The sequence below is a fragment of the Syzygium oleosum genome, unplaced genomic scaffold (assembly GCF_021117445.2).
Source record: "Syzygium oleosum isolate NSW1041296 unplaced genomic scaffold, Sole_v2.1 Sole_v2.20, whole genome shotgun sequence".
In the NCBI taxonomy this organism is placed as follows: domain Eukaryota; kingdom Viridiplantae; phylum Streptophyta; class Magnoliopsida; order Myrtales; family Myrtaceae; genus Syzygium; species Syzygium oleosum.
Window position 1 is genome coordinate 5731226 of NW_026607504.1, and position 121896 is coordinate 5853121.

A 121896-nucleotide genomic window follows, 5' to 3' on the forward strand; every position below is an offset into this window, starting at 1 on the left:
CATCGACAAAAATTAGTAAAATATGAACTAAACCCTATGTGAACTTCATTGATATAATTTCATTGACAAAAATTAGTAAAATGTAAACTAAACCCTAAGTGAATTTCATTGACAAAAATTAGTAAGATGTGAACTAAACCTTAAGTGTTTGATAAAAAAAAAAAACTAAACCTTAAGTGATCGGTTCCATTAGACCGGACCGGACCGGGAATCGATTGCCCCTAACTCTCTCCATGGTGATAATCCGATCCATGTAGTTGTACGCGAAGACCACCTGGGAGAAAGTGCCCCACGCTTGGCCAAGGAACAACGAGCCCGACCCTGTCACCTTGCAACCCACGAACGAGAACCCGGTCTCCTCCAACAAGCTCTCTCTCTCTCTCTCTCTCCCCCACGCCGTCACAGCTCCGCAGCTGTTGCTGATGGCATATATCGCACACGTGCACACGTATATGCATCTCCAGGATACGCTTGCTTGTCCGTGTCGTTTCTTGGTCTACATAATAGGAGCGAGAAGAGGAACAGCCGAACGCGATTGTAACTAGTCGATAGCGTTGGACAAGGAAGTGATGGAGGTCAACACACGTCAGGCTCTTTGAAGGGGATTGACCTTGGACTTTTAATAAGTTTTTTCAGGGCAAAACAGGGAACTGACAAATTTTCATTAATTCATCAATGCTAGTAGGGACCAGCATTGAGCTTTCAGCCTTCCCAAGCTAGTTTTCACCCCCAAAGCCCTTGAGGAATGGTTGCCAAATACTTCAAATTTTCTCCGAGGGCCTTTTAGGCCTCAAAGAGTTTCAAAATACTGAACCAAACGCACCCTTGCTCTAAACCATTCACGATGACAATTTCTTTTGCCTGCCTAGGCGAGTACTTTGTTGTAAAGTGAAGTGGTGAGAGCTCAATCAAAGAACTCTTCTTCAGGACAGAGAGGAGACGTTCCTCGAAATCGCAATGAAGAAAAGACTTCTGAAGACGACATTCAAAAGACTACGTATCCAAGCACGCTCTTCCAAACCTGAGTGGCTTCTTGACCAGAGGCCGACCCCCACGATAGTGAAAAATGATGTGAGGACTTTGACAAGGTCCCCTACAAAATGCGACAGTTGCACTACGCTATCTAATTTCTAGATGTCATACTTCCCAACATTTATTACCAAAAAAACATATAAAATTACAATATAAAGGCTTAGACCTTCCTTTCTATACAGAAGAGCACATAACTATAACACTTGATAGCAGAACTACACACTACAGTGCTGCAGATAGCCGCCATATTGTCAGAGACCTATTGCATACATCATAAACCTCGAAAGGGTTGATGGACTAAAAACCATGGGCCCTCGAGACAAAATGAGTTCCTGCGCTCGTCGATGCATTTTCATGGGATATCCAACCCTTCAAAAGGGTTATCGTGTCTTCGAAGCCTACTTTTAGACCTCAATGGCCAAAGCCGTTTGTGAAATAGTTTGGATATAAGGCCTACTTTTAGACCTCAATATACAGCTTGAAGAGCCGACCAATTTCTTTTGCAATATGCAAATTGGTCTCTAAACTTTTAATTTGTTCATTGTGGTCCCCAAACTTTTTGATACATATTCAAACTAGTCCATGAAAATATTGAATATTTTCATATAGTGCAGGAACTATTTTGAACACGTACTAAAAGTTCAAAGACCACATTTAGCATATTAAAAGTTCGGGAACCATATTGTACATTGAGCCAAAATTCAAAGACTATTTGTGTCATTATCAAATTCGCATAGAATTCAGTCTTTCTCTTACTGCCCAAAACTCATTTTATTGACACTACCGGAAACAAGTATAGTATGTTCCCTATGCATACTTGTAAATAGCTGTTACATTCATAAGATGTCTAACGATAGGATATAAAAGACAGATCTACGCAAGCATCGAATCAAATCCTAACATGCTTGCATACTAGTCCATCCGACATGCGATGAGTGCAGCTAGCTTGTTCTTCATTCTGTCGACGTAACCGTAATAAGCCTCTCTCCATGACTTCTTTATGATCAAAGTGCCGCAGACGCCCCAGAACCCGACAAAGAAACCGAGCCCAATGCTCAGGATGAGCCAGAAGTATTCGAGATCATCGCCTCCATCTTCGCTCTCGCCGTTTCTGCCGCCATTGTCGGGAGATTGTTGCTGTTTCTCGTCTCCCGGGTTGTCCGAGAGATCCAAACTGTTGACGAGGTAAAGAATGCTTTGATCATATTGAACAAACCGTCCTTTGGCCACCACGGTCAAGCGTCCCTGGTACCTCTCTGTGTCAGCATCCGTGAGCTCCACTTTCAAGCCAGTTAAGTTTCCGATGCACGGCGGGATCGATCCTGACAACCTGTTGTGCGAGAGGTCTACTAGGTGGAGATTCGAAAGCTGGCATATCTGAGGAGGAATTTCCCCAGTAAACGAATTGGACCGCAGGCGCAAAATCAGCAACGAAGGAATGCTCTCTGCAATCCATGCTGGAATGTTTCCCAAGAACTTGTTCTCGCCTAGATCAAGACTGTCCAAAGAGCTGCAGTTCCGCAAGGAGGACGGAAGTTTGCCAGAGAGATTGTTGTTACTGAGTATGAAGAACTAGAGAGAGGAAAGAAAGCCGACCTCACTCGGTATTGGACCCGAAAGGCTATTGTTCGACATGTCGAGAATAAACAGCAAGGACAAGTTGCTCCAGAACCGCGGTATTTCTCCAGATAGGTAGTTGTTGGAGATGACTAAGGTTGTCAAAGAGGTCATATTCCCAATGGACAAGGGAATGGTACCATTTAGGTCGTTCCGAGATAGGTCTAAATCTGTCAGGTAAGGCATGAGTTCACCAATGTTGGGAGGAATGGGACCGGAGAAGCGATTATCATTGAGATACAGTGTCGTCACGTTGGAAGACCACATAGGAAGTGGACCTTCGTAGAGGTTCGAACTCAAGTCGACATTGGACTGGTCATCTACAAACATCAGTGAGGTGGGTGGCTCCCCGGTGAGTCGATTATCCCCGACGTCTAGCTCATCTAATTGCAGATTCAGCTGGAAGAACCAATCGGGTATGGTTCCAGAAATTTTAGCATTGTTCAACACCACGGTCTTGAGGTCATTTTGGTTCCTGAGCCAAGTAGGAAACTCGGGACCCAATTGGCAAGACCTGGTTTTCAGGTACCTGAGCTTGAAGGGAGGAATCCAACCGGGGGATATGTTGAATGCCAAGGAAATGTTTGGAGACAGATTGTACAAGTCAAGATCCGCGAGGCTCGATGTCACGCCCCGAATCCTACGACGTGCGAACATCCCTCCAAGGTCCATTACAAGTGCGACGTCCCAGGACACGTCGCCAACCCAACGCCCAACACAGAGATTAAAGCACACGCGGAAGCAATACAATACCCGAACAGTTTTGAAACAAATGGCCAAGGATAGCCACTCAGCAAACAACATGAACAATTACACTTGCGTTGATACTGGGCACCAGACACAATATTCAACTACAGCCCATGCTCAAAAATCAAAAGCAGTTCAAGGCCACTACAACTAGCCGGGGCTCCTCCCAAAACACTTCGGTACGCCTGCCATCCTCAAGGCTGGGGTCTGAAAATGTGGTTTAAACAACAATGAGAATAATCTCAGTGAGTAATTCCCTAAACCTAAACTAGGCTAACGTGCACCTCCAGAGGGTAAATAAAACACATAAATCACTGAACCAGTATAACAATCAATATTAGTTCACTCGGGCCCATAGCCCAATTCACTACTCCGCCATGCAGGTTAGACTTTTAATATCATTATAAAACATATGCGAGTAAATCGACCCGAAGGCCACGACCCGAAGGCCACAGTTTGTTCCGACCCGAAGGCCACGACCCGAAGGCCACAGTTTATCCTGACCCGAAGGCCCGACCCGAAGGCCACAGTTTATCCCGACCCGAAGGCCACAGTTTATCCCGACCCGAAGGCCCGACCCGAAAGCCACAGTTTATCAACTGGCCCGTCATGTATACCAATGCACTCAGTTTCGGCTAATGGCAAGGCATGATATGCGATTCATATGCCCGAGAATCCAAAGTCAATTTCCCAGGCCAAGATGCCAGACACAATTATTCACAAATTTGACAATTTCAAGGCATTAACGGCATGTTCAATCTACTCCATTTTTGCCCCAAATAAACCGGCACTTATTCCCCACACTTACTCCAATTCAATTTAATAAGCCCAAGGCCCGCCAAGCTATTCCATTCTTAGTCCCGCTAGACATGCGACATGGCATCATACAATCACATTCAAGTCACGTTTAATTTAGCATCCTCTCGGGTGATCATCGTTTCCTAAGCCGTTCACCCTAAAATCTCGAATAAACAATTATGGCCCGAATCCTTCCGATACTAAACTAGCCATGAACGGTCCGTCTTAAGCACTCAATTCACTTTCAATTCATCACATTAGGCTCCCCAATTTGCTACGAAAAACAACTACTACTCGGCCTACACAAACTAACCCCCAAATTGATCGCGCCTTGTCCGATTCAAACCCGATATGGACAGCCACTAAATCGATCGTGCCGGGCCATTTAATAACCTCAAAATGTCCCATTAGACTCCCCAAGATACCATTTTAATCAACCACCATAATGCCAATTAAGGCGCGCACTAGAATCCGCATTCTAGACTCGAACTTCCCCAAACTTGGGCTATTCCATTCCAAACCTGACCAGCCATCTCTCGGCACTTACATAGCCGCGAAACCTCATCAAACGGTCACTATAATTCACCAAATCAGCCGTGACATCAACCCCTACCATCCTTTGCACAATAACCCCTAAATTACCCTAATTTAACCCCTAAACTCGTCTAGAAATGCAAATAATCCTAATTAGGGTTTAGGGTCAAACTCACCGGGTGTCCTAAGCTTCAAACCGAGCCGAACACGCGGCAATGGCGGCTCCTCCGGTGAGGTGCTCCCCACGGCCAAACAAGAGAAAGAGAGGGGGAGTGATGGCTGTGGGTGGAAGGGCTATCGACTGAGGAGAGGGGGACGGCGGCCCACGGTCGGCGCGACGCACGGTCGAGCTGGCCGGCGACGGCACGGCACGCGGCGGCCAGGCCGAGCGAAGGGGGCTGCGACGGCTTGCTGTGCGCGCGCGTGAAGGAGAGAAAGGGAACGGTCGGGGCGGCGGCTAGTGGTCAACGCGACGGCGGTCGGGCTTGCGGGCGGCGGCGAGCGGGCGGCGTCGGGCGGAGGCGGAGGGCGGCCGAGCAGCGGACGGCGACGGGCGTAATGGAGCGGAACCCGGTCGCGGGCGAAGAAGGAGGAAGAAGAAGAAGAACAGAGGAAGAAAGGAAAAAGAAAGAAAGAAAAGAAAAGAAGAGAGAGAGAGAGAGTAGGTGGGGGTGGGTGTTGGACGTCTGCAGAGAGAGGGGGGGAAGACGCGCGCGAGGGTCGGAGGGAGGGAGAGAGAGAGGAAATAAAAGAAAATATTTGAACATTCAAATATTATTTGCAATCCGATGGCCCAAATTAAAAACCGAAAATGGTCTACCGGTCCAAAATAAGCCTCGCACATAAAAAGGGACAAAGGCCAAATTAATTAGACCAAATTATAACGAGGGAGGTCTACTAGTCCAAATTCGCACGTGGTCAAAAACTCCCATTTTTCCATCATTCCTGACAATCTCAACATTAGTTACCATAATATTGACATCGTCCAATTTATTTGTCCCGAAACTCCCGGAAATCGACTGCCAAGTTCGGGATCCAAATAACGGCCAAATTTGATCGAGTGCGATTCTAGCGAAATCTCTAATTTAAAATGATAACCGGGAGTGATCAGTTCCCGGGCGAGATTTTACTATAAGCACACTGACAATTTACGCATTTTATAAATCCCAAAAATGGGCCGAAATTCGGGATGTCACAACTCTTCCCCCCTTACAAAAATTTCGTCCTCGAAATTTACAATCCAACCCAGTTATCCAAACAAATGGGGGTACTGGTGTCGCATCAGCTCCTCACTTTCCCACGTTGCACTTTCAGTCCCATGGTGATTCCAAATTACCTTGACTATCGAAATTTTCTTGTTTCGCAACACTCTCTCTATTCTGTCTTCGATCCTAACTGCCTTTTCCACGTACGACACCCTGTCGTCTACGTCCATTACTTCATGATTCAGCTCATGGGTCGGGTCTGGTTCATACTTCCTTAACGTCGACACGTGGAAGATTTTATGAACTTGTGACAATTTCGGTGGTAAGGCTAGGCAGTATGCTAACGATCCAATCCTTTCCAAAATCTCATATGGGTCTATATATCTTGGACTTAGTTTCCCTTTCTTGTCAAACCGAGACAGTCCTCTCATCGGCGATACCTCGAGAGAAACGTGATCCCCTACTTGAAACTCCAAAGGCCTACGTCTCCGGTCCACATAGTTCTTTTGACGGCTCTGAGCAGTTCTCAACCTTTCCCGGATAACCTTTACTGTTTCCACCGATTGCTGAATAAACTCTGGACCCGTTATACTTCTTTCCCCCACTTCATCCCAACACAATGGTGTTCTGCACGCCCTGCCATGAAGTGCCTCAAACGGTGCCATCCTGATACTCTGTTGGAAGCTATTATTGTAGGCAAATCCCACCAAATGTAACTGTTCTTCCCACTTGCCCTGAAAGTCTAACATACACGCCCTCAGCATATCTTCCCATGTCTGAATAGTCCTTTCAGACTGGCCAACCGTCTGAGGATTATAAGCCGTACTGAACTGGAGCTTAGTTCCCATGGCTGATTGCAGACTCTTCCAAAATTTGCGGTGAACCAGGGATCACGGTCCGATGTGATTAATACCGGTACTCCGTGAAGACGAACTATTTGACGCACATATACTCTGCCAGCCTTTCTAGCTCGAAGTCCTTCCGCACTGCCAGGAAGTGCGCTGATTTGGCCAATCTATCTACTATCACCCAAATAGAGTGGTGTCCCCTCTGGCTTCTTGGCAATCCCGTTACAAAATCCATTATAATGTGCTCCCATTTCCATTTTGGGATTTCCAATGGCTACAACATCCCACCAGGTTTACAATACTGTGCCTTCACTTGTTGGCATGTCAAACACTTAGCCACATGCCTGGCCACATCCGCTTTCATTCCATTCCACCAATAGTGCTGGCGAGGATTCTGGTACATCTTAGTGTTGCCCGGGTGAATACTATAACTGCTCCTATGAGCCTCCAACAAAATCTCTTCCTTGAGTTCCAATTTATCGGGCACGCACAATCGTCCTCAAGACCTAAGGATTCCATCCTCTGACACCTGAAAGTCTGGTTTTCTTTTAGAGTTATCCATACTCAAAACTTTCTGAATCTCAAAGTCCGCAGACTACAACGCCTTGATCTTGGCTTGCACTTCCGGCTCAATCCTTAATATTGCCCTCAGACAGGAGAGGTGTCTTACCTCGAACTTAAATTTTGAGTCCCACGCTCCTTTTAATAAAGTCCACTCTTTAACTAGCAATTACGCGATGCTCGATTTCCGACTTAAGGCATCTGCTACCCAGTTGGCCTTTCCGGGGTGATACAATATGTCGTAGTCATAGTCCTTCAACAATTCCATCCAACGCCTCTGCCTCATATTCAACTCCTTTTGCGAAAACAAGTACTTGAGACCTTGATGGTCCGTGTAAATCTGGAACCTTTCTCCACATAAATAATGCCTTCAAATTTTAAGCGCGAAAATAATTGCTGCTAGTTCCAAGTCGCGGGTCGGGTAGTTCATCTCATGAGGCCTTAACTGCCGCGATGCATAAGCAAGCACCTTTCCATGTTGCATTAACACGCACCCCAAATCTCTAAGCGAAGCATCACTATAAATCTCACACCCGCCCGGTCCTGAAGGAATCGTCAATACTGGCGCCGTTGTCAATCTCTGTTTCAATTCCTGAAAACTCTCTTCTCACTTTTCCGTCCATTCAAACTTAGTTTCCTTCTTAAGCAACCTCGTTAATGGAGTGGCTATCGCTGAGAATCTTTCCACAAATCTCCGATAATAACCTGCCAGTCCTAGGAAGCTTCGAACCTCAGTAACTGTCGTCGGTCTCGGCCAATCCATTACTGCCTCAATCTTTGTTGGATCCATGGAGATTCCTTCTCCGAAAATTATATGTTCGAGAAGTGCAACTTGATTCAGCCAAAATTCGCACTTGCTAAACTTAGCATATAGTGCGTGCTCTCTTAACGTCCGTAGAACTCTTTCCAAATGTATCTCATGTTCCTCGAAACTCTTTGAATATGCTAGAATATCATCAATAAAAACAACGACAATTTGGTCTAAGAACTCCTTGAATACCCGGTTCATTAAATCCATGGAAGTCACAGGGGCGTTAGTCCAAACGGCATAATCGTGGATTCATAATGTCCATACCTCTCGTCTTGAATGTCGTCTTTGGGATATCCTCCTTTTGGATTCTTAACTGGTGATAGCTAGTCCTCAAATCGATCTTTGATAATATCGACGCCCCCTGCAACTGATCAAATAGGTCATCTATCCTTAGCAAAGGGTACCTATTCTTAATGGTCACCTGATTCAACTGACGGTAATCGATACACAGCCTCAACGATCCATCCTTCTTCCTGACGAACAGGACTGGCGCTCCCCATGGAGACGCACTCGGTTGGATAAAACCTTTGTCTAGCAATTCTTGCATCCGTACCTTAAGTTCTTTCAACTCTGACAATGACATCCTATAAGGCGGCTTCGAGATTGGCTCAGTCCCCAGGGTTAATTCAACCACAAACTCTACTTCCCTTCCAAGTGGCAATCCCGGCAATTCCTAAGGAAAGACATCGGGAAGATTACACACCTCGTTTATGTCCTTTAGCCTTAGTTCCTCAACCGACTAGTTAGCCACCAATCATTATCTTTCTATACCTCAAAGACCAAGCTCAATCCATCCAATTTTAATCCAACAGTCTCCCAAAACGAATCACATCGGTCCTTTACAAAATCTGAAATTTCTAAATACACTCATCCTTCCAAACCCGCCCAAGAATATCATCAGTAATCCATGGATCCTTAAACCGATTGTGCATATTCACCATAAAATTAATTATAAGTCTTTCATGACCACTCAAGCGATAACTTCAAATTCATCTCCTTTGCACCCAATATCGCCTCGTAATGCATACCGACTTTCACGACGCATGCTTCGCTTCCTTCTCAGCCAAAACATATACTTTTCCTTAAGTCCTTAGCTGATTCTGGTTAATCTTCACGGCAGCTCTCGCTTAATATCCTACCTGTGATAGCTGCGATTGCATCAGTGGACTAATTTATCGGTTCAACAATTTCTCACTCGGTGACCTTGCTGTCCACCTCCACAACACGCTTCACTTGTACCTTGGCAATGGCTATTTCTATGCCTTTTTCCACAAGACCTACATACGGCATCGGAGTAGTAGTTTGGCTCTTCAAAGTTCTCCCTTACCGGAGGGACAAGTCTCATGTTCTCTGTCATAGACCTTTTTCCCATGTTCCTATTGTCCCTAACCGGCGCATATCGCGGTCCCGAAGTGGCAGCCATTTCACTCATATCCACTTCACCCATCGAGCCCTCTCACACAGCTCATTGTAATCCCTTAAGACTCAAGAGTACTAACTGGTTGCAAAGTTCCGATTTCAATCCATCCCAGAACCTCTGCGTCCTATCCACATGGTCCTTGACCATCCTTAGTGCGTACTTAGATAGCCTTACAAACTTGACCTCGTCCTGATCGACTGACATCCGATTGCGAAGCAGGAGAAACTCTCTTTTGTCTGCTCTTGCACTCTCCGAAAATTACTCCCCATTGAAGTCCCCTACCAAAGTATCTCCCAATACCGCAAAGCCTCTTCCAACTCTTATATGTAAAGTGATGTAGTCTCGGGGTCACTTTTTCCATCAAAATGCGGAGGTTTTAATTTCGAAAGTTGCTCAACTAGCTATTGCATCTGTCTGACTGCATTAACTTACTCTTAACCTTGGTTCCCATCATTCCCATTTAAAATTCCAACTTCTTCGAGTGCCCTCATAATTCCATCTACCCTGGGATCATCTACAATTCCAGCTTGCGGACCTATACGACCTCGACCTCGACCTCGACTACTCAAATTCACAAAGTCACACCACTCACTTACCTGTTATAATCCCATTCAGGAATTAAAGACCTAAACCAAGCTAAACCGGTCTAAGATCCTAGGCAGGTATACATAACAGCAGTCAAGCAACCAGCATGCAATTTTACACAATAGCACAACATCTCAACCAAAGAGATTCGCGTACTTACCTCGGGTCCTGCCGCACCTGCACTTTACGGTCAATTCGACAACCAGTCAATCACTACACAAACAGTCAGGAGGTACACGTAGCATGCAAGGTCTCCCTACTGGCTACCCAAGGTCATTGCTCCTTATCACTCCAAGCTTCGACCTACATGGATCGAGCTGACCTTGCTCTGATACCAAATCAAACAGGGATGTCACGCCCCGAATCCTACGACGTGCGAACATCCCTCCAAGGTCCATTACAAGTGCGACGTCCCAGGACACGTCGCCGACCCAACGCCCAACACAGAGATTAAAGCACACACGGAAGCAATACAATACCCGAACAGTTTTGAAACAAATGGCCAAGGATAGCCACTCAGCAAACAACATGAACAATTACACTTGCGTTGATACTGGGCACCAGACACAATATTCAACTACAGCCCATGCTCAAAAATCAAAAGCAGTTCAAGGCCACTACAACTAGCCGGGGCTCCTCCCAAAACACTTCGGTACGCCTGCCATCCTCAAGGCTGGGGTCTGAAAATGTGGTTTAAACAACAATGAGAATAATCTCAGTGAGTAATTCCCTAAACCTAAACTAGGCTAACGTGCACCTCCAGAGGGTAAATAAAACACATAAATCACTGAACCAGTATAATAATCAATATTAGTTCACTCGGGCCTATAGCCCAATTCACTACTCCGCCATGCAGGTTAGACTTTTAATATCATTATAAAACATATGCGAGTAAATCGACCCGAAGGCCACAGTTTGTCCCGACCCGAAGGCCCGACCCGAAGGCCACAGTTTATCCCGACCCGAAGGCCCGACCCGAAGGCCACAGTTTATTCCGACCCGAAGGCCCGACCCGAAGGCCACAGTTTATTCCGACCCGAAGGCCCGACCCGAAGGCCACAGTTTATCCCGACCCGAAGGCCCGACCCGAAGGCCACAGTTTATCCCGACCCGAAGGCCACAGTTTATCAACTGGCCCGTCATGTATACCAATGCACTCAGTTTCGGCTAATGGCAAGGCATGATATGCGATTCATATGCCCGAGAATCCAAAGTCAATTTCCCAGGCCAAGATGCCAGACACAATTATTCACAAATTTGACAATTTCAAGGCATTAACGGCATGTTCAATCTACTCCATTTTTGCCCCAAATAAACCGGCACTTATTCCCCACACTTACTCCAATTCAATTCAATAAGCCCAAGGCCCGCCAAGCTATTCCATTCTTAGTCCCGCTAGACATGCGACATGGCATCATACAATCACATTCAAGTCACGTTTAATTTAGCATCCTCTCGGGTGATCATCGTTTCCTAAGCCGTTCACCCTAAAATCTCAAATAAACAATTATGGCCCGAATCCTTCCGATACTAAACCAGCCATGAACGGTCCGTCTTAAGCGCTCAATTCACTTTCAATTCATCACATTAGGCTCCCCAATTTGCTACGAAAAACAACTACTACTCGGCCTACACAAACTAACCCCCAAATTGATCGCGCCTTGTCCGATTCAAACCCGATATGGACAGCCACTAAATCGATCGTGCCGGGCCATTTAATAACCTCAAAATGTCCCATTAGACTCTCCAAGATACCATTTTAATCAACCACCATAATGCCAATTAAGGCGCGCACTAGAATCCGCATTCTAGACTCGAACTTCCCCAAACTTGGGCTATTCCATTCCAAACCTGACCAGCCATCTCTCGGCACTTACATAGCCGCGAAACCTCATCAAACGGTCACTATAATTCACCAAATCAGCCGTGACATCAACCCCTACCATCCTTTGCACAATAACCCCTAAATTACCCTAATTTAACCCCTAAACTCGTCTAGAAATGCAAATAATCCTAATTAGGGTTTAGGGTCAAACTCACCGGGTGTCCTAAGCTTCAAACCGAGCCGAACACGCGGCAATGGCGGCTCCTCCGGTGAGGTGCTCCCACGGCCAAACAAGAGAAAGAGAGGGAGTGATGGTCTGTGGGTGGCAAGGGCTGCCGCCGAGGAGAGGGACGGCGGCCCACGGTCGGCGCGACGCATGGTCGAGCTGGCCGGCGACGGCGCGGCACGCGGCGGCCAGCCGAGGCGAAGGGCGGCGGCGACGGCTTGCTGCCGCGCGCGCGTGAGGAGAGAAAGGGAACGGCCGGGGCGGCGGCGGGCGGTGGTCAACGCGACGGCGGCCGGGCTTGCTTGGCGGCGGCGACCGGGCGGAGTGGCCGTCGGGCGGAGGCGGAGGGCGGCCGAGCAGCGGACGGCGACTGGGCAGAACGGAGCAGAACCAGTCGCGGGCGAAGAAGGAGGAAGAAGAAGAAGAACAGAGGAAGAAAGGAAAAAGAAAGAAAGAAAAGAAAAGAAGAGAGAGAGAGAGAGTAGGTGGGGGTGGGTGTTAAGGGGACGTCTGCAGAGAGGGGGGGGAAGACGCGCGCGGGGTCAGAGGGAGGGAGAGAGAGAGAGAGGAAATAAAAGAAAATATTTGAACATTCAAATATTATTTGCAATCCGATGGCTCAAATTAAAAACCGAAAATGGTCTACCGGTCCAAAATAAGCCTCGCACATAAAAAGGGACAAAGGCCAAATTAATTAGACCAAATTATAACGGGGGAGGTCTACTAGTCCAAATTCGCACGTGGTCAAAAACTCCCCTTTTTCCATCATTCCTGACAATCTCAACATTGGTTACCATAATATTGACATCGTCCAATTTATTTGTCCCGAAACTCCCGGAAATCGACTGCCAAGTTCGGGATCCAAATAACGGCCAAATTTGATCGAGTGCGATTCTAGCGAAATCTCTAATTTAAAATGATAACCGGGAGTGATCAGTTCCCGGGCGAGATTTTACTATAAGCACACTGACAATTTACGCGTTTTATAAATCCCAAAAATGGGCCGAAATTCGGGATGTCACACTCGAGAGGTTTGCTAGATGGCGCTCCGTCACGACTCCTTCCCACAAGTTCTCAGAGAGATCCACCGCAACCAGTGTCGACAGTTGCCCGAAACTTTATGGAATCCCACTCATCCTATTGATGGCCACCGAAAACTCTTTCAAAGAAGACAAGTTTCCAATCATCCGTGGAATAGAACCTTGAAATGAATTCTGCCAAAATTGGAGGTACCTTAACCTCTTTAGTTTTCCTAGAGAATCTGGCAAATTACCAGACAACCGATTGTTCCCCAAGTTCAGATTTTCCAACTTGCTATCGTTGCATCGAGCTAACCCGTCAATAAAATCAGTTATCTCACCGGTAATTCTATTGACAGAAAGCTTTAGGACACTCAAATCACATAAGCTCCCTAAGGATTTCGGAAGCCGACCTTTGAGGTACGAATTTTGGGACATGTCGAGTTCTTGGAGGGATGCTAAATTCATAAATTCATCTGGAAGCTCGCCCCCGAGACCATTTGAGTTTAGATCAAGATGAACGAGGCGAGTGAGATTGAACAGCCATCGGGGTGACGCAGAGTTGAAGTTATTGTTCGAGAGATCGAGGACCTCAAGCGATGTGACATTGATGAATGGAAGAGAAAAAGGAAGCTTTGCCAGGAAACAGTTGGGCAAGCGCAACTCCGTGAGAGAAGGTAGCGAATTGATTTCTCGAAGCCAATGATCTGCGGCTTTACTGAGATCGGTGGCTCTGAGATTAAGGTATATAAGGGAAGAAAGGCCAGGAAGCCAAAGAAGATCGTTTTGGCTCGATTCGGCAAAACAATTGCTGAGGTCCAGATATTGCAGTCGTGAAAGATTTCCTAGACTCAGAGGGATCGTTCCGCCGAAAGACGTGTCCGACAGATTGAGGTATCTCAGCTGCTTTAGCGAACCGATGAATCCCGGGAGTTCGGTGCCTCCAAAATTGTTCATGCTCAAATCCAAGTAGTTCAACTCTTTGACATCGAGCAGAGAAGGACTGATCTCACCCCCCAGCGCTTGTCCTGGCTTGAGATCGCCGCTTAGAGTATCATCCACATACGGGTTGTGGAGATTAATCTCAACGACTCGCCCAGTCAGATTGCTGCATACAATTCCTCTCCATTTGCAGCAATCTTTCTCAACCCATGAAGCGAGCCGGCCAGAAGGATCCGTGAAGCCACCTTTCAACTTGGCAAGTGCTTCTCTTTCACTTTCAAAGCAACCTGAAGTGATTGCCCCAGTGGAAAGTGCAAATTTTACAGTTTCAGGAAATAAAGTAGCGAATGATAACCATTCTGTTCCGGAATGAGTTCCTGAAACAGAAATAAATTTTTCTATTTCTGGTTAATCTATTTCTATTTCTGGTTCCAGAATGAGTTTCTGAGAAAAGAAACCCGTTTGATAACAACAAAAAATTTCTATTTCTGGAACAGAAACCCGTTTGATAAAAGCACAAAATTTCTATTTCCTGAAACAAAAACTCGTTTGATAAACAACACAAAATTCTATTTCCAAGAAAAAAAATCCATTTTTTAAAAAAAATGGAATAAAAATCATTAGAAAATCCAAAAAATTCCTAAAAATCTCAAAAAAATTCAAAAAATCCAAAAAAATTGAAAAATTCTAGAAAAATTCATCATAATTTCCAAAAAATAAAAAAAATTCAGATTTTTCTAGAAAATAGGAAATTTGTTGAATTTTTTCAAAAAAAATCAAAAAATCAAAATTTTCAAAACTTCATAGAATGACTTGAAATACCTGTGACCACCCACTTTTAGTGAAACTTAAATTTTTTTAAGTGCCCAAAAAAAATCAAAAATCAAAAATTCCAAAAATTTTAAAAATTCACAGAATAGTTTAGAATACATGTGGCCACCCAGTTTGAGTGAAATTTAAATTTTTTAAGGTGCCTAAAAAAATTCAAAAACTCAAAAATTTCAAAATTTCACAGAATAGCTTAAAATACCTGTGGCCACCCACTTTGAGTGAAATTTTAATTTTTTGAGGTGAAAAAAAGCAAAAAATCAAAAATTTCAAAACTTCATAGAATGACTTAGAATATATGTGGCCACCCACTTTGAGTGAAATTTAAATATTTTTAGGTGTCGAAAAAAAAATAAAAACATAAAAAAATCAAAAATTTTAAAACTTCACAGAATGACTTAGAATGCCTCTAGCCACCCACTTTGAGTGCAATTTAATTTTTTTAGGTGCCCAAATGGTATTTTTGAATTTTAAATTTTTTTCGGCTCCTAAAAAAAATTAAATTTCACTCAAAGTGGATGGCCACATGTATTCAAAGCCATTCTGTGAAGTTTTGAAATTTTTGATTTTTTTTCTTTTTTTCGGCACCTAAAAAAAAAATAAAATTTCATTCAAAGTTGGTGGCCACAGTATTCTAAGCCATTCGTGAAGTTTTGAAATTTTTGCTTTTTGCTTATTTTTATTTTTTTCGCACCTAAAAAAATTAAATTTTTTCAAAGTGGGTGGCCATAGGTATTCTAAGCAATTCTGTGAATTTTTGAATTTTTTTATTTTTTTATTTTTTTCGGCAACTAAAAAAATTAAAATTTCGCTCAAAGTAGGTGGCCACAGGTATTCTAAGCCATTATGTGAAGTTTTAAAATTTTTAATTTTTTTCTTTTTTTTTTATTTTTTTAGGCACTTAAAAAAATAAAATTTCGCTCAAAGTGGGTGGCTACATGTATTTTAAGCCATTCTGTGAAGTTTTGAAATTTTTTCTTTTTTGCATATTTTTATTTTTTTGGCATCTAAAAAAAATTAAATTTCACTCAAGGTGGGTGGCCACAGGTATTCTAAGCCATTCTGTAAAGTTTTGAAATTTTTTATTTTTTTATTTTTTTTCGACACATAAAAAAATTTAAATTTCGCTCAAAGTGGATGGCCACAGGTATTCTAAGCCATTCTGTGAAATTTTGAAATTTTTTATTTTTTGCTTTTTTTAATTTTTTTCGGCATCTAAAAAAAATTAAATTTCGCTCAAATTGGGTGGCCACGTGTATTCTAAGACATTCTGTGAAGTTTTTAAATTTTAGATTTTTTGATTATTTTTTATTTTTTTGGCATCTAAAAAAAATTAAATTTCGCTCAAAGTGGGTGGCCATAGGTATTCTAAGCCATTTTGTGAAATTTTGAATTTTTGACTTTTTTTTATTTTTTTCAGCACCTAAAAAAATTTAAATTTCGCTCAAAATGGGGTAGCCACATATTTTAAACCATTATGTGAAGTTTTGAAATTTTTGATTTTTGGCTTTTTTTTCCCACCTCAAAAATCGTAACTTCCAGATGAGCATGTGTTTTAAAGAAAGAGTTCTCTCAGAAATGATTCTCATTTTTTGTCTAGAAATAGAAAACCAACTTTTTTTTTGTTCTGATTTCTGGTTCAGAATCGGTTCTGGAACAAAAACTTGTCCCAGAAATAGAAAAATGAAATTGCGTTAACAAACGGGTTTCTGGTCCAAAACTGATTCTGGAAATAAAAAATCAGTTCTGGACAGAACCAGAATGGTTATCATGCGGTACCTAAAAGTCCTGATAGGAACAGGAGAGGAAGAAGTTCAATGGGGGAGATCTTATGAGCCATTCTTGCAGGCAAAACAAGAATAGACGAAAGGAGGGTAGTATCAGAAGTTCAGACTAGCTTGTTTAGACATATATAGTGGACTAGTGCCCGCCTATAATGCAAAGTAGGCAGCGTCCATTGTTAGTCTGACTTGACTTTGACTTCGAGTTGATGTCATCAAAATATAACGTCGAACCAGTTGAGCGTCATCGACCATGTCATCTAAACTGTTCTTGTTTTCCCCTTGTCTGGAACGTATTTAAAACTTGTAGACTTGTGTCACGGGCCGACGGTTCCTTGGCCGCGGAATAGCCCGTGAGGCGCCTGGCGCGCGGAACGCACCAGGCCAACCATCGTTCATTAGCTGTTCCCAAGAGCAACACGGCGAATGTCTTCTTCGTATCGAGTCATACCACGCCCAGCTTGGCTCGGGCGTCTAGTCCATCGAGCGGGACACACAGAATACTTTCGGTACGACAACTGGTTTCGGCCTGCCATGGCCTCATTAGGAGAGCGGCATCAGCTCCCGACCAGTTTGTGCACGGGAGGCCAAACCCGCCTTCAGAGCTCCTACGATATATTCGTTCCATCCTAGAACTCCTAGCACCAACCGTCTTGATGCCACTCCCACGACCCAGTTGTACTTCATCCCTTCTGCGTCCTTACTCTTCACCCGATAACCCCGAGCATCACTAACAAGGGTACAAGAGTACGAGAGAATCACGGTCCGTGACATTCTCCCCCACTCAATTCCACAACGTCCTCGTTGCGGGCTGTTCTGTCGCTTCCCTGCGTCAATTCTCACCATCAATGCCGCTGTGGGGGCTTACACGAGTGGTGTCACCATCAATGCCGCTGTGGGGACTTACACGAGTGGTGGACGCTCGCCCAACAAAACAACTTTTCTCCACTGGTGGCTTCGGCAGACCAACGGAGGTTTTTCCCCCTTGTTGATAACGTGATAATAGACTCATCTTCAGACTCGCCAAATTGATCCAGGAACGTTTTTCCCTATTCAGTGAGGAATCAGTTCTTTTCCCGTGCCCCTGTTCATCCTAGGAGCAAGTCGAGAGCCGCACTTTGTCCGAGCTTTTGCTCCGGCGATTCACTCTCCGCCCACGTAGGACCGGGTAGTCCACAGGTTTTCTGCGACTCACTCACTTACTGGAGGGATCCTGCTCTGATACCACTTGTCACGGGCCGACGGTTCCTTGGCCGCGGAATAGCCCGTGAGGCGCCTGGCGCGCGGAACGCACCAGGCCAACCATCGTTCATTAGCTGTTCCCAAGAGCAACACGGCGAATGTCTTCTTCGTATCGAGTCATACCACGCCCAGCTTGGCTCGGGCGTCTAGTCCATCGAGCGGGACACACAGAATACTTTCGGTACGACAACTGGTTTCGGCCTGCCATGGCCTCATTAGGAGAGCGGCATCAGCTCCCGACCAGTTTGTGCACGGGAGGCCAAACCCGCCTTCAGAGCTCCTACGATATATTCGTTCCATCCTAGAACTCCTAGCACCAACCGTCTTGATGCCACTCCCACGACCCAGTTGTACTTCATCCCTTCTGCGTCCTTACTCTTCACCCGATAACCCCGAGCATCACTAACAAGGGTACAAGAGTACGAGAGAATCACGGTCCGTGACACTTGGATGACAACTTCTGGTCTATGGTTTTTATGACACAGAAGCGCCATCCGGACGGTCAGAAGATTATATGTTCCTTGCCCATGTTCTTGAAAGTTGTCAGAATTCGATAGTTCACCACGAGGTCCATCGAATTAAGTTGATCACACCGGGGACTCGAATGAATCTAAGTTGATCACACCATGGACTTGGACCGCATGAATCGAGTCTATGTAATGACATTTTTACCCCTGCACAGCTAATGTCATACGGGAGGCAGTTGTCCAGGTGACATGAATCACGTACTCTACATCTACCGCGCAGATGCACCCACGTTTACGCGTATCCGGGATTTGCTTGCTCGGTCGCCCTAGATTAACTCACCGGAAGCCTTCCAAGGGCCACTTCGGTTTATTCCTACTCTTTCGCCATCCTATAAGCCTGTCATTAGCCGCTCTTTATCTAGACCCGTTGGTCCCGCCGACCACTCTCTGTTCTCGTCGGACCGGGTCGTTACACCATTGTTCCTTAGTTTAGGGAATAGGAGCGTGAAGAGTCCACAAGTGACGGAGATTGCATCTAGAGGACAGCGTTGGACAAGGCAATGATGGTGGTCAACACACGCCAAGGGCTCTTTGAAGGGATTGACTTGAGATTTATCTACGTATTCTCTGAGACATTTCACAATGGGCATTTTCTATCTCCAGCTCAGGCGGCAAGAGCTCAATCAAAGAACAGAGAGAATTTGGTGGGGGAAGTTTTGGTTTTTGTTTGGATCTAATGGAGAACGAGACGTTCCTCGAAATCGCAATGAAGGGAAAGACTTACTCAAAACGACGTATTCAGCAGATGTGGCTTCTTGACCAAAAGCTGACCACACGGTTTGACTACGAAGACTCCTGCATCCATATTACAATGGCTTGACGCCCAACGTAAAGCATCACGCCTGCTTCTTCGATGAAGAAACCACGGTAGCGAAAAAGAATGTGAGGAACTTTACAAGGTGCTCCTCAAATGCCCCGGTGACCACCATTCCATTGAATTTTGGTGTATCATCGGAGAAATTACCAAAAAAAAATCATAAACCTATTACACTTGTGCCGATTCAGATACTAATTTTTCAATTTGGCCAATTTAATCCTAAACTTTTTGACGATTTGCCAATATAGTCATTCCAGCTAATTTTGGCCAGAAATCGCTAACGTAAACGCCGGCAATGCCACGTAGGACGGTTGGCACTGACGTGCACAATTTTTAAAATTTTCAATTTTTCTTTTTTTTCATTTCCTTTTTTTTTTTCTATCAAGTCCGGCGAGGGTTGCGAGGCTTAGAAGGAAAAAGGGGAAAGAAAAAAGGGAAGAAAAAGAAGAAGAAAAAAAATTAAAAAGTCTATTTATATCCGCGCTAGCCGTATCACATAAAACAACCGATGTTCACACTAACGATTTCCAATCAAAATTGACTAAAAAAACTAAATCGATAAATTACCAAAAAAGTACGTGACTAAATTAATCGCATTGAAAAGTTTGGATGGTATATAATAGATTTAAGACTTTTTTTTTTTTGGTAATTTTTCCTCTCTCATCAAACATATAAATTACAAAATAACGACTTTGACCACTTCGTAGCAGATCTACGGTGCAGAAAAAGCCGCCGTACTGTCGAAGGCCAAACGTATCCATCATAAATCTGGAAAGGGTCGTTGGGACTAACTTGAGACGACCGCTGAAATTGACATAGATTAGAACACAGACCGCTTGGCGCATGGGACCACTCTGGAAATGACCTTAATGCTGGAGCTTTCGGACGAATACGCGCAGTCACCATGACCTCGCTTCCTACATCGAAAAATTGTCGTGCCGATTCACCTACTCAATAGATCCTTTAGAGATAAGTCCACTGCTCTATCTAACCCCAAAAAATTTACCCATAATGGTTCATGGGTTTACCTTTATTAAGGCTCTGTTTATTTCACGAAAAATAACTTCTAAAAAAACATTTTTCGAACTTTCCAGCGTTCGTTTGACTGAAAATAAATTAGTCATGAAAAATATTTTCCACCAATTGAAAAAACACCTTCAAAAGTAAAGAAAATATTTTCTGCTTTTTAGAAAGTGAAAAACATTTTCCGTATCTTCTTTCACCTCATTTTCTTTCAAATAACATTTTTTATTTTTATTTTTTCTTTTCTTTTTTTTTAAATCGAGTCTTTTTTTTCTTTCTTTCTTTTTTTTTTTACTTCTTCATTGGCCGATCGTTGGCCGCAATAACGGCTGGCGACCGGCCACAGGCGAAGCGAAGCCTCGCCACAGGCCGGCGAGGCTCGAGCTTGGGGCCTCGCCAGATCCAGCGGGGCTCGAGCTCACCGGCCCATGGCGAGGCTCCACCTCACTAGATCCGGCGAGCTGGGCGAGGCTTGAGGTTGCCAGAGCCTCACCGACCTCTAGTGACCTCGGGCGAGGCTCCGCTTCACATGCCAATGAAGACAAAAAAAAAGAAAAGAAAAGAAAAAGAAAAATAATTAAAAATTCGAATTTTTCTATAATTTTTTCTAGAAAATCATATCGGATACATACCGATCAGCAGAAAATATTTTCCAGTTCATTTTTAGGTTTTAGCCGAACATCGGAAAACATTTTCTAGAAACAATCACATTTTGCGAACGAATCGAGCCTAAATCCCACCAATGGTTATCATCAAAGTTGAACCCCAGTAAAAGCCAAAGGACAAAGATCCCTCCAAGGAGATTCTCATAGAAAGTGTATTAGCTTTATCTAACACTAACCCACTATTCAACAACAGAGTTTCCTTTATAAATAACTGGTGCAAGTCACCTAACCGCATTTATTTACAAACTTAGTTTTGGGTCAGCTTAACTGTAATTGAGACTAAATGAGGAGATCCCCCTCTATCTCTGTATGTATCAGACCGCAATTAAGGGCATTTACCTCAATTAATAACAGGTCAAACGAATGTCTGCTCCTCAAGGATCAATCGTCAGTACCAAAGTAACGATCACCGAACTCACCCATACCCGGAATAACACGGAACTCTTCATTCAACGCAACATCAATCTCTGAAGTCACAATTTTCAAGGAGGGGAATCTTTTGGAGACGCAATGGATTCCTTCAGGAGCCTGCAGTTATGGCAGCAGTAGGATAAGCCAAACTTGATTTGCAAGAAACTACAGTGATTAACATTATGAAAAAACCACTCACAGAGATGAGATTAAGGAATATTATGTGGGATTCTGGAACTCCTTTCTGGATGAGTAGCTCGATTGCTTGGTTAGCAGAATTACCTTCCAAAATAGCCATAAGAGAAGTACATCCATCAAAGCCATGCAAAAAATGAATGCGAAGAAAAGCATACTAGCATTGTCTAGTTGCATCAGCTGTGTTGTTATCAATTTCATCAGCTGCAAATGAGCTTGTGGGATGTCGATAAGATTTGAAACCCTTCGAAGGAATTCCAACTCCAGAAAAAGACAAATTAACTGACATTCTTCGAATCATTTAACCTATTCCTCCTGATACACAGTTCTTGGCACATAAAGTTGGCATGGAATTAAGGATCTATAACACAGACCTCCTTGGGCATCAAATAGTTCAAGAATCTTTCAAGGATGACACGATCTGTAGTTACCTGTAGCTAGAACCGGATCTAGCAGCAAAACATGACGTTCAGATATATCCTTGGGAAGCTTCTCATAGATAAGCTGCTCAAAATACATCCAGTGCACGGATCACACTCATAGAAGTGCATTGTCCCCGTTAACAAAAAAACAGCAAGCAACTAAGAGGAAAATACGTCAAATGGAGAGGCACATGCACCTGTTTCCCATTGTCTCCATCTCGGTGGATCAGAATTTTTCCAATTTTTATTCCTTTGCAGCAAGCACGTAATGCATTTTCCATGCTCTCTCCACTACACAGACAGAGAATATCCCAAGTATTAAATCAGCATTAGTTTGACATTTATAACTGCAGCCCAATAATAGGCATGCTAAACGTAACCATTAGTGCAAAATGAATATCCATCTTCACTAGTAACCTTGTTATGGAGTTTGAAATGGCAGAAGAAAGCTGAAACTAGACATATGTGATAGGCAGAGGAAGTAAAAAGTAGTGCGCAAACAGCCCTATCTTTTTCATAAAAAATTCAGTTTAAGTTAAGCCCTATATTGATGAAGAGAACCATTCAATTAGAAACCAGGATCGAAATCTGATAGATGCTAAGTGATTCATGTAATCTATCCTTTTGCTTGCACCAATTCTCTCTAAGAACCAGTACCTTAATCAAGGCTCACCTTCGAACAATAGAAACTCCACATAATTTCTTGCAAAAATCAACTCCAGTATATAATGATCCTGAAACAACATAATCAGAAAAAGTATAAGAAAAACGTCATGAGCAGGAAAAAAAAACTATACTCAAAGATGATGGAGTTTGTATAACTTATCATTTTCCAAGCTTGGAGCCACTTAAAATTAAACACAAGCCAAGGAGCTATAACTATCCAGACAAGTAAATAATAGCGGAACTAGTGTTGTCACCTTTGTGACAGCTTCCTCTAAATTCCAGCTGATTCAAACCAGCACAATGAGAGATCTAAACAGATTAAGAGGCAGATACCTGTTGGAGTAACCACTTGTTTCTCAGTAAATGGCAAATGACCAAGCCCATGCTCTACCACCTGAAAATCAAGTTTAGTAATTGAGTTCTGATAATGCCAATGCAGGGATGGTAAAATCTGTTTGCAATTTGTACTCATGCAGGTACCAGCCGAATAAGTCGATCGGAATAGAAGACAAAATCATGCTTTGATATGTCGCGATCTCGAATCAGTGTGTGCATGCCTCTTATCTGGGAAAAACATATCCAGATCAACAATTACCAAAGACAATGGAGCAATTACAAAGAATACAACCAACTGAAGAGAAGGAAAAATAAAGAGGGAGGCGGGGGGGGGGCGGGGGGAGGGTTGAGGTGTGGATAAGGGGAGATCATATGGCTGTTAGGAGGATGGGTTGGGGTTCATGGTGTTGTCAACGAGGAAAAATACCTGAAATGTCGACTGAATAACATATACATTCGAATATATTTTGCATAGGTCATGCTGACCAAGCTTTGTACGAATATGTTGCACGATCAAATCAATTGCAACATGATTGTCACCTCCCCTAGGTATAATTACATCAGCATACTTCTTTGAAGGAAGAACAAAATCATCGAAAGCAGGCTTGACAAACTTTGCGTACTGCACAATTTAAATGACAACTGTTATATAACTTCAAATATACGCGGCCAATTTCAGTACATATGCGCACAAAAAACATAGTAAGCAGCTTGTGAGAGAGAGAGAGCAATGGCACAAAAAACTCAAAACACCTCAAAAGGGTAGATATTCTTAAGCCATAAGGCATAGTGAGTTAAATCATTGAAAGCCGGGGATGTCATTGAGCAGGCCCATTTCAAATTTTCCTTTTCTTTTTGACTTCCTCAGCCTGATAATGAAGCTATAATTAGTGCACTAAATGTTAAAATACAATCAACACACGAAGCTTATTCTCTTTCCCACACTTTTTGGAGAACTTAGTATTTCTATTTAGAGGGAGAAGATTCTCAAAATAACAGCAAAATCAATTCTTGTTTTAGTAAGGTTGCAAATACAAAGATTCTCACATACTTATCGTAACAAAACAAGATCGCCTTACCTGTTCAAGGACAGAATCTATATCTCTACCCCTCTCAACCGTGTCACGTCTTATTCTTCGAGCCAGCCTCACATCAGCATCTATAGCAATTGAATCATGGAAAAATTACCTATTTGAAAATCCAAGAGAAATAGCAAAAAGAATCCACTTCTCCTTGAAAAAATAGAAAAGTTACTTAAACATTCAAATTCGAGATCAGATTAATTAAAGAACATCAAATATAAAAGTGCTCTGGATAGAGTATAAAGGGAATAATTTTAGAGTTCCGAGACAATTTATGTTTAGACTAACTCATACACTGATACCAAGAAACGGTATAAGAGAAGACAAAGTTTATAAGAGTACTATTTAAACATTTTAAGGCAACCAAGAAAATAAATGAAAACGAGCCCGTTGAAAGACCGTTCAGCAAAATGCTCTGAGATTCTTAACAGGATAAGTGAACTACGAGAGTGAAGGGAAAATTGCTTTGTGAAAACCAATGAAATAGCAGAGCATATCTTATATACTGTTAACAACGATTCTTTGCAAAGCCATCTCATTTTTGTCATCATATACTGATGGAATTCATCCTTATTTTGCATAAAATTATTCTCGCGAAGATATAGCACTTTCTCCACTTTTTTCTCATGATCAGGTTTTAAATAACAGATCGATTCTTTCACTCTTTGTGATATCAAATTTACACCAAGAAGTGGAAAACTCTAACGAAAAAGTAAACTTCCGAACTACTGCGTATTTTAACTTTGAGTAAGTTATTTTGGGTTTCCATTGGTGGTTACAAAGTACATCCAACCACTCTACTTTCAATAAAGCAAGAGCAGACGGCACAATTAGAAGCAGGCATTATATGTACATATAGGCCTCTGGGAACCTTTCTTTTCTCCTTTTTATGTGATTTCATACCTGTGTCAACAAATATTTTCATGTTCATCAAATTTCGGACTCTTTGATCATGGAAAACCAGGATTCCCTCCAAAATAATAACATCCGATGCATTCACCTGACAACAAAATCATACTCACATCATTAAAGAGAATCCTACAAATTCTTCGGAGTTCAAAAGAATTTGAAACAGGTCATTTTAAACAATGAGAAGGGGCTAAGACGCCATGTCTTCCAGTTACAGTGCTAGCACTCTTTAGTCAGTTTTGATGGTTTTGCCCCTTGTTCCCTTTTTTCAAGTTATTTTACAAGGGCTAGAAAGCATGAGCAGAGGTAGCACAATCCTCTCATGTAACTACGTATTCCAGAGTATTATGCTGGACGATAGAAACCATGTGGAAGTGGTCAGACAAAACTTTAATAACTGATGAAAAAGGTTGTGGACTAAGTACCTGACGAAAGCTATCTGAGCAGCGACGATGAGTCTTAAAATCATATATCGGAACCTGATAAGATTGACTGGATTTGAGCTTTTGAATGCAGTCTAGAAGCTGATCAGTGTCAAAAGCATCTAAAGAAAACCAATAGACAGTTAAACGTATCTCTCAAATATTCAGTCACAGCTTGTACGGAAAAATATACCATACTAGACAAGATTGATACTAAAACAAGCTTTAACAATCAGGGCCAGAAAATTACCAGGATGATCAAAGTTATACTCATGAACCCGCTCCGACTCTTCAGGGGTCAAACCACGGTAAAAGGAATCCTTTTCAAAATAACTAAAACGTATCAAAATGTTAACACATATCCACTCGACCACTACCACTATATGCAGCTCGCTGCATTGGTAGTATAACAGCTCGTAAGCATATGCCCGGAATCGGAAAGCAAAACCAAGCGGCACCTGGTTAAGCAGCACGACGCGGTGATCATGAAGTTGCTGTATAATCCTGTCACAAACTGTGGTCTTGCCAGAAGCAGTACCTCCGGAAACACCTGCGCACACGATCACCAAACAAGAGAAGATGAGGAGCAGCAGTTACACCGGAACGACGACATCAAGCACATCGAGGCGACGGCGACCGCGGCATATCTCCGCGCAGTACATTCCCCCAAACACATCCACATGCAAGCAAATCCTTACACTCAGGGCGCGCAAACTAAGCAGCACGGCATCCTAAAGCGAACTCTCGCTCGCAACCCAAACTCACACTCAGAGACGCGGAGCACCGCGTGAAAATGCGCAGAAAACGCCGATGCAATCATCAAATTTCAACTCGAATGCGAGTAAAGCTAAAGCAAATCTCGGCCTCGGAAGCGCATGACGAAGCAGCCTCCGGCGAACAACGGGATCGAGGAGAGGAGAGGAGAGGAGGGATTAGGGCGAGTCACCGATGAGAAACGGCTCCCTCTGCCTGGGAGTGCCGGGATCGGGCTGGCCGCCGCCGGCGGCTGCGGCGGCGGCGGCGCGGGGGGAGGAGGAGGGCGAGGAGAGGAGGCCGTCCAGCCGGAGGCCGGAGAAGTGGAACCCGGAGGCCTCCTCCATGACGTAGTCGATGGCCAAGGGCTCCTCCGGCATGGCCGTTGCTCGCTCCAGCTCGATCAAATCCCGATCTCGGCGGGAGGGAAGAGTTTCCGGCGAGCCGCTGTGGATCGCGACACGAGTGGCGTTGAGTGACAAAAGAACAAGCAGGGGCCGTTTGGCTTATTTAAAGGCATGCTGGTTTACACCTTAATCCAAAGCAAAATCAAAAATTAAAAAGAAAAATCGCAAAAAATTCCAAACTATGTCTTTCACGTTTTTCTTGTGACGTAGAAAAACTCAAGTTTATACCTATGTGATATATTTACTCTCCGTCAAGATTTCGTTAGATGATTTTTCAGCTAAAATAATATTGATTTTATTTCACTCAAGTCACATGGACATCATATTAACAATGTTTACTTTTTGGCGTCTTGTTTACTTTCTGGTGTCCATGTAGACAAATTTTTAACGGTTCTCGTTAACAGAACTTTGACGGAGAGTAAATGTATCAAAATGAGCATAAATTAAGAGTTGTAGTGTCTTCTGCCCTAATAATATGAGAGGTTAATACCACTAAAAACCCTCAAACTAATACATCTGCAATAAATTTACTCAAAACTAATTTTTTTTACCACCAAAAACTCCAAACTGATACATATATAATAAATTTACCCCAAACTAATTTTTTAATTACCAAAAACTCCGAACTTGTACATTTATGACAAATTTACCATCTGTTAAATTGAATTAATGCCACGAAAAACCCCAAATCGGTATACATATGACCAACGGAGGGTTAAACCACAAACCAATACACATGTTAACTGATATTCAATTTAGAAATTTGACGGTAAAATTTAATGAAAACTAATGGAGGGTAAAATTGTCATAGGTATATCAGTTTGGAGTTTTTGATGGTCAAAAAATTAGTTAGAGATAAATTTATAATGGCTTAATACCCTTTAAAACCTCTAATTTTAGGTCATGTTCCAATTCTACCATAAATTTTCTTTTATCCCATAAAAAACCCTCAATTTTATATCATTTCCCGATTTTACCATAAATTATTTTTGTCTTATGAAAAACCCCAAACTTCGGTCTTATCCCAATTTTATCGTCGAGTCCCAATTTTATCCTAAAATTTTTACAGTTTCATAAAAAATCATAAACTCTTACTTGAGTCACAAATCTGTCCCCATTAACTCTCAATCCAAAATTTCTCTTTGACAACCGAGAGATGGAAAACTCCCGAGCGCGAGCTCTCCGACCACAAGAGATGGAACATTTCCAAGCACGAGAGATCGAAGACTGAGCGCAAAATCCGTAAGAATAATTTTGACGGAAGGTTAATGGAGAGAAGATTTATAACTCAAGTAATAGTTTTTGATATTTTATGAGGCAAAAAAAATTAGAGTGACAATGAATTGGACCTAAAGTTTTTATTTTTTTATGAGACAAAAAAAGTTTGTAGTAGAATTGTTAGTGGACTTCAAGTTGAGGGTCTTTTATGAGATAAAAAAAGTTTAAAATAGAATTGGGACTGAACCTAAAGTGTGAGGTATTTTATGAAACGAAAAAAGGTTTAAGGTAAAATTGGAACAAGACCTAAAGTTATGAGCTTTTTACGAGACAAAAGATAGAATTGGGACAAAAACTAAAGTTTGAGGTTTTTTAGGATATTAAGTCAATTTATCACAAGTGTACCCACCTAATATGAACGATAATATAGAGATTTTGTATCACTCCTCTCTATACTTGGGATGTCCAAACAACCAAAGCATCCAAGCCTTCTTCTTTTCTAACCCTTTCTGCATGACGAGTCCAGAAATTGGGAATAAGATGCTGATAGTGATAGATTTTTTCCTTCTCTCTTTTTCGGTGCTCTCTCTCTTTTTCCTTTGGTTCAGTTCGTCCGTAGAGAACAGAATCCGATCTGCCATGAGAATGGCATCTGCGATGGGCGACGGGATCACGTATTTACCCTTGCAAAGCTACGATGACGCGTAGTTACGGCTCTTATACGAGTCCGCCGTAGTCTATACGTCCTTAATTTGTACAAAGAAAGAGACGTAGACCATGCGCTCGACTCTCGTGGTACGACCGATCAGGCTCGACGAATTTCGTGCACTAATTTTAGCAATGGGGCAATGGCTAGAAGAAGTGAAAGCAAAATGGTCGTGTCGCGTTCATTTCCCCTCGATTCCTATTCGTAAAAATTTGGCTAGAGTCCCTAGGAGTTTTACTGCTGGTTTTTGAAGAAAGACAGCACTTGGCCATACACCATGTCTTTGGCGTTCACTCCCATTATGAAATCGGCGTGAGCGTAGTCTTCGACGAACTGGACGGTGAGCTTGCCGACGTCGTGGAGCTTGAGGCTGTCAAGCAGGCGCTCGACGTCCCGTGTGTCGGAGAGCGCGTCCCGGCCTCCGTAGCTGAGGAAGATTGGAAGGTCGCGGGGGATGTTGGAGAGGTTGTACACCGGTGGCCACACGCCCCCGTAGTGCATCACGTTGAAGATGGGGTTCCCATAGTCGTACTTCGCCAGCACGCCGTCGCGAACAGCTGCGAGCAACGACACCAATTCGTTTTTCAAGTGATCGTGAGTTCTACGCCAAAGAAATGTAGACAGGCAATTTGAATGAGCATTGATCATGAACATGTGCTTTCTGCTTAAAACCCTCTGAGAAAATAGGATTGATCGTGCATTAAACCTACTTTGAGACAAATGCACCAAGTTCCTGGTCGACGTCGATTGCGGTTCGTTCTCCAAAAAGAGATCGACGGTGGAAACATTGAGACAGCAGTTTTTGCCTGGGATCGATCAGTCGAAATCAACATAATCAGCTTAATCCTTCCCAATTTGAGATCAAGAACATATCTCGCACGGCGAAGTAAGTTAGTACCGGTCAATGCGGCTAGTAAGTCGTAGCAATCGACACCAGGATAAGCGCACAAGGCCTGGAGAAAGTTAGCCACGGGCTCGCTGCGACCAAAATATAAATGCACAATCATACAGCAACAGAAAAGAGGAGACGGACGAAGCTTTGAATCAAGCGTAAGAAATTCTCGAAATTTTTGCTGTTCTTTTTCCTTACCCTTTTGGATTGAACTCGGCCAGTCCGAACAACGTGGTGATCTGTGAATGATGCAGAACCATCAAATGCAGCTCCCTCAGGCATCATGGTGGACATGTATGTATGCACAAAATGCCCCTAGTTCTCTAATCACAATGAAAGGGAAATAGCCGAGGGAATCATCTGCCTGCTCACCTCGCCGACAAAGGCTCTGGCCGCGGTGACTCCGAGGGCGGTGGTCATGTGGCTGAGATAAGCGATGGGGCTCAACAGAGCCGCCGATTGCAGCTTGTCCACAAGTCTCCCTTCTGATAAGGATGCCAAAACTGTCAAAGTTCCCTGGAATTAGAAAGAAAAATTTACCCAAAACCTCAGATCTGCAGTACAAATCATGTTGCTTGAAAGGAAAGGCACATCGATTGCATCTTCCTTCTGTCATATAAGGACGATTCTACTGTTCCATTACCCCCCACGATGCATTTTTCTTTCGTACAACGATTTACCGGGGCATAAAACATGCGCGCATATACGTGGCGTACGACTCGATTCCAGGAAGCGTGCTGAAAATAATTTCTTACCAAAGAGTGGCCGACGTAATCTATCTTCTTCCCAGTTTTCCCGTGGATGAAGTCGAACACCGCCGGTAGATCGAATGCCACTAGTTCGTCCCACGACCAATTCCAGAAATCCTGTCAGCAATTCAATTACCAGTTCATTTGACGATGCACAATTCTTCGGCATTCACTGGTTACAACTACAACTAACGTGAAGATCCCATTCAAATTTAGTACATACGAAGATTCTGAACGTTAGGTGCACTTGAAAATAAGCGGCAATGAAAAATTGGGAAAATTACCAAAAAGTCCTAAACCTTTTGTAATTGTGCCAATTCGAGTCCTAAACCTTTTTTTTGCCAATTCGTCTAAACCTTTTGCATTCAGCCAATTCGGTCCTTTTGGCCGGCCGGAGCGACGTGGACGCGGCCGGCGCCGACGTGGACGCCGAGCCGCGCCGGCCGGTGATGTGGCAATATTTTAATATTTTTTCGAATATTTTTTTCCTTTCCCTTTTTTTTTTTTTTTCCTTCTTCCCCCTGGCCGGTCCGGCCGGGGAAGCTCGCCGGCGAGGTCCACCGGGAGGCTCGCCGTCGCCGGCAAGGCGAGGCGACCTCGCCCGGCCTTGCCACGGCGTGCGACGCGAGGCGGAGCTCGCCATGGCCGGGCGAGCTCGCCCTCGCCGCCGCCGGCGAGGCTCGGTGTCGCCCAACTCGCCCGGCCGGCGGTGAGGGCGAGCTCGCCCGGCCATGGCGAGCTCGCCGTCGCCGGCCCTCGCCGGATGCGGGCGAGGTCGAGCTCGCTCGGCCATGGCGAGTGGCCGGCGAGGGCGACCTCGCCCGCATCCGGCGAGGTCGAGCTCGCCCGACCATGGCGAGCGGCCGGCGAGGGCGACCTCGCCCAGATCCGGCAAGGTCGAGCCTCGCCGTCGCGCGCCCACGGCGAGGCTCGCCTCGTCGGCAGCGGCGAGGCCTGGCGAGGGCGGAGCTCGCCATGGCTGGGCGAGCTCGCCCCGCCGCCGGGCGACGCCGAGCTCGCCGGCGGCGGCGAGGGCGAGCTCGCCCCGACCATGGCGAGCTCGCCCTCGCGCCGGCCTCGCCGTCGCACGGCCGTGGCGAGGCTAGGCGAGATCGCCTCGCCTTGCCCGGCGGCGGCGAGCCTCCCAGTGGACCTCGCGGCGAGCTTCCCTTGGTCGGACCGGCGGGGGAAGAAGGAAAAGAAAAAAAAAATTCGAAAAAAATATTAAAATATTGCTACCGTCACCGGCCGGCGTCCACGTAGACGCCGGTCGGCGCTACGTCGGCTCCGGCCGCCAAAAGGACTCGAATTGGCTGAATTGCAAAAGGTTTAGGACCGAATTGGTTAAAAAAAAAAGGTTTAGGACTGAATTGGCACAACTACAAAAGGTTTAGGACTTTTTTGGTAATTTTCCCATGAAAAATTGCATAGAACTCGTTTTGTGCTTGATGCAGCGGATAAATATAGGCTCAAAACTTGTATGGATCAGGTGCACCGTGAGAGAATTTATTAGGTGAATGTTGGACATGCACTAGAATGAATCTAGACCATCGACTATAGTGGGTCTCGATAACGAATCCGATGACTGCCGACTCATCGAGAAATGGTATTTGGCAGATCGCAAAGCAACCATAACTTATCTAGGCTCGAAATCTATACGGGCTCGAGCTCAGGTGCGATGGCTACTTGCCACGGGCCGCATGACTGGTGTCGGGCCCAATTAAGTATTCCCTACTCTAGGATAAGTGATGCGACGAATCCAGCAAGGGTACCAAACTAGATGCGAACCATCGAATCTAGCATGACTCATATGGGATTCACATGAAGCCCGCCACTTTTCGATAATACGAATCGAGTTGATTAAATTTAGAGGGAGATGCACTACTCACGGGGTTGGTGGGGTCCAAGGAAGTGTGGCGCCTGCTGAATTGGGTGCCTCGGGTGTTGGAAATCCACACATCGAACCCGTTGTCGGCCAGAATCAAGGGCAGGTCCTGCTCCGGTGGGTTCAGAAGCCATGTCATCCCGTCCTGCAACTCGCAAACGTACCGCCATGAAAAGGTAAACTCCATCGTCGGGACAAAAACATGCGAAGTGATAAACATGCTAATGAATCTTGTCTTCTACGAGGAACCAGAGATATTATTTAATGTTGTGGCACGTAGCAAAGGAGGAGACACATCACCTAACTTCGCATGCACTGCACTGCACAGCGCCTGCGTACCTAATTGGCGTTACGCCTGAGACACTGCGCAATCCTGGCGGATCGTACGGAATTTGGTAAGAAGCTTGTCGCCCGGATCCTCCTAATTTTCAGCCTCAATTTGGTAAATACTTCAGAGGCCGAAAAGAAGAAAGATCGAGCCGACTGTTCATGGTCGCCGGCGCCGTCGCCGGCCAAGCTCAGGCAACTGCCAGACCTGAACCCCGGCCCGAGCCGAGATGGGTAAAGGACTGAGGCGGGGCAAGAGGTCTATCGCAAGCCCTGCCCGGCACCCGATCTGGCATCCCCATCTATGTCAGAGTCCGGCGACGGCAAGCGGCGCATCGGTGTGGCAACTTAATAAACTCAAAAGGATGCTTAATTTAGAAAATTCGTGTTTATCTGAGTCAGAGAACTCTAGAAAGTGGAGACATCAGTGTCGTCGTGCAAGCACTAATTAATGCTAAAGTGCCGTGAATCGTGCCCACCTTTTGGAAATTTAGGAAAAAGGCGATGCATTATCTGTACGCTGTTCACTAATGGTGTCCCCTCAAACCGATCGATGCTCGGCGATCGTCAAATGCCTCGTCAACGCCAATGATGAACCCTTGACACGCTCGTTCTTCTTACCATTTCATGCGAATTTTGAAACCTACGATGTTCAGATACTATAACAAAACAAGGACGTGATGACAAAATATCTTCTCGCACTGTTTATCCTGTGGTCAAACAGAGAGCATCGCTTTCACACTATAAATACTCGGAAAGCTTCAGCTCCGTTCCCGAAGGATACGCCTTTCTTGCCACTCGGAGGCCATCATGGTCAAGGAGAGGTCTCCCGCTCTACCACTAATTTCCGGGTCCTTACTCTCCGGCAATTTCTTCGAGCGTTCAAACGTCTCTTGTTTCTCGTGTCGATTCGACAATACCCAGTCGCATAATCGAAAGGGTAATGCATATGCAGCACAAAATGAATGAGTCCGGCGGTCTCGAGCCAGGGAATAAGGCACTCACCACGAGGACGCCGTGCTGTAGTAGGACTGGCTGCTTGTTGGTGCCGCCCCCGCTTCCCCCGGCTCGGCCTTCTGGTATTCTTTGCACGTTTAGTATGTATCCATCCTGAGTGACCACCTGAAAACAGAACGCCCAACGAAAACAGAGTGTTAGACACGTTAGTCATCATTCTCGCGACGTACGTCCGAAGATGCTACCCTAATCTCATTCTGATGGATGAAGCTAATCAAGATTTTAAGGTTTTCGCGAGCTGCTCTTACTTACATCGAACTCCTGGCACTGGTAACCATGTATCGTGACAGACGAGGCGCATATGCCCGCAGCAGTCGGAGGGGCAACAATGCCGCCGTCGCCGCCGACGCCGAGCGTCGAACCGCGGCTCGAGCCCTGGGCTACACGCGGCTCCACCGCCAGGACCAGGAGGAAGCAGCCCAGAGCCAAGCTCGGGAAGCCACCCACGCTCATAACCATCAAGTTCCTCTCTTTTGGGGTGTTGGGGTTTTCTGGGTCGAAGGAGATGAAGAGCTGAGAAACCACAAGCGCGCACGGCCCCTTCTTTATATAGAGAAATTCTCGGGGGAGGAGGAAGAAGAAGAAGATAGAGGAGGGGAGGCGAAAGGAGTAGTGGGAAAAGGATTCGCTTTCGTTTCTGGGTTTCTGCAAAAGGGGGTCTTGTGCGTATTTACAGGGATATTTCTTGCCCAAGACGGTACGGGTTTTTCACGTTTCGAGGGAAGAACGAGTGAATGATGATGGAAGAAAAACAAAGGGAGATGGACAGAAAGAGAGAAACATGACAGAAAAGGGATCGATCACTCGTGGGTCCCGATCGGCCCCATCAAATAGCAGCAACCAACTAGGGAAAAGATAAGCCATGACTCACGAAGATAGACAGATGCCCTTTGCATCGCTCTACCTGAGTTTTTTGAATCCAGCTGTTTGTTTTTCTTTCCGAAGAAAGCGCTAGTTGCTAAGGTGCATGGATTTTCCTAGAAAGTTTTGTATGACTTTCGTTCTTCTTTTTGTTGGCCGAGCTGATGTGATCTCGAGAATCCATTTGGTCCGGTTCTCCCCGAAGGAATTTTGGCCGTGAAAAATGGGTGTTGCGGTTTTCATAAGGTTGTTTGACGAAGATTCCATAGATGCCTATCCCGTCGAAAAGCATCGAAGAGATAAATCACGGAACTATTGACATTGCTCGGAAGTTATGCCGATTATTGTCGAGGGCAGTAACATGTCAACCGTGATAAATTCGTGATAAATACCGAATGAGTAAGGAAATATTGTAGAGAGAATTCTTTTCAACTGATGCTTTGTTATTGCGATGGATGAAGTAATATGTGACTATTTCGATCGAAAAGCTACTGGGCAAACGTAACTTTACAGATTATATCAATCACATGTAGAAAAACAACGATACACACCCCGGGTATCCCTAAAGACATCGGAATTTCTTAGAGCCCCGTCGGCTGCTGCGTACATGCGCGAGCAAATAGTTCGATGTCCTCATGTAAAACGGCATCATGGCCACGGAATTTCGATTCAGTGTTGGGCAATGTCAGCAAAGAATGGTGTAAATAGTCTAGGATCTTCAAGAGAAAGAGAATCAATAAAGAAGGGTTATTATACCCGAACAATATGCATAGGAAAGAAAATTAGGTATCTTAAAAAATAACGAAATATCAAATAATATCCATAATATCTAATAATATCTCCAACAATATTTTCTGAAGCTACGTTTGGTAGTCTGAATTTGAGTCCGGATAGGATAACAAAATATCATATCTACTATTTGGCGAAAATAGTGATAGCTCAAAATGGTCCGGATAAGATAACAAAATATCTTATCCACTATTTGGCAAAAACAGTGATAGCTCAAAATGGTGCTAATCTCGGTCTTGTGAGATTATAGGGATGCTGCCTTAGATTTGGAAAATATCACCTCTGTGAGCAAATAGGATTTTCAAAGATTTTGAATCTTATATTGGATTGCACCAAACATGAGAAATGATTTTTCACAATCCGAAGGATATTTGAAGTATTTATAATCCCACCTCATCCTATCTCCTATCCCATTTCAAATCCAGGCGACCAAACGTAACCTAATAGAGAAATCTATAACATAAATATACTTAATCAAATGACTCATTTTATATCCGTTACAATTTTTGGAAATATGTAATTCCATGAATCACTTATGAATCTAAGTGAAATAGCATACGCAATCAGGATCCTTGAAGTGAATTGCACATACAAAACTGAGTAAACACATATCTTTATGGGCATTACAGTCGCGTTCACACATGACATGCTGGGTGGTCTTGAGTCTCCCCAAAAGCTAACTCAAAAGGTGAGGCTTTCCCTTCACAGTTATAAACTGACCACATGCCAATTTCACAAGAAATGTGAGATAACCCACACAATTTTCCCTCACACATCAGGTTTAGGTCGGAGCTGCAACAACCCTCTTTGAGTGACTGTTGCATCCAGACTTGTTGATAACATAGGCTCTGATATCAATGTTAAGTGGTATTGAACCTCTCTCACCCCAAAAGCTAACTTAAAGAGTGAAACTTTCACTAAGACTTATAAACTAACCACCTGTCCTTTCTGTTAAACCCAACACGCCGTTGGCAGCCTTACGCGTAGCTAGCGAAAAAGGGCACGAGATAACTTGCATCTCTTGTGTCTCGATCAGCAAGAGCAGAGCATCGCACCAACATTCCATGTTACATTAAACGTAGCCTTTTGTCTTTGGGAGTTTGGGTTTGCCTTGGCAATGGTGAGTTATCTTGAAGGATCAAGACTTTCAGTGTGAACTGAAACTGGTGAGTTTGACCCTATTCCAGGAGGGAAAATTATCAAATCAGTCCTAAACCTATTGTACGGCGGCCAATTCAGTCCTAAATCTTTTAATTTTGCCAATTCAGTCATAAACCTTTCTAATTCTTGCCAATTCAGTCCTTCCAGCCAATTTTGGCCGGCCGGCGCTGACGTGGCCGCCGGCCGGCCGTCGTCTGCCAACGCTGACGTGGCAATTTTTTATTATTTTTTTTCAATTTTTTAATCTTTTTTTTCTTTTTTTCGATTTCTTCCTCCGGCCGGTCCGGCGACCGGCCGAGGGGGAGGGCCGGCGAGGTCGACCTCGCCGGCCTCGCCGTCATGACCTAGGCGACGGCAAGGTCGGCCTCGCCGCGCCCGGGGGAACCAGCAGCGCGAGGCCGACCTCGCCGACGCCCGGGTCGCGACGGCAAGGTCGAGCCTCGCCGGATCTGGGACGAGGGCGCCGGGCGAGGTCGACCTTGCCGTCGCCCGGGTCGCGACGGCGAGGTCGAGCCTCGCCCGATCTCGGCGAGGCTTGACCTCGTCGTCACGAACCAAGCGAGGGCGAGGCGAGGCAAGCGCGGCGAGGCCGACCTCGCCGTCGCCTCGGGTTCGCAACGGCGAGGTCGAGCCTCGCCAGATCCGGGCGAGGCTCGACCTCGTCGTCGCCTGGGTAGCGACGGCGAGGTCGGCCTCACCTCAGCAGCGGCGAGGCCGGCGAGGTCGACCTCGCCGGCCCTCCCCTCTGGCCGGCCGCCGGTCGCCGGACCGGCCAGAGGAAGAAATCAGAAAAAAAAAAAAAAAAAAAAGATTAAAAAATTGAAAAAAAAATAATAAAAAATTGCCACGTCAGCGCCGGACGGTCGGCGGCCACGTCAGCACCGGCCGGCCAAAATTGGCCGGAAGGACTAAATTGGCAAGAATTAGAAAGGTTTAGGACTGAATTAGCAAAATTAAAAGGTTTAGGACTAAATTGACCGCCGTACAATAGGTTTATGACTGATTTGACAATTTTCCTTATTCCAGGAACATAACACAAGTTCCATTGTCTTGCTCGGCCACGCATGGCCACGACTCTGTCTCCTTCACCTGCTCTCTGCCACCCAGCACAATTCCAATAATGGCTCAATTATGCTCTCGATGCTAGTCTCGATCCCTTTCCCGCTAGTTCAAATGGTGTGAACATTGTCTGAACGGCAGCAGTGCTTAGCAAAAGAAAAGCAAAATGTGGCTGGGATTGTTAGCTCCTTTTCGCGGTTTTCATCGACGTGGAAGTAGATCCAAGATGTGATAGTCGCTTCGACATACCCGAAAAGGCGAAGTAGTGCGAATACGGGGAGCGGATGGTGAGCCGGCGCGCATAGAATAGAATTGGATCTTAAAGATTGGTGAAAAAAAGAGAAGCTGGGGGGGACTTTTAAGAAGGTGCCGGCAGGCCTTACTAGGAAGACAACATATGTTGGTAATGGAATCGCATATTGTCCTAAAAGCTGATCATGTGTGTTTTGTGCTTTTGGCAAATAAAGTTCTTTTCACATTGATCCACTTTATTACCTCCTAAGATCACTCTCCATGTGCAACGGGGCGGGTACTATCATTTCAAGCACTTTACTCAAATACTATTACCGATGGCGCACTTGCGTTCTTTCCCGGAATTTTCGTAAGTAGAAATACCGAAAATCCCCTTGAAATGGCGCCCGTTTGTCGAGAGTTCCCTTTAGATTTGATTTTGTTTTCAAAACACCCTCTGAAGTTGATCATTTTGACCCAATAACTCCCGAACCGATACCGTTTTCCGAAATTCCTCCACGGACTTAACTTCGTTTAAAAATGTCCCTAACTTGATCACTTTGACCCAATAACTCTCCTGAGCTCATCATCATCGAAAATAATGGCTAGCCGATGAACATGTGCTCGTCACATGCACATTTTGCACCTTTTCCAGACATATTTTGGTGAAAATCATCGTAACCCTAAAACCCTAAATTGAAATTTGAAAAAAAAAATCCCCAATTCACCTTTCGTGGCCCGTACTTATTAATCCAAATGTTAGGCCCACGAGCTTATTCATCTAAAGGCTGAGGGCCTGAGGCCAAGCCTGCAAATCTCACCATACATAGAACAACATTAATTGAGCGTATCAATTTACCGGTCAGCATAATTGTTGACTTGATTTAACAAATTATTAGTTCAAGAAACAATTGACATGCGGGAGGAATGCCACCAGAAAAAGACCAAGCAAAATGCGAAACTTCGATGACTGATGTAAGTCCCTGCCGATCGATGTGGGTGCCCGTTAAGGATATGTAAGTTCTTTGCTGACTCTAGAATGCATATGGCTTTCGAGTATCATATTGACAGCAGAGAATGAAGAGGGAAACAAGTTGCAGCAGCCAAAAATCTGTACAAGTCATTTTTTACATGATCATGGTGAATATGTGTACTAAGACCGCATACATTTTAAGAACTTAATTCAAGCATCTCCGGATCATTGTGTGTGTAATATGTACATGTGTAAGTACACAAACACAAGTGTGTATATATATCAAAGTGGTAACCAGAGTACTGGTTATAAGGTTCTAACCATGTATAGCTGCGGCAGGGGTCATCTTCCTTCTCCTTTTACTAGAACCGCCACACGATACCAAGCTCGAAAGGCAACCCTGAAATGGCGTGACATGTTTCTCCTCGACGATCGTCGAACTTCCACCAGCAGTCCTCTTGCTGCTGTGAACAGAGTTAGCCCCAGATGCACTAGAAATCCCTCGTGCCGGGTTTGTGGGGTTATTGGAAAATTTATTGTCACCATTGATACGTTGGCCACCTTGGAAACTCTCCTGGAAAAGTTCAGCCAATTTCTTTTTGCCATCAGCTGGAATAGGTTTGGGAATGGAACCCAGTGTTTCGTCCTTAAAAAAGGTTGTGATCCTTTGAGGTGTGCTCGTAAAGAAGCTATCATGGACCGGAGTATTGCCGCGAGAAGGAGTGAAATCTGCAGTGAGAATAAACAGAAAAGAAGAGTTCAATCTTTTTTTGACTGAATCATTGAGAGGCACTGAAAGAAAACTAAGTGGTAGTGCTTAATGCAAACTCTGTTTCATTCACTCCAGAAAGGATGCAATTTGATAAAGACATGACTAGAGATTTGTCAATGGTAGACCACGATGCCATTAACATTAGAAGGAACCAATTGCTCTCGTTCTATATCCAATTGAAAGTCGAAATATGAACCCAACAAGAGGAAAAACTTTAGGAGCATATCTGCATTTAATAGTCTGAAGAGCTTAATATATAGATGAGATGTCTCACATTGTACTTGGAAGTTGGAACACAATTATCATCAAGAAACTCATCACAGAGAGATCCAACTTACAGAAGTTATATTGATTGAATAGCATAAAAAATAAAATAAAAAACCTTTCCCCTTACCGCCTTTTACACTGAAGAATTCATCTTCACAGTCCGACTCCATCCAGGCTTGAGAATCAAAAAAGTTATCCTCTTTGCTGCCTGACCACAGAAATACATCGATCAAGTTCGAGCGCCAAGAAGTAGGAGATACGGTGCATCGCAAGCAATAGAAAATTACAGTCACTCATCAGACATCACTAAAAGATGATTGCAACATCAACCGGTTAATAGAGGACCATGCAGGAATCTGCATCTACTGCTCTTTTCCTGATATCAGCAAATACACGGCCATGACCGTTTAATTCAATGTGCATAATAAAGCTAAAGAAGAAAATACGAAAAAGGCTGCTTCTTAAACAAAACCATCACTGTCACAAAAAACTCAAACGTCAGTTCTCGACAAATCATGCGATCAATGAATGTATACAGGGAGAGCAGAGGCAATGGGAGCTGGAAAGGAAATAAAACACAGCCATACGGACAAAACAAGTAAATGGTGGTTTGGAGCAGAGTACAATACGCACACTTGGTTTTGTTGAGAAATACAATGGAGGACTCTTAAAATGCTTTCATCAAATCGAGATCGACGCAAGGATATGTCAGTATACGTTGCGAAGTTCTCCGTAATTTGACTCTAGCAAGGTTCAAACGACACTATCTTAGAAGAGACAAATCAAGAGCTACATCCATGTAAGTTCCACCAAACGGATATAGCTCTCGGATTGAGCGACTGGAGCAGTCTTCAATCACATGTGTCGACAAAGTGAAGAATGAATTCCATGTGTGGGCGCGGATCTTTTCTCCTCGTGTTACGTCCACAGAATGGAGACAACTCCTAGTTACGCTCGTGATCCTACTCTAGATGGCACCACAAAATATGCCCGTGACGACATTTCGCATTAAATATGAGGACCCTACGTCGGTGCCCGGCATACCTAATAACGAGACAATGCTCACATCATCATTCAACTGCGAAACTTATAGCAATCGAAACATAGCATATCAGTCATTGGATTAACCTAAGGGACTTGAAAAGAACACTTTGCCATTCTAGAACACATCTCTGTCATCCAAAACATGCCCCACCCGACCAGTGCCCCAAGCAGCAACAGAAACCCACACATTATTTCGCCAGACGAAGAAACTTCACCCGAAAGAACCAGCGCAAAACTACAAACGAGATTGAGCACCAGCGAACTTCAGAAGCCCGAACGTACCAAAATCGGAGAAAGTCAGCGTCCGGCGAGACCCGAGAGGAACACCGACGACCATACCGGCTGCGGCGACCGGGACTTCACTTGCGGCGGCGAGCGGCGGAGCAACCGCCGGCTTCTCCATCCGGGAGGCGGAGGACAAGCTGCGTTTCACGGCGGACTCCAAGGAAGAGCTTCTCTGGGCAGAAACGCACGAACCCATTTCCCAAGTCCCTGAAAAGATAGCGCCTGGCGAGGTTAATGTAACGTCCGTCACGCCATTGCTGAGATACAGAGAGACCCCAGGAGAGGGCGTCCGCTTGCTTTCTTCCTCTGCCCTTTTCTCCCCGTGGCGTCGTGCATAAGAAGAGGAGGGGCGAAATTGCTTGAGGGAGGGAGAATGCGGGCATGCGGTGGTGGAGGACTCTGGGCGTGCAAGGGAGGGAGGGAGGAGGAGTTGGGAAAACGGAAGGGAGATTTGGCCTTGAAAGTGAAGTCATCATTGGCCTTATCATCGTCGTCTCCTTTACGGGAATTCGGTCCCCCGTCTTCGTTCTCACTTTTCCTCTTCGGGAAACGAGGGGATGTTCGCTCCAATCAGCAGCATTCTCACTGGCGCACGGGGACGTCTACCAACCGCTACGATGTATCTTTATAATTACTTTAGACTGTTGCAATTTGTATTTCTTGGTCGATTATCGAATTAGTGTACTCACAAAAAACTCCATTCGGGTTCATGAGTGATGTGCAATTGACTGACTAAATCGAGTTAAACCGACCAAAACGTGCGAGTCCGCACGAGTAAGTTGCGCGCCGTACTTTACTCAAAATCGATAGTCGCTTCAGCATAAACCTGCGAAGGTCGGCCAAGTAAAAGCTTATGCACGAGTGGCCCACCCCAAGCCCCCCGTCCAAGTCAAGTCCCGTGGCGTGGAGACGTCGGTCATGTGACTTATTAACGGGATATAAGACGGAATGGTACCGGGGGGAAAATTTGGCAACGTATATGAAAAGCCCGGACGACATGTCTATCATACATCCGGTGATTAGTTCCCTATCTAGATTTACTGGCTACACTATGGCTAATACGGTTACGGCTCCAAGAAAATTATCTTTCCTACCGATAAGGTATAGAGAGAGAGAGAGAGCTGTATAGTGTCGTGTGCTCGAGTACCGCAGTCACCTCATGATGTTGATACGACATGACCACCTCACGGTGGTCGCATCAAACGACGCTCTATGTGCGTGTTGGCAAAATCACCGATGGATCGAATTGAGGAATAAATGAAAGTTTAGTGTTCGTGCGATTAAAACGTGAGCTGATTGCAAAATCAACTGAATACCAGTCACTAATAAATTTACTGAACTATCTACACATCTCACGGGAGAATGGATGGCCAAACTCGGAAGAATCAAACACACAGATGAAATCCAAACTAAGTCACGACATCATGACCCTAAACTCATCAAAATTGATCACCCCGTCCCCGTTGAGATCGAACTTGGCGATCATCGCCTTACACTCGTCGAGGCTCCGGGACTCGCCGAGCCGGCTCAGCATCCTCCTCAGGCTCTTGGGCGTGATGCACCCGCCGCCGCCGTCCGTCTCGTACATCTTGAACGCCTCCTTCAGGTCGGCGGCCCTCTCCTCCGCCCCGCCCCCCTCGACGAGCGCCACGAAGTCCTCGAACCCCAGCTGCCCGTCGCCGTCCCCGTCCAGGGCCTCCACCGCCGCCTCCGCCTCCGCGAGCGAGATGTCCCCGCCGACGGCCGCCACGCACTGCCGCAGCTCCGCGGGGGATATCTTGCCGTCCTTGTCCCCGTCGAAGTGGCTGAACACGCGCTCGTACTGCTCGTGCTTGTTCATGGTCGGTCCGTAACGTCTGAATTAGCTACAAAAGGGTTGAACTTCGCGCTCTAGAGATGATTTCTTCCACGTTGGATAGTTTACCTGAAGAAGAGGGGGTGTGTTTATATAGGTGGAGAGGACGCGTGTCGTGCGTTGACCGACCGACTGAGGTATAACTTGAAGAAGGGGGATTTTTCATTTGCCTTTCTGGAAAGGAAGAAATTGGTGTGGTCGATGTTCTTTTGTTTGAAAATTAGCCAAAAGAAGGAATATGTAAACAAAGTCAAAGAAACTCGGACTTTGACGTCATCGATGAGACAATGCCTTCGTACCCCTCGGAAAATTGCCTTGTTATATCATCTTTGTTATTGTCATTGTCATTAAGACCACCTTTTTTTTTTTTTTTAGTGTATCGTACGCGGACCGAAACAAATTTGATTCACGGGATGCTAATCGTGTCGGGAGAACAGGGCGCGCGTTGAAAATTAAAAAAAAAATTGTTCAAATTAGTTATCGTGTTAGTACCTTGTCGCTATATTTTCGATGAGTTCCCATGTTGTGCGTGTCATGGAGGCACTACGAGGTTAGCTTAGATTAAGTGGTTTCACCTCGTGCCTCTGATCCGAGTTGGTAAACACGGTGATCGAACATGTCGCACCAATTTACATGAGAAAGAGTCATTATGAATATATACCCGTGTATATATAACAATTCATCGGAATCATGAAATTGACAATCTAGATGTATTTCAGCGTGTTGAAAGTATTGTCAATGGATCATAAATGCTCTTTTATATTCATATGGTTTCTCTACACTTATCATCTTAAGTTTTTGGATTGGATTTTCTAACATGATATCAAAGCCAGTACTATCCCTTTCGCGAACGTATCTCCACTCCCATTAGTCAAATTTCACTTGCTGTGGTCAAAAATTTCACGGGCCGCTCATAATCCGGCCTACACGTGAGAGGAGTTGTTGAAAGTATTGTCCCACACTGCTTGTCAATGAGTCTTAAATGCTTATTTATATTCATGCGGTCTCCCTCCACTTATCGATTTAAGTTTTTGGACTAAATTTTCTAACACGGCGTATGCTCCGGGAACATAGCAAAACACACGGAATTCTGAGTTTCTTTTCATAACGAAAATTTTCGTGCCAATTTTAGCAATGATGAGGCACGACACAATTACAAATTTTTATGACCTGGACGTCGTTATTTTCCCTGAAAGGACATTGGAGCATTCAGCGGGTCCAGGAGTTCAGTGGAAACAGCCGAGAACGAACCCACAAATTCTGAACCCGAAGAGGTAGCGGGGAAGAACATTCCAGAAGAAGGAAACGACATGCCATGCACAGTACAACGGTCAAAAAGAACCGTATGGAGCGGACCGCCCGTAAAACAAGGAAGTGGTCAGATCAGAGCCCCATTTGTTACGTTGACCGTCGGGATTGATGTGACACGTCACCGGCAGATGAAGCACCACCAGAGAAAGGAGGAGGGGGGGCCTCCCATTTTCGAGGAAGTCAGCAATGGGGGACAAAAAAGAGGAGTGAACATATGACCCTTTTCATGACGGTGGGATGGGGGCGGGAGATGGAATCTATGTAGGTACATTCTCGGGAAGGTTCATCATATGAAATGGGAGCAAAGATAAGGAACCTTCCTGTGAATGTGCGATCGCGAGTGGAGGTAAATCGTTACCGGATTGTGCTTAACTTGTTCTCGATGTAATTTCTATCGTGTTTTCCGGGATGGGCAACCTCGGCTCCGTCCCATTCATACTTTAACTAAACCGAGTTTCATGAAGTTGTCATTGCGCCCATTTGGGGGCTGATATGGATGAACCGAAATGAGCCCATAAGTCTAGCTACTTCTCGATTGGAACGATGTGTTTCCATGGCCTGGATAGGTTTCCCGGGTCCGGTCCGATCAATTAAGCTCTGGGAGGTGCGACTTTCTCTTCTCCATGAGCAAATGCGAGCAAAAGATTCTTAGACTCGATAGATCATCTCTTTCACTGATTTTGATTCTTTCCACTTACCTATGAAAGTGTTCTAGGAAGACAAATTCTTTCACTGATTTTAATTCTTTGGACTCGATATAGATCAATTGGGCTCCGGGACCTCCCATTTTCGAGGAAGTCAACAAATGGGGGACAAATAGCAAGAAGAGAACACCGCCCCCCACCGGCCCCTACCCCCCAGCCACCAAGAAATGAGATATTTCCTAACCCTAAACTTCAATTCTTAAATGAAATATCTCTGTCCATTTTGGTGTCAAAAGGGAGAATGAACATATGACCTTTTCACGACAATGAGATGGGGGTGGAAGATGGAATCTATGTATGTACATTCCCGTTTCTTACGGGGAACCTTCCTGATAACGTGCGATCGCGAGTGGAGATGATCGTTGGACGAGTTTGATGCAAGTTGCGCTCAACTTGTTCCCCAAGGCTTGCTTGTCAAATGTAATTTATATTGTGTTTTCCAGGACGGGCAACCTTAGCTCCTTCTCGTACATACTTTGACTATACCGAGTTTCATAACCAAAATACTCTTATCCAAATCAATTCGAAGTTGTTATTGCGCCCATTTGGGGGTCGATCTGGATGAACCCAAATGGGCCCATAAGTCTAGTCGCTTCTCGATTGGAACGATGTGTTTTCGAGTGTCCAACTCGATTATTTTCCTCTTGAGATGATCCGGCCTAGATAGGTTTTTTGGGTCCAATCCAAATGATTAGGCTCCGAGAGGTACAACTTTCTTTTCTCCACAAGCGAATGAGACCAAAGATCCTTAGACTCGATAAATCATCTCTTTCATTGATTTTAATTCTTTCCACTTACCTAGGAAAGTGTTCTAGGACGACAAATTCTCGAAGGGACAAAAGAGAATCAGGTGCGTTTCACACTAAAGTTAGAGGCTCCAATGTGACGCGCATGGGAGGCTCGTCTACTAGTTTGGGCAATGGATGACGTGGCCGAGGATGGAGCACGAGTTGTGTGAATCAGTAATGACAAAAGTACTTCACCGGTTTGCCAAATTGTTTGGTTCTTGCTGGGCTTGTCTTGTGCCTTTGTGCCTAAATGCCAATTGCTTCTTTTGCTAATTTTCTCCTTACGTCCCCAGTTGTCCAATTAGCAAATTGCACCATTAGGGGAATCAATTGCTGACAAAGCATGGATCCTCTCTTTGTCCATTTTTCATGTTTAAACATCCATTGAGTGGTGTCTTGAAAACACCTCTATATATTGATATTTTACGAGTATATGGTATCGAAGTATTTAAAGAATTTATAAAAGCATCGACACGGTGTACCATGAAAGAAAGGCCCGAGCATCCACCATGATGTGCTGTATATTAATTTGTGGTTGGTCTGTCTGATGCTACTCATTTTATATATATAAGCTTGCTGATTATGGCACCAAATGGTCCAAATTCATCTCTACATGAAATTAATCACCATATGCTTTCTTTCTTTCTCTTTTTCTGCATCAGCCATATCAAATTGCTCTTTCTCAAATGACCCTGTGCTTTCAACGTAAGATTTTCTTTCAACTATCGACGAAGTATGCACAAGCATTCTCAAGTTATCGTCACGTACGATTCAAAATTTTTTTCTTTTTTATCAAAAGTAAAATGTAGATTGCGAGTTAGCTATTACTTATAGAACATAAGTATTTCATGCGACGAAAACACAACCGCGGTCACGGATGAATCCGCTATGAATGACATTAAAACTTACTTAAATTTTGATAAACCCTCGCGACAATCATTTTCCATGTTTTCCATTTCAGTATAAGTAGAGAGCTCGTGGCCGCATGTAGGCTGGTACGGAACGCGCGTTCGAACCTTCGAACGTCTCTCGACCGTCCACGTGTCGCCCCTCGGATCGATCTCCCCCGTCAAAGGCCCGTGGACGCCCCGAGCGCCCCACCCTCGAAGCTATGCTACCCTCCGTCGCACCCTAGCCGATCTCAGTGACCATCGCCTGGCGCCTCCCGGTCCCCAATGATCTGGAGACACGTGGCAGACTGACCTTTCACCGGCCGCTACAGTGGTTGCGCTCCGCTGCGCCGCGATTCGTGGAATCACGCCCCCATCTCCCAAGGGGTCGCTAAAACCTCACTTTTTTTCTCGTTCTTTTCCCAGGGCCCTCGCCAATCGCCATTTCCAATTCTCCAACTAAAACCCTAATCCGGCTGCCACTTCGCCGCCATGGCCGGACTGGGCCGCCACCTCGCGGCCGCCGCCGCCGCCGCGCGGAAGCTGCCGGAGCGGCTCGGCATCCTCGCTTGCCGGGCCTACGGGTCGTCGGCGGGCGCAGCCCTCTGCGACTACTACTGCTACTCGGAGGAGGAGGAGGAGGAGGAGGAGGAGGGGCCGAGGACCGGCTCGCAGAAGCTCGTGCCGGAGAGAGGGGTGCAGTGGGTGGTGATGGGGGACAGGGGCGCGAAGAAGCACGTGTACGCGGAGATGCTCTCGAAGGTTCTGGAAGTCCCTCGCATTTCCATGGGCTCGCTCGTTCGCCAGGAGCTCGACCCTCGCTCTTCGCTGTATAAGCAGGTCTTGTTAGTTTTGATTCTCCTCTTTTCTTTTTGCATGTGTTATTGGAAGTTTGCTCTTTTAGGAGGAGAACTAGCGTGCTTGATTACGAATTGAGATCTGCTGGCGTCACCGATTACGATAGAGCATCGCGTGATTTTTCAAAGTTCTTTCGTGCTTTTGTGCGATTGTGGAGACTTATCAAGTCCGTGCGTCTTTATTTATTTTTTGAGTGAACGTGTGGGAGTGTTCTAATTTTGAAGCGTGTTGCTCTGTTCGAGCCTCACGTGATCGGTCGTGTATTTTCTTTTCGATTTCGCTGTGAAAAATTGAAGCTTTTCTTTTGTTTTCGTTTACCCGACAGATTGCGAATGCCGTGAACGAGAGGAAGCTTGTGCCAGAGGAAGTGATCTTCACACTGTTGTCCAGGAGGTTAGAGGAAGGATATTACAGAGGAGAAACAGGGTTCATTCTTGAGGGTATACCCAGAACGAGGGTCCAAGCTGTAAGTGGAGTAGCTCTCGACACTGCCCTGAAATCAGCTTTTGACGCCGAATCTACTTGATGATCATAATGTGAATTCGCATGACTGTCGGATCATGCGTTTGAATTTTGTTGATGCTTGGATGGAATCTTTGACAGTGGACTGTTAATGTTTAGTTCTCACGAATGTCGGTGCTTTCCGCAGGAGATTCTCGACCAATTTGCCGACATCGATCTTGTTTTGAACTTCAAGTCCACAGAGCAAGACCCTCTAGCAAAGAATTTAGGGACTGGAGCATTTCCTCCGTCCCTGGACTCTACCAATTTGCACATACCCGGATCCAAACCTGGTTTGAGATCACCGGGTGAGCGACTGGTTTCTGCTGATGTCAGCAGTGCCTGGAAGGAAAACTTGACTGTGTATGCAGAGCAGGTAGGGTGTATTCTTGAATATAATTCTGAAGTTATATGAGAGATTCAAACCAGTTGTCTTTCTCTCATTTCGGTATGCTATGTCCTATGTGTGGGGTTCCATCCAATGTTACTATGCATGCGCATAAAATGCTTCTTTAGGCCTCTGGTTGATCTGTCATGCTATCATAAGTAGTGGAAAGAATGATTTGCTCATTTGCCTTCTATTTTCAACAGAGTAAGTTGCTGGAAGAATATTATCAGAAACAAAAGAAACTTCTCAACTTCCAAGTTGCAAGTGCGCCCGGAGAAACCTGGCGCGGGCTGTTGGCGGCGCTACATCTTCAGCATGCTGTCGACTCTTCCCAAAAGCTGACCGCATGAGTCTATTCTTAGTTGATTCGTGGATGCATATTCCCGATCGCAACCCCGGCATATGGTAAATACATACGAGTCTAGAGCGAGTTGAGTTCTGGCAAGTATTCCAATTTTGTTCTAGTTTTTGAGGCATCAAACCGAGTTGAGATGCAGTGTGTTGTGGTTTTCCATGTGAGGAGAGATATAAGAACAGAAAGTACTGGCATGTATGACCATTAATATGAGAGCATGTCTATATATCTTGCGATTGAAATCATTTGTTCTTGTGGTGTCCGTTCTTATTATTATTATTATTATTTTCAACTTCTATTCTTGGCTTTTAGTTTCTCTATTTTGATCTGAATAATATTAATTGAAAGAGTTGCGCATATGCAAGTCAAGTTGAAATTAAATAATCTGTACCTTTTCATATCGATGGATAGATTTAGTTTAAGAAAGATGCTTTTTTTACATGCGAAAGAAACTAGCATAGCAACAACAACAAAAGAAAATTTCTTAGTTGGAAAATTTCTATGGTAACGCACGCATGTTCATTTTGTAGATGCCAAATAACTCTCCAGAAAGAGCTTACAAGCCTTAAAAAAAAATTCGTCAGTCTTCAAGAAAATTGAAGCAGTCTCCAATATAAATTCGAGTGAAAGGGCAAAATGTAAATTTTTCATGGTAATATTACATCCTTTTTTGTTTTTCTTCTAAACGAATTTAAGAGGGCAAAATGTAAATTTTTCATGGTACTATCACAGCATGATGTTGTTGCTCGCATCCTTCTTTGTTTTTCTTCTAAAAGAATTTAAGAGAACACGAGATAAAGAAGCTGCAATAAAACGACAAAATCATGCTATTCATGACAGTCCCCCTCAACTTCTTTGCCTATGTCATTCTAGGCATATTTCATGACATTTAGTCAAAAACAACATAATCAAACTTCAGCTGAAACATTTCAACATTTTGCTTCAGAATTCCAACAATATTCTCCACAAAGACTCAGCTCAGCTGAAACATTTCAACATTTTTCTTCAGAATTCCAACAATATTCTCCCACAAAGACTCAGCTCAGCTGAAACATTTCAACATTTCAACATTTTGCTTCAGAATTCCAACAATATTCCCCACAAAGACTCCGCAACCAAAAGAAGATGAACTCACCATTCCATCATACTATAGAGTCGCAGAGACCCATGAATTAAGGGTAGTCTTGATTCCTTGAAATTCTTGAGAAAATGAGAAGAGGAAGTTAAGTTGTGATTTTGAGAGAGACGAAATTCTGGATTGAAAATGAAAAGAGGGAGCTTATGAGGGTACAAAGAGAGAGCAGAGATAAGGTGAACTAAACAGGGAGGGGAGAGAGAGTAGAGATAACGTGAATAGGGACGGCTAATGCATAGAGAAAAGAGGAAATTTCAAAAATTTCCAACAAGTGGGACTCGATGGACACATGTCAGTTTTATTGTTGAGTTTGCGATATTTTCTCGAGTTCCTTGCACTAGTCGAAGTCGAGAAATAAATGGACAATATTCAGTTGCAGACACCTGTTTGGTAATGTTTCTATTCCCGATAACAATTTATGTTCAAAATTTTTTTTTTCTATTTCTATTCCCTGGACGAATTTCTGAGCAGAGGAATACATTTGATAATTACACAAAAATTATATTCCCAGAATAGAAAAAGAACAAAAATGCATTTGGTACAACCATAAAAATTTCTATTCCCAAACGGATTTATGTTCTTTTTCTATTCTAGGGAATAAAAGAACATAAAAATAAAAAAATTGGAACGTTACCAACAGACCTTAATGATTTGAGAATTGAAGTTCAATGAGCCAATAGAACTAGAAGTGTCCATGTCTAGAATTTTGAACCAGTCCAGAAATGATGGACTAGTGAAGTATTTCTAGTGAGAGAGTTAGGTTGGTTAATGGACATGATCGTGCCACGTGGTCATGTACGGAAATTGATGGTGGATAGGTCCCCACATGGCATAGAGACATAGGCTAATGACTGGTTGGCACATGTTAAGAAAAGACAAGTCGATACGAAATTGCTACGTATTGAGACAACATGGGTTGATACTAAGCCCAGTGAAAAGGGTTATAGGGATAAGTCGAGCCATCTTCAATGATTCTCGCTTTGAGTCCACCAAATCAAAACTCTCTAAGACATCTCACCAGGACAAAGATATCTACAGATTTTGACACCAATCCTTATGAGTATATAAGAATCCTTATGAGAATATGAGAATGTTATGTTAAGTAAGCTTGTAATAAATCCCTCAATAAAGGATATTTGTTCGTAAATTTAGGATATTATAAAGACGTATGATATATATAATAATAAAATTACACATCTAGATATTACAATTCGAACGATCGGTACCATAATTGGACATTATCCTCCATTGTCACCACTCAACCCCTACTACTATCGCCTTCGCATTCGCCGCCACCTTCACATTTGTCACTACGGCACTGATGAAAAATTTAGTGAATTGAAAACATTTATTTAAAGAACATTTTAGTAAATTAAAAGAAATTAACAAGCTAGAGGAATAGGTACGAATTTTAAGAAACTAGGAAAGTAAAAAATTTGAAAGAAAAGAATCGTCGTTGCAATCTACACCTGTTGATGCCCACCTCCCATCACCTTCCCTAGAGGCCTGCGACCACCCATGTGTGGTGGTCGTCGTCTCCAAGAAGGCCTGCGACCACTCTCAACGCCCCAAGATCGAACCAAGAGAGACTAGCAAGGACACACGCACAGCCGGAGTTGCTCGAATGTTCCGACCACGGCTATGCCACAGTCGAGGATGGTTCCGGAGCTGATGGTAGCAGTGAATCAGTGATGCCTCTCACCTGAGCTTAGTTGCTTTTTCTTTTAATATTTCTCTCTTTTTCATGAATTTTTCCATTGTCACTTTTTTCTAGTTACTCTTTCCAGCTTTCTTTTATTTGCACAAGTCCAAGTGACTCTTCAAAGCGGTTCACACGTTAAGCTTTTGCCAAATTCTTTCTATATAGGAGCTTCAGAGATACCGGTAGAAACAAAATCAGATGGCATATTTACATCTCAGAATAGCCAGGGGAAGGAGGAGGAGGAGGAGGAGAAGCAGGAGGTGGAGGGAATGACAATCATTTCTTGATCACGGAGTAAATTTCTATAGCTACTCACAGTTCGTCCAGATCTCCCGCAGAAGCTGATACCTAAGAGATTTTCGGCAGTGTCCTTTGCCATTCATCTGGACGGGCTCAGCGGATGTGGAGGATGAAGATGAGGATTCATTTAAGAAGATTGATGTTAATGGTGAATTCAATTCATCGAGTTCGTCGTCGCTATTTTGTGCTTTCTCAAGCAAGGACGACCTGCTTCTTCTCAGTTGAGATTGGTTGCTGAGCTCACCAAAGAATCCTGCCACAGAAGGTGCCGAGGGTGGTGGATAGACTGGATTGGCTGCAATGCACGGGTAGCTGTTGACTAATTCCTCCCCAGCTTCGAAAGGATCCTGCATCATCAAGAACAATAGTGGGGTTTCTGTCTGCTTTGACTGATTAGTCAGAAAAAAAAAAAGGGCGAAAGTGCTTTTGCAGGATCATTAAATACTATCCGGTGGATGCAATCACTAACCTCAGAGGCCAAGGCCTCCAGAACGGCATTTGGGACCGGATCAGGGCAAAACTCGTCTGGAGAGAAATTGTCGAGAACCCTCTTAATCAGAGATGCACCAAACGTAGGGCATACCTTCATGGGGCAAAAAAGATTATACTCAACAATACTATCTCACTGGAACAATAGTCGAAATGCTATAGAGCTTAAGACTATACCTCTTTCCTAGTCGGTCTACTTAAAAGCATGTCTTTAGGAAGCATCATAAGATCACTCAAAGCATTTAGGAGATAGAATGATTTGAAGGTAGCATCTCGTGTTTCATCCTCATCCACAATTCCGTTCTCATCTCCATGTGAATCATCATCATCCAAGCCAAATAGGTCAGTCAGCCATCTAGACCAGTTCCCAATCTGACGTGCCACACAAGAAAAGTAATAACACAACTTAATTCTTCAACATGCAAGGGCCAAATCATACATGATACATGATTAATGATGGTTCAGATCTAGTCAAATGAATGAAGCAGATCACGATGACCATTCCCCTTCCTCTTCTTCGGCGTTATAACAATTTAAGCTATTTAAGTGCAACAAAATGGATCTCTTGTGTTCTATCTGATTTGCAACATGATTCTTTGCATAACGCCGCGAAGAAATGGCAAAGGTATTGGGAGAACCTTGGAATCACTAGAAATCGAATATCGCTTACAGCATTTTTCAGTTGAGCACCAGCTTGGAAGCTTGACTTTCCTGCAGGTATTGGGAGAACCTTGGGATCACTAATGGGGTCAGACACCGGATCTGTTGGAATCTCATTTGCAGATTCCCGAAGAATGGCATTGAACATGGCTACATCTAACCTAGCCACGCAATGCTCCATTATCTACACAGAGATTACTAACTTCAGTACTATAGGACTAAACTGAAAAGTGAAGACTCCATACATCTGAAAAAGGGAAATTGGAGCAAACACCAAGAAGTAAGGGTAATGATCAACATCAAATCAAGAAGGTATAGTAAGTAAAAATTGGAAGAAAATTCCAGTATCCCTGCACTGAGATGGTAATGCTCTCTATAGTAGTCTAGACGTTCCCATTGAATAATAAAAGGCATATCTTTTCCCAAATAAAGTTTAATAATACATTCAACCATATGGATTCGATGAGTTCAGAGTTTTCAGACAGTGAAACCTAATGTGCAACCAAGATCCTTGATGCTCTAATAATGAGGCCAAGACCAAAATCCTCCATTATATATTACTTTCTTTTCAGGAGAGTGAATATTCTTAATGTTGCATGGAACACAATTAGATATGGTTTACAGTGAAGTGCTACATAGCATGCATGAACGGGATGCTGACAATTCCCGGCTGAGAGAATACATGGGCAACATTCCAATGCTAGAGAAGTTCTATATTTTTTCGCATTCTATTTTCTAATGACCTCCTATTTGCTATTGCACATGATGTTGGCAATCGTCGATGTCTATTACACTAATCCAGCCAGTACGGTGATTAATGGCAATTCAGAGAGATACCAATTTAGCAAGCACGGGCAAACAACCACACTCGTGGCCTCCACCTCTGACAGGACAAAGTCTCTCACATGCATCCGTAAATGCTTTCTTCCAGAGATCCACTGAAAGGTTGCCTTGCTCTTGATCTTCAACATATCTTATTTTTCTGTTGTTTTTAATAGAGCCAGAGCCCTTGGCTCTACCAAGCAACTTTGCAGCACTACACTGCATGTATGGAGTCAGAGACTGAAACATGAAACAGAAGATGCCCGTCAGGACAAGCAGTCAAAACATTTGCAATTATACTGACAGCAGGAAAGTAGAAATTTCAGTTGGAGAAAAGTAGAGGAAGTTGGGGAAGATGAGAGAGGGCTAATGTAAAAACCTGCCACCACAGAGACTCAACAATGCGGGAGAAGATCCAAGCTTCAACTTTTTCCAATTCAGATATGAGTTTATGCACATTCTCAATGCCAGCCTCTGTTCTGGCATTTTTATTTCCCTTCTTTCTGGGGTAGGACTCTTTCGATTTTAAAGATAGTGGTAATTCAATATTTCCCTTCGGTATCATCTGGCTTATAATTGCTCTTAGCACCACAGAATTTGACAACCAATAAGTTAACCTGTAATAACAATGTAGCTGTATAAAAGCTGTTTGAAAACTAATTCAACTCAAACATTTTTCCCACATGCAACAGGCAATGCAGGCAAAGAAGTGCAATGACAAGACCAAAACTCTAGCATCTCCACTCAATTTTAACTAAAACGATATTCTTGTAAAATCCCCAAATCAACATAAGCTAATACCTGTTTCCCATAGTAATTGCAGCCAAACTCTGGTACCCTTCATCGAATAAAACAGGCATATAATATATTTTCTTACACATGCAGGCAAAAAGTTATAACAAACTTTTTTACATGAAATACGCAAACTGTTAATGGAGAATATGACGTTTGGCAAACAAAATACACCAAAACAACAATGATAGGATTTTGCCAAAAAAAAATTAGACAAGCAGAAGAAACAGAGATAAAAATGCACCTTGGTACATCGCTTCCACATGCTCTCGCCACCAAAAACAATCCTGAAACTATACTCCTTCCTGCATTAGCTCTTCTTGCTTGGGGAAGCTCTCTAAAAGCATAGCGATAAAATCGAGAAAGGCGCCTAGCTGGAGCATGAAACTTACTCGTGGAACCACCATGCTCTGCGACCACTGAATATAGAGCAACTTCAATGGCAGCAGTTTCTCTCAACTCTCCCTCCAGCATTTGAATTTTGTTCTCCAGCTGGTGGAGCTTGGCATCCATAAGTGCGCGTTTTGTATCCTTAGGATATACTTTGTCCACCTTTCTGTCACAGCCACTGTGGTATCTTGCTCCCCCTGTATCCTGCACAGGACCTCTTTCGTTTTCTTCCTCTGTTATGCAATAACCATTTCTGTTCCCTAGGAAAATGGCAGCAGTTTCTGGAGTTAATCTCTTCTCGTTGTTGGCCTCACTGCCAGCATAGTCATCAAATCCCTGCATCTCGTCGGATGAAACTTCATTGGCAGAATAACAGGGCAACATGCCATTCTCAGCATTTGTTGGGTCATTGCTTCTAATTTCAGTTCTTTCATAGGAAACTTTCCGGTGAACTTCATGGGCAGAACCTACTTTCCCAGTTCTTCTTGTGATGGAATCTGCTGCTTCTCTGTCAGTACCTAGTAAAAGACAAAACGAATCAGTACAATGGAAATTGTTTTTGGGAAGGGCATCAAACTAGGCTCAGAGAAGTCAAAAGAAGCAGTATCATTTTTCTGGCCTCCCCACCTCAAAGGACAAGTCAACTGACGATGAAAGTGAACGGCGATTGAGAGAACTTACAATGCGAAATGATGCCTGGCATCATGTTCGATCTTTTAAGCCCAGCTTCAGAAGCTAAGATATGCTCCTTTCCATTGCTTTCTATATTATTATCCGTAACAACCAATCCACTCTGTCAATCAAGGTACATCGTTTAGTACTGTCATAACATGAGAAAACATACTGTAAACTCTTACCTTAATTATGATGCCATCATTAATCCACAGCACAGAAATCGGTAAAAATATGGAAGATTCAAGATATCCACTAATTTATATCCAATTAGGTAATTGTGTGAAGTAGTTTTCTAAAAGAAAAGCCAATGATAGAATGAATTTTCTTGCCATGATTTCTCCGGCATTATCCATCAGCTCATCCAGAGGACAATCTAAGCCTACTCACGTGTGTCTTCTACTCACTCTGCATGTGTCTTCTACTCACGTGCATTATCCATCAGCTCATCCAGAGGACAATCTAAGCCTACCATCTATATATAGATTAATTCCCCTGATGCACGTCTCATCTTATGTGCAAAAATATGCACAATGCATCCATTAGCATGCCTACCATAATCAATATTAGCAAAGAGGGACTTGTAGCATCACTAGAATGTCAGCAAAACAAAAGGTTCACTGCAACCATAAGATAGTCAGAGAAAAGATGGCTACAGCTACAGCAGGAAAAGCATGAAGTGAAAACACGGATAGATAATAGATTCACGTGCATTGTCCTTTTGTTCTTCCAATGGAACATTTAGGCCTGCCATCTATATCTAGATGAATTCCCCTGATGCACACCTCATTTTATTGCGAAAGTGCGCACACTATTAGTATGCTTATCACAATCAATAATAACAAAGAGGGACCTGTAGCATCTCTAGAATCTAACAAGAAAAAAAGTTCACTGCAACCGTATCATTATCAGAAAAAGATGGCTATAGAAGGAAAAGAATGAAACTGAAAACACAGATGACTACCAGCTGCATTCGATGCACCGAACCACCATTATGCTCCAGAGGAGGAGAAGAAGTGGTCGCAGAAGAGTGAGAGGAACCATCATCATCAGTGGAGAATGTAATCTCTGCTTCCTCAGCAAATTCTTCATTAACTGAATCTATAACAGATTCACAGTCATTTATACCTAGAGACACCTCCTTCGAGTGACTACTTCCCCTTAACAATGAACTAGTCCTACCCTTATCAACAGGGTGAATCTTGACGTACAAAATAGGTTGAGCCATATTCCTAAAGTTCCTTTTGCAGTTCAAGGCAGCACTTATATTCAGGGGCTCGTCCACCACACCATAGTCTGCCAAGTTTATCATGGCAGTGCCAATCAGCTGCCCCTTCATGATATTATCTCTCCGAGGCTCATACAGGTTAAACTCCAAGTAATTTTTCTGGAACACATCGCCATTCCCAGCTTTGACCTTGACGTCCCTCAGCAGGGTTGCGGATAATCTGAAGGATTCGTTGAATTCTATTTTTCCCTCGCTGACATTAGAGCCGAGAAACGGAACGACCGGCTTAGTAGCGCCGGAAGTCCTTTCCCCGTTCTGCCACTGGATCAGGACGGAGCGGAGGGATCTGAGCGTTTGCGACGGAGGCCAAGGCGTGATCTCCTGAACATGGATTACATAATCAAGCTGTACCGAGGCGCTCTTTCTAGCGTTCGCCCCCGAGCCAAGAACCATTTTTCTGCCGTCTCCCAGTCAAATGCTATGCCAGAGCAACTGGCCCTGCAGCCATGGAGAAAGATCGCCCAATGTCAACAACCCAACAAAGACCAAAGACATGTAAACAAGGAAATATCTAGCATAATCTCAGAAGACTCTCCGTCCTGGAAAAAGCACCTTCAAGGGGCAAAGAAAAGGAATCAAAAGGAGCTCAATTTGGAGACGCAAAGTGCAAGAACAGAGACGACGGCGAGCACATCAACGCACGAGAGCTCCGAAATCACAAGCGCGGATCTTTACGTCGGCAATGTCGCGGCGCCGACATCAACTGAGCTTCCAGATCAAAAGAAAACCCAAAAAGCTTCAACCCAACACAGTCGCGTTCGATCATTCCCCAAGCTCGGAACTAGAACCTCCCGAATCGGATCATTTCAGAATGCCGGAAAACCAATCGACGACGCGAAGCCAAAAACGAACCATGTCTCAGCTAAAGAGAAAAAGGAAAAGATCATGGCGCGGCTCTACACCGACATTCACCTGCGAAATCAGCGACCGGGGAGCTCCGAAGGAGTTCGTGGGCGGACAACCGAGGAAGACGAAACGTCAAGGATGTCGGCGCCGTGGTCCGCTCCGACAGCAATGTCGAAGCTTCCCCAGTTCAAGAAGCTGCGAAGCAAGAGAGAGAGAGAGAGTGTGAGTGAAGTGAAGGGGAATGGAGGAGGATGACAGGGACAATGGCCTCAATATAATACACAGAAATATTAAGAAAAAAAAATATATCAAAAAGCGACAAATGGGAGAAATTAATTAGAAAAAACTGCGGAAATCGGGAAAAGACACGCATAAATAAATAAATAAATAATCGTGACCTCACTGTTCATTCCGAGGTAGAGTAACTTGAAGGATAATTAAAGAATTCGCTGAACTCGCCGACCCAAGCGCCGTCGTTTTGCGAGCTCCGTGTCGTTTTCAGGTCGTTTGGACAGTGACACGGTGACGCCCCGGTCGGCCTACCGTTTCGAGGCAATCACAAATGAGTTGGTTAAAAGAGAAAGGTTTAACTTCAAATTAATTTTTTAAACATCAAAAATTTCAAATTGGTGTATCTGTGATAAATTTATCTTACTGTCAAATTGCTGTGTTTGATGGTACGTGACAGTCGACGGATATACCAATTTTAGAGTTTGACCCTCCGTTTGTTGCAGACGCGCTTATGATTTTTCATGATATTAATTTAATTTAACGGAAACTAATAGAGAGTAAATTTGTTACAAATATATTAGTTTGTGACAAATTTATCACGGATGTATTAGTTTGGAATTTTTCGTGGTATTAATCCAAAATGAAAAAAAAATGGGTTGGTCTTATTTACGTGGATTTTCATTTTTAAGACCTTAATTTTACTCGTACTAATCCGACTAGATAAAATGAATTTTCTTCTAGATGATTTCTTCCCGATAACGACTACTTTAACAAAATTAAATTGCCGTAACAAGCGCGCCGGTAGCTACTTTGGCAAATGGGCCCGTGCAAGCACACGTGACGATCACGGCGTCGGTTGGCCTCACCTCGCTTTAGCCGGTGGCGGCCGCCACCACCGACGCGTCGGTGCGGGGTCTTGATCGAATCGGGCCCGTCTGCAATTTGCTTTGAATTTAAGGTCCTCAAAAGCGAAGAATTTTATCAATCGGATGGAGCCCCATCTGCCGTCATCACATCGAATGTGGAAAATTCGACCCCAATAGTTTATCAAAAGTTCCCCTCGACAATAATGCCCGAAATCAAAATGAATTTAAGTCGATCGACGTACTAAAGAATTGTCCCCAACTTCCACTTTCACCAAAGTCTGTTTGGACATTGACACGAGACCAGATTAAAGCCTAAGCGGAGAGAAGGACCGACCAACCATCATCACCGAACGGCCTAAGTTGCACCAAGTGCAGGCCAAGCAGTACATGCTTGTACGTCTTCCTGTCGTGCCTAATCACACCAGCAATGTTGGGAGATGCACTTCAACTCTAAGCAATTCACGTGTTTTGAGTGAGATGAATGTTACTTCAGGGAGAAACAAGGGACAGAGAAGGAGACCGAACAGGAGGTGAGGGGGGCAAAAGAGGGTATGGTATCAGCCAGAGAGTGCTGGCTAAAGAAGCTTTGAAGGAACAGATCCTTACAATCTATTCATTTGGGGATGCGATAGAGCAGTGCACTTTACAGAAATTGGTTTTCAGCAAGCTAAGTGTAGAAGAATTAGCATATGCCATATGGAAAGCATACACCGGCGCAAGCGGGTTTCATACTTATAACCATGGTAACTTATATCAGGGACACTGAATTATAGCTACGCGAGAAGAGAAAAAATTGTACATGGCGGTAGTTTCTGCCGTATCTTATCTGTGTAGGGGCGTGAAGTCAGTAAGCTCACTTCCCTGGTAGATTACAAGGAAAACAAAAGATAAATGAAAAGTACATAACGCCGAGGGTATACAGAGCATGTTACAATTTATAGGTATCTCACTCTTCACCGGGGTTCTCAATCATCTGAAGAAGAGTTGAGATAGGATATCACAAGATCAGCTGCTTTGCAGCCCGACGCAATTGATTTGCCAACAGACAGCCCATCCTTGTGGTTACCTGGAAATTTCATGATTAACAATGCCCATCACAACAAAAGGGTACATTCTCGTACCACCACTCAGGCTGGTAACTTGGTTAGGATAAGAAAAATCTATCTTCAACAATTTTATGTGATCAGTGGTCAAATAAGAACAGGACTTGGAGGATGAATGATCGATATTGGGCTATTAGCATGATGTGAATCTCATACCCTTCATAAGATGAAACTCTCCCCCACAGAACTGACCTCTCCCCTGGTCTCAGTGAGACCAGCCCCTTAACAAGAAAGAAACTCTCCCCCAAAGACAGGACCTCTTCGATGTAGATGTTTTCACATCTTAACAATCTAGCTTACCTCTGTTCTGTTTAATAATTTAGCATGTTATTATATGCGGGCATTTCTCTGGAACTATCAAAATCTTATAGACACACGGTAAACAATGTTAACCCAACAAAATCTAACTCAGATTGTTGTTTGACAGTTGTCAATCACATGAAATATGACTGTAATTATAGTTTTGATTATTCAACTCTACAAATTAGGGTCCTATTTTTCTTATATTAAAAAGAAGAAAGTCCAATTCTAGTAGGAAGTTTATACTGAACATCAGAAAAATTACCTGCATAGAAGAATCCAGGAAGTTCTTCTTCTAACTTTGTGATTGCTTGCAGAACTGAGTCATAGTTCTGCCCATACAAGGGGAACGCTTTACTCCAGTAACAGTGGCTGAAATTGAGTACGCAAGTTAGTAAGAGGCATTTACATAAATAAACCTACAGTTATTTAAGAGAGAAAAGGTTAAAGAGTTTTTAATCATTCGCTTACTTCACAAATGTGGGCTCTCCCTCAGCTCCCAGCAACCGCCTTAGATCAGAAGTAACTATCTGCTTTAACTCATCTCTAGAAACATCAAAAGACGGGAAACCATAAGTTTTGCAATGCAATAGAACACTCAGAAATAAACAAGAGCTCAGACATGAAGCCAAAAGAAAATTGGAAGAACATGACTGCAAGCGTCTCATCAGCTCCTACTTGGACGCTTTTGCAAGTTCTCTGTTTCGACTTCCCCCGATAAAGGTTGTGTATAGGTACAGGTCATTAGGTGCACGGTCTGGAAACATCATGGAGGAAAAGAGTGTTCCTGCCAAAAGAAAGCTATACAATTATCCCTGGTATAAAGGAGACTGGCCTGCATTATCCAGATGTCTTGCCACAAACAAGCATTACCAAGAGTCCTCAACCCATTTTTCTGCTCCTCTGAAGGAACAAGAACTCCAAATCCCTCAAGTGGTCTCTTCACGTTCTCCTTTCTGAAGGTAGTAATCATGACTGACAGTGGTGCGTAAGTTATCTGCATCACGCAATGCATGTCAAATAAAGAGCATCTGCTATAACATTGATGAGGGAACGTGGTGAGGTAAGATGACTGCCTCTTTTTCCAAGGCACTGAGGGTAACAGCACAAAAATGTTTCACTCGTAAAATTAAATTGTGATCTAGGTAAAAACATAGATTCCAACAACTGAAAATAAGCCAAAAGGGAATCTATATGAGATCCATACCAAAAGAAAATCACTCGAGTAGATAGATAGAACAAGTCACTATTACAAGAATACAGCATTCCCAAAAAGGGAATCAATGATGCACGAGAACATTCATTCCTTAAGTCACAAACACAAGGTCTTGATCCCAATTAGTTCCTCGATAACGTTCACAAAACTTTTGCTGCAGATGTTTGAGGACCAAAAAATCAGCAAAATCGAGTCAATAGTTTTACTTAAAAAAAATTTGCCCTTTGTCCAACACCTTCGGGAAGTAAAGGCCTTACTTACTGCTCATTACAACTTTGGCGAGTGTACACAACTACGCTGCCTAAATTTTCTACCAAGCTGTGAAGTGGAAACCAGTGAACGTCTAGCTTTGACAATAAAACCGAAAGCGAGCATTTGCTCTCTCTATGGAAATTGTAAGTGCAGGTAAAAAAGTAGAAGATTCGCTCAACAAAAGAAACTGCAGCTACTACGATTACATACCTCAGGAATGAAGTTAAGCGGAAAGAGGTTTCCCCTTTTTGTAATCTTCAATTCCTTAACATTGCATAATGGAGCCTAAAACATAATTGACGAGTAATTGATAAGATAACAACAGTGTTACCAAGCATAAAGAATAAAGAAGTGAGAGTGGGAAAGATAAGAAAAAGTCATTGGGTTGATGGCATATAATACATCGGATGCTCTTGCACAGCAAATATAAGTATGCACATGTCACCATGGTTGTAAGCATAATGCAGTCCTCCTGGTAAACCCATAGAATTCCTGTCTGATAATTAATAGCATTGTAGTTCTTCACCTGCAGCTAAAGCTATGCAGGAAGCCAGCAACTCTCTTTTTTAAGTTTGGACAAGTATGCCAGCACAGATCTGACAAGAATTTTGAAGATCCACCCGTTGGTCTACTATATGTTCATGCAAGAGGCAACAGACATTTGCTGAAGATCTAGATCGCTACAAATAAAAGCACTCAAATTATACAGCAATGTCATATCTCAGTTAGAACAAAGATGACAAACCGTCATGATCACAGCATCAAATGTCGAGTCTTGTAAATGCTTGTTATGGTCAGAAGAGTAAGAAACGGACCAATCCCCTGATGCAGGTGCCCCATCATGACTGCACGACAACGACAAAACCTTTGATTTCAATTTAAGGTCATCCTGGCTAAGCTTCTGGCACAACACGTAGGCAAGTGTCTGCACAATGGAGAGAGACGCACTGACTGAGTTCAATGCATAAAGATTGGGTGCTACAACTTCTCTGAGCACAGAAAAGGAATACGACACTCCCTACAGTGGCTCACCATAAGTGCTAAGCAGTCTTTCCCCAAAGAGTAGACAAATTGCATACATCTACAGGTAAATCAATGTAGGTAGATTGATGCTTGCATAATAAGAAAAGCTAAGACATTGGACAGACCTGCATTCCACCCTGAAAAGAAAATGAACCCCTTGGACGCTTCTTTTTGTCAGGAGAGCTCTTTAGTTCTCCTCCTTTCTCTCTTGTGGCTGATAGCTTCGATTTAATTGCCCCAGCAATAATCGAACCAAACCTGACAAGAATCAATATAACCACTTATACCTACACAAATTGCTGCATTTGTACAGTTGTGGATAATCAGATTAGATAATTGCTCAACAAGACAAAAGCTCATTTATACAGTAGTTAAAATATCAGTGTACTATACCAAACTACTCAAAAGCCATATCAAACAAGTCATTACATGTAGCTAGCATGCTACTGTCAATAATTAGAAAGGTTTGAGGCTCCCACTACAACTGTTGACCAGCAAATTCTGCAAACTATAATGAGAATGGAAACTATTGTGTGTTGCCACCAGCTTACGAGTGTAAAGATCACAGAACATGTACCTTTCCTCTAAATTCCATACCTCTGGAAAAGAATGGGGCATCTATTCAAAACAGCAAAAAAGCAATCAGAATTTCACGAAACATGCAGAAGAGAAGGCAACAATTAATTGGACGACAGGTTAGACCATGTGAGATCCCAAGTAACATATAATCAACACCTCATGGAAAGCAGACCTGAATTTCCATTCCATTTAATCATTAACAAATACTAGCGTAGACTAAACAGAACAGCTACTTTTAGATATTAAGATCTTGGAATTTCTTCACCAAATTCTTCATTCCATTACATTTTAATATATGCCTGATGTCTCTATGAAGCAACATCTAAAATGATTTTCTTATAACACGGTATTTTAACCTTCGGCTCAACTAAAATCTACGGATGCACGCAAACCGTCACGTCTACTTACTAGGTGCTGGAGCCCCACGTTTACTCAGAATAAGAAAATAACATCTAGAATATTGCTATGACTTACAGCTGTAACATTTGCAGGTCAGTTCGCAGACTCAGGAAAATTACTTACAGAAAGAGATTCAGGATCACCACCACTTGTACCAGCAACAAATGGGTCGATGAGGTAATCAACAACCTTCCAATCATAAATGCCACAAAGTCAATACAAGAAACTGACAATCTTGAAGCTACCGTTTTGTAATCTCTGAGAGTCATGTTAAAATAGGAATCAAAGATAAAATATGAATAAATTCTACCTCTCTACCAAAATGACGCTCGAAAAACTCGCCTACACTGCATGCATGAACAGAAGGAGAAAATAGAATGCTAAGATCAATTGTTCACGGATAAAAAACGGAGAAAGGCCAGGAAAAATCCAAAGATGCTGATAAAAAAAAAGAAAAAGAAAAGGCAAGCCTAAGCCACCTTTCTTGCCCATCACCAGACGTTAGTGAATTAGTTCTTTTCTTCCACAGAAGGGGCTCCATTATAATCTTAAACTGCAGTCATCAGAAATAATTCATTAAGAGATTACAGAAAATGTGTATCGAGCATCACATCTTCAAGCAAATTAAGGTTAGAAATGAGAGCCAGTATACTTTTTTTTTAAGACGATAATTGGGCCAATATTGGTAATCAACAGCTGAAGCATCTACATAACTAACTTAACTGTCCACAAACCCACAAGTAACTAGAAAGTACGCATTTCATAGCCTAAGCAGAAATTATAAAATTGATAACTGTACTTTCTTGAAAATCCACATCACCATTCACTTAGATGACTTTTCAGATATATCATACATAGAGAGAAGTGCAGAGTTTCTGCGTGACAGCAAGATAATCAGTCTTAGAGAAGAACAGAAGTCCAATTGATATATGCGCCCAACACAAAAAGGAGCGCATCTGTTTACCTTATTAATGAACAAAAAAGGCAAGGAGCTCATTTGTTGAAGCATTACATTTACTAAAAGTGGCAAAAGCCTTATTATAGGAGACAAACCTTTGACTGAGTAGAAAGTATGTTGCTTTTGATCAGCGCAATAGGATTAGTTGGAATCTGATGCAAAAAAGTGAAGTGCAGGTCATGCTCATGATACATGTTTGACATGCACAATTGCAACGAAAAAAGGAACTGAAACGGACATAGTCCCTTGCCTTGGTATATAGGTACTAATATTGAAAAAAATCCAGTCCAACGACAAGGACTCACCAGCACAGGCATTCCATTTCTGACTATGTATCTTTTGTTCTGTGAAAGTGGCTGTACCGGTATTTGATCGATTAGTTAAATAATCCAGGAAAAAGAAATATTACAACCAAATAATAAACAGAAGGCCATAGAGCAATATCAGACGAGAAGCTGCAACCAGCTACCCTACATTGGCAGTTTAGCAACCCAAAGGCACAAAATTAAATAATGTATAGCTTGATGGATGAAACAAACTCTTACATATTGCTGCTTTTCTCGAATTCCAAGTTCATCAAGCAGATTTCTGACCTCCACTTCACTCTCAGTCTGCAAAAAACAAAAACTGATAGTTTTAACCAATGAGAGCATCAGGGCTTTGTTACCATAGGCTTATGATGCATTACTCAAAAGATGCATGTTCATTGAGTTATTCAGTAAGTTGAATGGTGAGGCCACAAGTTTTTGTGCTAGTGATATTACCATGGTATTTGCACCTTCATCCCAAATTAGACCGCCTTGTAACACACTCCTCAGCTTCCCCCCAATTTTCCCTTCAGCTTCGTATACAGTAACATTCACACCATTTGACTTCAACTTGTATGCTGCAGCAAGTCCGCTGAGACAGCATCGGAGTGGAGTATTGAAATGGTAAAAAATAGTACGGGCATGTCAAGATACACCATCTATCACATTGCAAATGTTGAAAACAACAACATCCACCACCCCTCCCCACCCCCCCCCCCCCCCCAAAAAAAAAAAAAATTCAATTCCATCTCCACAATGAGAAAGTAGCCGAGTAAAACTGGCAATTGAGTGCTGAGTAGTCCCCACTTGCAATCCTACCGCGAGGTCTCATGTTTCACAACAATTAAGCTAAAATGGTATTGACACATTCTTACTATTCATTTCTGAATAAGAATCTATAGAATGAGAACAAAAGAGAATTTCGGAAGCAACGAACAACAATTGACAGACTCCTCGGAAGATTAAGAACTGCAAAAAGTGGAGATGAATCGCGCACCTAACGCCAGCACCGACGACTGCAACTCTCTTCGCAGGACCTACAAACAACAAAACTACTCGGTCAAAGAAGTTGACCCTGAGAAAATCAGGACAGACGCACGCCTCGAACACTAATGCACTTCGTGCAACCCCTCAAATTCTTCCGCACTTCGGCGCGAGATGCCGAAAAATGAAATGGGTCATCTACACTACAGCTCGCAATCGATCAGGTTGAATTTTTTTCCCATTCTTCAGTCAATTCCCTGTCAAATTGCTGACACCGCATCGAGCTTATTGCTTGTGATGAAGAAAGAGCGTGGAGAACTTTACTTGAAATGTCTCCTCCTGCAGCCGAACTCATCTTTGCATTTCTTGGCTCTCTGCCGCTCCACACTGCTCTGGCTTTCCGATGGAGATGGGGAGACAGATGACGATGATGATCGTGCAGGCTAGAGTTCATGGGCAGGACCAGGACGAAGCGCGAGTCTTCTGGGGATGATAGATTCGGCCCATGAATAGTCCTAGTCTTCCACGAACAGATCGTCATCGATCCTATCATGGGCCAAATCTTCGAGCCTATCGAGTTCTCAACTCTTTGTTCATTACAGCCTTTCTTGAATCTCTTGATGCAGTGAATTTCGCTGATCTTGTGGAATTCATTGTTTGACTTTTGCTTGGAATTTGATAGCAAGAATTGGCATATAAAGTCGTGTGTATCATCTTTTCATAATTCTTGGGAATAAAAATCATATCACCTATCCCCATATTTTTTGGGAAAAGCAACGCTAGAAATCAAGAACTCTCGCCGTTGACAAGGTCGTGCAAACAAGCCCTTTTGATAAAGATTTTTCCTTTGACGTTTTTTTTCCTTATAAACATTTTGGAAATTCTTATGATCTTTGGATTCGGGTCTTGTCGAAAGTACTTAGATTAAAAAATTTTGAATGCACTAAACTGATATGGAATAAAATCATTTTAGGATAAGATGAACGTTGAAAAGACCAATATGGAATAAAATCCTTTTAGGATAAGATGATGAATCGTAAACAAAAACACCTTACGAGTGCACTTCTCCAGAGTTCTAAATCTTACTCCTGAAATGCTTCCAATAAGACTTGAACACAAGTCAAAATGTACGAAAATTGGTATCTACACATGTGTTTGTTTCGGAGAAAATTTCATAATTAAGGCTCCGTTCGTTTGGCGAAAAATATTCTCCTTTTGAAAAATATTTTCCCGGAAGTCATTTTCCTGGAAAATATTTTCCCGGAACATAATTTTTCGGTGTTCGGCGATCAATATGAAAAAGTTTCGGAAAATATTTTTCACGGCGGCGGCGGTGGCCGTGCCGCCGCGCGACCGCGGCCAGCGGCGGCGGGCGGCGGCGCGGCGACAGCGGCCGCAGCGCCCCGGCAGCGGCGACGGCGGCGACGGGCGCGGCGCAGCGGGCGGCAACGGCAGCGACAGCGGCACGAGCGGCCGCTGGCCAGCACCGACGCGCCCGGTGACCGGCGGGCGGGCGGCCAACGTGGTGACCGCGATCAACTTCCTCTCCCACGGAAAATATTTTGCCTCCCATGGGCAATTTTGCCTTCAATTTGGGGAAAATGATTTCCTCTTTGTGAAAAGAGGAAATCATTTTCCTCAAAACAATGAAGGATTTGGGGGTGGGGAAGGAAAATGTTTTCTTACGGAAAACATTTTCCGCCCCCGAACACCGGAAAACCCGGAAAATATTTTCCGGAAAAATATTTTTCCGCAAACGAACACAGCCTAAGAGGAAAACGCTTTTCGAAAAATCATTTTCTTGAGATATGTTTTCCTCGTTTAAGGTCAGTGAATTTATTTTCCTAATTTTAAGCATGCATTCTTTTATTATCGTAAATGATTTCTGTTGACCGATCATTTTCAGCAAATTAAACACCTGAAAGTTTAGACTACTAATTCTTGAAAAATGTTTTCACTCTAACAACATACCCTAAATCACTTTTTCAAGAAAAAAACAAATAAATGGAAGTACTAGAAAAGGAGGCCTTCTTAAGCCAAAAATTAGAAGAAAGTACAAAAAGAAAAAAAAACAATTTGGCTTAACTATTTCCCACACACACGAAACACAACAACATTTGTTTCAATTCTGTCTTCTTCTGCTTATATATATATATATATATATATATATATATATATATATATATATATATATATCTCGGAATCATGCCGAAGCTCCGAATCCGCCACAGCTGCTGATATTATCCCCAACCCGTAAGGACCTCTCCTTCCCCTCTTCACTTCGACCTCGGACAAGCCGAAGCCGAAGACGGAGACGGAGACGGAGACGGAGAACGCTTCATCCTCAGTGTCTCTTTTTTCTCCGTGTTTTGTTCTTCTCTCTCTCCAATGCGCATTGTCTGAAGCAAGCGACCGCGGGACTTCAAGGGCCGCCGTTAGAAGATGAGAGCTCTCTGCGCAGTCCGCTTCTCTCAGCTCTCGCTCCTTTCGAGACCGCTGTTCCCCTCCAGGTACAGCAACCCTCTTGAAATCTCTTCTTTCCCCCGTGAAAAGTTCGGATTCTTCGGGCGCGTGCTGTTGAATTTTTCCGTCACCCCCCCTCGGGTATTAGCTTGCATCTACCCGTTGGATCGAGAGCGACTTGAAAAAAAAAAAGAAACCCACGTCGAGTTCTGCGGAAAAAAAATGTTTTTGTCTAACGTAAAGAACCAATCGCGTGATGGGTGTTTGTGAGAATCTGAAATGGAGAAGCTATAATGCTCAGGCTCAGTCAAATACAGTGATGAGAGGCTATCTTTTTCCTTTTCCCTGTTTCGCGAGTTGAATGTGTTTATTGTGTCAATGACATTTCAGGAGAAACCGTCTAGTAACATGGTAATCTGAAGAAAGATTTACACAGAATTACACTGGGTTTAAAAGAAGAATTCAAGTAGATGAATGACTTCGAAAATTGACGAGTTGATTGTGCGAGAATGGTGGCGATGATTACCTGCCGAGCGAAATTGTGTGTTTTGATGTTCTCCGGAGTTAAGGGGACTGGATATTGCTTTCATCAACTTCTGACAACCTTTTGCTCATTGTGAACTCCGATAGCTGAAAACTGTCACTCAGTTTAAGTTTCTTTCGAAGTAGCAAAAGCAAATCAGTTTCTTCCGTGGACATGAATCCATAACAAGAACTTCCGTGAGATTATGAAATCTAGATAAGTTTCAGCAATGATAGATATCTACCAGTCTATTTCCCTCCCCCCACTTGATTGTGGAGTCTTGTCAATTGAATTTCTGTTCGCTCTTGTGACATCATGCTATGGAAACGATGCGAAGAGTTTGTTTCAAAAATTCTGAGGGTTGTGCTATCAAGCTGTACCTTGCCATCTGCCTTTCAATTAAAGAAAATATCATAGTCGAGGTGTCAGAAATCAGTTGTATCAGCACAATGATATCCTCTATTAAATATGTCTTGAATTTTATGTACTCGGTCCGGTTCATTACCCGATCCGATATATTTTTTGTGCGACCCAAAAGTGGAGAAAAAATTGAGATTTAGTTCGTGACGCGGAGGGTTGGGTCGATAGGCCCAACCCGAAGCAAGCAAATAAATTTCTATGGCGGACCGCCCGAGCTGGAGCAAGCAAACAAATGTCTCAAGGGGTTCGGGGGCTATGCCCCCGAGGAAAATTTTTTTGGGAGCCCTATTTATACCGCGGTTAGGTTTTCTCATTGATGTAAAGAGAATTTTGTTTTCAGAGAGATTTGTGAGCCGTGAGGTTTTGTTAAGTCGTTGTTTCGACTTCTGAAAACTGTACTCTCTTTGATTATGGTGGAATCTTGTCTTGCCTCGCCCGTGGACGTAGATCACCTTGTGATCGAACCACGTAAATCCTTGTGTTCTGTATTTGTTTTTTCTGCGTTTGTCTTCAACATCCTCGTTCTCTATCTATTGCCCCTCATTTGTTATAGATGAAGTGTTGAATATTGATGTTGGTCCTTTTATCAGGTTGCAGCTTTCTTTTCCAGTAAAACTCTTTTCCTGCCAAGCTAAGTATGGTAAGTGATCGTTAATTCGTTACCGTGTCCCAAAGTGTAACTTATATCCAATTTCTCAATTGGGGATGGCAGAATCTTGCAGATATATCATCGCGATCCATACTATATATGAACTAACTTTTGAGCTTTCAACATCGCAGCTGCTGATTCTGGGTTAGATGGTTCTGTCAGTTTGAGAGTGGTGTCTCCAACTCTATTGGCAGCAGAAAAAGAAGAAGCCAAGGCCGTCTTAACCTTGTTCTTGAAAAAGCAAGGTTTAAGCAACGCGGTAGCTGTGAGAACTATCAACAAGTCCGATCTTTTCATCGAGCATCTTGTATCAAGGCTTCATTCTGTTCACAAGTCTCGGTATCTAGTAGGTTCGACTGCAACTTGTTAATACTTCCATGATTTGAATTAAGATGGAATGACTTTATGTTAATCTAATTGTAACTTGACATAGCAGGCCGGGAGCTCACAACTCTTGAAATAAGGGATGCGTTAATTCCTTACCTCGAGTCCCTTCTCGAGGAGCATGGAAACATTCTGGTAGATGTGGTGGAGAATTTTCCTGATCCACCTCTTAAAGAGAAGGTAACTGTGCCTAGTCCTCCACCTCTTCCATCTCCTTCGAGCTTGGACAATAAAAAGCTAAAAGCTGTCTCCAGAGTGAGTGAGGCTGATCCTACTGGGAGGCTCCCTCCTCATATTGTCTACCTATTAGAACTCGGTATGACTCTTGAGCAGATCAAGGGAATTACGCGCAGATTCCCTGCTTTTGCTTACTACAGCTTGGAGGGGAAAATCAAGCCGGTGGTTGAGTTCCTTCTTGATCTTGGGGTACCAAAGAACGAAATTCCAATTATCCTCAATAAAAGGCCCCAGTTGTGTGGAATTAGTCTCTCGGAGAATCTAATACCCACAATGACATTCCTGGAGAAATTGGGCGTGGATAAGAAACGATGGGCTAAAGTTATATACCGCTTTCCTGCATTCCTCACTTACAGCAGGCAGAAGGTTAAGGCAACGGTTGATTTCCTTTACGAGATGGGTCTCTCAGAGGAGAGCATAGGGAAGATTCTAACTCACTGCCCAAATATTATAAGTTACAGTGTGGAGGACAACCTACGACCGACAGCTGAATACTTTCTCTCGATGGGGGTTGATGTGGCTGTTCTTTTTCACCGTTCACCTCAGACTTTTGGCCTCAGTATCGAGGCTCACTTGAAACCCATTACGGAATTTTTCTTGGAGAGAGGATACAGTAAGGAAGATGTTAAGACTATGATATCCAGGTACGGAGCTTTGTACACTTTCAGCTTGGCAGAGAACTTGACACCAAAATGGGACTTCTTCTTGACCATGGACTATCCACAAGCAGAGCTGATCAAGTTCCCTCAGTATTTCGGATATAGTTTGGAAGAGAGGATTAAACCGAGGTATGCTCGTATGGAGGAGTGCGGAGTTCAGTTGCTGCTGAACCAGGTGTTGTCATTGTCTGCTCAAGATTTCGAAAAGGCTTTGACAAAGAAAATGAGAAAAGTGCTTCCTGACGAGGCTGAAGCCTGAGTTTGTTGCATGTAGCAGTAATGAGTATGATGAACTGAGCGTGGCTTGAATGTTGAGATATTTATATAGGTTGTGGAGTTGCTCAGGACTCCTATTTTCCGGCAAGCAAATCAGCTGGTGAAACAACTAGCAGGAATTGTTCGTGCAGGTCATTCAATCTTCGATAATAATAGATGCATGCAAGAATCAGGCGCTACTGTGGTGTGTTTATGTATCTTAACTGAGCTTAAAGTTTGACTGTGTGGGAAGGTCTTTCTCACCCAAGTTGAGGCTGCATTCAGATTTGCATAGAAGTGGGACATCGACGATGAATAATCACAGATCTCTCGTGTTCAAGGATTGACTGTGGTTGATTTAGGTTCAGATTTTGCCAATTGCTCCTATTCAACACGTCCAATATCCTCATTCATTGAAACGCTGTGAATATGAACTGTTTCTTCTTTGTCGTAGTATATCAAACAATGTTCTGAACGAGTGATCTTCTTCAATGTCGAATAATGATGCTTTCATCTGCAGTCTCCAATGCTGGAGGATTCTCCTCTCTTTGCCTTTTGCAGGATTATTACCAAGCCATCATCCATTCAACCAGACGGCTCCAAAGATTTACCTTAAATGAATTGGGTCAGGACGAAAGTAAGGTTTCACCATCCGATTTTGTGACTCGGATTCTCAGGAGATGTGTTTGAACTCTATGTATGGTTTTGCTTCATTTTTGTGTATGTTTGGCTCCCAGCACGCTAGAGTTGATACTTGCAGAGTTCAGCTATCCAAGGGTGTCTGTTCTATTACAAGGGCAATTCTGAGGTTAGGTCGAATTCGCTTATTTTATCTGAAATTGAGCTTTATACACTAAACAGGATCGAGTAAGTTCCAGTTCTGAGGTTAGCTCCATGTTGAGGTTAGCTCCAATTCTGAGGTTAGCTCCATTTTGCTCTGTTTTGTGTCTAGTCTTGTTTATTCGCTTTTCTTGCTTCAAGAGCGATCAAAATTGTTCGATGTAAGTTCGTGTTGCTTTTAGCAAAACTGTTGTTATAAGGGCAACGAGTATATTCGAACTTATAAAGTTTTCATAATTGATTGCTTAATAAGTGTCGGGAGCACTCACGTTTGCCCCGTAAAGTATTTCGATGCTACCGAGTATGCAAAAGTCTCTCATGTAGATGGCCGTGGTATTGTCATGTCTAGTTTCACTCCGTCCTGAACGTGCTCAGAGTGCCAAAAGTAATGACTTCAAAAGAAACTCTTGCCTTACACGCAGATTTATCGACTAAAATAATCAGGCAGTTGATCAGATAAGACTTACATGCGTGGTCCACATGATCGATGATAATGATGAATCATATTCATGTGGATCTGATTGGGTCCAAGCCAAGTAAATGTATGCACGTGGCGGATGAAGTTATTTAAAAAGATAATCTTCCCAAAAAGAAAAGATGCCCTTCCAAAGACTGTCCACCCCTCACTTCAAATTCCCCCAACTAATTGCAATTTAAGTCTTCCAGACTAGTTGCGTTTTAAGGGCATTCGTGAACGTACCGATGTCTACTCGATACACGGAAATGAACTGATGTATTTATTGTCATCGCTCAATTATTGCCCCAAAAATGACTAATTTCGATAGTTTTGGTTTCCATTAGTGGTGAGGTGATACTAAATGAAGCTAGGGATGTCAAAAGAACTGGACCAATCCAAACTGAAATTTTCGGGTCTTTTCAGGTCGGATTCCTTCCTATTTGGGTAATAAGTTTAAAAAAATGGGTAAGTAAACAGTTCGAATCATACATTGTCTTTCTCCTAAAAAAGGCCCTCCAAAAAAGTCTCCTTTAACGTTGTATTTTGCACTTCGACTTGAATCGAACGGTGTTTTCAGTTTGGGTACTATACGTTTGATTTAGGAGCACACATATACCAAACATGTTCACGTCGGTTTATGTATCATGGAATCCCAAACCGTTGACATCCTTAAATGAAGCCCACCTCTCCAACCTGCTCGAATTAAGAATCCAATCGCGACCTGACCTAATGAAAGGATCTTGTCTTGGTGAAATTACTTATAAACCTCATTTTTCACTAAGTTTAAGAGAAACTAATGATCTTACTCTTTCAAACAACCTCATCGATTAACTACATGAAACTCTAATAAATGTAACTTGGATGGTTGATTTTTAGGGATTTCACAAAGGATACACCAGAGTGCAGCATTATTTCGCATGGGATCTACTATCTTGGATTTATCTTGATTGCGATAAAATCAGGTATTTTGGCACTTATATTCAACGCTTCTTATTATGTTCGCATTGATTGATTAATTTCTCACGAAATATAAAAACACATTAAAGTGGGTACATCGTAAAAATCACATTAGCTATTTCGATAAGATACTAGATGATCAGCTCATCTGATCATTTCGCCTGTCATTGAACAATTTATTTTGGTTGTCTAATAATGATATAAGGTATATTCATACACACATTACATTACAGGATATATGACCTCTACATTGCTACTACACTCGATGTACGCTAACATAGGCTTTTTTTAAATTCTTTCAAGCTGTGTCAATATTTCACTGGTATTAAGAAGCATTCTTCTAAAATCACAGAAACGAAAAACGAAAAAAACAAACAGACAACATTACTAAAAAAAATGCACATCTACTCATTTAATAGAAATTAAATTATGTGCCTTCATAACTTGCTCTTACTAGAAAGTTTACGGACTAAAAGGATCAATTATACATTCTCGAATTTTATATTTCTTTAGAATTTTGCATAAATATCATTACAGCGCAAATAACTCTGGGCAAAAATGAACAATCAAAATTATTATACATACCGCTAGTCAAAATTAGTAAAAATTAAGTTCCGGGATCGCAAAGAAGTTCGCGAAATTCTCTGGGCGGGTGACACGTGTAGCTCACAGTTCAAAAATGAAAGGGGTAGAGATAAAGATGGAAAAAGAAAAAGAAAAGAGAAATTTTTTAACTGTTTTTTGTCCTTTTCACTGCCCCACCGACAGCTGCCATATCACAGTCGGTTAAATGTCAATTTCGCCCTTAATCCAATTAATGTAATTACGCCCTTAACCTTCATCAGCTTTTCGCTAATATCTATCTTTTCCGAGTGTATTTTTGGCAAAATCTCATTTACAAATTGACCCCCCATGTTTTGTGCCGCTGCCCAATCCCTTCCCGGTTTAATTTTCAGATCAGTCCCCGGAAAAAAAAAGGGTTTACATATCACTTCTTCAATTAAAAAATTGTTTCAATTGCTTATTTCGCATTGATTATTGGTCTCCATGTAGCCTCAACAAAAAACATTTAAAAAGGAGTGTGCATATTTTGATTTGTTGAGTGTGAATAACGAGAGGACTTAATTTCACATCGTACAAGTTAGCGGACTCGGTTTTTCCAATTTAAAAGACTCGATCGTGCAATGGGCATAAATTTCAAGGGGAGAAGCGATATTATCCTTTTTCTGTAAACACCCGTCTATTGATTCATTGCTTCCATATATTTATCTCATTCGCGTACAAGTTTAGAGAAAAGATTTTTCCATCAATCTCCACTAGTTATAGTTAGTATTGTCACAAGAATGTTAATCTGGGTCTATTTTCTTTGCACTTAAGCAAAAGCGGAAGGTACATTTTTTTGCTTTTCCATCTAAATCTAAAACGCGATCCAAATTTCAGAAAATAAAAAAAAAAAACACAACATTTGAATATGCGTGTCAATATTACGATAAATCCGGAAAACCAATCGAAATTATTTTATGTAACTTTATTCACTTTTTTATTGCAACCTACACACGTATTTCGCCACTAAGATCATGCTGAATACTATTGGCAATCGAAAAACATTGCAAAATTAAAAAGAAAGGTCATTATTGCTAGATATATACACACTCCAACTGTACATCACCAAGACATTACCCAAAGTAAGTTGCTTACCAAAATTATAAGTCAGAAATTATCAATAAATCATAAATCACTTGCCTGTTTTTTTGGGGGGGCCAAATGAATACGACTCAACTCGTTCTCGTGCTTTCCAGCACAGCAGTCAGGATCAACCTGCCCAATTTTACCCAAAAAAAAAGAAGAAAATCATTCATTAATCAGCATTAAGCCCTTCTAATGTCACAATACACAATAATGTCCACACAAAAAAAAAAAAAAAATTCAGAGCTTCCAGTCTTCCTCTGCACTCTTCTCCTCTGACGAAGTCGACCGTTTCTTCCTCCTACAAAAGAGCCCTCCTCCCTCGCGAGACATCTCTGCGGCAGAAGCGAACGCCTCGCAGGTAACCTCCATTCGCGAGCAAGGCACCGGAAGAAGAAGGAGAAGAACAAGTGGAGGAGGAGGAGGAGGAGGAGGTGGTGGTTCGTCATGTTCCATTCGCTGAGCCTCTCGAGAAAGGGACCTCTGGGCTCCGTATGGGTGGCTGCTTACTACCACAAACGCCTCAAGAAAGCTCAGGTCGCCGAGACCGACATTCCCATCTCCATCGGTTCGTATCTTTATCTGGGTCTTGCGGGAAATGGAAGTTTCAATGGCCTTTGTGACGTAAAGGAGAGAACTTTTTGAAGCGCCGTGGCTGTTGGTTTTCTTTTTGTTCTTTGGGCGGTTAAGGAAATTGCGAGAGGAATACTGTCGGTGAGGGTGCTCCTACGAGTGTTTAATTTGCTGGGCTTGTACGTGAATGGCGACATCAACGTCGTCCCTTTCGGTGATAAACGTCAATGGCTCACTAGTTTTTCACACTGTTGCTTTTGCAAATCGTCAGTTTTCCGCTATGTGCTTTCGCTCAGTCATTCAGCGAGTCTTCCTTCCATGGTCTGCTTTGAATGGCATGCCGTATCAGACTATCAGTTATCGGTGCTTATACTTCTGATTTGGATTAATGGTGATGTATTGGTATCTTTTGTTGTAGATGGAAAAGGCAAGAGTGTAGAGTAAAATACATGTGCTAGATACAATTTTCTTATGGTGGTGAGAGTCAGCTAAATTAAATGGAGTCTGATTTGTAGCGTCATGACCTGAAGAGTGCGGCTTTGTCTTTGTCTACTTACGGTTTATAGCTGAATTTGTTTGTCTTTCATTTATTTGTTCATTCTGCTCTTCTTCTTTTGCAGATAAGATTTTGCAGGATGAATTAAATGTTGTCACGTATAGAGTGTTAGGCTACTTTCTCCTCGGGGTTGTGAGAATATACTCGAAGAAGGTGGAGTATTTGTTTAACGACTGTCATAAGGTGCTTATCAAAGTGAAGGAATTTGTGGTAAGTGAGAATGGAAAACATGGCTCATGTGCTGATATACTGGGTGCTCCTCGTAGCTCGATCAGTCTCCCAAAGAGATTCGAACTCGATGCTTTTGATCTGGAGATTGTTGACGATGTTAGTAGGTATGCAAGTTTGTTGTATTGACTTCTTGCAATCAAGTCTTTCTCTTATCTGATAACTCATTGCATAATACTTTTTATTGTACTTGACAGGGGTAATCTGATGCTGCCGGAAGAGATCACCCTTCCAGGTTACCTGATTATTCTAGACGATCTGTTATTCATTTAGCCTATTCTCACTCATATATGTTCTTGTGTTGCAGATGATATGTGGAGAAATAAGGAAATAGCCCAGTCCTCTCTAAGGAAGGTACAAGCGGTACAGCTGATGCCATGAACTCTGTGGATTTATAAGCCGGTTCCTTTTGGCGGATACCAGTAGCTTCTATATATATCTATCGAAAAACAGTAGTTTCTATAGACGCAGTGACGCAGCTACTTTGGTGTCATTAAATGATACTTGGGCTGTATATCCATCAAACCATTTTGTTCAGTTAAACCAGATTTGTTGCATTCAATTTGACTGGCTACTTTGGAATTGGGGTTTGCTGAGTTGGTGCTAATCGCCTATTCAATGCTGCAGCGTCATTGGGAAGAAGGAACCGCTCATTTCGACAGTTCCTCCTCTGACTATACTGCAGTGAAAGAGTATGCTCAAAATCCCATTCTACTTGAAAGATTTTCTCAATATTGTCTAAGCATGTTAAAATTATCATCTTTATTGTGTTTCAGTGATCTTCCATCTCATTCTCATGTGATGGACACTGATCACGGAACGGGTGCATCAGATTATCAGAATTACACCAGCATGGAGAGGCTTCGAGATGATAGATTTCAAGAAGGATGTTCATATTCTCTCACTTTTCTCGGCGTTGGAGGAAGTTCTTTAGACCCTGACTGGTGGTTTGGTGAAGATAATCACGCTGATGAGCAGCAGATGAGTCCTAAGGAGGTATCACCAGCCAGTGGTGAGAAGCTTCAGGATGAGATAGATCTTCAGAAACCAGACAAGAATTCTTTGACAGATGGGACTGGCATGGAACCTTCAGCCCTACTTGACACATTTTTGGAGGAGCATTTTTCCCATCCACAGACACTGAAGCTACCTGAACTGCTGTTAACTGAAACCAGAGAGCATGAGGTTCTCAAAACACCAGAAAAGCAAGATGTTCAAGGTGCAATTGGTTCATATTACTGTTTGCATTAACATAGTCGCTTGTAAAAACAGTCCGTATGACAAGGTATCTTACCCTATCAACTATGGTTATTAGCAAGGATTGAGAGTGAAAATTATGAGTCTAATGTTACCTATTGGTAAATTTCTATGTTTCCTTTGTCTACCAGCTGGCCCTGTTGATTGATTAAGGAAGGCTCTTGCTACTGTCCTGAGATTACATAATTAAAACCTTGCCTCAACCAACTAACATTTTTTTTTCTCTTTTTATTTCCATCCATAGGTGCTCCTACATCTGATTTCATGCTTATTCCGACACCTACCCCCAAGGAGCGTCCGCGGACAAAGAGGAAAAGGAAGGGCCTATATGATGATCTAATTGTGCTGCCTAATGCGTAAGTGACGATCTGTTCATGTTTGATGAGTAGCGAAAACGAGCACCTGATACTAGGTTAGGACTGCCTTGAAGCTATTATCTGTATACCTGTATGATAAAACAGCCGCTTTGATAATGTTCTTAAATTACGTGGTGGCAATGCGTGAAAGGCAGTCATTTTTTTTAAAAAAGATTCAGTCACATTGTTTTACATGGAAATCAAGATGTTAATTTGCCGAGTAGCTTCCTGTGCAAGAGAAGTGTTCGGCTGCTGTAGAAGTGTAAAAGTTGATGTCCTTATGACATCGCATGAGTAATTATCTACACCAAAGAAATCAAGTTGAACGACAAACACTATTTGCTTAGTCCAAAAAAGGTGGGAATACCATACAAGTTGAGTACATTGGGACAAAAAATTATTGATACATCAAGAACAGGGTGCAACGTAGTATAACATCCAACACCCAATGACTCTCCCCAAACAGCCTTTTCTGATCTACTTTTTCCTGTTTTATATTTAGCCTTCAAATTGTCAATTTGCCGTCTCTTCAAGAACCATTTCCAGCATCCTATCTTTCTCAAATGTTTGGCATTTGCATTAGTCAGCTCAGTTTACAGTGGGAATGCTTCCTAGAATGAAACAAATGAAATCGAAATTGATGCATCACCAATAATCATTATTAGGTGGATGGAACCTGAGAAGTGGTTAGTAATTCGAAATTTTCTTGCAACACTTAATGTTCTCTACTTTTACAGGGCCATCAAGAAAAGCATTCGTGACGCAAGTGACTTGGTGTGCAAACGAAGGAAGGCTCCTCATAATGACTATGCTGTGTGGAAAGCCACTAGATTGTCCAATGCGACCATTAGGTTCTTTGAGCCCCTCCTTCCTTGTGAGTATGATACTACGTATGTCCTCTTGCTTCTGACTTGTCTGTGAGACTAATCGGCCAAAAATCAGCAGGTACTTCGGCAGACCTCAGAAATCTCTTTCTTAGGAAAGATATTGACTACTTGGTACCTCAGGAAGCTGCTGGAGTTTGTGAAAAGGGCGACAGACCAGAGACTTTGGGACCTCAGGAAGCTGCAGGAGTTTGTGAAAAGGGCAATTTACTAGAAGTTTGTACCGATGATAACGCAGTTGAGTTGGGAATAGCCCCAGAAACACCAGTCCAACGCTCATCATCAAGGAGACCCTTTGAAAGCCCAAATGTTAGTACCCCAGATGGAACGAAGCCCGAAAAATCCAATGAAATTGCAAGTTTGGGTCAAGACGTGCCCATGGTTGAGGATCAAGATCTTGGTTTTAGTCTAATGAATGAGGTAAGTCAATATTCAACTTTACCACAAGGAAGCAGACTTTGCTTTTTTTTTTTTGGTCAAAAAGCTGACTTTGCTTTAAGATATAGAATAATTCAGTTTTCTTGCTTTTTGGGCAATTGGTGCTTATAGAACAATTTGACTATGATGTATATGATGGTCTTTGCCAATGGGAGACATGGAACTTATTTGTGCCCCCATATGAAATCCCCAAATCAACAAGTAGCCTTTCATTGCTAGGATGGACTTGTCGGAGTATTATTTGCTACATTAATGCATATCTACATGTATTGAGCAATACTGAAGCAGCCAATGCCGTTATTTGTTTTTGCCAGGAGTTGAGCTCATCTGCAGGACATAACCACGATGAATGTGAGAGTTAATATCGGGACCTTTCTTGGTTTCTCTCTGTTGAATAATGTAGTGTTGTTTGCATTGTATTCTTATGTGGCTCATATCTTGATTGTCAGGTGGATGGACGGGGAGAACAAGGCAAGATCATTTAACTTGGTTGAATCTGTTTATGTAGATGTCAACTTGTAATTCAATTGAATTTGTGACTATTTAAGGCTTCGTGATGATTTAAAATCACAGTTTTTTTGTCACAGAATTGTGGCAAGACACTTGCAAAGGATATCCAATAAACAAAGTAAAAGCGGGGAGGAAGATGTGCTTCTCTTGTTGCAAGTTTCACAGGGGAAAACAAAAAAGGAAAGTGCAAGGCTCTTCTATGAAATACTGGTATGCATAGCTCTTGATTTTCATGTGTCCGGGCTTTTGAGCATTTACAGCATTTACGTTTCTTTTTTATGTACATCGATCTTATGAAGATATTGTGTTGAGTGAAGGGCGCCAATATGATCAATAATTCATCGGGGGTTGCCCTTTCCCCCTCCTTCATCACTGATGTTATATGGTGACAATCAGAAAAGACTGAAACTTAACTTTATTCTCTTTAGACTCTGTCCTCGAAGCATAAATTATATGGGTATGGCAACGAGTATGGCTGAATCTTCGTCCGAAATTCACGATTGTAAACATTTCCACAGGTGCTGAAAAGCAAGGGATACATCGAAGTAGAGCAAGAGAAGGCTTATGGCGACATTCTCCTGGGGAGGCTTCCCAAATGGGAACAAGCTTTTGGAGCTGATGGCCCATGAGTAAGATTAGATTGGACAGGATCGGATTAATGCACATAAAGTTTTGAGCTTTCTTCGCAGTGTACAGTCGGATCGCAGGTTAGGTTCAGGAGTTCAGGTCCCTTGTAGTGAATCTGTACATAAAAGTTAGAGACCTCATTTCATGTAGATGACATTTCTGAGTTGGTTTAGCCGGAGTCAGAAGTTCTAAGAAGCACATTGCCGAGGCTGTCGTCGTGTCGCGCCTCACGTTGCACTGGACATTCTGTTCTTACTTTGATTATTCAATCAAGAGCCATTGATGTATCATTTGCATTGTTACAGGACTTGGCAGGGACTAATGAATGAAGGAGACCTCGTCTCATGAAAGTTTTTTGCCATTCTTTTTAGTCCGTCATCACCACCATGGATTGTCTTGTGTTGCTGATCAACTGTCATTCTCAAAGTCTTCATAAATAAATTTTTCTGCCCAAATCATGATAATGTAAAGAAACAAAGTTTGCATACTAAAATAATCTTTTTCCCTCCCATCATTATCGCAAAAAGTTAGACCAATTAGCAAAGGCTATGCAACTTTTTTAAACGCTTAAATCAGCAACTTTTGATCATGGTTGTAAATTCCACTTTTCAAACGTCCATTCGACCAAAAAAAAAAAGAACGTCCTAAAAAATACACGACTTTTTACCATTGTTGCAGATTTGCACATCAGCAATTCTACCCTTTCAGTTGCAACTCATTCCTAGCAAAACTAATTTCAAAGGGCTAAAGAAGACTAGATATGGAAGGCATCGAAGGTTTGGGGCTATTACGAATCAGTGTCGGTCCCGGTGCGAGTCAAAGTTACCCTCTATGGAGGACAACGATAAAATTAGGACCGGCAATTCGTGTTCATGTATCATATTCGAGTCACGTAATCTTGTCAAATCATGTCATCGAAAAACACTATGTTTTTGGTAATTATGCTATATCGAACTTAATGCATGTCCAATTTTCGTCCGTCCATTCATACGTAACATGCGAAAGAGGCGATGATAACGGACCAAAATATTAACAAATGCTGAACTAACAACCATCGAAAAAAGGCCGTATATTTCTTATACAATTAAAAGTTCGCATTAAATTTCCAATGATGGTAAAATGTTTGAGTATTTTTCGAGTCGTTTCAAAGTTCTTGTTAATCTCGCAATAATGCTTAAAAGCTGCGTAATTCTTTCATGAATTAGCCGAAAAAGTCGTCTTGTGGAAAACGAACTCAAGCGAAAAATTTCGTAATTTTTCTGGAGAAAGCATTTTCCGGGAAACGTACACTTTGAAGCCCAAGAGAAAAACCTAGCCCCGGTAACCCCTCTCCCTCTCCGTCTCTCTCTATCTCTCTCTTCGCTGAGTCGACTGGTTCCGGCGTGACGCCGCGCCATTTGAAGCGGACTCGAAGCGGCGGCGCTTCACGCATCCCGCTGCAACACTGCGCCGAACCGAGCCTCGTTTCGCCGGAACCCTAACCTCCCTTCGCCGTGCTCGGAAGCCTTTCCTCTTTTGCGGCCGTACAGCTTCGGAGGCATGGCAACTCAAGCCGCCGCCGCCGCCGCCGCTACTTTCAATGGCAACATGAAGGTGAGCTGAGGTTCTAGCTTACTTCATAATTTCTGGACTCGTGGGGATGTGTTGCCCATAGGGTATGGAGTTAAATGTATCTATTCAGCTCATGCTTCAGTCTGAGATCGATTAGAAGAAGCACCCCCCAAGTGTTTGTGATATTGACTCAGAGAGAGAGAGAGATAGTTTTGTGATTTGGTCGCGCATTGGTCCTGTTTTGGAGCTCGTTATGCCGTTCGCTTGTTTGCTGTGACATTTCGTTCTCTTCGAATTCTAGCGTCCTCCTCAAGTTCACAGATTCTGATCGTGGGTGCTTGGTGCGTATTGTACGTGTATTTGAGCGGGCCATGCGATGGTTCGGTGATTTGATTAGATTGGGAGCACATTTTGGCAGCGTGTGGTTTTCGAATTTGAGTGTACGTTGATTGCGTGGAGACAGGGGGATATTAGCATCATCAGTCAGAAAGAAACTTCGCGTGCCTCGTTGTTCTCGACATGATAGCTGGATCGACAAATTGACATTTTTTCCATGTTCCTGCAGAAAGCACTTGCTGGCTTGAGACGTATCAATCTGGATGGACTGCGGTGGAGAGTGTTTGATGCAAAAGGCCAGGTTGGAGGTTCTCTGTTGTACTGTCTTTCTGTGATATTGTACAGCCTCAGATTTTGCATGAGCTTGTGTCTGTTCATGTGGCGGAGATTTGTGTATGCTAATTGTCCTGCACAATAGGACTGTTGTACGGGGAAAACTTTTGTGCTGAATATTCCATTTTGATTGCACTAGCTTTAATACCACTGTTAAGTTTGCATTTATATAACACCAAATTCCTTTCCAATAGGTTCTTGGGAGATTAGCTTCTCAAATAGCAACCGTGGTCCAAGGCAAGGATAAGCCCACATACGCTCCTAATCGGGATGATGGGGATATGTGCATTGTGCTTAATGCAAAGGATATTTGTGTCACAGGGAGAAAGATGACAGATAAAGTTTATTACTGGCATACTGGGCAAGTCTCTCTCTCTCTCTCTCTCTCTCTCTCTCTGCACGAAGGTAACTGTGTTTTTGAGAGCATGTGCAGTATGCTCGTATGTACATGCACATGGGTGGCACACTCATTTACACAAGTGCAACTGTATGTGTCAGTACCATACAATGCTTAAGTTGATTCACTGAAGTCTCTGTGATGAGGTCTGCAAACGCCTCTTCTTTTAACGTTGAAAGCTTGCCGTTAAGGCACTTCTTACATAATTGTCTTTGTTTGGTCATTTCGAGAATAATTTTTATAACTACTTACAACAACAGATTCATATGCAATTTTGCTATCTATAACCCACATTTCTGCTGCTTTGACTCAATCTTTTTCTCTTACATTTATGCATGAACTGCCTTGAGTCTTGAGATGCGCTTCCTTAATCTTCTCTTCTCATGTTTATGATTCTGTCTGTTCTAATTATACCTGGCATTCAGGTATGTGGGCCACCTCAAGGAAAGGACCTTAAAGGACCAAATGGCGAAGGACCCCACAGAAGTCATTAGGAAAGCAGTTCTCCGCATGCTTCCAAGAAACAAATTGCGTGATGTAAGCGAAGGGCCAATTTTCTTCTGATGAGTTTCCTCTGTCTTTAAATGTGACCTTCTTTTTCTTTACTTGTGTCTTTAATTGTTCTAATACGAAGATATTCAGGCCCAATAAGTATTTTCCTCTAAAACCGCATCTGAAAAACAGTTTGTAAAGATTTCAAATCTCTGATGCCTATCGGAATTCGGGAATTACTTCATACAAAGACTGAAAGAGAGTACAACTGGCTTATTGCATCTATCATGCTGTAAAATACGAGGACCACTTCTAGCACTGTTGACTGCAGTGGTTCATGACCATATGTATAAAATATTTACTTTAGATTTGTTTTGTCGCTTTTGTGTGGAGGCACTGATGAAATTTCCTTGTGGAAATATTAAAATTGCTTTAAGATGAAAGTATGACAAAAGAGGCAGGCTCTGTATAATTGTTACTGTTTGTAAAGATATTTCTTTCCATCTCGCACGAAGCATCAGTATTCTAACTAGTCAAAGAACAATAGCTGAAAAAAAAACAACAATGGAGCCTATGACACATTTTGTAATCAGCATTCGTGAGTATTCCTATTATGTGGTTAATTCAGAATTCTGGTGAGAGGAAGCTAAGCTATTACGTTGGAGGTATCTGGTTTTTACCTTGCTGGTTGGCAATCCAGTTCGTTCAACTTTCTGTTCTTAAAATGACAGTTCAATTAAATCACGCAGCTTTTCTCTGGTTGCATTTCCAATTATTATCCTAGCTTATGTTTGAATCTAATTAAAGGCCGTTCCTTGTTCTGGATGCAGGATAGAGACAGAAAACTCAGAATATTTGCTGGTGGTGAACACCCTTTTGCTGACCGGCCTCTTGAGCCTTATGTGATGCCTCCTAGGCAAGTACGGGAAATGCGACCTCGTGCAAGACGTGCCATGATTCGAGCTCAGAAAAAGGCTGAGCAGCAACAGCAGGAAAGCGCCGACACAAAGAAGGGTAAAAAGAGAGAAAAGACCCCAGAAGTCAGTGAATGAAGAGAACATGTCTAAGAGCAGTTACATTTGATTGCCTATGCGTACATGTTTGGATGCGCAATCCATGCGACATCTCCTTTGCAACCTCTTTTTGTCCAATGTGGGATTCTGGAGCTTGTCTATACTCTTCTCTGGGCAGATCGATTGGATTGCTGTGAAAATTTTGCGGGGATGGGTTCTATTTTATGCAACAAGGGAATAATTGACTGTAATTTAGATGCTTGCTGAGAGCTTCAGTGGTTTGCAAATGTGTTAATTTCCCGAGTCACTCTTTTTGCGAAACTGGTTGTGGAACCAGGTTCTGCCTTTGATCTTAATCTTGTTTTCCGTCTCCAGTTCACCGAACTGTCTCCATAGGGATGGTTGCGTACAAAACATGCGCACCCGTATATCCATCTTGAGACTCTATAGTGACTAGCATCTCTAAGCAGTGTCATGTTCGACAGTAGCAACTGAATGTATGAAATTATAGGGGATCAAGCCTTTTGCAGCACAATGTCTTTGAACTTATTAGCTTCACTCTGAATGGCTCGTCAAGGTTAATAAGTTTCTTAGCTATACAACCAGGCAGGTGCCGAATGCTTTTGCTATGTGGATGGAGTTGCTTAATCCAAACGACAAAGTTGTCAACTACCTAGTACGTTCGAATGGACATGGGATGGAAATTGTATCTCTGGCATTAGATCCTCTACCAACTTCAATATTCGCCAAGAATCTTACACTAAGCAAGTTGTGAATATCTTCATATTTTCAACAATGGCGTACTAATATGGCAAAACTGAAAAATGATCACGAACATAAAAGCAATGACAAACTTCTTGTTTGCCAGAGATTTTAGGCTGAATGGCATTTGCGGAGATTCAGGCGAAAAACGAAGAGGATCACACCAATAGGAACGAGCTGCTTTCCATTAACAGACGATAAAATTAACCTAGAAAACGATTGTCAGAAAATTGCAGTTACAACTATCTGGCTTGGGCATGACATAAAAGTCAGCCTCCTGAGCCATTACTTAAAATCACAAAATTTACTTCTACTGTCAGCTTGGAATTCACAAGCAGAATCTCTCTTCACCAATTTAAGGATATTGAAAGCAAAAGAAAAGAAAAATTGCAAGCCTTAAGCAAGAGGAATTAAGTAGACTATCGAGTCCTCCATGCTAATGAAACATCCGCACCTTCAGCTTGAACTCGGAAAGAAAAAGAAACAGAGACTATCAGATGCTAATCACTTGATGATCCATCATCATCATCTTCATGGTCTGCCACAACTTTCTCTATGAACTTTTTACGAACTCCGTCAATGACAGCTTTTCTTGATGCATCACCTTTGCTCTGCCCATCATTTAGTACGGGATCTGATTCGCAGAGAACTAGTGCAACACCTAGAGGAATAGGTCGAAGATGAAAAACATGAAACTGAGAAATTACAAGAATGCTACAGCAATTGGAGGACAAGGCATGCAGAAGCATAAAAGCCAGACTAAATTGCATCAAGATTGTCCAGCAAAGAATTAAAGCAAGTTTGATACGAATACAGCATTCTCTTATAAGAATGTAAGCATGCTCAAACCTTCATAAATACCATGGCTATGTCCACTAAAGTTTCTGAAACTATTTTCAATATAAATCGGGCCCCTAAATTAATGATAGAAAAACATAAAAAACTAAGCACAGGTAGAGATCAGAGCGAGATGTTTTAGATGCCATTATGATATCTTAGTGCCCTTTAAAATACAATAGAGTCTTAACTCAATACATGTTTCACATTCTTTTAAGTTCAATTGTCGTTCCCTTCACAATATGCACCAGATGCCATTCAACCAATGTAAATTCCATGAACTTAAAGTAAGTTCGAGGCACTCGAGAAATTGTGATGCCGAACAAATTAACAATCATTGATGCAAAGCAGCATAATGTGAAACAGATCAAATATTGGAATTCCCATACCAAGAAAAGCATAAAATGCTCATGTTCCTTTGAAACAAAGAGCATGGTGACAACTGCTGCAATTTGAAATGATACCTTCAGATGTGCATCTGCGGCCAAAACTCTGCAAGCCCACATAGTTAGCTTTCACTGCACCATTGTTGTACACTAGTATAGTGGGTACATTCCGATCAGGGTAGTTCGGGATGCAATCAGTAGATATAATCTTAACAAACTTCGTCGCAGGATATCTCGTCGCCAATTCTTCCAGACAATTCATGAGCACTCCACACTCTGCAATTCTGTCAACCAAACGCAACGTCAGTAAACCAATCTAGAAGATATCGCAATTCAGTGGCTGAAGCATAGCAATTGCCGGTGGCTAGCACGATACCCGTCTTTGTAGAGAATGACGACGACCCAAACTTCAGGAGGAGCTTGCGAAACCTCTCGCACGAAATCCGATCCTGAGATGGGAATCACCGATCCGTACTTTATAACCTTAGCCGTTTCCCTCATCTCGGCCAACCTCTTCTTTCTGTCAACAAGTTCACACCGCAAATAAGAGAATTCCTCTGAACAAACGAAAAACCAAACAAAACAACTCATACTAAGAAAATTCTCATTTCTGTTTCCTTTAGCTAGACTATACGCACGCACGAGAACACCCCATTGAACAAAAAATCCAAGGACAAAGGCAAGCGAAAAATCCATCAAATAACACCTGAAACTCCATATGTTCAATCAAGTTCTCTCCTTTAACAACCCCAGCAAGCACAATCAGAAACTTCTCATTTCTGTTTCCTTTAGCTAGAGTACATGCACACACGAAATCAAACCATTGAACAAACAATCCAGGGATAAAGGCAAGCGAAAATTCCAACAAATAACACCTGAAACTCCATATGTTCAATCAAGTTCTCTCCTTTAACAACCCCAGCAAGCACAATCAAGTTCTCATTTCTGCTTCGTTTAGCTAGAATATACGCACGCACGAAATCGCACCATTGAACAGAAAATCCAGGTTTAAAAGCAAGCCAGAATTCCAACAAATAACACCCGAAACTCCATATGTTCCATCAAGCTCTCTCCTTTAATAACCCCAGCAAGCCTAGCCGGTCCAATCTCATCACACTTCTCCCTTTCTAACTCCAAACCCAAACACACCGCACAAAATCAGGATCCTCAATCAATCCCATCATCAGGCACCCACACAGATCGCGGCTAATTCGCGATTCCCAAATCACCACCGAGGACGGAAACAAAGCCCGACGGACCTGTACTCTTCGAGGAAGCGGTCGTCGTCGAGGTCGGGGTCGTCCTCGAGGTCCTCGAGCTCCTCCGGGGTCTTGCCGTCGATCCACGACTTGTCCCTGGGCAGCGACTCCGGATCGGGCGGCGGAGCGAACGGCGGCGGCTTGAACGGCGGCGGCTTCTCCGGCAGGTTGCCGAGCTTCCTCTGGATGTCGTCCCACTGCGTCGACGCGCCCTCCGCGTCCTTGTACACGAAGTGGTAGTCAGCCATTGTTCCGATCTCGTCCTGCGTCGCTTCTCTCGGGAGAGTTCCAGTTTTGCACTAGAAATGGAAGAAGAAGAAGCTTTTAATGCAATTCCATTTCATTTCATTTTCTTTTTCTCTTCTATTATAAAATCTTTTATTTCGCGAAAAAGTAATAATTTAAAAAACATATGTATACATTTTAAAAAACGATCGTTTTGTATCGTTTGAAATAATTAGCCAATAAAAAATATTTTACTACGTCAATAATAATTTATATTGGCTAACAATTTATATATAAATATTTTTGTGTATAATGAAAATATTTTTCGTTTATTCATTTTTTATGAGCGATATAAATTATATTTTTAGAAAATATATATTTTTGAATCATTTATTCTCTGCGACAAATGGAGCCAATACGTGAGTTTAAGAAAAAAACATTAGTTAGGGCAACCTGTAAGGTATTGTCCCTTATTAATTATTAATTCCTACTTAGTAATTCGTATTTGTGCTACTCTTCTATCGCAATCCCGATTAGAGACAGTTTATTACTAAAATCTAATCATAATAATTGCGAGGAGATTAAAAATAAATTTTACGTAGCATATAGATTAAGCTTAACAAGTTTCACAAAATACGCTGATCTCGTCGCCGATAATAAAATTCACATGCGGTTTGTGGGATTCGATGTGTCGATGAACAGGATACCATATGGCTATTTGGCTTGCATGAGCTTAGGAAACATTCTCAATGTTTTTAATTAGATCTTGGGGTTTTTATATCTTTTTTTCCTTTTTGATATTCTTGTATCTGTCACCATTTTTCATATCAATAACAATATGCAAATTTGGAAATATGGTTTTATAATTTTAAAACTTCAAATTTCCCATTTTGGCTTCCAAATTTTGAAAAAAATAATAATAAAAAAGCAAGTTTTGCCTTTTCTTTTAACGAAAACCAAACAAGGCTGTTAATAGTGCACCGAGCAATCTGAGGAACCTTCGACCCAAAAAAAAATAAAAATCTGAGGAGCCAAGGAGCAAGACATGAATGATGTTGTAGGCTCGTTGTTTCATCCAAATATAACCAGATTGCGCATCTGATTCCGTCATTTGGTTATCTTGTTACCGTGCAATAATCAATTCATCCGTGGGAGAATGTTAGGACTCAAATTCCATATTATTGACAGAGAAACGAACGCTGATTTGGGTGATTTCCGGATTCGATTTGGGGCTAGAATTCTCGGACAATATCTAGATTCGCGAAGCCCTAGTTCGGACGAAGTCGTTTCTTATTACAACGAGGGACACCGACACATCGTCTGAATTAAATTGAATCTCAGCAATGCTGGTGACGCGACGGTCGGGGGCTGCCGCATCATCTTCCGTTTGACAGATCGCATGCCACATAAGTAAAATCTAAAGGCAAGTTTAAAGGAGCGGCCAGATTTGTCCATCGTAATAGGGGTTTAGGTCCTTCTTAAGAAACGCTTGAATCTGGAGGGCAAATTTGACCCACGGGGTGAAAGAGACTTTCGTTTACAAAAACCCCATAGTAGAAGAAAGCTTGATTTTTTTATTTTTTTTTCGATTGGGCCGTCCCACTATTTTTTTTTCCGTATTTTGTGCAACCATTACGTCAAAAATTCAATCTTTTCTTATTGAACATGGTAAATTTTTTAACCTCTCACGTTTTTATTCAGCCTTCTCGACAAAACATCCAAATGAAGTGAAGTGGAGAACGCCAATGGAAGGTCTCTCCGATTAAAGCAGGTGGGGGCTTCGCAGTGCTTTGCTTCAGCAACATTACAATTTTCATACATCAAGTGTCTATGGAAACCAACAACATAAGACAACCGAAGCTTACGTCCATTTCCTTCTCTTCTAAGCTCCGACCATAACCCAGAAGGCCCTTAAAAACTAACCTTTTCTTCAGTTTCGTGCATCGGGCCACCGGTCAACTGCAAGACCTCCCGACCTATCAGCAACACAGATACTGCATCGGATCGCCAGGCAACTCCCGATCTATCAGCGACACAGACACCGCGTGAGATCGCAGTTCACTTTAAGCAGCACACAACGTTCGGCGGGACGCTACTCAGCACATATCCGTCTACATTTCGCTATCTAGATAGGTGATGTTCGATACACGATCACAGTATTTCGGAAAGTCTACCCACTGATGAGTCTCACAAGCCAACACTGAGTCAAGAAGCTCCAACACACCCCCCCTTCATATGCTTTTTCCTTTTCTGATATTGCTTTTTGTTTTTTTTTTTTTGTTTTTTTTTTTAAGGGATTCAGTGAGGCAGCCACTGTCCATAGATTTGTTCGCTCATTTAGTCCAGAAGGCAGCGAAAGACTTATCTTCGACTTCTCCGCATCTCAATCGATTTCCCCTTCCTCAACATCTTCGTGATTAGAAAATGCAGGTGGTTCGGCTTCTTCCTCCTCCTCGTCCGCTTTCATGAACAGGCCGAGTTGTTCTAAAGGGTTACTACCCCCGAGCTTGAAGCTTCCCAGTGCTTCCAGATTATGATCTGGGCTCGTCTCATCGGCAGAGCTCGGTAAGTGCTCTCCTGGAGCAGTCCTGAGCATTTCCAAGTCTTCAAGGAACCGAGAATTCTCATTTATCTCCACTGTCTTCTCCATCTAAGACGAGTACAAGGCAATGCTCAAGTTTCATGCTTTCCTAATACGAAAAGGACACTAGACAAAAGCAAATTTAAGGTGTACTCATTCACCTTGAGCAATGCCTGTCGAGCAGCTTCTCTCTCCAGTTCCCTCTTCCGCTTAGCCTCAGCAAGAGCTTCAGCTTCAGCTCGCCTTCGAGCTTCTTCAGCAGCTTTTGCTTCCGCTTGCAATCGTGCTTTTTCTGGTAACATTGCAAAACAACCATCTTTAAGATCAACTACACCAAAGGGCAGTGTCTCTAAAAAAAGAAGCAAACGATCAATACCCTTCCTTTGCTGCATTTCAAGCTCCTCTCTCTCCCGGCGAAGTTTCTCAGGATCTCCCTTGTCACCCTATCAAACAATATTAATTTATGGCTCCCAATGTAAAAACGTCTACAAATAAATTAGCCTAATTATCTGACCAACCTGTGTGAGTGTCTTCTCTCGAGCCTTTAGAATTGTATCAGCGAATCTATTCTTCAACAAAGCTGCTCGATATAGCTTCTCTGGAGAGACCTGCCTCTCGATAGGAGCACTTTCCCCTATGATGTTCGATTAAATTTATCAGAATTGTTTAAACCTCCTGAAAGTTCGAGCACTTCTTCCAGCCAACTTACCGTCTTGGAAGCTATCCGAGTCAACAGAGCCTGCCTTTTGCATGGAAGTCTGCTCAGGTTGGTCCAACACACTGAGAGATCCTGCAAAGACAGAATTCATAAGCGACACGGAGCATACACAGATAGTGACATCTCCATACATAGAGAACAAATCATGCATGAGCAGGATTGACACACAGAGTATACACACACAGTGAAATGTCCATCGATAAGGCATAAAGCATGCTTGGGGAAAATTCATTAAAATAAAGAGCCTTGCCAATCAAGCACAAGGAATACACAAGAGGATCCGCAAAACAGTGACTAGTAACCCAGAATATATTCATTCATGACAGATCTTAGGCCCGTACTATGTAAATTCGCCATTTTTTAAGACCTTCAATGGCCCAAAACCTATGGAAAAACAATGACAGAGTAGAGCATATATCTGCATATCTAAGCCAGTCAAACCACTTTCTTTTTCACCTTTCCCAGTCCAAGTAAAGCCATTACTATACCATATGTCATCATTCATCCACCGTCATCACTTGAGTGCTAACTAATGTACAATCCTGAGAACAACAAAGGTGTGACAAAAATCATGACTTTGACTGAGTCGAAGATAGAGTTTCATTACACTGATCGAAAAGGCAGTCTGAAAACATTCAAATTCCCTCTTGGCAGTTCAGTTTTTTCGTTAATTTCAAAGGTAGTTTTATAACCTTCAGGGCATTCAATATGCAAGTTGCTGGTCAGCAATTGTCTCACGGTAAAATTTGGGTTCTACATTGATGGCCATTGACTACTAGAGGCAATGTGATACAAGTTTTCAAAAGTAAATTCAGTAAAAAAGTAACAGAAAAGGAAAAAAAAACCCTTTACAGGAAATGATAAAGGCCTGTAAGCAAACATAATACTCTTGCAGGAAACTTTGCACCCTAAAATTCTTCCATCTTCAGCGATAAACTTCAAGTTACCATGGCAAGTATTGAGATAAATGATTGATCTTCTCTTTGTAAGACATATATTTTGTGGGAAGAAGTACTTAGAAGAATTGCCGAAAGGAAACCTGTTCTGTCTTCTATAATAACTATAAAACCATTCAGAAATTACCAATATTAGCACCACGCTCAGAATCAACCCGTCTATGTGTCAAGAATTTGTCAGTGTCAATTTTCTCTAAGCAAGAAAACTTTAGACCAAACCCCCCAAAAAAAGATATCATTAAAAGCACCTGAAAAGAGCTTGCAACACATGATTGGAGAATAAATTACGAGGTACCAACTGCAACTTCACAGAAGCTGCATTAAATTCACGGCAACAAATATTCTAGATGTCCTAGGAAAAGTAAATTAGCAAACAGTCTAGCACAGTACTGGTATTAAATTCTTAAGGCTTTGTATCTAAATAGAAAACTGAGTTTACATACTCCTATCACGCTTTTACTACACAGAGATCCTACTTCAGATTTCATTATCAACCAAAAGCGCACAGGAATATCCTTAAATGTTCCACAACACAGACAATGCAGATAAGGTAATAAACTCACGATTAATATCAATCAGTTCGCTGCTCCTGGTCTTTTCATCCCGGTGGCCTTCGGAATCGGCAATTTCCCTTGCCTGAAGAAAAATTAGTTAAGTGTCACAAAGCGCAAAAAGAAGAGCAGAATTAAGGCATAAACACTTCATGACATATAAGCAGAATCTAGCAAATCTCCAGAAAAGGCCACTACATACCTTTGTCACTTTTTCAGCGTCTGAAGCCTTGACATTATCAATTCCACTCTCCGAGCAACTGTTATGGCCTGAATCTGCATACCATGCACGAAACACAGCAGCAAAGGAATGAGTCTAACTTATTCCTATCAATAACAAACGAGTCCAACTTCATCCAGAAAATGCAGCTACAAGGAGAACTACAAAAGTAAAGTTACGGACAAAAAAGATCAAATTCTCACTAATTAGGTCAGTATGTGCTTTCAGCAGTTGGTTATGTTTGCCAGAAGCATAACAAACATGTCACAACTTTTAGATCTTGTTAGAATTTTTTGATAGACTAAGGCCAGGCAATGCCAAGGCTCTTGTCCTTTCTGCCTTTTCAGGTCCCAAATTAGATATACTCTTTCAGAACTGCTTTAAGCTACTGACTTTTCATGTGAACTCCGTTTTTCAAAATATGACTGCATAATACATCCCTTTCCCAAACAGAAAGCTTGAGTAGGCAGTGTCACTACGAAATTCTTCTCATCCATTTACAGCTGGAGCTACCTGAACTATAACATATTTACTAATAGTATGGTGCCTACCCTTTTCTATTTCCATTGGCGAATGGCTTGATACAGGAGGTTCATTTCCTCCGATATCAACTTCTTCATCGCCAGCATTGTTTCCTGCAATATACACGTGTATAACTAAGATTAGATTAATCCAGTAAAAAAAAAGATTAGAATAAAACTTAGACTTGATTGAAATACAACATGAAACCAAAAAAAATAAAATTAAAAAGAACAACCTCTACATGGTTGCATAGATGAATTACTAAAGCCAGATTCATTCAAGATCTGCACAAGATAAGAAAAGAACAGTTCAGCAATAATAAAAAAAGGGCACATAAAGTATCGGTATTGTCTTGAACTTTCTCCTCAATAAATGGAGGAGACAACGAGAGTTCACCTCTATTTCACAAGGTTCAGCACATTCTAGCTTCTTCTGTTTCTCTTGCAAATACTCATCCAGCAAATTCCTTAATGTGAAAAGAACATCGTCGCTGAGATCATCTATGTCAATCTCAATCTCCTCCTCTACAGATTCCCTTCCATTTGAACTATGCTCTCTCAAGAAATCGATAATATTTTCAGGCATTTCTCCCAGCAAAGACTCCAATTCCTGGCCTAATTTATGCTTCTCCTCATCTGTCATTACCCGCAGATGAGGTGCAGGCATAACTTCTTGTTGACTCGACATTTTCCTCTTTTTAGGAAGAGATGTTGACTTGGCTGCTTTTACCTCCTCAGGCGGAGCTGATTTTGTTGATGATGGTTGTGCTCCACCACCCGCAAGTTTCTTTTCAATGGTTTTCCTCCTGACTTCAAAAAATTTGTTTAGAGCATCAGCCATCAAGTGGACATCGTTGCTGGGAGGATTATAGGTCATCGCATTGCTGAAGGTAAGCCTCACATCAGTGAAAAACTCTAATGGGCTCGAATAAGCACCGGATCTCAATTTACCCTTTATGGTTCCCAAATCCATAGGTTGTTTAATCACGTCGAAGTAGTCAGGAATGTTCAATGACTTCACGTCAACAGGTTTATTAAAAACCCAACCATACTGATGGGACATCAGACGATTTAAAAGGGCCTCGCAATCTTTCATTAACGTCGGATTGGCAGCCCTTGGAGCTGAAGCCTGCTTTACTGACTCAAACTTTCCCGTTGCACCACGTTTCCAACCACGAGCCTTTCCATCAGGTGTATTTACTTTCGCTTTCAGCCCAGAAGTCTTCGCAGATGATTTCTTAGCAGCAGCAGCAGCATCAGCAGCCTGCAACCCATTTTGCCCATTGCTGCAACTTAGAATATCACTAGACGACGACAACGTAGCCCCAGTTGCTCTCTGGGACTCAATTTTCTTCTGAAGAATCCGGATCTGTTCAAGTTCTAGCCTCAACCTATGTATCAAGCCTTTTCTTTCAGAAGGTGATATGTTCGATAGAGGAAGGACTTCTGAAGGCACAAAAAACCGAACCCCTCTATTTGTGTTCAAGTTGATGCATTTCTTGGCTGGACCACTAGAATCCTCCGAAACCGTAAACTCCGTGTCGATACGTCCCGAACTACCAGATCCCTCGGATTCACCAGCTGGCGCGAACGAGCTACGGTAATAGTCTCCGGGCAGCCTTGCATTTTCAACCATCATCCTCCCCAAGACCTTACACAAGTTTTCTCTCGAATTCCCTCCGTATTAAGGTAGCCCCGAAAGAGCTATCGGAGCCTCGACGATGAATGACCTCTGCACGTTGATAATCATAGGGACGACATCACCACCTGGACCAAGAATTCATGAGGATGTGCTTTCTCTCCCCCAGTAATAACACTACATGACGTATTGAATCCTCAAAAAAAAAAACCCATTTCCACGAATTTACTTTCTGCCCCCCTCGAAATTCTCTCCAAACCAAACGATTGGAAAAAAAGAGAAAAACCGGTGCATACGAAGCTTAAAATTCCTGATAAAGAAGAGAAATTCGCGGGTTTCACTTAAAACTTAAGCTCGCCAAAGCATGCATACGATAGAATTTGCTTAAGCTTGCCAAAAATATTAAGAAGAAAACGAAACTCCATTCTCCTCGTATCAAAAAAATTTCAATGGAGGAAAAGAAGAAGAAGAAGATCTGCTGGATCAGCTGAAAGAAAAATCGCACATCGGAACGGATAAGGCAGCGAAAAAGTATCAACCCCAACCCTAACCCCAACCCCTCCCGAGAACATCAGCGATTTTTCAAATCAAGCGGCGAAGAGAAACTTCACCGGCGCGACGCACAAACCCTAGATCGGAAAAGGCCGCCGCGGCAAGAACGAGCAACCGGCCAAAGAAAATGCTAACCCAAATCGGGGCCCCCCGCCGGGCCATGCGCTTCCTCAGCGAAGCGAGCGTCGCCGCAAAACCCTAGAATCCGACTGATCCGAAGCCGAGCGCCACTCCACAGTCCCCCCCGAGTCCCGCGAAGAAGAAGAAGAAGAAGAACCGCGTCGAAGCTTTTCGCGAGCGAAGCGACGACGGTCGAAGAGAGAGAGGGATTTTACTCCCTGCGTCGTCTTTAAGGCCCACTTGCTTCTTTTACACGACTTGCTCACGCGATCCCGACCGTCGGCTTGTCGATCGGACGGATGGCGTCGGGATCCGTTATCAGCCGACCCTTTGGGATCGGACGGACGAGATGCGTTTTCTGTCTTTGGTCAACCCCACGTGCGTCACCGACCGACCCGGTTATTCGTGTCCCCGCGCGAAGGAGCGAAGGTGGGGTGACCAGAGGTTGGGCTTACGCCCGGTGACCGTCGTCGGCGATTGGCTGGAATCCGCGCCAGCTGAGTTTTGGGAGTGATTTCATTGGCACCAGGGGGCGCGATCGGCTGCATCGCTCCACATGGGATCTTACCCTCTCTGAAGGTATTAGACACAAGAGAGAGGCTGTCATGTGTTGAACTGAGAAGTGAAAATCGCGTGTCAACGATGATTATGTTGCGCATGGCAATTATTCTGTGCTCAAAAATATATTTTACTTAGAAATATTTTTTTTTATTTTATATTCGAAAATAAATTCTAATCATTTAAAGGTGTTTGGTAACTGTCCAAAATTTCTATTCTTAGAATAGAAAAAGAACATAAATGCATTTGGTAACTACACAAAATTTCATTTTATTAATAATATTTTTAATAATATTTTGAATTATTTAATATTTATTTCTTTTATTTCTTTCTTTCCCTTCTCTTCCTTGGCCAAGGCCGGTCGCCGGCGCCGGCGACTGGCCATAGGCCAGGGCCGGCGAGGGCGTAGCCCCCCTCGCTGCCGGCCTCGCCGATCGCGACGGCGAGGTCGGCCTCGACTTGACTGGGCGAGGTCGAGCCTCGCCGTTGCGGCCGCGAGCCGCCTACGCGGCGGCGAGGGGGACCCTCGCCAGCCACCAGTGAGGGCTGCAACGCCCTCACGGGCCCTGGCCTGCGGCTGGCAGGTGGCAGGCGGCAAGCCGAAGAACAACAACAAACCAAAAAAACGAAGAAAATGAAGAAGAATCAGAAATGGAAAATTTATTCCAAAATTAAGAAGCTACTTTTTTTTGCTTCTTGATTCTGTTCCAAAACTAATTCTAGAAACAATTTTTTGCAAAATTGTTCCCGGGCACAAATATTTAACAAATGGATTTTTACTCCTAAACTGATTCTGAGAACAAAAGAATATGAATTTTTACAATTTAGCAAGTTGCCAACACAGGCCCTCATTGGCTGCCCATTTTTTGGCTGTGTTTTTTTTTTGGTTTGAATTTTTGGCTAAGTTACAAATGATAAGAGTGAGAATTGTTGTATATAAATGCGTAGGTTATAAAAGAAAATTTCATAATAACTAAAGCATCCCGAAACTTTCATCGTGATAAGGAAGCGTTAGGGTAATATTAGTACTTGTGAAGGGCGTGACGAAAATATGATTATGGCTAAGAAAAAAAGGTAAGTCTTTGTATTAATGCTTCTAAAAAGTAAAAAGTGAGATAAATGGCACTTTTAATATCCGAGTGTAAATTATGCAAGTCTGGATTTTGGAAATTATACATAGTGTCTACGGAATGAGACTATAATGCATAAGGAAAAAAGGATTTATAATGAGATGAGATAGAAGGAGAAATTAGTTCATTTTATGTAGTATTTATGGAATAAGACTATAATTTTTTCGTAGTGTCTACGGGATGAGACTGTAATTTTTTGCACGATGCATTATGGTCTCATCCCGTAGACATTAAGTATAATGAACTATAATTTCTCCTTCTATCTCGGTCCATTATAAATATAATATTTCCTTGATGCATTGCAGTCTCATTTCGTAGACACTACGTATAATTTCCGAAACCTAGACTTGCATAGCTTACAGATAGATATAATTTAGGGAGAACGACACGACTGATTATCTAACTTTTGTTCGAGGTGCTGTGCGTCTTCAAACTTTCAATTGATTCTATTACCTTTAACTTGATGGCCAAAATACCAAAAGTAAGATCCTTGACTTGATGGCAAAACAATAAGTCCTCTTAACTTTGTGATTTGCAATATCATCCCTCAATTTTTTTATGATTAAACTGCTCCAATTTTTTCAGCAAAAAGGTTTTTCTATTCAGGACTGATTTCAACACGTGCTTGTTCAAGGATAATAAATCAATGTAAAGTTCAAGAATTATTATACATTGGCCAACAATCCAAAAGCTAATTGAACCAACTGAAACTCAGACAATGACACATTGGGGGGGAAAGGGTTAAATCAGAAAGGACAAAGGGGCAACATCAATGTCCTTAATAAAGCAAGATTAGTAAGATTAGTCACAAAGCATAACTAAACAATGGGAGGACCGTTATCAAAAGTAATTTAGGCACGTGATTTACGGCAACAAAAGAACAGAAGGAAAAAGACTCTGTACACTCTCGGCACAACCAATTTGCTTTCCAACAGTTTGGCCCTAGCATTTGAAAAAAGAATGATAATGGGAGCTATCAAAAGTCTGATGCCTCTCAAAATCTCAAATGTATCCAGGAGGGCTTATTTCCAAACTGGGAATTAGACATTCACATCCGCTCCATGACAAAAATTAAATAACCGATTGGACAAAAATTTGCATCGAAAAGAAGGAAAGAAAGCCATTCCACGGGACAGTTATTCGATGTCCAGTCTGCTGACAAGCATGATGGCCGTTTATGAGGGCAGATGCTAGTTGACCACATCCAAAACCAATTTCCGCGACTTGAGCACCGACCACCTCAAGCGCCTATAATAAGCAGCTTGTAGTAGCGCCAATGACAATACGAATATCCACTTGAATCCCATCTGGATACAGAGAAACATAGCATCAGAAGTTATAAAATTTGGGCATAATATCATCCAAGATAGGAAAAATATATGGCTAAGAAGAAAACTATTAGGGTATACAAAGATCGGAACTTTACCAGCTTTCTCTCTTCCATTTCAGGTTCTGCAGCCCATGATAAGAATGTTACAATATCTTTCCCCATCTGCAGCATAACGAGGCGAAAACTTAAGCTTTACCTGAGAATGATCATCAATAACAAGGACCAAACCTACAAAACCTAAATTACGCGTAGGCAATGGGCACAATAGAAAAATCAGACCTGAGATTCTGTTGCCGGGGTACCATCTTCATACTCGATAGCACCATCATTAAGCATTTTCGGCATTGCAATCGCTCCACCAGGAAAATATGGATTGTAATGCAGTCCCTCTCTTATCTAGAATAATAACACAACATAACTCAGAAATAAGAAACCAAAAAAAAACAAAGCATCATCCATGACTAATGAGAGGAATAACCTCCTACATGTTTGTAAGGCAACTAACTCTTGGATCAGGTCTGCTAAAATTTTTTCCTACGAGACCTTAAATTATTTCTTTGAACTCCTTTCCTCATATCTCCCAACCCCAGTAAAATTAAAGGAAAAAACACAGCAAAAACAAGGGCGCCTAAATATGATGGAACACCACTTACTGCAACGCCAGCCGGAGGATCACGGTAACCAGTCAGCAGTGAAAATACATAATTTTGACCATTGTGACGAGCCTGAAATAGCAAAATTTCAAAATAATCATCTTTCCATGACTGAGTATCATCAGAAAATAAATGAAAACTAGAAAAGAGCAATTACTTTAGTGATTAGACTTAAATCAGGAGGATAGGCCCCTCCATTAGCAAATCTAGCTGCTGCTTCATTTGCATAGGGCTGAGGAAATCGATCACTTAGCTTCCCAGGACGAGTAAACATCTCACCCTCATCGTTAGGCCCATCAACCACCTCAATCTCAGCTGCCATAGCTTTCACCTCCTCTTCCGTATAAGCAACTCCCACAAGATCACGAAACGATATAAGAGACATCGAATGACAAGATGCACAGACTTGCTGGTAAACATGGTGACCACGGCGGATCCTGCTCATGTAAAGCATTCATGTAGACGATTCCTTAAGACATAAAATATTGGCTGAACTATCATATAATAAAAAGTTACAGTTTATGTGCAAATTTTCTAGCGGCATATTAACCCAAAACACTTAATTCAGTTATTATGCAGGAGCATCAATAAACCCCAGCTGGAACAGAAAAGGTAAATAGCTTGGTTGAATGGCAATTCCCACTCTTTTTGTCATGAAACAAGGCCTTGTGCATTAAGTTCGTCAAATTACCACATGAGGACACTAAAAATGGCAAGGAACGCATAATAGGAAAGACGTGGATTTACTCTGTCCAAAGGGGGGGAAGGCCAGTGATTTGATTGCAGGATGGCTCTATAAAGCATAAACAATCTCTCTTTCTAAAGCTTAAGAAGATCAAGCCCATTTTTAATTCCATGAGTTGAATTGCAAAGTCAAGGAGAAAACAGTGCAACAAAGATAAAACTAAAAACTTACGATCCATGGTCATAAGAACTCAGAATGCCTTTGTGAGGCCAGGGATAGCTTGGACACTCTAAACCATGTTCTGCCTCATCAGCAGACGCAAGCGTCGTGAAGCTCAAAAATCCTGAAACACCTGCCCCGAGCAATGCAAACGCTCTCAATGTGCTTACACCTCCAGCATTAATTTCACTATCCTTTAAGAAAAGCGGGGCGAATGATTTAGAAGCCTGAAAATATAACATATTCATATCACTAAGTCAATATCGATATCAATCCCAATAATGCATTTACCATGCTCATAACCATAGAGAAGATGCATCCTAGTCCAATATTTACTATGCCGCCTGAGATTAAAAAGGGGAAAAATCAGCTTCAATGAGCTTACAGATGAAGATGCAATTAAATGACAGATGAAAACAGACATTCATGGGATCCACAGGAAATGAACTATCCCATTCAGATAGAAGAACGAGTATGGACTTGCCAGTTTCCATGTGACATTCATTCATCAAAAAAGACACATAACTACACATGCTCATGCATCTGCAGCTCTCTCGAGTAAAAAGCAGTAAAAATTACCTTGAAGTGAGACTGAAGTTTTCTCCTCAAAAGCTGGTGAACAAATCCTCCTCCAGCCATTTCAGGTCAGATGAGTTTCCTGCTTGCCTCAAATCCCAAAAGAAAAGCCCAATTTGCAAAATGTAGGAACAAGACAAACAAGCTCAGAATTCAATTCAAATACCAGCAAGTAGCAACACTAAGGGGTCCGAGGAGATAAAAACTTATACATATTGTGCAGTGTAATGAAAGTTCCTCCATTTTCTACGCACTGAAACAAAGAATTAGCGAGAAAAACCAGTGCATCGATGGACCCAGTTCACCCAAAAGGGAAAAAGAAAAAGCCAAGGGACCCATATAAGATTTTCATATACCAGTGAAATTCCACAAATCACTTGTTTAACTCTCACTATATGTATGACCAAATTATAAATAGCTTTGCACCTCTACAGAAGCATTATGAACAATGGACCCGAAGGTCTCTATCATCCAGATTGTAACTCCGCGTAACTCTCTGAATTCGATATCACTGATACATAGTTTGTTAAATTCTTCACATTCCATCGCAATGAAAGAGTATCCAACACATACTAAAGTCTCATGAGTCCAAAGACGTTATTAGCTCTCGCAATGCTCGCAGTCGTGTGGTCATCACGCGAGCACGGACAGGACAGTGTGCATATGGCCCTCTCTCTCTCTCTCTCTCACTGTCTTATCTTGCACAGAACATGAAAACTACAAAGAACACAAAACGGAAGGCCGCACCGAACCAGGCACGCGCACTCGCCGAGCTCGATGCGAAAACCGATCAATACCAGAGCAACAGACGAACCAGCACGAATAAGAGAAACCGGCCAAACACCGAGGCCTCCCCGAAACTCTCTCAGATACCAACAAGCTTCTGCCCGGGACTACTAGCTCAAAGAAGCACCGGAGAGCCGGCGGTCGGCTTCGACGCGCGTTCGCAGAGCCGCTCTCTCCCCGCGCGAGAGCTAACAAATGAACCTCAATCCAAACCATACGCATTCGCCAACAGGCGGATGAATTCCACGGTCATCACGGCACGCGCGGATAGAGATGGAGGATGGCAATTCCGAGTTACACGCGAATCGCCGATGAAAAAACCCCAGCGCAGTTGCCGGAGGAACTGGAATTTGGAAGAGAGGAACTTACGGGATTACGACGCGACGACGGCTGAACGGGAAGCTAAGGCGAGAGATCGGAGACGAAGGAGAAGAAGAAGAGGAGGAGGAACTGAGAATTCAGAACCAGCAATGCCACGACCTCCAGAGAGAGAGAGAGAAACCACACTCCCATTTCCGCGTCGGGAAAGTTTCTGGGCCTACTCGGGCCGGGAGGCCTTCGAATAATGGGCCCAATGGACTCTAGCATGGGCCCTTCGTATCATCAATAAGTTTCTGGGCCTTCGAATAATGGACCCGATGGGCTCTAACATGAGCCCTTCAGATGGTCCGAAAGCTTCTGGGCCTAGTCGGGCCGGGCCTTAGAACAGCAGCAACCTAGGAGCCCCTCCCGATCCGCTACTTCGACCTCCTCCCTCTGTGCGACAACGACACGACATGCTGGCATGGTATGAAAGGCGAGGGGCCGTCGCGCGCTGCCGCCTCCCGGCCTCGTTTCACGTCTCGACCTATTGAGCAGTGTTGTTCGATGAATTGCATGCTTGCATATCTCATATGGCCCCCCAACCCGGATACTGCGCTCCCTGATTATATCATCCAGCGCAATTCCTCATTAGACAAATTTAGTCTAAACCTAGGCATCTCCTAAGCACATAATGCCTCTCCCTTGAAGCCTCCTCCTCACAAAACGAACTTCCCTTCCCCGCCGTCACCATCTCCAGCGATGGTGACCGAAGCCTTTCTTGATCTCACTTCGACAAAACACACGAGCCTTTGCGCGCCCCCCCTCGCACCCAATCCCAAAGGCATATGCCCTTTTCGCCCCCCTTATCCTATAAATGTAACTTTCGCGCTGCACCACTAATCCGGCGAAACTCACGATGAAAAAGCCCCGAGGACACCTTTTTTCCGAACAATCACCGGTCCCACGTGACGATCCGGAGACAAAAAAAAAGTTTTACCAATCCCTCACGATGTTACGTCGTAATCGAGAGAACTGTTGCGTCGTGAATCCCACGAAAAGCGCCGGTAGATAGACTTAACAATATTCAAGTACGAACGACTCATGGTGTCGTACACGGTTGATCAGATAGGACTCATCCCCTCACGGGAGACCCGTAATCTATTCGCCGCAAGGAAAGCAAGTCGTCTTTTCCGTAAACGAAAGCGTAAATCTCCGAATCCCACCTCCCTTCTCCGATCGTCGGCGAGCAATCATTGACAAATCCCATCCAGAAGAAGGGTCAAAAGACCTAGCCACTCCCACCCGAAAGTTCCCTTCCTTGCCCGCACGCCGTCTTTCCTTTCCCGTACACTCCACCCCCTTCCCTTTTTATTCTTCCGTTCCATCGAACGATCCCCCCCACCCTCCTCCTCAGTCAGTCAATTCGTCGATCACCTGTCGATCGACGGCCAGGAAGGAACCGAATTCGCTCCGCCATGGACGCCGCCGCCGCAGCCGACGACGGCCTCCTCGGCTCCCTCCCTCCCCCGCTCCCCATGTTCCTCGCCATGTTCCTCGCCGTCTACCTCGCAGGGCACGCCGCCGTGTTCCGCGGGTGGAGCCGCGAGGCCCGGCCCGAGGCCTCCAGCTGCCTGATCTCCCTCGCCCACGGCACCCCCGCCGTCGCCCTCGCCTCCCTCGCCCTCCTCTCCGACCCGTCCCGCGGCTTCTCGTCCCGCAACACCGGGGCCCAGGACGCCGTCCTCGAGTACAGCATCGCCTACTTCTTGGCCGATCTCTTGCATTACGTCGTGTTCTACCCCGGGGATCTTCTCTTCATCGGCCACCACTTGGCCACTCTCTTCGTCTTCCTCACCTGCAGGTATATCGCCGTTTCGTACTGTCGGCGTCGCGGTAGGAGTTAACTTTCTTGTCCCGTAGTGTTCTGCTGAATTTAGAGCTAGAATTTCACTCGATCGATGCGACAAAGAAAAAAGATTCGATTTTTTTTCTCGTGACTCCAGTTTGGAGTTATTCGTGATGTTGATGCTTTCATGGCGTTGTGTATAAAATTCCAACCTTTCCCGCAGGTACTTGGTCCGCCACGGGGCTTTCGCGATCTTGGTCCTCTTGATCCTTGCGGAGGTCACGAGCGCTTGCCAGAACGCATGGACGTTGGCAGGTGCGCGGAGGAGAGACTCGGCTCTTGCGGCTAAGGTGTTTGATGCTTTGTCTGCACCTTTCTATTCGTTTTATTCTGTCGTCAGGGGGCTTTTAGGTCCGCTCTTTCTGTATAAAATGGGGGCGTTCTATGCGAGTGGCGGGGCTGAAGGTGTGATTCCAAAGTGGGTTTGGGTTTCTTGGCTGGTGGTGGTTTCAATTGCCATTGGTGTTAGCATTCTGTGGGTGTCCAATCTTTGGGTTGAGTTCTTCAGGGAAAGAAGCAGAGGTGGACTGGAGAAAAAGTCGAGATAGTCTTTTCTCTTTGTTCTTCCCGTTGTAATGATAATGTATTTTATGGTACACATCTTAGAGAAGATAAAAGCTCAGGTCATTTATATTCCTCCCCAGATGTCTGAATGAACAGTTTCGGTGATGAATTATGGATCGTTTTCTTCGGGGGTTTGGGTTGAGGCGTTGATCGGGGGGTGTTATAGTCGAAGTGTATCAATTATAGGTTTATTTTAGTGGCAGGATATAAAAGAAATTCACGAATATATCCATAAGCATTTCTCATGCTTCTGCAGTATCAATTCGTGCCTTTCAACTCTGTCTTTATTATTCCGCTTCTGGTGATTGGTTTCATACATTGCACATGTCTGGTTATGTTCGCTTCTTTGCGTTTGTTTTCTTCTTCGTAAGTAATCTCTGGTTTGTGGCCTTCCTGCCAAGCTTATCATACTTGTAAATCGAGATGCTAAAATATGTAAATCTTTGTTTTTCAGCTAGTGAGCTTGATGGGCTGCTTATGAATAGCTGAGCTCTCATTTCATGACTTGTTATAAGTGCAGTGACTTCTAACATTATGCCATTTGGAAGGAGAAAATGAGGACATTTTTTAATTCATGAATGGAGTAGCTCCAACGAAGCTTGAATTCGTATACAACTGTATGGAATGTTGATTCCGTATTGAGTTGACTCGTGCACACGATGCATTTGTCGAATGTTTTGGGCTCGTTTATACTGCTTTCCACGACAACCTGAATAGCCGGAGAGATTACGTGAACCCTTACCCAAGTTCAATGATCCATAAGTCATAATCTCGCTAAAGCTACCCCATACCTTGTAACATTTGGACTAAAAAATTGAACTGACAGGATCAGAGTTGAAGTTATACGATTGCTAGATTGCTAATGCTAGCTTTATGGTTCAGCAGTTTGGTTCTGTTCATGGATTCTAGGATTCGAAATCCAAAATAATTAGGGACATTGGAGATATGTGCTCAAGTATATATAAGTTGACATTATGCATTAGGTCTTTTAGGCGCGCATGATATTGATATTGGTGCGAGTAAAAGATAAAAGGGAGACATCTAATCAGAGTTCTGGCTGCTGCATCCATTTTGACATTATACCAAACAAAGTTCAGAAATGATGAAGTTCCACGGTCCTTTAGAACTGACCGTGGGGCGAGGAAGGTCAGCTATAGCCTGTGTCTAGAAGTGATTCATGTTCACCAGTCAATAGAGAAATTCTGGGAAACTTGTCCAACAAAACTAGATTGGGTAGGACGTGCTGTTCCCAAGGGGAAAATGGTTGGGGTCACGTTGGGTCGATCTTTCTAACATTCGCGGGTTATTGACTGCAATGGCAAGTAACAGTTCACTGTCAAAGACCATTTATCAGACCGACCGTCTGTAGTCGGATATACTCGATGCTGAGTAGGATAAACAATTATAAACCTGGCGTAGCCATTTATTTAATTTATACGACGATTGGAACGAAGCAGCAATATAATCATGTTTAAAGATATGCCGGGCAGGGCGGCTTGCAAATAGACACATAATAAAACATAAAAAGTAACTAGATGTGTGCGAACTGCAAAGACAAGTCTTCAGTTGGAGGAGACTCCATCCTAAGAGTAGAATTTGTAGGTCTTTGCGCTTAATATGATCGACCTTAGCGCTCCGATCGGTGCTAGAATCACCAGGAGGACACCCAGTATGATGCATATCTGAAATTTCACGAGTAAATTCTTTTAGAATGCTCTTGTGGTGACTATTTGCCCTGGGAAAACAAAACAAACCCAATATGATAACTCACACAGTTGGCGAACCAGGACATACTAAACCTTCTGGGCTTGTAGATAGCCAGCCACATGACGCACGGTAGCTGAACAAAATTGGACACAAAGTCAGAGAGGCCTGAACCAACTCCATGAGCATATAAACCAATTTATTCGTGGGGGTTGGTGTTCTTGACTTGAACCGATGAGACTTACGAAATATGTTGTCGGGGCGAAAGCAAACCCTCCGAAGAATCCCAGGAGACCTCCGAAGAAAGGGAAGGTGATGGCCACAAACATGGTGAAAGCTGAGATCGAAACGAGTACAGCTAAGTTTTAACAGAAGATTATGTGCAAATGTTTCCGAGCGGAAGCCAGCTTTGATCGATGAAGCTCTTTCCATGGGTGATTATCGAGTGAGAAAACTCACCCACGTATAGATTGCGTGATACGAAACGAAGCATTGTTGAGGGCTTGAAATGGAGTTTCTTCACCAGGACAGTCTCTATCATGTCAAACACTGGCATTGCATAGAGCTGCATTCGACATGATTAAAACATTGCACAGTGAAAAAATTTGTGTATGAACCTGAGTAACCCTCTAGTTCAGTCGGCTATTCCATCATCCAAAAGAAGATTGCTTTTTTTCTTTTTTGTATGTGCAAAACCACTCTTCAGTCATTTTCTGTAAGAAGCATGTCTTGGTTCTCAAATTTCACATCATCGCTGAACGAGGACGTACATGTAGTGTTAAGAATTAGACCAGGGCACTTGCCTATCGGAGAAGAGCAAGTCACAACATACTGTCTAAATCAATTGCCACTCTTTCTAACTCTTTGCACGATGCAATTAAACAAATATAGTTTGCGCAGGAGATTGTACCTGGTAGCTACCAATGACGTGGATGACGACGAATGCATTGGCCATGATGATCAACCACGTTGGCTTTTCGAGCGAAATGAGAATATTGTCCTCGACCTTATTCCCATACACCCAGTACCCGACCAGTGCAACAGGAAAGTAACACATTGCCACGACAATGTAGGCGAACACCACTCCTCTCCACATTGGGCCCTTGGACGGCTTCGCCGGGGTCGAAGGGATGGTGGCTTGGATCTCCAACACCACATTGTGGCCCGCGTATGCAAATGCAACATCGCCTAGGGCACTGAGGAAGTTGAATACTTTTGCGGGGGTGGTGGAGGCTCGAGAGCCGTATTCAACGTTCTTTTCGATGCCCTTGTGGACGGAGGCCGCCCAAGCAATAGTAGAGTAGCTGCAAGGACAACATCCAGCTGATGTGCATACACTAAAGCTTATAAATAATTTGAAGTTCTCTTTCTTTTGAGCTAGACTTTAAGACTGAGTCATGTTCTTCCAACTTTCAACATCAATTCCGACAGCTTTGCACTTCTGGGAGACAGAAGTGGTTCTATGAAGTGGGGATCGAACAAAAGACGTTGATACCTTAAGGACATGACGGCTGCTGCCAAAGAAACCATGGATATGGCGTTAAAATTTGGGAGATGAGCGAGAACAAAATGACATGAAGCGAAGATCATGATGAAATATGTAGTCTTGAGAGGTTTGCCATTCGGTTGGGCCAAGTTGTAAATCTTCTGCAGCGATTTCCCTCCGGTGACCATGTACACAATGTCGACACCAACCTCGACAACCAGCTGCTGAGGGACCACGATATAGAGGCCGAGCTTCTCGCCAAACGCGTACTGACCAAGCTCGTGGTACCTGTCAAACCGCTTCCCGGGGACCATCTCGTGCATCTCCACCATTTGCCACAGGGTGTACAGCGTGATGACCCATGAAAGTACCAATATTACCACACCAGGACCCCTGAGCGTGATAGGAGTCAAAAAGATTATTCTGTGCTAAGTTGCGGAAACTACTTTATACATGGTTGAAGGAAAGATTTCGACATTCATCTCAGTTAAGGATGTTATCTTGATTTGAGCCTGTAATCTAATCTTCTTGTATGACTTGGTCCGGCCCTGTATTTCAAAATATTAGGTTCGATTTCAGAGTTCGTTACCATCCAAGCGCTGACATAGCATAAGGGAGACTGAGGACACCAGCTCCAACCATGGCAGTGACATTATGAAAGGTCGAGTACCACCATTTCGCATTCCTGGAAGACGTGATTGGAAGCCAATTGTCGATTTCCTTCTGCTTCTGTTTGTCGACCTGTTTCGAATCAAACCACGTGAAATCTTCGCCGTTAATCACGAAAGCAAGCGACGGTTCCTTCTACAGATATGACGGTCTCGACCGGAGCACTCATCACTAGGACTATATAAATCAGCAGCCGACTTACATCGCCGTCGCTGCCCTGACTCCCCATCGGAACGACACGAATCGCTGGCAGAACTTCACCGGAGGAGGATGAGGAAAATAAAGCACTGAGATAAACAGATGAAGGAGGGTTATGTATGCCCAATGGGTTGTTCTATCCTAGGAAGCCCAGTCGATGAATTATACGAGTATGGAAATAAAACTCCAACCCAATGACTTGGTTTGGACGGATTTCCATTTGAGGGCGACACATCTGTTTGATACAGCTGGTGGCCACGATTCTGATGCAAATGAGAGGAACCCTCTTTACTGTCATCCTAGTTTTAGAAGATTGATGCAGATTTGATGCCATCCATGGTGATCTGCAGTAATTGGGGTCGATTTTTAAGGATGCTTGATTCTTGTGCCCCTGACTCATTTGACTCCATGACGTAGAATAAGGCAAGCAAAATCGCTGATGGCCTTGTGCTTTTGGCAAGTTTGCTTTTGCAAGCTGCATTGGAGATCCCCCAATTTGACCATTTCAATTTCCCAAATGGGAATCAAGCCTTTTAAAGACCAAACAGGGCAGTAGAATGATAAGGACTCGTCGACTGTGAAAATTCCCCGATCGTCTGACCCCTGTCGGTTTCGCTGAGGGAAGCATTAGGAAAGAAATTCACCAGTTGGAGCCTTGGAGGCTCTATTGTCTGAGAACATGCTTGACGCCCTTACCCTCACATGACAGTTGGTCACACGTGAGTACTTTAGTATAACATAGTTTCTGTGTACATTTAGGAAACTGAATCGCTACACTTAGTCGCACACGCAGTCTTTGATTTTCTTTCTTTGCGAGTTCTGTTCTATTTTGGATTAATTATCGCATTGTATTCTCGACTGATTCCGCTAATGTACGTGTTGAGTTTTTCCTTTGTATCGATGCGTGACCTATGGAGTCGGTTCATTTGGTTAAAATGCTGGTGTCCGTTTTCAGTTCACCTAATGACACATTATTAAGTATGCAACCACTGCATTCTTCACCATTCGGAAACTCCAGCCATGTTAAGCGAGATCAACCGCGCGACCCTTCATATGGCCCTCGACTCTTCGGGAAAGCATCGGTCTTACAAAGTGTATTGGTTGTGTAACTTCGCGGCAGAAGTGCTGATTTTTGGTCACCGTATGGACTCATTGAACTGAATGAAGAATAATTAAAGCCAGAGTCTTTTTTATCGATTCTCAAGAAGAATTACACAGCAAGAGAAGATATATGCACACAGGAAAGGAAGAAAAGAAGCATAGAGGAGTTGGGTTTGAGTGTGTTCTCTTTCCCTAGTTCCCTGGTCACAAATTTAACCATCACAGACAAACAATGTACTTTATACTCCATGAATAACCTACCAGACTCGATCAACGATCGCCAGACGTATTCCTGCTTGAATATTTAGTCTTGCCCCCCATGGGCCATGATCTGTCTTGACGAGCACTCGAAATTTGAATCAGTCTGCATCACAGACGAACCCGATTCGCTTCCATGCGAGTCTAAGAATAGAATTTGTATGTCTTGGCCTGGATGATGATTTGCCGGAGTCCTCCGATGGGTGATAAGATCATCAAGAAAAGCCCAAAGATGATGCATACCTGGAATAAGCAAAACCCATATCAGATGAACTGAATAACGAACACGAGGCTTGATCGAGGATGAGTTACCATAGAAGGAGAACGAGTTTAACATACCCAGTTTGACCACCAGGATAAGCTAAACTTCCTCGGCTTGTAGATCGCGAGCCACATTATGCAAGGAAGCTGAAAAAAACAGGAGAAGGGGCAAGACATTAGGATTTCGTCTGAACCAGAAAGTTCCTCCAAGCATTTCGATAAGCCAACTTTTACAAAGGCCAATCCAAATCATTATATTAGCAGGAGCTTGCTTACAAAGTATGTCGTCGGGGCAAAAGCGAATCCTCCGAAAAACGAAAGAAGGCCGCCGAAGAATGGGAAAGTGATGGCTATGAACATTGTGAATGCTGCCATGACAATCGGACATCAATAACATTGACAAAAAGGAAAGACAGGAAAAGCAGGGACGGGACTTCAAACATTGCGAACTAGACCAGAATATACGAGCAAGCAACAACAGAAGGGGCATCATACTTACCAACATAGACAGTGCGAGCCACAAAACGAAGCGTTCCAGTTGGCTTGAAGTGCAATTTTTTCACTAATACAGTCTCTATCATGTCAAACACCGGCATCGCGTAAATCTGCATCAAGACCACGAAAAGATCAATTCACCGTCGCCACAAAGAACTTTGAAAGACACAAAAGAAGGAGCTTGTACATTACCTGGTAACTTCCAATAACATGGATGACGACAAACATGTTTGCCATTGCAATGAGCCACTTCGGTTTCTCCAGGGAGATGAGGATATTGTCCTTGACCGTGTTCCCAAATACATAATAACCGATTAGAGCGACTGGGAAGTAGCAGAGAGCCACGACAATGTAGGCGACAATGACTCCTCTCCACATCGGGCCCTTGGACGGCTTCTCAGGAGTGGAGGGGATAGTCGCCTGAATCTCCAGGACCACATTGTGCCCTGCATACGCGAAAGCCACATCGCCCAGGGCGCTGAAGAAGTCGAAGACCTTCCCTGGCGTGGTCGAGGCCCTGGGGCTGTACTGCACGTGCGGCTGAACGCCCTTGTCTACGGAGGCTCCCCAAGCTATGGTTGAGTAACTGAAAAATGAAGATATGAAATGTCATCCCGAATAATGTGTGGAGTTTGACTTTAATTGTATCGATTATGAGGAAGCGAATTCAGAGAGTCTAGAATAGAGTATTACCTCAGAGACATAACGGCTGCAGCGAGGGAGACGCCGGAGATGGAGTTGAAGTTGGGGAGGTGGGAGAGGACAAAGTGGACAGAGGCAAAGATCATGATGAAGTAGGTGGTCTTTATCTTCTTGCAGCCCGAGCCCGAGCCCGAGCCCGAGCCCGAGCCCGAGCACACGGTGTCGTGGAACTTCTCCAGCGACTTCCCTCCTGTGACCATGTACACGATGTTGACACCGACCTCGACAATCAGCTGCTGAGGGACCACGATATAGAGTCCGAGCTTCTCGCCGAACGCGTACTGCCCGAGCTCATGGTACCGATCGAACCTCCTCCCGGGGACCATCTCGTGCATCTCGACCATTTGCCACAGCGTGTACAGGGTGATGACCCATGACAGGACTAGCACGGCTACACCAGGACCCCTAGAAAAAATCAAAGAAACACACAAAGCAGCCAAGTTACATAAGACAGGACGACTCATAAGTTCAACCTGCAAACCGATGGCTACTACACTGCAACTTGGGATTGATTCGGTAACCGGTAGGCAAACTTATTCATCAAATTTGCACAAAACGCTAGTTGCACTAAAACTAGGCACAGGGAAAGAAAGAGATGGTAGACTCAGGACAGCTCAACTGGCTAGAGGAGAAATATAACTAAGGACTAGATTGATTCAAGACCAACTTCTTCCACATTGTCATAGATTCGAAATTTGGCATACCATCCGAGTTCGGACATGGCGTAGGGGAGGCTGAGGACGCCGGCTCCGACCATGGCCGTGACATTGTGGAAGGCCGAGTACCACCATTTCGCGGTCCTCGCAGAGGTGATGGGAAGCCAGTCGTCGATTTCCTTCTGCTTCGCTAGTTTCTCCTCAATCTGTGTGATTGATCATGAAGCATTTGTTTAGCTTTAGATCTAGCTTAGGATAAAAAAAATCGCTCTGTCTGATTTGCATTTACCTAAAACTAGAATTTTTTTTTTTAAACCTAAAACTAGAATGACTAAACAAGAATGTAGCAGCATTTTGCTCCCAAAGTAACAATCAGCTATTTGCAAACGAGCCCGCCAATCGTAGCATTTAACCCTATCCTAAATTCGACATCGTGCATATCGAAATATCCTACTTCCCTTGACAATGGAGTTTATACACTTTTTATATACATATGATCTTCCTTAATTAACCCATTAGCTTAAGCTTTTGGGTTGGACTTTCTTATATGGTATCAAAGGTTCTATCCTTTTAGCTTTCTTAATCCAGTTTTCACGCCTCTTGACTATGGGGTTATATGCATTTTCATATACATGTAATCTTTCTTCACCTATGGATTTAAGCATTTTAATTGGATTTTCAAACAGTGGGATGGTTATGTCGACATGTCATGATTTACACCACATGATGTTAGCGGGATAAATTGTCCGAAAAGTCCTAAACCCATTGTACGGCGGCCAGCTCCGTCCTAAACTCTTCAATTTTGCCAATTCAGTCTTAAATCTTATAACGATTTGCCAATTTTAGTCATAAGTCTTTCGACAATTTGACAATGTAGCCATTCTAGCCGATTTTGGTCGGAAATCGCCGACGTGGCGGTCCACGTTAACGCTGGTCAGCCGTACCACATAGAACGGTCAACGACTACGTCAACGATTTCTAACTAAAATTGATCGGAAAGACTATATTGATAAATCACCAAAAATTTTAAAACTAAATTGACAAAATCAAAATGTTCAAAACTGAATCGGACGTCGTACGAAAGATTTCATGGATTTTTAGACGGTGCCAAAAATAATCAATCGCCGTGGTCATGACTATGAAGTCACATAATCAGAGCAAGATGCAAGACCTGCCTTTGAAAATGACATCCATTCTCTTTTTTAAAACGATTCATTGAATTTGAACATTTTTCCGTTACTAGCTAATTTAAAAAAATCGCAAATCTGACGATGGATCATATCGGTTAACGTGCGCCGAAGAAAGAGATCGAATATTCAAAAATATATATATAAAGAAAATTATCAACTATATATATATATTATTTTATTTTTTGGTCGAAACTATATTTCAAATGTCGATTGGGTTATGACAACTAAGCCACGTGGAAGAGTGAACCTTACATCCATCTCTCATTAATATATATATAAGCTAAATTCCCTAATCATCGGGGAAGTACTTAAAATTAAAAATTAATAAAAAAACCCGAACGAGCTTGATTTTAAAGACATGCAATGCAATTCGTCGTGTCAAAAGGGGCAATTCGTCGCTTACTTTGATGTAATGAATTTTCGATCCATCATTTGAAAATTTTCGTTCAAGTATCGTAACTTTTGGATTAAAAAAAAAAGACTTTCACTCTAACGACACGACGAATTACATTGTAAATTATGGCACTCAAGTAAGCAAGCGTTATACGAAAATTATAATAATTATAGTGTCCTTTTCAAAACCACTATTGCCTTTGAAACGGTGATCGTTTTTTAACCAACCACGAAGGTACTGACATCATTCGAAGAGTACATAGTACCAATAATACAAGAGCTACGCGCCATAGCCCGAGAGGACGAGGATGCTTCTGGTCCCCGACGGCTTCGCTTTTGGATTTTTGCATTGATACCATCGCTCCTTGATTTAGAAAACTTTGATAAGGTTCATGGTTTTAAACAGTTCATTTAGTACTTAAAAAAAATAAGAATAGAAAGCACTTCAAACAGTTTGAACTGTATTTAGAATTTTCGACAAAATAGCAAATATTTAGTTTTCGCTTGGTCTTTATGTAACTATGAATTAGTATCATAAAGAGGTGCACCCATCGAAAAGTTGACACATAACTTTATGGATGAATTATGTAAATCGATTTTAGTACCCTTAACGTTATGGCAAAATTCGAAAGGGTGCCCCTCGTATGCCTTTCCCTCCTTACACGCCACGCGCTAATCGCGGGACGCGAAATAAAAATAAATAACTATAATCACGAAAATGGTAATTTTTTGTCGATAAACATTACAAGAATAGGATTAGCCTATAGATTTTGAGGTCGAAAATGAGAACAGAGGACATGGCGGCACCACGTACCCCGTTCTGCACCTTCTTCACCATCTCAGAAGCAGAGCATCGATTTGCCCTGAACTGTGACTTTCCATCTTACACAGAGAGAGAGAGAGGTGAGGAGAGAGGGGACTCACGGAGTGGCGGTAGCCGGACTTCTCATCGGGCAGGCCTTGCGTTCCCATGGCGGCTTCCGCTACAATCGGCGGCGGCGGCGGCGACGCGGCTAAACGGTTCGCACCCTTTAAGCGACGCGAAACTCAGCTCTAGCTCTAGCGCAGAGAGAGAAACAGAGGGAAACAGAGAGTGGGAGCATTGCTGCTTACATGGGTACTCTGTCCTGCGTATTTAAAGGGGGGAGGAAGAAGAAGGAACCAGCCGGATGCTGATAACTTACCCACTCCATCACATTCACACATTAACGTTACACACAACGTACACAGAGAGAGAGAGAGAGAGAGAGAGAGAATTGAAGGAGACGTCTTGTGGTTTGACTTTCGGGAGTCATCCTCGATGTGGCCCATTTGCTTCCTAAGCTGGATCCATGGGGAAGATTCCAGGAAAACGGATCTGCCCGCCCGCAATCTGCACGTCGACCCGATTAATTTAATTTTGCTTATATATTCGTTCCTGCATAAAACGATTTGGGGTGATGAGTGAATGACCATGATTGGATATCGAAGACATCGTAGCTTCCTGTTTTGTACAGAGAGGACGGATTTGCCATGAGCATTTTCGAATATGTTATGCGAGTCCGGCGGATTCGGCTATAGGTTTTCTGTGATGGGGATCCGATTAAAGAAATAAAATCTTGGCGACGTCTTGATCCCGTCCGGCCTCCAGATTCCCGGATCTCCCACCCCGTTCGCATCGCCGTGATGCCCGAAAACAAGGGATTGTCGAGTGTCTTCGAGTGAAACATGGACGGCGAGCAGGGATTTTAGCACTGAGTTGGCATTCGAATAGACCATGCGATTTAGGGGGGGCAAGTATGGTTGTGATTTGCTCGCATTGCATGGTTTGGCCTCATTTGGTTAGTATCGATTTTTAGGCGGTTTTCTTGACGAGATAGACGTAGGAAGTTAAGAAATGGATTTCGTACCGAAAAATTACCCAAATGGTCCGAACATATTGTGCGAATGCCAGTTCAATTCTAAACTTTTTAATTTTGTCAATTTAGTCCTAAACCTTTGCGTGAAATTACAATGCAGTTATTCCGGCTAATTCTTGTCGGAAATTACTAACATAGCGGTCCAATCATTACCGATCATCGAAACTGACAATATTGAAAAGTTTGAAACCAAATTAACATTCATGCAATAGGTTTAGAACTAATGCGTACATGGAACTCCCTTTGTCTGCAATTGGTTGTGCATCATATGTACTCAATCCATGTAGGTGTAATTAAGTCAGACCGACTTAATGCAATGGATTATAATCATGAATTAATCTTGTGCAATTACTCTACGGCTTACAAAATAGAGTTTTTATTTATCAAATCCATGGCAAATCCAATGGAATGACAAACGGAGAGAGATAACGCATCTTTCGCTCCAATTAATAGCTCGGTTGACATTACTAGCCCCAAAGTCAATTGGATTCTCACGAATGTCGAGTTAATTAAACGCCTACTCTTGGATGTGGCAAATTCTACGTTCGAAACAAAAGGGTTCTCTCATTCGATGTAATCTTGGCGGCACGCATGTCGCCTCGTGGGTAAGAGAGTCTTAGCAGATCGATATGCACAAAAGGAACGATTTGTGAAATTAGTCGAGCCAATTCATAGAAAATGTTAAGATATTCCATTGTTTTCACTCGCAAAAGATAATTGGAATCTGATGGAATCCATGGTTGCAAGGAATATTCATAGTTTAGGGTAATCAAACGCGGCATTTTTAGGGAACTGATAGTTGGAAAATTAGCTGTTTTTGTACTCTTCTTAGTTCATTATTTGCTGCTTAAGTATTGGTTGGTCCCAAGAAAAAAAGGGTCGTGTTGGAAAAAAAAAGATAAAAAAAATACTAATTTTGTCAATTTCATTTTTTCAATTTTCAATGCCTCTTTTTAACTTGGAAAAAGCAATATTTTTTGGGAAGGTCGTCGATCATGCATGCCCATTCCCCTTGTTGCTGCTACTACTAGTACTATTATTATTATTATTAATTAACCAACCCACAGTTTTCATATGATAAGATTGAATTATCACTGCACATGCTTATCGAATAAATCACCACAACATTCCACGTGATTCATTCAACCTTTGAACTTTCTCTATTGCTTTCTTCAATTGAAAGCACGAGAATTTTCCTTCTTTTTTTTTTGTCTACATTTAAAGGCATAAATTGCTTACTCGATTGCATAATGCAGTTACTTAGTTCGCGCGTTGCGTGGAAGTATGTAAAGCCATCTCGTTGTCTTATCATGAAAGCACCACAGATTAACAATAAGATATCCCGAATCTTGGAATTAAAACAAAAGGGGCGGAGGGTTCTCCCAAATATCTAAGAACTCGGAATAAAAAAAAAATATTTCGCTCGATTTTAAATAAGGAGTAATGATTAGATTTAATTAAAGTTTGATTATGAATGCAAATGAATTTGACATATTGACCTTTCCGTTCGGCTTTGTCCTCTTTGTTTTGGACGTGATCAATAGATACATAAATCTCCTTTTCAAGACTTGATATGTATCTTTTCAGTCCTATTTGTCTGTGTTTTCTTAAAAAGCAGAGGCCTAATTCCCAAAAAAATCCCAAACTTTACACTTTGTCCCAATTATACCCTGACCTTTTTTTTTGTCTCAAGAAAAACCTCAAACTTTTATCCGAGTCCCAAATCTGCCCTACCGTTATAACTCTGTCCAATTAACGTCAAAAAAAAAAAAAAGAACCAAGAATGCGGTGTGGCCAAGCCTTCGCGGTGGCCGCCGCCCTGCCGGGGAAGGAGCGGCGGCCCTCGCTGCCGGCGGCCCTCGGCCGGCGCTCGGCGGCCGGCCGTCTAGGGCGAGGGTCGCGTCCCCGACGGGAGCCGCAAGCCCTCGCGGCGACTCGCCCGGGCGGCGAGGCGGGGGAAAGCCCGGCGAGGCCGCCGACCCCGTGCGAGGCCTCGCCCGGGTCGCCCACCCTAGGCGAGGCTACCCTCCCCAGATCGGGGCCGCAGCCTCGCCGGCGACTAACCCGAGGCCGGCGAGGGTCGCCGCCTCGAGAAAGCCCGGGCGAGGGCCGCGCCTGTGCGAGGCCTCGCCCGGGGTCGCCCACCTTGGGCGAGGCCACCCTCCCCCGGACGGGGCCGCAGCCCTCGCCGGCGACTCGCCGGGCGGCGAGGGTCGCCGGCCTAGGAAGGCCGGGCGAGGCCTCGCCCTCGGGGTCGCCCACCCCGGGTGAGGCCTTGCCGGGGTCCTGCGGCCCTCGCGGGCCTCCCGGGCTGGCGGCGACCCTCGCCGGCCCGGGAGAGTCGCGGCGAGGCCCGCAGCCCCGATCCGGGGCGAGGGTCGCGCCCTCCCCGCATTGGGGCCGCAGCCCCGCGGCTGACTCGCCGCCCGGGCCGGCGAGGCTGCCGACCTTCGGGAAGGCCCCGAAGGCGAGGGCCGCCGCTCTTCCCCGGCGGTAGGCCCGCCACCGCGAAGGCTTGGCCACGCGGCACCGCCGGGTTCTGTTTTTTTTTTTTTTTTTTTTTGGACGTTAATTGGACGGAGTTATAACGGTAGGGCAGATTTGGGACTTGGATAAAAGTTTGAGGTTTTTCTTGAGACAAAAAAAAGTTCAGGGTATAATTGGGACAAAGTGTAAAGTTTGGGGTTTTTTTGGGAATTAGGCCAGAAAGCAACTTCTTTGTTTTTCGCGCAATAATTTACAGTATTATCAAAATTTCAAAAAAAAAATAATAATTATACATCAACCTAAGCATATATATTTATGTAACTTTCGTCTCGGGTTAAAAAGAAAGTTGAAATACGTCCCGCCATAAGATTTATGCGTATGGACCCACCATCACCGTCTTTGAAGTTTGAAAACGGACAAGGATGAGTGGAGCAATTTGATTATTCAAAAGGCATTGTACATTGAATGCGATGGTTTGACTTTTCAAAATGGATTCGATTTGGAAACGATAAGCTTGGGGTTTCGGAAGCTCGCTTTGGCACGAAGAATCTCCATAATTTCACATTCAAGTTGCTTCTTTCCTCCACTTAGATTATAATTCTAACATAAAAGGCGGTCTGAAGTCTATTATTATTTATTATTACATTTGGACTATGTTCTTCGTCCTATTGGGAAATGGAAGTGTCGGGGAATGAGCCGGAAATGAGGGTCAACTCATGAAATAGCCGCGCTCCACCTACGTCTCTTCCTCATTCGTTCCTTCCTCATCCTCGCCAACGACTTTCTCAATCACTTACTATGACTAGGCACCGATTTGCCATTCCTATGATAAAAAAGCGCCAACCCTGTTGTTCGAAATCGCCACGACCCTTGACCACCGAATCTTCTCTCTCCCCCTCTCGACCCATCACGGCCACAAACCACGGGTCGTCATCGGGCATAGCTAACTCTGGCCACCGTCGATGGCCCCGAATGGCTTTGGACAAAGTTGTCGGCCCGACGGGATTGTCGTTATCGAAGGAAAAAGAAAAAGAAAAATAAAAAATTGAGATGAGCGGGCACGGACAGGGCACTCCTGTCAAAGGCTAGTTTTGGGTTTTGGCCCGTTTAAATCTATCGTACACCCGTCAAACGGATGTGATTAGATTGGATCAAGTTTGGGTCGAGTTGAAAACGATGTGACCCAAATATTCATTTTATATCCAATGTTAAACTCAGCGATCCAACCCAAATCCGAATCGATCCGACCCAGAATCCATTTGTAGCAACTTTTCTCCTTAAATTTTTGCCTTTGAAGAATGGGCTACTCCATGTACTAGCTCGTCAAATTAGTGAAGGAGCTCAAGGGTCGGGTTGTAAACGGGGCTGTGAAGGTGGTGGCAAAATTTTGGGTTTCCTTATAAGTACAATTTGTCACAGTAGTGTGCATTCGCCGAGCCAAAGGTCGAAGAAAATCAAAAGATGACAGAAGCAGAGTCGACGAATGGAGAATGGAAATTTGTCCGGATACAATCCGTCTTGTCAATTCGAAGGTCCAATTTGTCAACAACCCCGTGGAATTGGGAACACCAAAAAGGTCCGACGACTTGGACGAACGGGAAACGGCGGTCAACGCCCCCTGTTTGGTATCGCATGCAATGCGCGCTCTTTTAGGCCCCACATGCTTTTTTCCATAACCTTTGACAACTTTTGAAGTTTTTTGTCATGAACTCAAACACAACTCTCAAGTTGATCCTTCTCGTTTCCTTCGCGTAGGCCAGTGGATGCTGCTTAATTAAAGCCTTGATTAACACTTGAAATCCCGTCTCCTTGGAGCGTTTGTTAGAACGAATATATGCGTGATTGGAACAAGGGAACATCTCTCGTTCGCACCGATTATTTCCGGTTGAATCGGTACAACTCTTGGACCAAAACGATCTTCCCCGCAATCAATAGTCAATTTGTGTTTGATAATCACAAGCACAACCATGATATGGCGTACAAAGGAATTCCTAACGTATATACATGTGTACAACTTCTGAGGTCACACTTAATTTAAGTATACGCATGTTTAATCATTTTGATAATCCGATAGGCGACAAATTAGAATCGGGCAATACAAATTGCGAAAAAGAAAGGATAAGTAATCGAGGCATTTTGTCCATATAATGTATGTGGTGTTCGTTTTCATCAACTAGTGAAAAAGAGTCGTTGTTACTTGGAAGGAACATGGGAACAGTAGGAAGAGTACAGACGCTAGGAAACAACTGAATGCAAAAAGAAATTCCAACATCGTTTTCAGGAGAGAATGTCAATCGTAAATGCCGTCGTTGGCAGTTCAAGTCGGTCGCTCATCACTTACTGCTGTTTAATGTCGTAATGGGCATGGAAACTTCGTGGGAAGCAGCAGGTCGGAGAAATTCCATTTGGTAAGCCCATAAGAGGTGGAAGAAGCGGCCCACTTAGCAAGTTTGTGGGCTGTGACTTTAAGATCTCTTGAGATAACAAGCGACGGATCCACTGTTCAAAAACGTTGAGTCGCATTTGAAATAAGATGAGCAGTGCTCCAACTGGGAATGGAAGAGCTCTGGTTGACATCAGTGGCTCCTGAGTCTAAGGCAAGATGAACCGGAAGTCGTAGCAGCAAGAGCTTTGAGCTTCCTCGGCCAAGGCGGTGAGATGATGGGAGCAAGAGACAGGGTCAAGGATGTGTAGGAGACGATCTTTGATATGCCCGGCTGGCGAAAAGGGTCAGGTTAGAAGAGGCCAACTAGGGTTTCTCATAGAGAATGTGATGGAGGGATTCGGCAGAGTTTTGACAGATCGGGCAACTTGGGTTGTGGACAGAAATTCGAAAACAAGTTTTGAGACTGTCCAGATGATTTTCCAAAGTTTCAAAACGTCAGGAGAATGAGAAGGGAGACAGTGAGATTGATCGGTCGGTATCCAGATTTGGCAGAATATGAACCTGATCGAGAGAGAGAGAGATCCCCGTTGTCAGAAAAGACTATTTGGAATGAATATCTATCCATTTATCGTTACAACAAAGGACAAGAACTACTATTGGAAAGGAAAAGCAGTAGTCTAGTCTCGAATCAATAAAAAACATCGATTAAGTATTTGAAACAATTGGCTGTAGGAGACTAGCAACCGAGGGTTAGGGATAACACTAGAATCTTTCTTACCAATTCCTAAGCGCAGCCTAAGATGCTAAAAATTTATTTTTCACCCATTTTTTCTCAGTAACAAAAAGGTTAGCATGTAGAAGTAGTATATGTTGGTCGCAAAAAACGACACCCAAGATCTCCATAGCTAGAAATCTAGAACACAATAATAGAGTAAAATGAATTTGTGTACGTGATTTGGAATCCATCGTTTTTTATGCGGAATAGCGACGATCCCCAGCGCAAGTCTTTTTTTCTATTACTTTCTGTATCACTGGCT

The 121896-nt window shown here is 43.1% G+C and overlaps 18 protein-coding genes and 1 long non-coding RNA gene across 38 annotated transcripts; 6 read left to right on the top strand and 13 right to left on the bottom strand.

Moving 5' to 3' along the window:
* Positions 1–1944: 1944 nt before the first annotated feature.
* On the bottom strand, positions 1945–3321 carry LOC115667746 (receptor-like protein EIX2). The gene is made up of 2 exons (XM_056320603.1): positions 2634–3321; positions 1945–2519 (listed from the first exon to the last, which is right to left on the bottom strand). Exons 1-2 carry the CDS (start codon positions 3319–3321, stop codon positions 1945–1947), a joined length of 1263 nt encoding a protein of 420 aa, XP_056176578.1.
* Positions 3322–13327: 10006 nt separating this feature from the next.
* On the bottom strand, positions 13328–18515 carry LOC115669576 (receptor-like protein EIX2). Its single transcript, XM_056320604.1, has 2 exons — positions 18287–18515; positions 13328–14457 (listed from the first exon to the last, which is right to left on the bottom strand). Exons 1-2 carry the CDS (start codon positions 18513–18515, stop codon positions 13328–13330), a joined length of 1359 nt encoding a protein of 452 aa, XP_056176579.1.
* A 2720-nt stretch (positions 18516–21235) lies between these two features.
* On the bottom strand, positions 21236–26745 carry LOC115693968 (uridine/cytidine kinase UKL1, chloroplastic). The gene is made up of 14 exons (XM_030621052.2): positions 26443–26745; positions 25955–26046; positions 25747–25816; positions 25500–25618; positions 25069–25165; positions 24163–24242; positions 23511–23705; positions 23228–23311; positions 23081–23141; positions 22755–22815; positions 22279–22372; positions 22091–22163; positions 21664–21746; positions 21236–21581 (listed from the first exon to the last, which is right to left on the bottom strand). The coding sequence occupies exons 1-14, from the start codon at positions 26627–26629 to the stop codon at positions 21435–21437; spliced, it is 1443 nt and encodes a 480-aa protein (XP_030476912.1). The 5' UTR covers positions 26630–26745; the 3' UTR covers positions 21236–21434.
* Positions 26746–28736: 1991 nt separating this feature from the next.
* Positions 28737–34322, bottom strand: LOC115693960 (triacylglycerol lipase 2). Of its 4 annotated transcripts, none has more exons than XM_030621035.2 (9): positions 33703–34318; positions 33439–33555; positions 32111–32251; positions 30228–30338; positions 29845–29988; positions 29671–29711; positions 29479–29558; positions 29291–29386; positions 28737–29137 (listed from the first exon to the last, which is right to left on the bottom strand). In XM_030621035.2, the coding sequence occupies exons 1-9, from the start codon at positions 33907–33909 to the stop codon at positions 28815–28817; spliced, it is 1260 nt and encodes a 419-aa protein (XP_030476895.2). In that variant the 5' UTR covers positions 33910–34318; the 3' UTR covers positions 28737–28814. The 4 variants fall into 4 exon arrangements, with proteins under 4 accessions (XP_030476895.2, XP_056176223.1, XP_056176222.1 ...); XM_030621036.2 differs by having other exon boundaries at positions 29046–29181; positions 33703–34322; XM_056320248.1 differs by lacking the exons at positions 33439–33555; positions 33703–34318 and adding an exon at positions 32494–32834.
* Positions 34323–38095: 3773 nt separating this feature from the next.
* LOC115693961 (uncharacterized protein At3g27210-like) lies at positions 38096–41582 on the bottom strand. 2 transcript variants are annotated; one of them, XM_030621038.2, is made up of 4 exons: positions 40890–41580; positions 39691–39771; positions 38846–39253; positions 38096–38359 (listed from the first exon to the last, which is right to left on the bottom strand). In XM_030621038.2, exons 1-4 carry the CDS (start codon positions 41086–41088, stop codon positions 38325–38327), a joined length of 723 nt encoding a protein of 240 aa, XP_030476898.2. In that variant the 5' UTR covers positions 41089–41580; the 3' UTR covers positions 38096–38324. The 2 variants fall into 2 exon arrangements, with proteins under 2 accessions (XP_030476898.2, XP_056176261.1); XM_056320286.1 differs by lacking the exon at positions 38096–38359 and adding an exon at positions 38406–38662 and having other exon boundaries at positions 40890–41582.
* Positions 41583–42138: 556 nt separating this feature from the next.
* On the bottom strand, positions 42139–42815 carry LOC115693970 (putative calcium-binding protein CML19). Its single transcript, XM_030621054.2, has one exon. It carries the CDS (start codon positions 42730–42732, stop codon positions 42307–42309), a length of 426 nt encoding a protein of 141 aa, XP_030476914.1. The 5' UTR covers positions 42733–42815; the 3' UTR covers positions 42139–42306.
* A 4044-nt stretch (positions 42816–46859) lies between these two features.
* LOC115693979 (probable adenylate kinase 7, mitochondrial) lies at positions 46860–48840 on the top strand. Its single transcript, XM_030621062.2, has 4 exons — positions 46860–47280; positions 47624–47764; positions 47948–48175; positions 48391–48840. Exons 1-4 carry the CDS (start codon positions 46933–46935, stop codon positions 48535–48537), a joined length of 864 nt encoding a protein of 287 aa, XP_030476922.2. The 5' UTR covers positions 46860–46932; the 3' UTR covers positions 48538–48840.
* Positions 48841–51490: 2650 nt separating this feature from the next.
* Positions 51491–57883, bottom strand: LOC115693967 (uncharacterized). The gene is made up of 10 exons (XM_056320425.1): positions 57705–57883; positions 56469–57230; positions 55514–55625; positions 54687–55350; positions 54030–54267; positions 53666–53890; positions 52839–53012; positions 52346–52540; positions 52149–52262; positions 51491–52026 (listed from the first exon to the last, which is right to left on the bottom strand). The coding sequence occupies exons 2-10, from the start codon at positions 57183–57185 to the stop codon at positions 51688–51690; spliced, it is 2778 nt and encodes a 925-aa protein (XP_056176400.1). The 5' UTR covers positions 57186–57230; positions 57705–57883; the 3' UTR covers positions 51491–51687.
* Positions 57884–59432: 1549 nt separating this feature from the next.
* On the bottom strand, positions 59433–66528 carry LOC115693963 (protoporphyrinogen oxidase, mitochondrial). Of its 2 annotated transcripts, XM_030621042.2 has the most exons (18): positions 66182–66525; positions 65871–65910; positions 65330–65465; positions 65111–65176; positions 64871–64921; positions 64661–64717; positions 64087–64160; positions 63918–63954; positions 63731–63796; positions 63207–63247; positions 62755–62887; positions 62352–62531; positions 61817–61891; positions 61012–61135; positions 60817–60925; positions 60610–60684; positions 60404–60510; positions 59433–59801 (listed from the first exon to the last, which is right to left on the bottom strand). In XM_030621042.2, the coding sequence occupies exons 1-18, from the start codon at positions 66408–66410 to the stop codon at positions 59701–59703; spliced, it is 1701 nt and encodes a 566-aa protein (XP_030476902.2). In that variant the 5' UTR covers positions 66411–66525; the 3' UTR covers positions 59433–59700. The 2 variants fall into 2 exon arrangements, with proteins under 2 accessions (XP_030476902.2, XP_056176589.1); XM_056320614.1 differs by lacking the exons at positions 64661–64717; positions 64871–64921 and having other exon boundaries at positions 66182–66528.
* A 1531-nt stretch (positions 66529–68059) lies between these two features.
* On the top strand, positions 68060–71826 carry LOC115693964 (transcription termination factor MTERF5, chloroplastic). Of its 2 annotated transcripts, none has more exons than XM_030621044.2 (4): positions 68060–68367; positions 69854–69903; positions 70044–70262; positions 70349–71826. In XM_030621044.2, exons 1-4 carry the CDS (start codon positions 68300–68302, stop codon positions 71449–71451), a joined length of 1440 nt encoding a protein of 479 aa, XP_030476904.2. In that variant the 5' UTR covers positions 68060–68299; the 3' UTR covers positions 71452–71826. The 2 variants fall into 2 exon arrangements, with proteins under 2 accessions (XP_030476904.2, XP_056176491.1); XM_056320516.1 differs by lacking the exon at positions 68060–68367 and adding an exon at positions 68428–69297 and having other exon boundaries at positions 69779–69903.
* A 51-nt stretch (positions 71827–71877) lies between these two features.
* Positions 71878–72570, top strand: LOC130140622 (uncharacterized). The gene is made up of 2 exons (XR_008818630.1): positions 71878–72332; positions 72368–72570. It is a non-coding gene; the product is annotated as an uncharacterized LOC130140622 (long non-coding RNA).
* Positions 72571–75615: 3045 nt separating this feature from the next.
* Positions 75616–80986, top strand: LOC115693962 (sister chromatid cohesion 1 protein 2). Of its 8 annotated transcripts, none has more exons than XM_056320713.1 (13): positions 75616–75955; positions 76581–76851; positions 76942–76979; positions 77052–77107; positions 77372–77436; positions 77521–77963; positions 78246–78357; positions 79095–79231; positions 79300–79661; positions 79994–80036; positions 80129–80150; positions 80267–80399; positions 80708–80986. In XM_056320713.1, exons 1-13 carry the CDS (start codon positions 75835–75837, stop codon positions 80816–80818), a joined length of 1914 nt encoding a protein of 637 aa, XP_056176688.1. In that variant the 5' UTR covers positions 75616–75834; the 3' UTR covers positions 80819–80986. The 8 variants fall into 8 exon arrangements, with proteins under 8 accessions (XP_056176688.1, XP_056176686.1, XP_056176687.1 ...); XM_056320711.1 differs by having other exon boundaries at positions 79994–80030; positions 80129–80183; XM_056320712.1 differs by having other exon boundaries at positions 77052–77098; positions 80129–80183.
* A 1157-nt stretch (positions 80987–82143) lies between these two features.
* LOC115693978 (uncharacterized) lies at positions 82144–85294 on the top strand. Its single transcript, XM_030621061.2, has 5 exons — positions 82144–82409; positions 82933–83004; positions 83231–83397; positions 83859–83970; positions 84756–85294. The coding sequence occupies exons 1-5, from the start codon at positions 82356–82358 to the stop codon at positions 84975–84977; spliced, it is 627 nt and encodes a 208-aa protein (XP_030476921.1). The 5' UTR covers positions 82144–82355; the 3' UTR covers positions 84978–85294.
* A 564-nt stretch (positions 85295–85858) lies between these two features.
* On the bottom strand, positions 85859–88492 carry LOC115693969 (uncharacterized). Its single transcript, XM_030621053.2, has 4 exons — positions 88183–88492; positions 87300–87443; positions 87002–87207; positions 85859–86361 (listed from the first exon to the last, which is right to left on the bottom strand). Exons 1-4 carry the CDS (start codon positions 88428–88430, stop codon positions 86201–86203), a joined length of 759 nt encoding a protein of 252 aa, XP_030476913.2. The 5' UTR covers positions 88431–88492; the 3' UTR covers positions 85859–86200.
* Positions 88493–90135: 1643 nt separating this feature from the next.
* Positions 90136–96416, bottom strand: LOC115693965 (transcription factor GTE8-like). Of its 3 annotated transcripts, none has more exons than XM_030621046.2 (11): positions 96281–96416; positions 94352–95721; positions 94191–94239; positions 93985–94068; positions 93416–93489; positions 93226–93298; positions 91698–91778; positions 91507–91622; positions 91365–91431; positions 91150–91280; positions 90136–91057 (listed from the first exon to the last, which is right to left on the bottom strand). In XM_030621046.2, exons 2-11 carry the CDS (start codon positions 95591–95593, stop codon positions 90791–90793), a joined length of 2184 nt encoding a protein of 727 aa, XP_030476906.1. In that variant the 5' UTR covers positions 95594–95721; positions 96281–96416; the 3' UTR covers positions 90136–90790. The 3 variants fall into 3 exon arrangements, with proteins under 3 accessions (XP_030476906.1, XP_030476905.1, XP_056176321.1); XM_030621045.2 differs by having other exon boundaries at positions 94352–95789; positions 96281–96405; XM_056320346.1 differs by having other exon boundaries at positions 94352–95686; positions 96281–96403.
* Positions 96417–98858: 2442 nt separating this feature from the next.
* LOC115667357 (cytochrome c1-2, heme protein, mitochondrial) lies at positions 98859–102717 on the bottom strand. 4 transcript variants are annotated; one of them, XM_056320226.1, is made up of 9 exons: positions 102572–102652; positions 101420–101498; positions 101132–101184; positions 100853–101034; positions 100094–100373; positions 99937–100008; positions 99563–99679; positions 99380–99445; positions 98859–99260 (listed from the first exon to the last, which is right to left on the bottom strand). In XM_056320226.1, exons 3-9 carry the CDS (start codon positions 101144–101146, stop codon positions 99144–99146), a joined length of 849 nt encoding a protein of 282 aa, XP_056176201.1. In that variant the 5' UTR covers positions 101147–101184; positions 101420–101498; positions 102572–102652; the 3' UTR covers positions 98859–99143. The 4 variants fall into 4 exon arrangements, with proteins under 4 accessions (XP_056176201.1, XP_056176199.1, XP_056176200.1 ...); XM_056320224.1 differs by lacking the exon at positions 101132–101184 and having other exon boundaries at positions 100853–101067; positions 102572–102717; XM_056320225.1 differs by lacking the exon at positions 101132–101184 and having other exon boundaries at positions 100853–101067; positions 101420–101506; positions 102572–102679.
* A 1157-nt stretch (positions 102718–103874) lies between these two features.
* Positions 103875–105265, top strand: LOC115664184 (TLC domain-containing protein At5g14285). The gene is made up of 2 exons (XM_030586124.2): positions 103875–104366; positions 104575–105265. Exons 1-2 carry the CDS (start codon positions 103981–103983, stop codon positions 104957–104959), a joined length of 771 nt encoding a protein of 256 aa, XP_030441984.1. The 5' UTR covers positions 103875–103980; the 3' UTR covers positions 104960–105265.
* A 739-nt stretch (positions 105266–106004) lies between these two features.
* Positions 106005–110076, bottom strand: LOC115664185 (lysine histidine transporter 1-like). The gene is made up of 8 exons (XM_030586125.2): positions 109037–110076; positions 108755–108906; positions 108175–108558; positions 107590–107983; positions 107139–107244; positions 106925–107016; positions 106747–106815; positions 106005–106657 (listed from the first exon to the last, which is right to left on the bottom strand). Exons 1-8 carry the CDS (start codon positions 109061–109063, stop codon positions 106559–106561), a joined length of 1323 nt encoding a protein of 440 aa, XP_030441985.2. The 5' UTR covers positions 109064–110076; the 3' UTR covers positions 106005–106558.
* A 114-nt stretch (positions 110077–110190) lies between these two features.
* On the bottom strand, positions 110191–115235 carry LOC115664186 (lysine histidine transporter 1-like). Of its 2 annotated transcripts, XM_056320370.1 has the most exons (9): positions 115013–115235; positions 112554–112711; positions 111995–112254; positions 111841–111964; positions 111340–111733; positions 111152–111257; positions 110929–111020; positions 110731–110799; positions 110191–110634 (listed from the first exon to the last, which is right to left on the bottom strand). In XM_056320370.1, the coding sequence occupies exons 1-9, from the start codon at positions 115058–115060 to the stop codon at positions 110536–110538; spliced, it is 1350 nt and encodes a 449-aa protein (XP_056176345.1). In that variant the 5' UTR covers positions 115061–115235; the 3' UTR covers positions 110191–110535. The 2 variants fall into 2 exon arrangements, with proteins under 2 accessions (XP_056176345.1, XP_030441986.1); XM_030586126.2 differs by having other exon boundaries at positions 111841–112254.
* Positions 115236–121896: the final 6661 nt, after the last annotated feature.

What these genes read in the sequence shown, in the direction of transcription:
- LOC115667746 (XM_056320603.1), bottom strand. Translation starts at nt 3,321, where the DNA reads ATGGACCTTGGAGGGATGTTCGCACGTCGTAGGATTCGGGGCGTGACA. An exon ending in CCTTTCGGGTCCAATACCGA is followed by an intron (nt 2,520 to 2,633) that starts GTGAGGTCGGCT and finishes GTCTTGATCTAG; the next exon opens with GCGAGAACAAGTTCTTGGGA.
- LOC115669576 (XM_056320604.1), bottom strand. Translation starts at nt 18,515, where the DNA reads ATGGCGCTTCTGTGTCATAAAAACCATAGACCAGAAGTTGTCATCCAA. An exon ending in CGTAGGAGCTCTGAAGGCGG is followed by an intron (nt 14,458 to 18,286) that starts GTTTGGCCTCCC and finishes CAATCACTTCAG; the next exon opens with GTTGCTTTGAAAGTGAAAGA.
- LOC115693968 (XM_030621052.2), bottom strand. Translation starts at nt 26,629, where the DNA reads ATGCCGGAGGAGCCCTTGGCCATCGACTACGTCATGGAGGAGGCCTCC. An exon ending in GAGGGAGCCGTTTCTCATCG is followed by an intron (nt 26,047 to 26,442) that starts GTGACTCGCCCT and finishes TCGTGTGCGCAG; the next exon opens with GTGTTTCCGGAGGTACTGCT. An exon ending in GGAGTTTCTATTGTTCGAAG is followed by an intron (nt 22,373 to 22,754) that starts GTGAGCCTTGAT and finishes CTGTCTGTGTAG; the next exon opens with TGGAGAGAGCATGGAAAATG.
- LOC115693960 (XM_030621035.2), bottom strand. Translation starts at nt 33,909, where the DNA reads ATGGTTATGAGCGTGGGTGGCTTCCCGAGCTTGGCTCTGGGCTGCTTC. An exon ending in TACAGCACGGCGTCCTCGTG is followed by an intron (nt 32,252 to 33,438) that starts GTGAGTGCCTTA and finishes TGCGAGTTGCAG; the next exon opens with GACGGGATGACATGGCTTCT. An exon ending in GCCGAGTTCAATCCAAAAGG is followed by an intron (nt 29,559 to 29,670) that starts GTAAGGAAAAAG and finishes TTTTGGTCGCAG; the next exon opens with CGAGCCCGTGGCTAACTTTC.
- LOC115693961 (XM_056320286.1), bottom strand. Translation starts at nt 41,088, where the DNA reads ATGGGTTCGTGCGTTTCTGCCCAGAGAAGCTCTTCCTTGGAGTCCGCC. An exon ending in GCTGACTTTCTCCGATTTTG is followed by an intron (nt 39,772 to 40,889) that starts GTACGTTCGGGC and finishes TTCTGTGGTCAG; the next exon opens with GCAGCAAAGAGGATAACTTT. An exon ending in ATTCTTCAGTGTAAAAGGCG is followed by an intron (nt 39,254 to 39,690) that starts GTAAGGGGAAAG and finishes TTCTCACTGCAG; the next exon opens with ATTTCACTCCTTCTCGCGGC.
- LOC115693970 (XM_030621054.2), bottom strand. Translation starts at nt 42,732, where the DNA reads ATGAACAAGCACGAGCAGTACGAGCGCGTGTTCAGCCACTTCGACGGG.
- LOC115693979 (XM_030621062.2), top strand. Translation starts at nt 46,933, where the DNA reads ATGGCCGGACTGGGCCGCCACCTCGCGGCCGCCGCCGCCGCCGCGCGG. An exon ending in CCAGAACGAGGGTCCAAGCT is followed by an intron (nt 47,765 to 47,947) that starts GTAAGTGGAGTA and finishes TGCTTTCCGCAG; the next exon opens with GAGATTCTCGACCAATTTGC. An exon ending in TGACTGTGTATGCAGAGCAG is followed by an intron (nt 48,176 to 48,390) that starts GTAGGGTGTATT and finishes TATTTTCAACAG; the next exon opens with AGTAAGTTGCTGGAAGAATA.
- LOC115693967 (XM_056320425.1), bottom strand. Translation starts at nt 57,185, where the DNA reads ATGGTTCTTGGCTCGGGGGCGAACGCTAGAAAGAGCGCCTCGGTACAG. An exon ending in CGGTGCATCGAATGCAGCTG is followed by an intron (nt 55,626 to 56,468) that starts GTAGTCATCTGT and finishes CTTGATTGACAG; the next exon opens with AGTGGATTGGTTGTTACGGA. An exon ending in TGGAGGCCTTGGCCTCTGAG is followed by an intron (nt 52,027 to 52,148) that starts GTTAGTGATTGC and finishes TTGATGATGCAG; the next exon opens with GATCCTTTCGAAGCTGGGGA.
- LOC115693963 (XM_030621042.2), bottom strand. Translation starts at nt 66,410, where the DNA reads ATGATAGGATCGATGACGATCTGTTCGTGGAAGACTAGGACTATTCAT. An exon ending in GTATGGAATTTAGAGGAAAG is followed by an intron (nt 62,888 to 63,206) that starts GTACATGTTCTG and finishes GATTCTTGTCAG; the next exon opens with GTTTGGTTCGATTATTGCTG. An exon ending in AAATGGGTTGAGGACTCTTG is followed by an intron (nt 60,926 to 61,011) that starts GTAATGCTTGTT and finishes TTCTTTTGGCAG; the next exon opens with GAACACTCTTTTCCTCCATG.
- LOC115693964 (XM_056320516.1), top strand. Translation starts at nt 69,164, where the DNA reads ATGGAAACGATGCGAAGAGTTTGTTTCAAAAATTCTGAGGGTTGTGCT. An exon ending in AGTTGTATCAGCACAATGAT is followed by an intron (nt 69,298 to 69,778) that starts ATCCTCTATTAA and finishes TTTGTCTTCAAC; the next exon opens with ATCCTCGTTCTCTATCTATT. An exon ending in CAAGTCTCGGTATCTAGTAG is followed by an intron (nt 70,263 to 70,348) that starts GTTCGACTGCAA and finishes TTGACATAGCAG; the next exon opens with GCCGGGAGCTCACAACTCTT.
- LOC115693962 (XM_056320711.1), top strand. Translation starts at nt 75,835, where the DNA reads ATGTTCCATTCGCTGAGCCTCTCGAGAAAGGGACCTCTGGGCTCCGTA. An exon ending in GGAAGAGATCACCCTTCCAG is followed by an intron (nt 76,980 to 77,051) that starts GTTACCTGATTA and finishes CTTGTGTTGCAG; the next exon opens with ATGATATGTGGAGAAATAAG. An exon ending in ACTTGGTTGAATCTGTTTAT is followed by an intron (nt 80,184 to 80,266) that starts GTAGATGTCAAC and finishes TTTTTGTCACAG; the next exon opens with AATTGTGGCAAGACACTTGC.
- LOC115693978 (XM_030621061.2), top strand. Translation starts at nt 82,356, where the DNA reads ATGGCAACTCAAGCCGCCGCCGCCGCCGCCGCTACTTTCAATGGCAAC. An exon ending in TGTTTGATGCAAAAGGCCAG is followed by an intron (nt 83,005 to 83,230) that starts GTTGGAGGTTCT and finishes CCTTTCCAATAG; the next exon opens with GTTCTTGGGAGATTAGCTTC. An exon ending in GTTTATTACTGGCATACTGG is followed by an intron (nt 83,398 to 83,858) that starts GCAAGTCTCTCT and finishes CCTGGCATTCAG; the next exon opens with GTATGTGGGCCACCTCAAGG.
- LOC115693969 (XM_030621053.2), bottom strand. Translation starts at nt 88,430, where the DNA reads ATGGCTGACTACCACTTCGTGTACAAGGACGCGGAGGGCGCGTCGACG. An exon ending in CGCTTCCTCGAAGAGTACAG is followed by an intron (nt 87,444 to 88,182) that starts GTCCGTCGGGCT and finishes ACTTGTTGACAG; the next exon opens with AAAGAAGAGGTTGGCCGAGA. An exon ending in GTCATTCTCTACAAAGACGG is followed by an intron (nt 87,208 to 87,299) that starts GTATCGTGCTAG and finishes TTTGGTTGACAG; the next exon opens with AATTGCAGAGTGTGGAGTGC.
- LOC115693965 (XM_030621046.2), bottom strand. Translation starts at nt 95,593, where the DNA reads ATGATGGTTGAAAATGCAAGGCTGCCCGGAGACTATTACCGTAGCTCG. An exon ending in ACGCTGAAAAAGTGACAAAG is followed by an intron (nt 93,299 to 93,415) that starts GTATGTAGTGGC and finishes ATTTTTCTTCAG; the next exon opens with GCAAGGGAAATTGCCGATTC. An exon ending in GAGAGAAGACACTCACACAG is followed by an intron (nt 91,432 to 91,506) that starts GTTGGTCAGATA and finishes ATTGTTTGATAG; the next exon opens with GGTGACAAGGGAGATCCTGA.
- LOC115667357 (XM_056320224.1), bottom strand. Translation starts at nt 101,479, where the DNA reads ATGGCTGGAGGAGGATTTGTTCACCAGCTTTTGAGGAGAAAACTTCAG. An exon ending in AACTTCAGTCTCACTTCAAG is followed by an intron (nt 101,068 to 101,419) that starts GTAATTTTTACT and finishes TTATATTTTCAG; the next exon opens with GCTTCTAAATCATTCGCCCC. An exon ending in ATCCTCCGGCTGGCGTTGCA is followed by an intron (nt 99,680 to 99,936) that starts GTAAGTGGTGTT and finishes TTATTATTCTAG; the next exon opens with ATAAGAGAGGGACTGCATTA.
- LOC115664184 (XM_030586124.2), top strand. Translation starts at nt 103,981, where the DNA reads ATGGACGCCGCCGCCGCAGCCGACGACGGCCTCCTCGGCTCCCTCCCT. An exon ending in TTCGTCTTCCTCACCTGCAG is followed by an intron (nt 104,367 to 104,574) that starts GTATATCGCCGT and finishes CCTTTCCCGCAG; the next exon opens with GTACTTGGTCCGCCACGGGG.
- LOC115664185 (XM_030586125.2), bottom strand. Translation starts at nt 109,063, where the DNA reads ATGGGGAGTCAGGGCAGCGACGGCGAT. An exon ending in TCGCCCCGACAACATATTTC is followed by an intron (nt 106,816 to 106,924) that starts GTAAGTCTCATC and finishes AATTTTGTTCAG; the next exon opens with CTACCGTGCGTCATGTGGCT. An exon ending in TGTCCTGGTTCGCCAACTGT is followed by an intron (nt 106,658 to 106,746) that starts GTGAGTTATCAT and finishes GTGAAATTTCAG; the next exon opens with ATATGCATCATACTGGGTGT.
- LOC115664186 (XM_030586126.2), bottom strand. Translation starts at nt 115,060, where the DNA reads ATGGGAACGCAAGGCCTGCCCGATGAGAAGTCCGGCTACCGCCACTCC. An exon ending in AGTCCGGCTACCGCCACTCC is followed by an intron (nt 112,712 to 115,012) that starts GTGAGTCCCCTC and finishes TCAATCACACAG; the next exon opens with ATTGAGGAGAAACTAGCGAA. An exon ending in GCAGCCGTTATGTCTCTGAG is followed by an intron (nt 111,734 to 111,840) that starts GTAATACTCTAT and finishes TTCATTTTTCAG; the next exon opens with TTACTCAACCATAGCTTGGG.